This window comes from Neoarius graeffei, chromosome 1 (genome assembly GCF_027579695.1).
Source record: "Neoarius graeffei isolate fNeoGra1 chromosome 1, fNeoGra1.pri, whole genome shotgun sequence".
NCBI lineage: Eukaryota > Metazoa > Chordata > Actinopteri > Siluriformes > Ariidae > Neoarius > Neoarius graeffei.
The window spans coordinates 103,910,324-104,054,502 of NC_083569.1; the positions used below are offsets into that span (position 1 = coordinate 103,910,324).

The 144,179-nt window shown below is 42.5% G+C and overlaps 1 protein-coding gene across 4 annotated transcripts; it reads right to left on the bottom strand.

The window, feature by feature from the left end:
* Positions 1-25,444: 25,444 nt before the first annotated feature.
* Positions 25,445-91,598, bottom strand: LOC132880562 (SUN domain-containing ossification factor-like). 4 transcript variants are annotated; one of them, XR_009653955.1, is made up of 20 exons: positions 91,357-91,598; positions 90,729-90,809; positions 79,238-79,361; positions 71,402-71,512; positions 70,964-71,175; positions 67,902-68,013; positions 67,448-67,559; positions 67,191-67,309; positions 55,414-55,481; positions 54,944-55,051; positions 52,004-52,109; positions 44,601-44,656; positions 40,791-40,852; positions 40,610-40,675; positions 40,091-40,168; positions 36,244-36,328; positions 32,525-35,952; positions 30,870-31,017; positions 28,418-28,522; positions 25,445-28,298 (listed from the first exon to the last, which is right to left on the bottom strand). XR_009653955.1 is itself a non-coding variant. In XM_060913800.1 (17 exons), the coding sequence occupies exons 1-17, from the start codon at positions 91,425-91,427 to the stop codon at positions 35,736-35,738; spliced, it is 1,788 nt and encodes a 595-aa protein (XP_060769783.1). In that variant the 5' UTR covers positions 91,428-91,598; the 3' UTR covers positions 31,982-35,735. The 4 variants fall into 4 exon arrangements, 1 of the variants encoding a protein (XP_060769783.1); XR_009653977.1 differs by lacking the exon at positions 90,729-90,809; XR_009653971.1 differs by lacking the exons at positions 90,729-90,809; positions 91,357-91,598 and adding an exon at positions 86,803-86,940.
* Positions 91,599-144,179: the final 52,581 nt, after the last annotated feature.

The window sequence follows — 144,179 nt, forward strand, 5'->3', positions numbered from 1 at the left end:
ACTAGGACCATTCATGTATTCATTCTCTTAGGTTATTAACTATAAAGTACTGATCAACCATAAAACAATTTGCTTGAAAAACAGACCTACAATGTTACACAGGCAGTAATGGAATAGAGTATTGACTCGTCATTGTGGGCTATACACACCATGGATTAGGCATAAAATGGCATATATAATATATAGGCAATGCGTGTGATTTCAGATCAAGATTTAAGAAATTGTGCAGGAAGGAGAAGAGTCCATAGGAATAATAATACACAATAATAATAATAATAATAATAATAATAATAATAATAATAATAATAATACAACCTATATATAATATTGCAGTTCTATTGCTCAGTTCAGAGGCACAATGGCAGGGATTCAAGTATTCACTACCTATGCAGCGGCACAGTAGAGGTAGGTAAACGCACTAGGCAGCACTATGCACCTGCAGCAGCGGCAACAAAGAAGATGCAAGACTGAGTCATCATACATCACACAACAGAACTATGTGGCAAATTGCAAACTTTAATAGAAAATGTAAACAACAAAACAGTGATATATACACATTACAAATGCAAATTTATATATACAAAAAAAAAAATATATATATATATATATATAAAAGTCCTGTGGCACGGTGCAAAAAGGCAGGGGTCAGCATCCAGGCAATGACCTAGGTGTCAGTGACAGAGAAAGAGAGAGGGGGGGAAGACACACACACACAGTGCTGTGACGAATGCCGCTTTTCCACTACAAACGCGGCTGAGCCGTGCCGTGCCGAGTCGAGCTGAGTCGGGCTGAGCGGGGCTGTTGGAGTTGCATTTCGACTACAACCGCGCTGAACCGCGCTGAACCGTGCTGGCTGGAAGTGGGTGGACACATTGGGTGGAGTTAGCGAAAGTGGGTGGACGTCACGTGATGTCGTTAAGCAGCGCAAACAGTGACATCAGTGACAGTGGCGGAACAAGTCAGAGCCGGGCCGGGGGCGGGGCAAATGACCGGGCCCTTTATTAAAGCTTATCATAACATCATTTTAGGCTACAAAATGTCCGCAACTGCGGTGTTTACCAATTTCAACACTACCGGGTGCAACTATGTTATTTAGTACATCAAGTCCTTCAAACGAACATGTAACTCAGAAACAAAAAACATTAGGATACTGTACATGGCTCATAATAAAACATCAATAGCCTATACTGCACACATTATTTGAAGGGCATACGAATGAGCGCTCAGAGGTTGCAACGGTGACAGGAAGAGTCAGAAATAAAAGGAGGGCGGTGCAAACCTCACTGAATGCACTGTGTTTACCAATTTCAACACTACGGGGTGCAACTATGTTATTTTGTACATTAAGTCCTTCAAACGAACATGTAACTCAGAAACAAAAAAACATTAGGCGACATACTGTACATGGCTCATAATAAAACATCAATAGCCTACTGCGCGCATTATTTGAAGGGCATACGACGAGCCTTGCGCTCCGCGAACTCGTGCACGATGCTCTGTATGTCACTGATTCAGTGATCTTTTAAGCGGTAGTCTCACGACCCGGAGAGTAAACAATAAACATGGAGGACATGGAGTCGTTAGTGTTGCTGGTCTTGGTGCTGTGGCTTGTTGTCACCGACAACGCGGACAGATACTGGCAAGAGCGTATAGATGAGGCGAGGCGCATAAGGCTTCAGAAATTCTCGTAATTCGTAATTATTCTTCTTCCGGGTTTACGGTGTTTACAGATCCCAGCGCGCTCGCGGGGCGTGTGTGGGCGTGTGAGGACACTCCTCCTCACCAATCAGTGCACAGGGGAGTGTCTGCTCACGCCCCCAACCTCACTCGGCACGGCTTGGCTCGCTTCAGCCCCACTCCAAAACGGTGCGAGTTTTAGGGGCTAAGCAGGGCTGAAACGAGCTGAGTCGTGCTGGTTTTTGGTAGTCGAAACGCGAGCCATGTCGGGCTGAAGCGAGCTGAAGTGAGCTGAAAAAGGGTAGTGGAAAAGGGCCATAATTGTCTTCACATTGAACAGTAGCAAGTAGCATTCTATGGTCATGTATGAGAAGTTAGTACATGGCTTACTTGTCCTTCTCTTGTCTAGCAGGCTCATTCAGAAATCTGGTGTACTGCTGGTAGCAGCTCTTGTGGTACTGCACCTCCAGAGCCACACAGTCTTTGTCCTTAATGTGTACCAGAATACTGTGGTCATCTTTAGTCTCAGCAGCAGTCTGCAACTTGCCTTGCCAGACAGAAAGACATGCTTATTACCACATAGGAATTTAAGTTTGCCAGTAGCATATTCACATAAAGGCACACATATGTTACATGCATACAAACATTGAAACATAACATCCATGCATGCAAACACACTTGCAGAGGGAGATAGCACTGTAGATAGTCATCAGTGATAGTGACCCTTTGTGTGTGGGGGGGCAGGGGGGTTGGTGGGTTGATCAGTGATTGTGACCCTTTGTGTGAGTGAGTGTGTGTGTGTGGGGGGGCTGGGTGGGTTTGCTTACCTGCTGTTAAGGTCTCAGCTTTTGAAAGAGCTTCCCTTTGTCGTTTGCCTCCCTTTAAGACGAATTTGAGGGTTTTTTTACATATAATGCACAGGGCAGGAAGGACGGGACCTGAGCTGGACATAGGCAGTGCTGACCTGGATCTAAGACTCTTAGTGCTGCCCGATGTTGAGGGGCCAGCTTCGGGGGGGAGGCAGCTTCGGGGGGTCTTGCGGCGTCTTGAGTTTCATCTCCCCCTTCTTTCTCGCGCACCATACGCTTTCCCGCTCGTTCAATAGCAAGTTTGTCCGTAAACCTGCGGTAACATGCAGGGTGGAAGGCAGCATCCTCTGGGATCTTGTCAAACTCTAAATCTAAAGTGTTTGTAGTTTTCGGCTACTCTCCTGTTCTCACCGCTCAACTGCAGCCACTGTCGGATACTGTCCTGGTATGTATTCCACCGTTTGAAGGTAAATTCCTGGGTCACTCCGTGCTTCACAGAAGCTATATGCATATAGCACTGCTTACGTGCAAGAAGTTTTCTCCTTTTTGCCGTTATTTCCAAACTTTCCTCTCCTCCACTGCTGCTAGACGAGGCTGTGGCGGCTGCCATGTTGGTCTCTTGTTTACGAAATGGGGCTACGTCATGGGTGTTTATGGGATACGTCAGCAACCGTGGAACCTGTTCTGCAGCGAAATCTTATTCCGCAGTGCCAAAATATCATTCCGCGCCTATGACATTAGTTCGCTTTTTCAAGCCTTCGTGCGAAAAATTGACAGCATTACAAGGTGAGAACTTTTTGATGACATCATTTCATAATACGTCCATTTTTAAGAGTTGGATATTATGTAGTTCGGAGACGTCGGAGCGGAATCTTGTTTCTGAAAGACTTTTCAGGGTTCACCTTACGGCCTATTTTCCCCATCAATCTCATCCCTGTGCTTTTTTTTTTTTAATCCCTGGTGCTCATCGAACGTACTTAGAAAATTCTGCATCACTACCTTAAAAAATAATTTCATCATAATTTTTTGTTTTAGAATGTCGACTTTTTAGTCTAGGACCTGGCTTAGACATGTATGCACATGATTTAGGAGAGGATAACTCAACTGTTATTAGCTAATTTGACCCCAAGGAATAACTTGGGATGTGTGCCAAAATTGCTATCTGGGGAGAACAGCCTGAAAATTACCAATCCAAGATGGCTGCTGGTATTACGGTATTATTATTGTGTTACTCTTCATGTTCTTGACCCTGGTTTATGTGACACATAAACAGTAATAATGTGATGTTAAAAGTTGTATTGTTGGCTGTTAAACATTTAGGCTCTCAAGATATTGCTGCCTACTAAAGTAATAAGTTTTGTTTTGTATTTTTCACTTTAAATTAACATTCCATTGATCATAATAGTATGATTCAAAATACAATTTCTTTATATTAATCAAATGCTTGCTTTCTTATACTCTCCTAAATTTTATGCATAGGTCTCCCAATTCCATGATTTCATATGTAGTGGAAGTTCATTATGTCTGACTGTTTAAGAATTTTTAAGTTCGTTTCTTAGACAAGGATTTTAAGATCGTTACCTTGTTGACAGTTTCAGCGTGAATCTTCCGCCTTCCTCAGAACTGTCACCAGATGTCAGGTGGTGACGTGCCTTATCAGCTGATGTTACGTTACGGAGGCGTAACATCAGCTGATAAGGCACGTCACCACCTGACATCTGGTGACAGTTCTAAGGAAGGCGGCAGATTCACGCTAAAACTGTCAACAAGGTAACAATCTTAAAATCCTTGTCTTATGGCCCTTTTCCACTACCCTTTTTCAGCTCACTTCAGCTCGCTTCAGCTCACTTCAGCCCGACACGGCTCGCGTTTCGACTACCAAAAACCAGCACGACTCAGCTCGTTTCAGCCCTGCTTAGCCCCTAAAACTCACACCGTTTTGGAGTGGGGCTGAAGCGAGCCAAAGCGAGCCGAGTGAGGCTGGGGGCGTGAGCAGACACTCCCCTGTGCACTGATTGGTGAGGAGGAGTGTCCTCACATGCCCACACACGCCCCGCGAGCGCGCTGGGATCTGTAAACACCGCAAACCCAGAAGGAGAAGAATTACGAATTACGAGAATTTCTGAAGCCTTATGCGCCTCGCCTCATCTATACGCTCTTGCCAGTATCTGTCCGCGTTGTCGGTGACAACAAGCCACAGCACCAAGACCAGCAACACTAACGACTCCATGTCCTCCATGTTTATTGTTTACTATTCGGGTCGTGAGACTACCGCTTAAAAGCTCACTGATGTCACTGTTTGCGCTGCTTAACGACATCACCTGACGTCCACCCACTTTCGCTAACTCCACCCAATGTGTCCACCCACTTCCAGCCAGCACGGTTCAGCGCGGTTGTAGTCGAAATGCAACTCCAACAGCCCCGCTCAGCCCAACTCAGCACGGCACGGCTCAGCCCAACTCAGCCGCATTTGTAGTGGAAAAGCGGCATAAGAAACGAACTTAAAAATCCATGATTTCATGTTTGAGGTAGAATTATTGTTTTTCTAATGTTTTCTGTGCAACTGCAATTTTGGCCATTTTTTTTTTACTTTACACCTTGCCCTTGACCATAGCTTGTTCCCTTTTCCTTCAATCATGAAAATGATGCCATTAATGGACTCCCCATACCCAAAAACCAATAAAATGAGGTATTGCACATACTTCTGTGGTGAGTAGTTCAAAAATTGATATTTTCAATATGGCTACTGGCAACCATCTTGGATTGGTAATTTTGGGGCCTGTTCGCCCCAGATAGCAATTTTGGCACACATCCCAAGTTGTTCCTTGGGTTCAAATTAGCTTAGAACAGTTGAGTTATCCTCTCCTAAATTATGTGCATACATTCTAACCAAGGTCCTCTTCTATTTGCAATTTTGTGCAACACCTACACTTAAAACTTTAATGATGTGTGGAAACATTATGTACAAAGAATAAGACCAGAGAAATATATCAAAAGGTATACACATAGGAGTGATGTTGGTCATATTTCATAAAAATAAAAATCCTTGAATTCTCACGACCTGCTTATTAGCATACTTTAAACTGTAACAGCCCGAATTATGACTAAACTTAATAATCATACTGTCAACCAAAACCTATAACATTTATTTACTTTCTACTCTTTCTCCATAAACCCTTATTATTTTATTCTCTGATTTCTTTTTAATTATCTATTAAAGGATCTGAACTATGAAGAGTTGAAAGAGATCGATCTGGAAGTGGTGGTTGACAACAAGGCGCCTTATCACAAGTCAGTGGTGATTGGTGAGCGCAGAAAATACCCCATTAAGATCAGAGTGCTAAATGTGCCTGAAGCCCCTCAGTTCATCCCCGTTGTCAAAACTGTCTCCATCTCTGAAGACAGCACCACCATTGACCTGAATAAGGTCATCACCATCTTCACAGCCAATGACACTGATGCACAATCAATGGCCACTAATATCAGGTGAGAAATATGAACTAAAATTCCAGATGTGAAAGTGTTTCAAATATCAAAATGGAGATTTTTTTTTTATCTAAGCTACCATAAGCATTGTTAAACATTCGCATATACTTTACTGATCTCCAATAGAACTGAAGTGAGTGTGTGAATTTATTGTTGAAAATTTAAAGACCTAATTTCCTTGTGGGAACAAGGTCGATTTATTTATGGACAGTGGTGGTTCAATGGTTAAAGGCTCTGGGTTACTAATCAGTAGTTCTGTATTTTACATTACTGTCCCGTAATGTACTTTGTGTGAGAAATAAAGTCTTCTTCTCTTTAACACGACATGTTTACGTAGTCACTTGTCTCAATTCTGGGTGTGGCCAGAAAAATCGAGGCTATAAAAAAAAATTCCAACTTGTAAATTCCCACTTAGATGATTATGTGGGAGCTGACTTTCTCTTTATTAATGCTTCATTACTTATCAATAGATGTATGACTAAGCCTGAATATCTATTTAGACATTATAGCATGCCAAATTTAGTTATGGCTGCACAAATTACTTTATTAACCTTCAGAAAGCACATTATCCTAGTCACGGTTGCAAAGGATCCAGAGCCTGTCCTTGGATGGGATGGCAGTCCATCGCAAAGCACTATGCACACAAACATTCACACATTCATTCACAATTTAGAATAGTCAGTCCACCTCCAAGCATGTTTTTGGACCACTTTTATTAAAGCATTCATATGAAAGAAGGTAATGTTGGCCTGAACTGTACACCATGGATTTAGTTCATTTTTAAAACTGTGGCTAAGGTGAAGAATAGAATTCATTAATATTTTAACAGATGAGAAAAGAGAATTCGAAAACTTTGCATACTGGAGTGGTCTACATATTAAATAATTTATTAAAATGGCTTTTGGCAAGGTATTTCTCTTATTCTCTCTGTTTTATGCTGAATCATATAAACCTAGTTTGTTCATTTTAAGTAGTGTTAATTCTTGCAGCCACCTCGCTCTTGCTGTAATTAACATTGGACTTGTATGAAAATATACTGGATTTTTGTTTAAAGTTATGGCTAAAGGCTGAAACTGTTGTTAGGGCTAAACATTATCATTATTTTATTGTTGTAGGTATCTAAAAGGAAAAGATGTTGACAACTGGGTGAGTATTAATGAGAAAACAGCTGAGATCAAACTCAAGAAATATCCAGACTACGAGTCCGAGTTCCTGATCAATGGGATTTACTACATTAAAATCTTGGGCATCACTAATGGTAAGTTAGCCAAAGATTGGAGCAGCCATGTGGCTGTTCTTTCAAGAATGTGCAACGTACAACCCAGTGATATAGATGATAGGATCAGGCAACTGTGACGAGGTCAGGAATTACCTATGCTGTTCAGAGGATAATACTGTAATTAATAACAGGGAGAGTTGATTATTTTCATACAAGAACACATCCTTTAATGTTGTATTCCTTTTCATGCTTTTTATTCCTTTATATACATTTTATGCTGTGGAATGTCCACCAAAAAAGTTTTAGTTCCTTTTATCACTTACATGTGTCATCGCAGCAATAAACAGTCATTCCCATCCTCTCTTTGAAGATTGCAGAGTATGGACACTAGAAATTAATTCTATCAATAAATAATAAGGAACACTTTTTCAAATCCATTTCTTATTTGTGTTTGATTATGTGGGGCCTCCACTATATAAGTCCCTGTGCAAGTTGTTGCTACTGAAACATACAGTATTAGATTAAGCATGTTAATATAAACACTATGGCTAGAGCTGCTCTTATTCAAAACAAATCAATACTTTCTGGCCTATCAGAATGGAATAATTTTTGGTTCCCAGAACATTCAAGGAATGTTGTTTTTTGGTTATGGGGGTGTTCCTTTTAACAGTTTGTTTGGTTGCCATATAGATTAGATTAGATTAGATTAGATTAGATTAGATTAGATTAGATTAGATTAGATTAGATTAGATTAGATTAGATTAGATTAGATTAGATAGAACTTTATTGATCCCTTTGGGAGGGTTCCCTCAGGGAAATTAAGATTCCAGCAGCATGATTACAGGATAAACAGAGAATAGAAAACAAAGAACTTCTAGATAAATTAAGTATTTACATATACAAATATAAAAAGAATAAGATATGGGGAAGAGAGGAAGGGGGAGAGAGAGAGAGGAAAAAAGGGGGCAGTAGAGATATTGCACTTTATATTGCACATTATCTTGCACATTGTCCAGTATTGCTTATTGTTCGACTAGGCTACTGCTCCTTCCCGTCCTCTGTCCTCCTGTTACCCCCCAGAGAGGTGTTGTACAGTCTGATGGCGTGAGGGACAAAGGAGTTTAAGTCTGTTAGTCCTGCACTTGGGAAGGAGCATTATGTCACTGAACAGGCTCCTATGGTTGCTGATGACGGTGTGCAGAGGGTGACTGGCATCGTCCATGATGTTCAATAGTTTGTCCATAGACCTCTTCTCTGCCACTGTCACCAGAGCGTCCAGCTTCATGCCGACCACAGAGCCGGCCCGCCTGATCAGTTTGTCCAGCCTGGATGTGTCCTTCTTGGATGTGCTGCCCCCCCCAGCACACCACGGTGTAAAACAGGACACGGGCGACCACAGACTGATAGAACATCCACAGGTGTTTCCTGCAGATGTTAAAGGACCACAGCCTCCTAAGGAAGTATAGCCTGCTCTGTCCCTTCCTCTATAAGTGATTGGTGTTGCAAGTCCAGTCCAGCTTGCTGTCCAGCCACAGCCCGAGGTATTTGTAGGAATCGACAGTCTCCACCTCGACTCCCTTGATCAGAACTGGTCGTGACCTTGGTCTGGACCTCCCAAAGTCAATGACCAGCTCCTTGGTCTTCGAGGTGTTGAGCTGCAGATGGTTCCTGTTGCACCACACAGCAAAGTCCCTCACCAGGCTCCTATACTCCTCCTCTCTGTCATCACTGATACACCCAAAGATGGCTGTGTCATCGGCAAACTTCTGAATGTGACACAGCTCCGAGTTGTAGCAGAAGTCCGTGGTGTACAGGGTGAAGAGAAGAGGGGCCAGCACAGTGCCCTGGGGTGCTCCGGTGCTGGTAATCACAATGTCTGACGTGATGTCCTTCAGCCTGACGTACTGCGGCCTGTCAGTGAGGTAGCTGGAGATCCAGGTGACCAGGCAAGGGTCCACTTGCATCCTGTTCAGTTTGTCCTGAAGCAAAAGGGACTGGATGGTGTTGAAGGCACTCGAAGTCCAATGCCGCTTTTCCACTCCAAACGCGGCTGAGCCGTGCCGTGCCGAGTCGAGCCGAGTCGAGCTGAGTCGAGCTGAGCGGGGCTATTGAAGTTGCATTTCGACTACAACCGCGCTGAACCGTGCTGGCTGGAAGTGGGTGGACACATTGGGTGGAGTTAGCGAAAGTGGGTGGACGTCACGTGATGTCGTTAAGCAGCGCAAACAGTGACATCAGTGACAGTGGCGGAACAAGTCAGAGCCGGGCCGGGGGCGGGGCAAATGACCGGGCATTTTATTAAAGCTTATCATAACATCATTTTAGGCTACAAAATGTCCGCAACTGCGGTGTTTACCAATTTCAACACTACCGGATGCAACTATGTTATTTAGTACATCAAGTCCTTCAAACGAACATGTAACTCAGAAACAAAAAACATTAGGATACTGTACATGGCTCATAATAAAACATCAATAGCCTATACTGCGCACATTATTTGAAGGGCATACGAATGAGCGCTCAGAGGTTGCAACGCTGACAGGAAGAGTCAGAAATAAAAGGAGGGCGGTGCAAACCTCACTGAATGCACTGTGTTTACCAATTTCAACACTCCGGGGTGCAACTATGTTATTTTGTACATTAAGTCCTTCAAACGAACATGTAACTCAAACAAAAAAACATTCGGCGACATACTGTACATGGCTCATAATAAAACATCAATAGCCTACTGCGCGCATTATTTGAAGGGCATACGACGAGCCTTGCGCTCCGCGAACTCGTCCACGATGCTCTGTATGTCACTGATTCAGTGATCTTTTAAGCGGTAGTCTCACGACCCGAATAGTAAACAATAAACATGGAGGACATGGAGTCGTTAGTGTTGCTGGTCTTGGTGCTGTGGCTTGTTGTCACCTACAACGCCAACAGATACTGGCAAGAGCGTATAGATGAGGCGAGGCGCATAAGGCTTCAGAAATTCTCGTAATTCATAATTATTCTTCTTCCGGGTTTGCGGTGTTTACAGATCCCAGCGCGCTCGCGGGGCGTGTGTGGGCATGTGAGGACACTCCTCCTCACCAATCAGTGCACAGGGGAGTGTCTGCTCACGCCCCCAACCTCAGTCGGCATGGTTTGGCTCGCTTCAGCCCCACTCCAAAACGGTGCGAGTTTTAGGGGCTAAGCAGGGCTGAAACGAGCTGAGTCGTGCTGGTTTTTGGTAGTCGAAACGCGAGCCGTGTCGGGCTGAAGTGAGCTGAAGCGAGCTGAAGTGAGCTGAAAAAGGGTAGTGGAAAAGGGCCACAAGAAGAGGATCCTCACTGTGCCATTTCCCTTATCCAGATGCAAGTGGGCTCAGTGTAGCAGGTAGAGGATGGCATCTTCCACACCAACACCTGCCTGGTATGCAAACTGCAGACAGTCCTGGTTTGCCAGGAAAGCTAGTTTTATATAATATAATGGTTGTGGTTTTGGTTGCATGTTTTGGTTTCTGGAACATTCTCCTAATGTTTGTAAAATGGGAATGTTTGGAGAGCATTCCCATTTGGTTGTATTAAAATGGCTGTATGTATAATGATAAAAATAAGGATAAGGCTGTTTAAGGATAAGAGTGTTTTTATTGTCATTCCAGAACATGTTGAACATGTAAGAGAACAAAAGGAGGGCAATAATAAAACCAAGAAGAAAATACTAAGACAAAAAAAACAAACCTATAAATTGGAATAAACTATGAAAATCTAAAAGATAAATAAGGTGGCCAAATGGACTCAAATTGCAGGTGTGTGTGTGTGTGTGTGTGTGTGTGTGTGTGTGTGTGTGTGTGTGTAATATTTTATTCCTCCACTCAGTTGTTGGATAATCTGAAAAACTGAAAAAGAGAGACACAATTTATGAGGATCAGTAGACTGTTGAAGTGTCAAGTGACAGTTTAAACTCAATAATAGTAACATCTGACCAGACGTGATGCCGAATAAGAGAACTGTTGAATGTGATGGCCTTATTATGAATGTTACAAAGAAGGTTTAATACCAAGATGCTGATTTGCATTGGGAGGATGAAAAAAATCCAACACTGTATTTGTGTCATTGTTGATTATTCAGGGCAAAGCATTGCTCAGAATATTGATGCCAGTAGGCCAAGTAGCAGAAAAGTTTCCTGTTGAACCCCGCAGCATTTATCTTGTAGTAGTTACATTAGCTTGTATGTTAGTCAAGTATTTACAGTCACCTGAAAATTCCGTTGCCATAGACGAGCAATACATGGATCAAGCTGGCATTAGCTACAGTAGGTAGCCAGTTTTCATAAAACTGTAACAATAGTTAATTTTACTCACTTTGAAGGCTGTAATATTCTAAACTCTTCACTATTTTTCACTCAAAGAAGGGTTAATACAGTTACGGTTTACAATAAAACTAAACTATGAAATACACTAACATTACAAACATCTCATCTCATTATCTCTAGCCGCTTTATCCTTCTACAGGGTCGCAGGCAAGCTGGAGCCTATCCCAGCTGACTACGGGCGAAAGGCGGGGTACACCCTGGACAAGTCGCCAGGTCATCACAGGGCTGACACATAGACACAGACAACCATTCACACTCACATTCACACCTACGGTCAATTTAGAGTCACCAGTTAACCTAACCTGCATGTCTTTGGACTGTGGGGGAAACCGGAGCACCCGGAGGAAACCCACGCGGACACGGGGAGAACATGCAAACTCCGCACAGAAAGGCCCTCGCCGGCCCCGGGGCTCGAACCCAGGACCTTCTTGCTGTGAGGCGACAGCGCTAACCACTACACCACCGTGCCGCCCTTGGCGGTGTGTATGACTGGTAATTACTAACACTGGCCATGAGGCGGTGTGTATGACTGGTAATTACTAACACTGGCCACTAATACCCCTTTTCCACCAAATCAGTTCCAGGGCTGGTTCGGGGCCAGTGCTGGTGCTGGTTCACAACTCGTTCAACTTGAAAGCCAGCTGAGAACCAGTTTTCTTTTCTATAGCTCACAGTGCTAAGGGAAGCCACGTCATTACGTTGCTGTATACTTCAGTTACATCGCTACGTTTGCATAAACCTTGGCGCGAATATCGAAGCAAAAACAACACAGAAGAAGCAGCAGCAGCAACAACAACAATAATAATAATGGATGACTTCGCATTTGTACAGCTGCTGCTTCTCGTCACTTAAAAATGGTGATCTTTCATGGTCTTGTTATTGTTGTTGGTCTTAACAACTCCGCCCCCCCCCCGACGCAAGCGGGTCTTTCCTCTGGCCCAGTAAAGAGCTGGTGCTAGCCTGGAACCGTTTTTTTCTGGCCCCAGAGCCAGTTCTTTGTCAGTGGAAACAGAAAACCCGGTTCCAAGCTAAGCACTGGCCCCGAACCAGCCCTGGAACTGCTTTGGTGGAAAAGGGGCATAAGTGGTGTGTATGACTGGTGGTACACGTACACGGACAAACCACAAAAAATCGACTCGATGGGTTTACCATTTTTTCTTCGGTATGGTACTCCGCTGGAGCGCCGCTATTTGTGTGTGTGTGTGTGTGTGTGTGTGTGTGTGTGTGTGTGTGTGTGTGTGTGTGTGTGTGTCTGTTTGTCAGAGAGAGAGAGAGAGAGAGAGAAAGTGTGTGTGAAAGAGAGTGTGCTCATAGATGTTGCGTGTCCATGTGAGTGCATACTTGTGAGAGAGTGTGTGTATGCATAAATATGCATATGACTGAGTGTGTGTATGAATGTGCACAGAATTGTATATCATCAGACTCATGATATCCAATATTTTGTAAAGTTTCAGATCAATCCATAAGTGAACTGAACATTTTTCCACATTTCCTGCTTGGCCAGATGGTGGCACTGTGCTAGGCATCTGAATTACATGTGTGAATATCATCACAATTATAATACACAATATTTTGTAAAGTGTCAGATAAATCAGTTAAGGCATTGCCAATTTCTGGCACATTTCCTGCTTGGCCAGGTGGTAGCGCTATAACAGGCAGGCCCATTGGGCATCAGGTTATCATAATAATCACAATATCTATTGAAGTAAGAAGTGTCCGACCATACAGTCAGTGCACTGTGGTTTTCTGACACGTTTCCTGTTTGTGGCAAGATATGAAAATCATAAGGCCATTTCAACATATTACAAGATATCAAAAATCCCTTCACAATTTAATATCAGCGACATCTTGGCATCACGTATAACAAATTTCACATGAATCTCATGAACCGTTTAGGAGGAGCATGTTAAAATTCATCATGTGTCAAAACACATTCAAAACCCTATTCTTTCCTTGGCCAGTTGGTGGCGCTATACCAGACAGGCCCATAACGGCTAAAGACTATCAGAATCATATTACAAGATATCAAGTTCAACATTCAGCAATATCTTGGCATATTATTTCATCTCATTATCTCTAGCCGCTTTATCCTGTTCTACAGGGTCGCAGGCAAGCTGGAGCCTATCCCAGCTGACTATGGGCGAAAGACGGGGTACACCCTGGACAAGTCGCCAGGTCATCACAGGGCTTGGCATATTATATGTTATAATATTTCAGCATATTACAACATATCAAAAATCCCTTCGCAATTCAACTTCAGCAATATCTTGGCATCATGTTTCCCAAATTTGACATGAATTTGATGAACTTGATGAATTTGATAATAATAATAATAATCCTTCGAAAAACAATAGGGTCTTGCACGGAACGGTGCTCGACCCTATTGTTTTCCTTTGAAAAACATAGGGTCTTTGTACTGAACGGTGCTCGGGCCCTAATAATAATAATAATAATCCTTCAAAAAACAATAGGGTATCGCACCGAATGGTGCTCGGGCCCTAAAAACACCGGAGAGTAGCAGCAGCCAGACGCGCACAGCGTTCACTCGACTGGAAATGTGAGGATAGTGGGGAAACTGCATAACCCAAAATATCAGGGATTATTACAGATAGGTTCTGAGAAACACATGAACAAATTTTACTCTCAATGCAGTTTGGATTTTGGGCAAATAGATGACAAGTGATGCGATATTCATCTTATGCCGGATACCTGAAATATTGAGAAAAATAAAGAACCCCAATTTTCATCACCATCAACCTTAAAGCTGCATATGACTGGGTCCCACGAGATGCCTTATTCCGCTGTCTCAACATTCGGCTCAGATGTCCACACTTGATAGCTATACTGTGTGCTCTGTACACTGGTTTGAAGGCTTGTCTTAAAGGAATGCCTAGTTTCTTTGAAACCCTGGAGGGATGCTGTCAAGGTGCTTTGCCCTCTTCTCAAGGCCCTCTTCTTTTTAACATCTATATGGAATTTGTTGTGAGAGTGGCCCAACATGAAATACTGAAAAGGTTCCTTGAGTCAGGATTCAGATTGGAGTACTGTATCCCTAATGAATATCTCCCAGGGAACTCTGTCATCAAGTGCCAGCATCTGGTCACAATCAAATCACTGAACTTTATGCCGATCAAGTTGTATTTGCTAACTCCATTACAAGAACTGCAGAGTGTACTTACGATTTATGATGAGACATTTAAATAATTTGAAATGCAGATGTCATATGATAAGACTGAAACAATGGTATTCAATGTTGATGAAAGATTAATGAAACAGGTGAGTATAATAAATCTTGGAGTAAACATCAGGACCTTCAAGTACCTTGGATATACCATCACTAAGTTTGAAAACACTTTATCTCCCCTTCACACAAGAACTGGGGCTGCATTCCAGAAATGGAAGGAGTTAAAACAAGTCCTGACTGATGACTCGTAACTCAAGTGAAATTTGTGTGTGTGTATGGTCACACCTTCTATATAGTGTTCAAGCGTGGGAACTTTCAGAATATGAAGTCAAGTCAAGTTTATTTGTATAGCACTTTTAACAATAAACATTGTCGCAAAGCAGCTTTACAGAATTTGAACGACTTAAAACATGAGCTAATTTTATCCCTAATCTATCCCCAATGAGCAAGCCTGTGGCGACGCTGGCAAGGAAAAACTCCCTCAGACGACATGAGGAAGAAACCTCGAGAGGAACCAGACTCAAAAGGGAACCCATCCTCATTTGGGCAACAACAGACAGCCTGACTATAATATTAACAGTTTTAACATGAGGACAGTTTCGTTGATGTTATAACTCTTCATTGATGGAAACTTGAGTGCAAAACTGTTCATGATAACTGCAGTCCTAAAGTTAGCAAGACAACTGTAGTCCTCAGCCATAAAAGCATTACTGTAAGAGTCCAGAGCATCCTCCAGGTATAACCCTCAACTGTCCTCATGGGGCCGTCCTTCACAGGAGTGATGCGATAAAACTCCGACCAGACACAGGGCACCAGGATGGATCAAGCAGGTCCGAGGGGCAGAAGAGGCCAGCATCTCAATCCCAGGACCAACATGTAACTCAGAGGGACAGATTGGGGGGGAAGAGAGAGAGAAAGAAAACACATGTTGTTAGGTATGCCCTAAAAATGACAAGTATAAATCTGTGTGGTAGGCTCACAGAGACGAGAGTCTTGACATCAGGCATAACACACAACAATGGCATGTTAATATGGTAAAAAATATATCATGACCTGCTCTGGCTGGATGCTTGATTGGGTGATGGGAGCACACTCCTCAGCAATGATGAGATGCACATGGGACCCTTAGGGCTGGCCAAGACAATTCAGTTACATTTCACCGGGTCTGGGACATGCGACAGAAGTCTGACGGCCGATTCCCTGCAGGCTACGATAGCCAGTCGAGGTCTCCACCCTCTCCACCAAAAGATTTCCTGTTGACTCCATGTAACTCAGAGGGACAGATTTGGGGTGGGGGGGGAGGGAAAGAAAACGCAGGTTAGGTATGCCCAATGTCACCTGAATAAGTAGGAGCAGTATACATATTGCACTGAGTACAAGCAGGGACTCCGGCAACTAACTATGACAGCATAACTAAAAGGAGAGAGCCAGAAGGTAACACAGGCATGAGGGAGCCCCGGGACATAAAGCAGCCAGCCACTACACCGTCAACAAACTCGAGTGAGCAAGCGAGTGGGGACTGACAGCATCCATACATCCCAGTTTACCAAAACACTCTGTCTGAGGACCCTCTAGATCTACACCTTTACCTCATAAACACCATTAACAAAAGGCTTGACTAAACAGATATGTTTTCAGCCTAGACTTAAATGCTGAGACTGTGTCTGATTCCCGAACATTACTTGGAAGGCTGTTCCATAACTGTGGGGCTTTGTAAGAAAAGGCCCTGCCCCCTGATGTAGCCTTCACTATACGAGGTACCAGCAGATAGCCTGCACCTTTTGATCTAAGTAGGCGTGGCGGGTCATAGAGGAGCAGAAGTTCACTCAGGTACTGTGGTGCGAGACCATTTAGTGCTTTAAAGGTCAATAGTAGTATTTTATAATCAATACGAAATTTGATTGGGAGCCAATGCAGTGTGGATAAAACAGGCGTGATGTGGTCATATTTTCTAGTTCTAGTAAGGACTCTTGCTGCTGCATTTTGAATTAACTGGAGCTTATTTATGCACTTACTGGAACATCCAGACAGTAAGGCATTACAATAATCCAACCTGAAGGTAACGAAAGCATGGACTAGTTTTTCTGCATCATGCAATGACATTAAATTTCTTATCTTTGCAATATTTCTGAGATGAAAGAAAGCTATCCGGGTGATGTTATCAATGTGAGTTTTGAATGAAAGACTGGGGTCAGTAATCACTCCGAGGTCTTTTACTGCTGCACGTGAAGAAACAGAAAGGCCATCCAGAGTCACTGTGTAATCAGAAAACTTACTTCTAGCTGTATGTGGTCCTAGCACAAGTACTTCAGTCTTGTCAGAGTTAAGCAGAAGGAAATTAATAAGCATCCAGTGTCTAATGTCCTTTACACATTCCTCAATTCTATTAAGCTGGTGTCTCTCATCAGGTTTTGCAGAAACATACAACTGTGTGTCATCAGCATAACAGTGGAAACTAATACAATGTTTACGAATAATATCATCCAGAGGTAACATATATAGAGAAAAAAAAGCAGTGGACCCAAGACAGAACCTTGTGGAACACCAAACTTTACCTCGGTACGTCTAGAAATATCACCATTTATATCAACATACTGATAACGATCAGTTAAATAAGACCTGAGACAGGAGAGGGCCATTCCCTTAACTCCCACAACATTTTCTAGTCTATCCAGAAGAATGGAATGATCAGTGGTATCAAATGCTGCACTAAGGTCAAGCAACACAAGTAGCGAGATACAGCCCTGATCAGACGCCAACAGTAGGTCGTTTACTACTTTAACCAGAGCTGTCTCTGTGCTATGATGAGGTCTAAATCCTGACTGAGACATTCCATGGATGTTATTCCTATGTAAATATGAGCATAACTGCTGTGCCACAGCTTTTTCAAGGATCTTGGAGATAAAGGGGAGGTTTGATATTGGCCGATAATTGGACAGCTGACAGGGATCAAGGTCAGGTTTTTTAATCAGGGGTTTGATAACTGCTAGTTTAAAGGATTTGGGTACATAGCCAATCGTAAGAGAAGAATGTATTATTTTTAGAAGCGGTTCAATTACTCCAGGCATTATCTGTTTGAATAGATGTGTAGGTAAGGGATCTAGTACGCAAGTTGAGGCTTTTGATGTAGAGATTAATGAAAGTAATTCAGTTTCTTTAAGTGGAGTAAAACATTCTGATGATCTGATACAGTTATATAGTTAACTACAAGGTCACTTTCATTGTCTGACCTTAAATTAGTAGTTTGAATTTTTTGTTGGATATTCTCAATTTTGTCATTAAAAAAAATTCATGAAGTCGTTGCTACTACATACTGCAGGTGTGCATGTGTCGATAGTGGACTTATTCCTGGTTAATTTTGCTACAGTATTAAATAGGAATCTAGGATTATTTTTGTTATCTTCTTTTAGGGAGGAGAAATATGTTGATCTCACAGCACTAAGAGCTTTTCTATACTTCAAGAAGCTCTCTTTCCAAGCTAATCTGAACACTACCAATTTTGTTTGACGCCATTTACGTTCCAATTTTCGAGTGGTCTGTTTTAATGTGCGAGTGTCATCATTATACCAGGGTGCTAATTTTTTGTCTCTGACCATTTTCCTTTTTAGAGGAGCTGCATTATCTAAAGTATGGCGGAATGTTGACTCTAAGCATTCAGTTGCCTGATCAAGTTCTGCAGGGGCTGACAGTGACCCAATCAAAGTTGACAACTCTGGGAGATCATTTATAAAGCTCTGTGCAGTAGTTGACGTGAAAGTACGTTTAATACAGTAGCGTGGTGAGGTGCATATATTATTACTCAGACATAGTTTGAATGAGATGAGATAATGATCTGAGATAACTTCAGACTGTGGAAGTATGACTATATTGTCTACGTTTAATCTGAATGTTAGTATTAGATCAAGGGTGTGACCACCATTATGGCTCGGTCCTATGACATTCTGCTTAATCCCGACTGAATCTAAGATGGACACAAACGCTGTTTTTAAAGGGTCTTCTGGGTTATCGAAGTGAATATTAAAATCTCCGACAACTAAAGCTTTGTCTAAGGAAATAACCAGATCTGAGATAAAATCTGCAAATTCAGAAAGAAACTCAGAATATGGCCCCGGGGGCCTGTAAATAATAAGCAATGGAATTAACTGGGTAGTCTTATTTTTCGAGGCTACATACATTATATGAGTGTAGGTATCATGCCGCCATCTTGTGTCAGAACTACAATTCCCAGTCCACTTCCGTGTGACCTACGTCATGCGTGGGCGGGATCATCTACGTCATCATACAAGGAAACATAAAACAATGGGACAACGCTTCCATCTTTGTCTCTCACGTCTGGCTCCCGATGAATCTGGACGTATAAAGAGGCGCGCTCTCCACCCAAAAAGACGTCTTCTTTCTTGCAAGATCCATCACTCAGCGCGATTTTCTTTCTTACCCTTGGCAAAGGTAAACTCTAGAGTCGCGCGATCTTTAAACTCAACCCGAGTTACAACCGGTTTACTTGCATTAGAAGTGACGTCACAACTGCAGCCCAGGCAGTTAAAAGTTAAGAAGCGATTGAATCCTTTTTAACTCAAAAGCGCTGTGCATCTTATTCTGATCAGAGACTTTCCCTCACGAACGCTGAGGTTCGGACCAAGAATCCTCTGCTTTCCACGGGAACCACCCAAGTGCTCCGCTGGACCCGAAAGTTTTCTACGCCTCCATCACGAGCGGCTCACGTGCTCCCACGGCGAGGCCCGAAACTACACCGGCGAATAGTTCTTCATATCTTGCTAAAGGCAGGATTAAGTAAGATTTTGGCATTTGGGCATAATTAGGATAGTCTTAGGAATTTGCTTTTATTGAAATAGTGTGAATTTAAACCCAGGTTTATCTGTTACACTGTTAGACACGCAGCGTGTTGATTTATTTTGTTCTATGTTCTCTCAATTGTTTTTTTTAATAGGCTGTGCATGCTTTTCTTTACTACTAACATATAGTTCTCTTATTATACATCTTGATCTCAAGATTTCAGTGGATTCAGTATGGTTGAGCTAGTGGGTTAGCTACAGCTTCCCTTTTGTCTGCTTAGCAACACAAAGCTAATCAAGGCCTACCATGTGCTCAGCAGGCCATCAGGCCTGATAAACCACACCTCAGCTAGAAATCCACAAGCTAGCTTTTAGTTAGCTACGGCTAATACCCTTGTCTTTAGCAACACGTGCTCAGTAGGCCTCACCAGGCCTAACAAACACACTTTAGCTAGGCCATAGGGCCTTTAGCAAACTCACACTAGCAACACAAGGCTAAACACAGAGCTAATCCTTTGTTCTGTTTAGATAACATTCTTTTGTTTAGCTACCAACAAGCTAGGCCTCCACCACGTGTAGTTAGCTACACGAGGCTAAACACATGGTCAAGTCCTACACACACACACACACACACACACACACACCCCTCACTGCTTGTATATATTGATTTATTTTTCTTTTTATCTTTGTATAATAAATTCATTTATTAAACAAACTGTGTTTATTTGTGTGAACAACAATATATACATGAAGTCCCCAATCTCCCTCGAATTCAAAAGGGTGCATATAAAAGTTATGTAATGTGGTAAGTGATTGTAATAATTTGGAAATATACCATAATTTAGCTGTTTGGTAATTTATTATTAAGCACCAGGATTAATGGTATGATTCACTAAATGATTCATTGAACGATTCACCAAATGATTCACTAAACGATTCATTGAACGATTCACTAAATGATTCACTGAATGAGACTGATTCTATGGTATGATTCAATTCAAACGAGTCAAATTAAACGATTCAATGGGATTGATTCATTTTAATTATTAACCTTCAAAATTTAATGAGACTGATTTAACGAGATTGATCACTTAATATCAATAATTAACTGATTGCACCCACAATGAGTATGAAGAACTTCAAATGTATTAAATTTATAACCAGGTTTTTGTGTTACACATAGATAATCGTTATAAATAACCGCAACGCCTCCTCCTCTGCCAGTTAGACGAGGCTGGTGTATATAACTGTATCCAGGAGGACTCGCTTCATTTAATGCTATATATTCATTTGGCTTAATCCATGTTTCAGTGAAACAAAGTACATTAAACTCCTGATCAGTAATGAGTTCATTAACCATTAGCGCTTTAGATGTAAGAGATCTAATATTTAATAGCCCCACCTTTAGATCAAAGGTGCTGGCAGCAGCTGTACAGTCAGTATGATTTAATTTTATATTGATTAGGTTACTGGAACAAACTCTCTGAAAATGTCTACCTTTTTGTTGAGCTCGGGGAACAGACACAGTCTCGATGTAGTGGACCCTGAGTGATGACTCTGTGCAGCTAGCAGACAGTCGGTTTAGCCTGTTCGTCTGCTCCCTGGCCTTGGCTCTGGATTGTCAGAAATTAACTAGGCCTGTTCTGAGACTATGACCTATGCTGCAGGAAATGAGAGCAGCACCTTCCCGAGTGGGATGGCCCTAACAGGCCAGCAGTGCCCTCAAAATTAGCCCAATTATCTATAAAGCCCACATTGTTTTCAGAGCACCACCTGGACAGCCAGCAGTTCAGTGACCATAACCTGCTGTAAGCTACATCGCCATGCCGCATTGGGATGGGGCCAGAGCATGCTACAGCATCGGACATCGCCTTCACTAATTTAAACACCTCTACAAAGTTACTCTTAGTAACCTCAGACTGACGAAGGCGTATATCATTAGCTCCTGCATGGATAACTATCTTTGAGAACCTGTGCTTGCCTAGGACCCTAAGATTACCTGCTAAGATTCACATGCCATATGATAGAGTCCCCTATAACCAGAGCTCTTTCAGGTTTCTCAGCGGGTGCATCACTAAGGAGAGCAAACCTGTTCGGCATGTGGCGCGGAGAGGAGTGGTGCTCCCGTGTGCAAGCCTCAGCGGTAGCTTTGGCTCTACGCTTATGCCGCCGAGCCGTCACCCATTCGCCCCGCTGTAAGGGCTCTAATGCCGGAGTTGGGGGATTACTAACTCCACCTAGGGCATCCAGACTTTCCCCTACAGAAACTACACTGTTCTCATGCTCACTAACCTGCTCTAAAGCCTGGACACACGCTTCTAGCACTGTAATCTTCTCCGTCAGAGAGCTAACTAATCTGCACTCATCACAAATAAAGCTAATAAAGCTATCGCTAGTGATGGAGGAAGAATGACTAAACATCCTGCACTCAGCACACTGAACAGGCTGAAGGTGTGCCATGATGAAAAGATTCACGTACCTTAAACGAAGATCTGAACTTAAATTTGAAGTGACACAGCATGGTTTCCAAAGGAAAATGATGATGATGACAATGATGATGATGATGATGATAAGAACTCAGGAGACTGTGAGTGGTGAGGTAAAGTTTGGGTATTGTAGTCTGTGACAGCTATATGTGAAAGCCACTGTGAATTCTGGGAAGTGGAGTTTTGAGTGCAAGCAGGTTACAACATGACGGGAGGGTTATAAAATTTTCCAGCTGTAACAATTATGATTGTCTTCCAATCAGAAACAAGCTAGAGTGATTACACTCACTCCATAGCCTGGCAAGCCAGACTAAATGTGAATATTTAGTCTGGTCTCGGTCGTAGACATTTCCGAAGGGTGTGGGAGGAACAACCCGTTGTCTTTCAAACTGTCTCTGTGCATATAGGCCAACGCTCTGACCAATCAGTGCAACAGTGACTGTGACGTAGTCAGAGCAACAGAAAGCAGTGGGGGAGGCCTTGAAATAAATAATTTTTCAAAATGTGTATTAATTAATAAACAGGTTCTAGATATTAAGAAGTTTGGAGGTAATGACCACAAGTTTGGAGTCTGTACCACATACTTAACATACACTCATTTTTTTTCAAGTGTTTTTCAAGGGTTTGCTTAAACTGTTTTTGAGAGTTTTTATTTTTATTTAGTGGTGTTTGGTGAAATAATTTCCCTTAAATTTAAAATAATGGGAAAATAAGAAACAATCAAAAAGTAATGTTTCAAAGCTGTTTATTAATTCTTCGTACGGCACAAACTAGCTCATCCTTTTGGCTACCAGCAGAGCCAGCTGGTAGATCAGACTTTTGCCATAGCCAGTCGGCAAAACAGCGAAAACGTCCTTCTTGAAAAGGAATGGGCAGAGAGCCTCTTCCTGCTCATGTTTCAACGAAAACTCCAAGTCTAATTCTTCTAAAACTGATTCCAAAGCGGAGTCAAACGAGCGCTGTTCACTAGCCGTAGCCATCTTTCCTGTTGTGCTTTCTCCAGCGTCGCGCAGCCTTGTCGTCACTCCTGCAAAAGCCCGCCCAAAGAATCCAAACAAAAACCTTGCGTTGTGATTGGCGGGCACGATTTGATGCCCGGGGTGTGTTGTTGATATGGTGTGAGGCTAGACCCACTCGTAGGCAAAAATATTTTTGGCTGCTAGGTGGGTGGGTCTAGTTTACTAGGCTACTCACTCCACACATGCATGCAAAATTTAAAAAAAAATGTGCTCAAATAGTTTTAGAGAAATTATCCAGTAAATGTTTTAATGACATGTCACCGAGCACCCCATTAACATTTCATTTCATCTCATTATCTCTAGCCGCTTTATCCTGTTCTACAGGGTCGCAGGCAAGCTGGAGCCTATCCCAGCTGACTACAGGCGAGAGGCGGGGTACACCCTGGACAAGTCGCCAGTCATCACAGGGCTGACACATAGACACAGACAACCATTCACACTCACATTCACACCTACGGTCAATTTAGAGTCACCAATTAACCTAACCTGCATGTCTTTGGACTGTGGGGGAAACCAGAGCACCCAGAGGAAACCCACGCGGACATGGGGAGAACATGCAAACTCCGCACAGAAAGGCCCTCACTGGCCACAGGGCTCGAACCCAGACCTTCTTGCTGTGAGGCGACAGCGCTAACCACTACACCACCGTGCCGCCCCCCATTAACATTAATAACTTAATTAATGTTCATGGGGTGCAAGGTGACATCATGATACAGTAACACACACACCAGCTCATTCTGGGAGCAATACTTTTTCTTGAGTGGTGAGGGCCTGGTTTATCAGGGTGCTTGGCATGGAATTCTTGGCAGTTTAAAAAAAAACAGTTTTAAAAAAACTACAGACGCAAGAAAACCTTTGTGTAAAGACTTTGGGAACATCAGCTTTTGGGAACAGAATGTTGTGAAAGCTAAAGCATTTACTCTCAAAGGGCTTTGACTTGAACTGTGGGCTAGATCTTATTCCCACTCATCCATGTCTCAGTGACCTCAAGGACATGTACAGTGGTGCTTGAAAGTTTGTGAACCCTTTAGAATTTTCTAGATTTCTGCATAAATATGACCTAAAACATCATCAGATTTTCACACAAGTCCTAAAAGTAGATAAAAAGAACCCAGTTAAACAAATGAGACAAAAATATTATACTTGGTCATTTATTTATTGAGGAAAATGATCCAATATTACATATCTGTGAGTGGCAAAAGTATGTGAACCTCTAGGATTAGCAGTTAATTTGAAGGTGAAATTAGAGTCAGGTGTCTTCAATCAATTGGATGACAATCAGGTGTGAGTGAGCACCCTGTTTAATTTAAAGAACAGGGATCTATCAAAGTCTGATCTTCACAACACGTGTTTGTGGAAGTGTACTATGGCATGAACAAAGGAGATTTCTGAGGACCTCAGAAAAAGCATTGTTGATGCTCATCAGGCTGGAAAAGGTTACAAAACCATCTCTAAAGAGTTTGGACTCCACCAATCCACAGTCAGACAGACTGTGTACAAACGGAGGAAATTCATGACCATTGTTACCCTCCCCAGGAGTGGTCGACCAACAAAGATCACTCCAAGAGCAAGGCGTTTAATCATCGGCGAGGTCACAAAGGACCCCAGGGTAACTTCTAAGCAACTGAAAGCCTCTCTCACATTGGCTAATGTTAATGTTCATGAGTCTACCATGAGGCCAACACTGAACAACAACAATGGGCATGTCAGGGTTGCAAGGAGAAAGCCACTGCTCTCTAAAAAGAACATTGCTGCTCATCTGCAGTTTGCTAAAGATCACGTGGACAAGCCAGAAGGCTATTGGAAAAATGTTTTGTGGACGGATGAGACCAAAATAGAAATTTTTGGTTTAAATGAGAAACATTATGTTTGGAGAAAGGAAAGCACTGCATTCCAGCGTGAGAACCTTATCCCATCTGTGAAACATCGTGGTGGTAGTATCATGGTTTGGGTCTGTTTTGCTGCATCTGGGCCAGGACGGCTTGTCATCACTGATGGAACAATGAATTCTGAATTATACCAGCGAATTCTAAAGGAAAATGTCAGGACATCTGTCCATGAACTGAATCTCAAGAGAAGGTGAGTCATGCAGCAAGACGTTGTAGGTGCAATTAGTTTTAAGTGATCAATCTAATTAAATCAGTCTCATTAATAATCTCATTAAATCAGTCTCATTGATAATCTCATTAAATCAGTCTCATTAATTAATACCATTAATTTTGGTGCTTAATAATAAATTACCAAACAGCTAAATTATGGTATATTCCAAATTATTATGATCACTTACCATATTACATAATTCATATGCACCTTGGAATTCTTTTGAGATTGGGCGACTTCCAAAAATATCGGTACAACAAATAAACATACAGTTTCAGTAATAACTGAATTTATTATAACAAAGATAAAAATGAATAATAGCAGTTGAAATCTTCAGCAAACAATGAGGTGTGTGTGTGTGTGTGTGTGTGTGTGTGTGTGTGTATATGTATGTGTTTGTGTGTGTGAGGCCTTGTGACCATGTGTTTCTAAGTAAAACAAGAGAGTTAGCTTTGGTTGCTAATTGAGGTGTGTTTGTGTGTGTGAGGCCTTGTGACCACGTGTTTCTAAGTAAAACAAGAGAGTTAGCTTTGGTTGCTAATTGAGGTGTGTTTGTGTGTGTGAGGCCTTGTGACCACGTGTTTCTAAGTAAAACAAGAGAGTTAGCTTTGGTTGCTAATTAAGATGTGTTTGTGTGTGTGAGGCCTTGTGACCATGTGTTTCTAAGTAAAACAAGAGAGTTAGCTTTGGTTGCTAATTAAGATGTGTTTGTGTGTGTGAGGCCTGTGGCCTAAACAAAAGAATTAACTCTGGGTGAGTGTGACCACGTGGTGAGGCCTCGTGGTCCCTTGAGACAATACAATTAGCCCTAGATGCTAATGAGACAAAAGAATTAGCTGTAGCAGCTAACCCACTAGCTTATAACATTACCAAATTCACTGAAATCTTGATGAGGTCAAAATATGTGTAAATAATGAAATTAAAGTGTTAGAAAGGAAAAGAGCATGCAAAGCCTATCTATTAAACAATTGAGAGGACAAAAGTAGAACAATAATTAATTCAGCACCCTAAGTTTTTACAGTGTACACAATTAAACCGTTCCTGAGTTTAAATTCACACTACTTCAAAAAGCTAATTCCTAAGACTAGTTTTTCTGCCCAAATGCCAGTCTCTTACTTCAGTATCTTGCCTCTATGCGAGATTATGAGATGTTCCGAGACTTTTGGAGTTTCACCGTTGTGAAGGCCTCCGTGAAGCACAGAGAATTTCTTGGTCCGACGCGTGGTCGCTCGTGATGAGAAGAAAGTCTATGATCAGACAATGTGCACAGCGCTTTAATTAGAAGGATCCAGTCGCTTCTAACTTTAAATTAACTGCTTGGGCTGCAGTCGTACATACTTATAAGGAACAAATGAAACCGGTTATATTCAATCTGAGTCAAGATCGCGCGATTCTAGAGTCTACCGTGGCCAAAGGTAAGTAAAAGAAAAGCACAAAACTCTGATTCTTGTTAGAAAGACATCTTTATCTGGGTTTGCTCGGCGGAGCGGATCTCTGTGTCTGCAGACAGCTGGTCCAGACAGAAAAGAGAGAGAGAGAAGTCCTCCTTGTGTCCGTGTTGAATTCACGGCGCCAAAAGAGACCGAGTTGGAAGTTTCCGGGTTACTTATGGCTTCCTGGAGGATGTGACATAGGTGATGCCGCCCAGGTGTGACGTGGGTCAACGCGGAAGTTGGCTGATGGGAAATGTAGTTTCTTAAAGGGACTGTGTGTTGTACCTACGATCCCCCTTTTGGTCTCAGGGGTATGATGGAGTTGTAGCACTGAGAGCACAGTACCGTACAGTCCACATGTCCATAGTCCTTGAGGCAGCCTTGCTCTGTACAGTTCATGGTGTCCTGTGAAGACTGTGTAAACTCATGAGTTCCAGTAAGACAGTTGGAGGCAGAGGCATTTTGGGCATATAATCACTCTATCTAACTAGGTCAAAACCACATCTAATAAAAACAAATTAAACATTAACATGAAACATGTAGTGTTTAATTTCCTATGCATAAAATAAGAGAAGAGAAGGAAGGAAGTATTAGTGTTTGGGTTGGTAAATCTAATCTTCTGGAGAGGTATTGCGTTGGTGAATGTGACTGGGAATGTCAGTGTACGCTTATGGGTGAGTGAGGTGTACAAGCTAGGTGTACAGGATGGGCCTAACTATCATCTCCCCCCTTTTTTTGGAGTGAGGACTGTTCAAAAGGCTTGATTTGATTGCCATGGAGTTTGACTAGGCCTGGATGTCCTAATGCGATACGCGACGGGGGACAGTTTTCCCACGATCGAAAGGTCTCGACCAGGGTGGTAGGAACTTCTCTGAGATTCGGGCGTAGTAGGCCTTTTGTCCTTTTACGCTCGAATCGAGATTCTTTTGGGCACATGCAAAGGTTGACTGTAGGTGGTGTTGTAGGTCGGTGACATATTGATGTGCAGTATATGCAATTGTGACACTCATGTCCTCTGGTCTGTACAGGAGATGCGGGGGGAGAACCATCTCTTGCCCAGTCATCATCCCAGAGGGTGTGACTCCAGTGGTGTGATGAGGGGTGGACCTAATGGCCCTTAACACCAAGGGAAGTTTCACATCCCAATCTTTACCATGGTGGGTGACATACTTCTGCAGCATGCTCACAATGGTTTGAATGGCTCGTTCAACCTGACCAGAGGATTGAGGGTGGTACACAATATGTAATTTCGCCTGAACGCCTAACATGTTCCACAGCGCAGCCATTACACCAGCAGGGAAATGGGTGCCTGTAGACGAGTCAATGGATAGAGGGAGGTTTTTCAAAGAGTTGTGGCCACTAGGGGGAGTCATGATGTCGGGTGTTTCGACACCAGACTCGGTGTACAAAGGCATGAACTGAAGTTCATCAGAATTTTGGTCTTCCGTGGCGCTTGGTTGATCGGTGTCTGCACTAATCTCGTCGCAACGGGTTTGTGCATGTTTTGTGGGGTCCAACGACGGCAGGGTCGTGATTTGTGTGAAGCTGACCAAGTTTATGTTGCAGGGCTTGGTTGGGATTGGGTCACCTTGTGAGGGCCGTGTCTGAGAGATGGTGGCGAAGACTTTAGCTCACATGAGCGGTGCGTTTTGTGTGTTTGCCTTGACCACCAGGGGGGCCCTACATCCTGACCATCGCCTGCTGTTTCACAGGGATTTCCTCCCCCTTTCACGAGATCTACTCGCGGAGACCTGCACAACACAACACCATTCACCCATCAACAGTTTAATGATCAACATAAAATGCAATCTATACCGTTCAAAACACTTGCACGTTTACAGTAGTTGTGGTAAGGGCAGAGTCTCCATACCTCTCTTTGTAGCTGGCTCACTTGTAGCGACAGGTTAACAAGAAGCTGAGTCACATTCTCCAGCTGCCTTTGCAGTACCTGTAAAGACTCCGTCTGTTTCTGATCCTACAGGGAGGAAAGAAAAAGTCAGATTAATAAGATGCTGTTCTGGCTTTGTAGTCAAGCCCACTGAAATTTTCACACAGCTGATGATCAGCCAGTGTCCGATGAAAAACAGGATGCAGATTGAGGTTGCAGCATGGAACATCTTTGAGAACCACTCCATGTTTTTGCTTGTTTAAAAGGCCAAACCCTTACATAAAATTAGATAGTTCAGTATTCTAATAAATGGTAAGGAAAGAATTGCAAATCATGAAGATGCCGGACTTTTACTACCTTTAAGTGTTACACTGCACAAATTTCACAAATGATTATGTCCGAGATGAAAGATGTTACTGTTTTTATGTTGTAAGTAAATATGTAGTTATGTGTTTGAAGGCAGTTTTGTTAGCATTAGTATTAATAAATGTAGCTTCTTTTTCTCTCCTCCTGTGTAAAGACCACAAGCGGAGGCCATCCACATCGGATCTTCTTTAATATCAACAGATCTTCATTTAAGGTACGTGAATCTTTTCATCATGGCACACCTTCAGCCTGTTCAGTGTGCTGAGTGCAGGATGTTTAGTCATTCTTCCTCCGTCACTAGCGATAGCTTTATTAGCTTTATTTGTGATAAGTGCAGATTAGTTAGCTCTCTGATGGAGAAGATTACAGTGCTAGAAGCGCATGTCCAGGCTTTAGAGCAGGTTAGTGAGCGTGAGAACAGTGTAGTTTCTGTTAGGGAAAGTCTGGATGCCCTAGGTGGAGTTAGCAATCCCCCAACTCCGGCATTAGAGCCCTTACAGTGGGGCGAATGGGTGACGGCTCGGCGGCATAAGCGTAGAGCCAAAGCTCCTGCTGAGGCTCGCCCACGGGAGCACCACTCCTTTCCGCGTCACGTGTCGAACAGGTTTGCTCTCCTTAGTGATGCACCCACTGAGAAACCTGAAAGAGCTCTGGTTATAGGGGACTCTATCATACGGCACATGAAATTAGCTCAGCCTTTAGGGGCACCAGCAGCTTTAGTCAGGTGTATACCGGGAGCCAGGGTGCCAGATATAGCAGGTAATCTTAGGGTCCTAGGCAAGCACAGGTTCTCAAAGATAGTTATCCATGCAGGAGCTAATGATATACGCCTTCGTCAGTCTGAGGTTACTAAGAGTAACTTTGTAGAGGTGTTTAAATTAGCGAAGGCGATGTCCGATGCTGTAGTATGCTCTGGCCCCATCCCAATGCGGCGTGGCGATGTAGCTTACAGCAGGTTATGGTCGCTGAACTGCTGGCTGTCCAGGTGGTGCTCTGAAAACAGTGTGGGCTTTATAGATAATTGGGCTAATTTTGAGGGCACTGCTGGCCTGTTAGGGCGGGACGGTATCCATCCCACTCGGGAAGGTGCTGCTCTCATTTCCTGCAGCATAGGTCATAGTCTCAGAACAGGCCTAGTTAATTTCTGACAATCCAGAGCCAAGGCCAGGGAGCAGACGAACAGGCTAAACCGACTGTCTGCTAGCTGCACAGAGTCGTCACTCGGGGCCCACTACATCGAGACTGTGTCTGTTCCCCGAGCTCAACAAAAAGGTAGACATTTTCAGAGAGTTTGTTCCAGTAACCTAATCAATATAAAATTAGATCATACTGACTGTACAGCTGCTGCCAGCACCTTTGATCTAAAGGTGGGGCTATTAAATATTAGATCTCTTACATCTAAAGCGCTAATGGTTAATGAACTCATTACTGATCAGGAGTTTAATGTACTGTGTTTAACAGAAACATGGATTAAGCCAAATGAATATATAGCATTAAATGAAGCGAGTCCTCCTGGATACAGTTATATACACCAGCCTCGTCTAACTGGCAGAGGAGGCGGCATCACGGTTATTTATAACGATTATCTAGGTGTAACACAAAAACCTGGTTATAAATTTAATACATTTGAAGTTCTTCATACTCATATAATGTATGTAGCCTCGAAAAATAAGTCTACCCAGTTAATTCCATTGCTTATTATTTACAGGCCCCCGGGGCCATATTCTGAGTTTCTTTCTGAATTTGCAGATTTTATCTCAGATCTGGTTATTTCCTTAGACAAAGCTTTAGTTGTCGGAGATTTTAATATTCACTTCGATAACCCAGAAGACCCTTTAAAAACAGCGTTTGTGTCCATCTTAGATTCAGTCAGGATTAAGCAGAATGTCATAGGACCGACCCATAATGGTGGTCACACCCTTGATCTAATACTAACATTCAGATTAAATGTAGACAATATAGTCATACTTCCACAGTCTGAAGTTATCTCAGACCATTGTCTCATCTCATTCAAACTATGTCTGAGTAATAATATATGCACCTCACCACGCTACTGTATTAAACATACTTTCACGTCAACTACTGCACAGAGCTTTATGGATGGTCTCCCAGAGCTGTCGGCTTTGATTGGGTCACTGTCGGCCCCTGCGGAACTTGATCAGGCAACTGAATGTTTAGAGTCAACATTCCACCATACTTTAGATAATGTAGCTCCTCTAAAAAGGAAAATGGTCAGAGACAAAAAATTAGCACCCTGGTATAATGATGACACTCACACATTAAAACAGACCACTCGAAAATTGGAACGTAAATGGCGTCAAACAAAACTGGTAGTGTTCAAATTAGCTTGGAAGGAGAGCTTCCTGAAGTATAGAAAAGCTCTTAGTGCTGCGAGATCAACATATTTCTCCTCCCTAATAGAAGATAACAAAAATAATCCTAGATTCCTATTTAATACTGTAGCAAAATTAACCAGGAATAAGTCCACTATCAACACATGCACACCTGCAGTATGTAGTAGCAACGACTTCATGAATTTTTTTAATGACAAAATTGAGAATATCCGACAAAAAATTCAAACTACTAATTTAAGGTTAGACAATGAAAGTGACCTTGTAGTTAACAATATAACTGTATCAGATCATCAGTTAGAATGTTTTACTCCCCTAAAAGAAACTGAATTACTTTCATTAATCTCTACATCAAAAGCCTCAACTTGAGTACGAGATCCCTTACCGACACATCTATTCAAACAGATAATGCCTGGAGTAATTGAACCGCTTCTAAAAATAATAAATTATTCTCTTATGATTGGCTATGTACCCAAATCCTTTAAACTAGCAGTTATCAAACCCCTGATTAAAAAGCCTGACCTTGATCCCTGTCAGCTGTCCAATTATCGGCCAATATCAAACCTCCCCTTTATCTCCAAGATCCTTGAAAAAGCTGTGGCACAGCAGTTATGTTCATATTTACATAGGAATAACATCCATGAAATGTATCGGTCAGGATTTAGACCTCATCATAGCACAGAGACAGCACTGGTTAAAGTAGTAAACGACCTACTGTTGGCGTCTGATCAGGGCTGTGTCTCGCTACTTGTGTTGCTTGACCTTAGTGCAGCATTTGATACCATTGATCATTCCATTCTTCTGGATAGACTAGAAAATGTTGTGGGAGTTAAGGGAATGGCCCTCTCCTGGCTCAGGTCTTATCTAACTGATCGTTATCAGTATGTTGATATAAATGGTGATATTTCTAGACGTACCGAGGTAAAGTTTGGTGTTCCACAATGGGAAATCTGCGAGGGATTCCCCAAGAGAGAGAGGAGGGGCCGGCGGGTCCTCACTCTGACGCGGAGATGACGTAGACGGCTCTGTGACAGCTGCTCCCGCCAAAGCGACACCGGGACCTCCCCGTTAACTGGTAGGACCCACTCTTTACTAAGCATGTCATTAAATCCCAAAATCCCGGCCAATCAGTCCCCAAAATTAAAGAGTGGGTAAGGCGAGGATTAACCGCTGCCTTCACTATAAATTTTTCCCCTTGGAAAAAAATGTGGACCGACACCAAAGGGTAGCTGTGAACATCCCCATGCACACACAACACCTTCACCCCCTGTGCTCCCCCCAATGCCTCGTCTTGCACCAGGCTTTGGTGAATTGAGGTCTGGTTACAACCAGAATCCACCAACGCCTGATATGTATCCCCTTGAATACTCACCGGTACGTGATACGCTCCAGCCCGATCGAGGGCGGCTTCTGGCACGTCGGGGATCCGAACCACCGTGCCCACTTCCATGGCCATGCACTGCTGTTGGAGGTGGCCCAGTTCCCCGCAGCGCCAGCAAACCGGCCCGGGCTTCCTCTCTGCACCGGTGTTCTGGGGCTCACTCACCTGAAGGGGGGGAGAGACAGACACAGAAGGGAGAAACGGGAGGGCACCGCGGGTGCAGCGGGCCGGCTGGGGTGGTGCCGGCCCCCGCCTCCGCAATGGGGGAATGGGGTGAGGACGGTACACAGGAGGAGGGGGAGAGAGAGAGAGAGAGAGAGATAGAGAGAAGAGGAGAAAAGAGAAGACGTCGTCTGCTGTCCTGCCGCTGGAACAGCCGCCAAATGGTCCTCCGCCAGCTCGACTGCCTGATCCAGCGACGCCGGGCGTTGGCACTGGACCCACTCCGCGGTTCCTGCTGGCAAGCGAGCGATGAATTGCTCCAGCACCACCTGGTCGATGATCCCCTCAGCATCGCGGTTGTCGGCCCTCAACCACCGCCAGCAGGCATCCCGGAGCTGCTGGCCAAACACGAACGGCTGGCTGACTTCCTCCAAGCGCAGAGCGCGGAAGCGCTGGTGCTGCTGCTCTGGGGTGCACCCCATGCACTGGAGGACGGCCCAGCGGAGGTCCGCGTAGGCCAGCCGGCGGTCGGCGGGGAACTGTAGCGCGGCCAGCTGTGCCTCTCCCATTAGGAGGGGGAGGAGGCGCGCCGCGTGCTTCTCCATCGGCCACCCCGAGGCTTCTGCGACTTGCTCGAAGAGCGTGATAAAAGCCTCGGGGTCGTCCTGCGGACCCATCTTGGTTACGGTGAGGGGAGACGGGCCCGCGGTGGGAGTGCTGGTGGACCCCGCCGACGCGAGGAGGTGCCGGAACGCCTCTTGGTCTTCTTGCTGGGCCAGCACCAGGGCCTTGAAGCGTCATTCTTGTTCCTTTCGGAGGGTGACGAGCACCTGGTGTTGGCTTTGCTGGGCCGTGGCGAGGGCATGGACCAGGTCGGCGAACGGGGAGGACTCCATGGGGCTGATCGGCTGGTGCTCCACAATTCTTCCGGGTTTCAGCACCACTGTGGCAGTTCGATGTGAGTGGGTGGAGCACAGAGGACGGCAGGACAGAGATCAGGTTTATATATCGGCTTTATTGCCACACTTTTCAGTTTAACAGTGTTTTTCCCAAAATAGAGACACACACACAGACTAGCGTCTCATCCGGGGAAGAGCCTCCCTGCTCTCCCTCCCTAAATAGGGCGCGGTCACTGGGAAGACACACACAAACACAGGTTAATTGCAGTCAGGTGTAGTGATTCTGCCACTCACCTTCCCTGAATCCGCCCTCCTGTCACAGACCGGCGCTTGACCATGCCCCCGCTGCCACAGAGACATCTTTAACAGATGTCCCATTACAATCATTAATAGGTTGTACTGACAGGGATAAGGCAAGACCACAGACAGAGAGTGACTGGGTGAACTTATCATTGAAGATATGGTTTGAAATTGTTCAACGCCATCAGCTCCAGAGGGAGGTAAAACTACTCAGTTGGCCTGCTTATGACCCTGACTATAAGCCATCACTGTATGATTTCAGATACAAACAATGGGTTTATCATGGTATCACATCTCTATGTACAATAGTTAAAGACAGAACACTCTATAGTTTTGAACATTTATGTAAGGTCTATGGGTTGAGGAGACAGGATTTTTACAGGTACTTGCAAATCTCTGATTATTTCTGTAAAGAGGTTAGGGACTCTGACCAGAAAGAATGGTCTTAGGTTGTTCAGTTGTTTATTGATGCATACAACTGCAGGAGCAGTAAAGGACTGATAAGTAAACTGTACTGTGCTGTCACATCCCTTAAGAAGGACTCCACAGAATACGTGAAGCAACGTTGGGAAAAAGAACTGGACATTGTAATAACAAAGGACATATGGATGAATGCTTGGAAAACACAGTCGACTACTACTAACTCATTGGGGTGGAGAGACTTTTGCTGGAAGAATCTGATTCGCTTCTTTATAACTCCTAAGCAAAAAGGCAAACAAACAGACACTCAGCTGGGATGCTGGAGAGAATGTGGAGAAAACATGGTGGACCATGCTCATATATTTTGGTTGTGCCCCCCCATCCAGACTTACTGGAGGGAGGTGACAGAAGTCATTGATAAGATTTTGGGTTTTAGTGTGGATGCAACATTCATTTATCTTTATTTAGGCAATTTTCCTGAGGGATTGGACAAAGATGATGAGTATCTCCTAAAAATTCTGGTGGCTGCAGGGAAGAAGGCAATTACTAAATACTGGCTTCAGAAAGACACCCCTACTGTGGGCACATTTGTTGGCATTGTTAAACATTTACACCTCCTTGAGCAGATGACCTATTCCCTACGGCTCCAAAAAGAAATTGGAGAGAGAAGGTGGGGGAAATGGTCCATTTACATGAATAACAGAACCAACAACATAGGTTAATCAGTCATGTACTGACCGTGATATGCATTTTCTTTGTGACCTCAAGGTTTTTTTTCTCCCTTCTGTTTTCCTCAATGTTGTCATTGTGAAAAAAAAATAATAATAATAAATAATAATAATACATCTGTTTTGTATAGCGCTTTTCATGGTACTCAAAGACGCTTTACAGGAGGTTCAAACATACACACATATACACACACACAAACAACGGATAATTATAGACAAGGAAAGAAAAACTAAATAAATAAAAAATAATAAAAAATAAATAAATGAATAATAAAAAGTCCACCAAGTAGGGGTCAGGATGTAATTCCCGTGGTGTAGCAGCCACAGTCCCACCAAAAGGCGCACGAAACAAGTCCCACATCTCCAGCAACGCCGCCGTGACGCCGTCAGCAACATCGCTCGAACACCACGCCATGGATCCACAAAGCGAGCAAAGAAGCTCCGCCACACAGAGCGCTGGTATGTCCCAAATCGCCTGCAAAGCCGCTGCGACATCACCGAGCAACATCGCTCGGAACATCACGCCAAGCGTTAAAGCGCAGAGCGCTGGACAACCACGATGTAAAATGAGCAGCGAGCTCACTGCAGTCCATAGCTGGGAGCGCAGGCATCGCCCACGGCGAACCAAGGCCTGGAGGGAACCGATGCCCAAAACTGGGTCCGGAGCTACACCACAACTGGCGGACAAAACACTCAAACAAACATCAAACTACACAAAAACACAGGAAAAAAAAATAGAAAAATAAATAAAATAAAATAAAAAAGCTCTGGTGAGTAAAAAAAAAGTAAAAAAAAAAAAAGTAAAAAAAAAAAAAAAGGAGCTGTGGGACCCGTGTCTCTCCTTTGAGTCACTGAAGGGGTCTCTGTGACTTTGTTCAATTCATGTTGGTCCACTTCCAAACTCTCCATCCTGAAATATATAAAAGGAAAACAAAGGAATAGTTTACTCTAAACAACAAATGAAAGCTGGCAGAAACCGAAGACCAGGAGGCTGTCTCTTGCATACTGCTAACTGTGCCTGGTCTTTTGTTCTCATTAGCACATAGCAACATTCAGTCATGTACTAGAGAATAAGCTATGCGACTTTGGATAGTACTACTGGCTATAAAATCAGGTTATTTTTTTAGCCACCATTTTTACTGGTAACTGGTATCACCTGTGAATTATATAATGTTTTAAATAAACTTTCTCAAGAACTTACATAATCTTGGATGAGGTTGAGGAAACTGTCGGAACTGGAGTTCCTGATGTCTCAGTCAAATTTAAATCCAGGGAGGAATAATTGCCTGTTGAATACAATGTAAAGATTAAGCTGACTAACAACCAATTCCTTCTCAAATCATTTGTTCATTGTGCAACCTGTGCATTTAAAGTTTTTAAATCATATCTGTACAGGGCTGGTGAGGTTACAGGGGTTCCCCCCTTCACAACCAAGCTAGAGCCAAACTTGATTCCACTTTAACTAACAGTAGGCATATCAGACGCTCGCTGGCCGTGCTGTGAAAATTCTGTATGCAGACGCTCATCCAAGTTTCCAAATCTGCCATTGTTTAACTCTTGAATAATTTATTATCAATACTATAATTAAAAAAGCTTATAATCTCTGCCTTCCAAAGAAATTTCTCTCGTTAAGATCTGTTCAGTACTTAGGGAGTAATGGCAGGTTGAAGCTGGTACAACAGAGTAAAAACTCTGCTCGTGTGACGCTGGAAAACTGCCGGTGCTTTCTGAGTCACAGGAAAGTGGTCAGGCTCGCTCTCTTCTGATCAGTTTCCCACTGGATTACTTGTGAAGATCAATACCTTTTATAGGGATGTTCTCTCGCTCTCGCTGTTTCTGATTACGTATTCAGCAAAATTGTCCGTCTGCTAGTTCTGATGTTATGATTCATGGGAGACCCTGAAGTGAGTTTTCGTAGCTTTACCTACTTATTTGTTCAAATCAAACTGATTCATGTAAATAACTATTTTAGAATATAACTGGAGTTGCTTTGATGAAAAATATTGAGACCTTAGTAGTCGGAATGAGATTTTTAAAAACTGGACGTCAGAAATGCGAGTGTCAATTTCAATTCAATTAATTGGAATTGTTTATTGGATGTGGCTCACACAGTTTTTTCAAGATTCACCTTGAAAGCTGTGAATATTATCATTTATGCTCTTTAACAAACACTAGTGGGCCCTACTTTTGAGAAATACTAAAGCCTACATAGCACAAAGAGGGTATTAGAAATAACCTTTTATTACTTTTTTATCAAGTGTACCGATTTAACATTTATACCTAAATAGCATAATTAATACGAATTAAATACTAATTTGCTTTGACTAACTTTTCAAACTTTGTATTCGGTATACAACCATCCATGTGCCTGCCAATTTCCATGTAAATAGCTTGAAAAATAGAACAGCTCTTAAGAAAAAAAAAAAAATTTGATCTCATTGGTTAATGAGGCCCATTTTGGATCATGTGATCCTCATTCGGAATATTACAGCAGGTTTCTAAAAAATTAAGCCTTTTTTTTCAATCTTTGATTTGTAATATCTCAAGAACAGATCAACATATCTTAATTCTGTGAAAAGTATGTTGTTCTGCATCCAGTGAGACCATTTCAAGCAATTTGGATTGGATTTTTCACCCGATATGCCTACTAACATTCTTCAAAGTACCAATGGGTACAGCTCATGCTTTACACTTTTGGCAAACATATTCTCACCTTACATGAAGAAACACACAACAGTAGATTTAAGGCCAATTTATGCTGACAACCCAGTCCTCGCAGACGGTGTCGCAGATAGCGTCTGCGTAGCCCTCCCACCTTCGCAGACGCTCTGCGCGCACCTCCCAAAAATTGTGACCACCGCAGAAGCCTCACAGACAGCATCGCAGACAAGAGGGCTCTGATTGGTCCACTCTACATCCGCTGTACATGCACTTCCGCTTCCCTACTTTCCCGGTTTGTTTTGTTTTCACGACCGGCATTTTTAAAAATACGAGCGAAGATGGAGCAGCATGAAGAGCGGTTGATTGAGGAAATACGTACATCTATACGACTCCAGTTCTAGTCATTATAAAAAAAAAAGTTCTAGTCATTATAAGTAACCGGAGGATAAACACTCCACTAACCACACCCACCAACTACTCCTAGCGACTTCGCGCCCCCTTGCATTGTGCTGGTGAATAACATCGCGCACGCCTATTACTCCCCGCTCAACAATAAATTACAACTGTCTGCGAAAAGCTATCTGCGAAAGCCTTGTCGCAAGAGCATGCAGAGGCCTTTAGTCTGTTACCCCCACCCCCATTCTCTAAACAAATGGAAGATGCAAACCTAATTTCACTGTACTTGTGCTTATACTATTAGGCTGGAATGCAAATCTGCAGCCACACCATTTTCTTTTGTAGACTAGAAAAGCACTCAGAGAGCGCAGACCTCCGCCAAGAATCCTTTAAAAAAATCCGGGATCCAGAAAGCGATCCGGATCACTGCCAAAATTTAACGGATTGTTACTTGTGCCCAGTCACACCTCTGGAAAATATTTCAGAGCAATCCATTCATTACCTTTTCTGTAATGTTGCTAACAGACAAACCAACAAACAAACAAACCAACGCTACCGAAAACATAACCTCCTTGGCGGAGGTAATAATAATAATAACTAGAATGCATTTCCGGGGAAAATGCGAAAGTGTGCTTGCTCAGGTGCACCGCCATGGCAACCCGGCAAGAGAGGCGACCGCACGCCCACACGACAAGGTTTTATGTCAACACGCGAAAGTTTGGCCAAGACACAAGGCGGATTCTCATACGGACATGACAGGCTGGCCAGGTTCTTTACAGGGACATCCCAGAGCATCACTAACATGAAAATTTAGATGTAATCCTAAATCCGTAAAGAGATATGACCCAAAACACGTTTTTGCTCATTGTAGCGCCCCCTAGTGGCCAAATGACACCAAATTTGATGAGGGTACATGAACTGGTGCCCAAAGTCATCTCAACAAATATGGTCTTGATACATCAAAGTGTTTCTGAGATATGAGCCAAAATACATTTTTGCCAATTGTGACACCCCTTAGTGGCCAAATGACACCATATTTGATGAGGGTAGTTTGGATGGTGTCCAAAGTCATGCCACTAAATATGGTCTTGATATGTCAAAGCGTTTCCATGATATGAGCTCACGTCCTAGTTGGTGGCTTCGCCATTGATTTTGATTGGCTGCCACAGGCGAATGCTTCAACATATGAGAGCAAAACGAATATCATTCATTAGGCATGGACTGGAGATCACGTGTGCCAAGTTTCATGATGATCGGACAAAACGTACGGCCAGGGTCACTCTACCTTCACTTTGGACAAAATTCAAAATGGAGGAAAATCTAATGAGGCTGATAATGACGGCATAGGGTGCGTTGGAATCATCTAGCTCCAAGGATTCCAACGGCGCCAGACTTATGAAAATCAGACATACGGATCAAAAGTTACGTGCATGAACGCATATAAGGCTGTGATCAGTTGGTAGCACTACAGCGTGAGATGTACCAACATGAAACTTGATTAAATCAATCAGAGTCCACTCCTCTATCAGTGTACCAAGTTTCATTACTTTACACTGTACAGTTTGGCCTACAGAAGGAAAAATCTGGTTTTTGCGTCACGCACCCATTCATTTAAATGGGGAAAAAATTAATCCTTTAAAAAAAATCCGGGATCCAGAAGGTGATCCGGATCACCGCCAAAATTTAATGGATTGTTACTTATGCCCAGTCACATCTCTGGAAAAAATTTCAGAGCAATCCATTCATTACTTTTTCCGTAATGTTGCTAACAGACAAACAAACAAACAAACCAACCAACCAACGCTTCCGAAAACATAACCTCCTTGGCGGAGGTAATAAAATGCCATGGAATAGATCATTTTTCAAGCATCTATAGGTACAGGATTGTGTGTGTGTGTGTGTGTGTGTGTGTGTGTGTGTGTGTGTGTGTGTGTGTGTGTGTGTGCGTGTGTGTGTGTGTGTGTGTGTGTGTGTGTGTGTTAGAGAATTACCTCCACTCTGAGCTCCATCTTCTGGATTTCCACCCAACACATTAGCAGCAATGTTATTCACCATGTTAAGAATAACATCTGTAAATGAATAAACAACAATATAGTGCTTAACAGCTGTAGCAATCATATGATTGGAGCAAGATGGCTACAATGGTTCATATTAAACATACTTTTGTGGTTAAACCTGACCATACCTCATGTTGACTAACCTCATCATTGAGGAGACATAATATATTTGGTTTTCTGTGAAAATCCTTCGTTTAAAAAAATAAAAAATAAATAAAAAACCTAAAATACTATGGGGCAGCATTTTCACGTTCTCAATATTTCCCCCCCACTTGCCAAAAATATGCTGGTGGCTTTGTTACAATAAAAATTTCCCCTAGTTGTGAATGCTCATGGTGGACTACAATAGATGCTGTCCCATTCAGTGTTCACCATAACCCTGACCCTCAGTAAAAGTGCTGACTGAAAATGAACGAATGAATGCGTGAAAGAAATACTACAACTGGAATTCACCTTTGGCAGACCCAATCAGAGTATTTGAAGACCTGTCGTCTGATGGAACATATCCAGGAGGATAATCTACAAGTTTAAGAGAAGAATGAAAACTGCAGGATAGCATGAGTGTAAATTGCCAGTAAAACCTATGATACAGACAGAAATGGTCTCCTGATTATGTCAAAAAGCTGGTTCTCACCATCGTCCTCATCCTGGGAGTTATTCAGTTCATACTCTTCCATCATACTTGTGCCAAAAACCCTTAACACACAAAACATTGATTGGCACAGACTTCAAAGCTTCAGAGTAAGAGATTTAACAGTTATTCCATGAAACTGAGTCGTATATGAGCTGATAGCCGACAAGGCATGTACAGTGGTGCTTGAAAGTTTGTGAACCCTTTAGAGTTTTCTATATTTCTGCATAAATATGACCTAATACATCATCAGATTTTCACACAAGTCCTAAAAGTAGATAAAGAGAACCCAGTTAAACAAATGAGACAAAAATATTATACTTGGTCATTTATTTATTGAGGAAAATGATCCAATATTACATATCTGTGAGTGGCAAAAGTATGTGAACCTCTAGGATTAGCAGTTAATTTGAAGGTGAAATTAGAGTCAGGTGCTTTCAATCAATGGGATGACAATCACGTGTAAGTGGGCACCCTCTTTTATTTAAAGAACAGGGATCTATCAAAGTCTGATCTTCACAACACATGTTTTTGGAAATATACCACGAACAAAGGAGATTTCTGAGGACCTCAGAAAAAGTGTTGTTGATGCTCATCAGGCTAGAAAAGGTTACAAAACCATCTCTAAAGAGTTTGGACTCCACCAATCCACAGTCAGACAGCCTGTATACAAATGGAGGAAAATCAAGAACATTGTTACCCTCCCCAGGAGTGGTCGACCAACAAAGATCACTCCAAGAGCAAGGCGTGTAATAGTCGGTGAGGTCAAAAAGGACCCCAGGGTAACTTCTAAGCAACTGAAGGCCTCTCTCACATTGGCTAATGTTAATGTTCATGAGTCCAACATCAGGAGAACACTGAACAATGGTGTGCATGGCAGGGTTGCAAGGAGAAAGCCACTGCTCTCCAAAAAGAACATTGCTGCTCATCTGCAGTTTGCTAAAGATCACGTGGACAAGTCAGAAGGCTATTGGAAAAATGTTTTGTGGCTGGATGAGACAAAAATAGAACTTTTTGGTTTAAATGAGAAGCGTTATGTTTGGAGAAAGGAAAACACTGCATTCTAGCAAAAGAACCTTATCCCATCTGTGAAACATGATGGTGGTAGTATCATGGTTTGGGCCTGTTTTGCTGCATCTGGACCAGGACGGCTTCCCATCATTGATGGAACAATGAATTTTGAATCATCCCAGTAAATTCTAAAGGAAAATGTCAGGGCATCTGTCCATGAACTGAATCTCAAGAGAAGGTGGGTCACGCAGCAAGACAACGGCCCTAAGCACACAAGTTGTTCTACCAAAGAATGGTTAAAGAAGAATAAAGTTAATGTTCTGGAATGACCAAGTCAAAGTCCTGACCTTAATCCAATCAAAATGTTGTGGAAGGACCTGAAGCGAGCAGTTCATGTGAAGAAACCCACCAACATCCCAGAGTTGAAGCTGTTCTGTATGGAGGAATGGGATAAAATTCCTCCAAGCCGGTGTGCAGGACTGATCAACAGTTACCGGAAACGTTTAGTTGCAGTTATTGCTGCACAAGGGGGTCACACCAGATACTGAAAGCAAAGGTTCACATACTTTTGCCACTCACAGATATGTAATATTGGATCATTTTCGTCAATAAATAAATGACCAAGTATAATACATTTGTTTCATTTGTTTAACTGGGTTCTCTTTATCTACTTTTAGGACTTGTGTAAAAATCTGATGATGTCATATTTATGCAGAAATATAGAAAATTCTAAAGGGTTCACAAACTTTCAAGCACCACTGTAGCACCAAGTTGGCTATAAGCCATGTATGATGAGATTGAGTGGAATAACTGTTTTATTCTATCTATATTCACTGGATTTTGAGAAACAGAGCATTTTTATTTTTTGCAAATCTGATAAATAAAAACTTTATACAAAACATCTGACAAAATCATTTCCACTTAGAATGCAAACAAACCAGCAAAATGACTAGCAATTTGTTAACAAAAAAAAAGTTCTTACTATCAAATACTTTCATTCCATATTTTGTTGCTTTTTTGGATGTTTTGGGGTTTTGTTTTCGAGTCGAGTTTTTATTTCATCCTCGAATGGTTCAGCAACATGCGCCTTCGTTTTGTTTTTAGGGTTGTTTTGGCGATGGGCAAACCAACTTAAAGGTAAACCCCATTTCAGATTTTTCAAGTGTAGGTCATAAAAAGGATTTTCCCAAACACCCAATTACTTTTGTTTAGTGGATCAAAAGCTACTGAATTTGAATCACAGACTTCCAATTTTATTAGTTTTTTTTTTTAATAGAACAATTAATTAAATGTCTGGTGACATGGCCCTAAATTCTCTGCTATTTTTTCCTGCTTCACCATGACCCAATTCAAGACGACATCATGCATCACATGGTGGGCTTTCCCTGTTTGCGCGAGGCATTGTGGGATACAAATTTGAAACAGGAGGGAAAAATGGAGGATGTGAGTGTGCGAATGAAACATGGAAGACCAACTACAGTAACGGAAAGTGAGAAGAAAAGATGTTATGTTGCGAAGGAAAGGAAACGCAGGACCAAACTAATGGCCCTTTTCCACTACCCTTTTTCAGCTCACTTCAGCTCGCTTCAGCTCACTTCAGCCCGACACGGCTCGCGTTTCGACTACCAAAAAACAGCACGACTCAGCTCACTTCAGCCCTGCTTAGCCCCTAAAACTCGCACGGTTTTGGAGTGGGGCTGAAGCGAGCCAAACCGAGCCGAGTGAGGCTGGGGGTGTGAGGAGACACTCCCCTGTGCGCTGATTGGTGAGGAGGAGTGTCCTCACATGCCCACACACGCCCCGCGAGCACGCTGGGATCTGTAAACCCGGAAGAAGAAGAATTACGAATTACAAGAATTTCTGAAGCCTTATGCGCCTCGCCTCATCTATACGCTCTTGCCAGTATCTGTTGGCGTTGTCGGTGACAACAAGCCACAGCACCAAGACCAGCAACACTAACGACTCCATGTCCTCCATGTTTATTGTTTACTCTCCGGGTTGTGAGACTACCGCTTAAAAGCTCACTGATGTCACTGTTTGCGCTGCTTAACGACATCACGTGACATCCACCCACTTTCGCTAACTCCACCCAATGTGTCCACCCACTTCCAGCCAGCACGGTTCAGCGCGGTTGTAGTCGAAATGCAACTCCAACAGCCCCCTCAGCTCGACTCAGCCCAACTCAGCACAGCACGGCTCAGCCGCGTTGGTAGTGGAAAAGCGGCATAATAAATATCGGCAGTCAGCGAGCACCTCGGTGTGATCAGCTGTTCGTTTAGTGACAGAATGATGGAACTGTCAGTGCATGGTCAAAGGTAAGCCTGTAGATGGCAGTAATGCAACACTGTATGCCAGCTACTGTAAAACCCAAAAGAAGAAGGTGGTAAACCTGTGCAAGTGCACACGGACTTCCTCTGTCTTCTTGACTGCGTGAAGCTAGCGATTTCATGCACATTATTTGCTCGGGAACTCTCAAATTAAATAACTTCCCAGCCACAGAATGGCCTGATATTTTGAGAGATTTACAGAAATAAACCTATATCATAATCGCCACAGCATTACCGCCACCGACTGGGCTGGAGTGTGAAACTGGAGATACTGGGGGGAAAAAAAACCCAAAACAAAACTATATTCTTTTAGCTATTTCTGTTTCTTTTAAGTACTTGATAAAGTGCTTTATCTGACTTGATGTGCTCCGTCATTTTGTTTTTCTCTACTCACAGTATATGAGCTGATAGCCTGGTAGTAGAATATAATAAAGAGTATTCTAAAATTTTGGAGAAAAGCATTTTTCCCCCTCACCTGAGCAAGCTGAGGGGACAGAAGTACTCCGACCCAAAGTGTGACAACAGCTCCACCTAGAGTCATATGGAAATGCAACAAAAAAAGGGAGCATTATTTGCACTTTGAAGGGAGGTTATAGATCTTTAATATCCATATGAAAAAATGTCATAAAAATGCTATATGATAAGAAATAATGAGGAATGCTTAATTTCTCTCAGGCTCTGTGCTGAACGTGGATTGCAAACAAGACTGTTAGAATGATAATCAGCAGAAGACAGTGGAGTAGATGGGAAACGATCAAATACTATTCACCACTTAGTACATGAACTTAACCAGACATCCTTATGTGTGAATCTCATTACACAAAGCAAGTAAGAGCAAGTGTATCATTCATGCTTGTTAGTTGCAGTTAATTGAAAAGAGCGCACACACTTTTTTTTTTAAACCTTGTCTAGAACATGAAATTAACTGGGTTATGTTTCAACACAAATCCTCCCAGCTCATACATCCAAACAACACACGAACAGGTTTTCTATCGTGGCTCTGAAGCAAAGCAGTCAGCAGACGGTGCGATTGAGTTTGTGCACTGAAGCAGATTGAGATGTTTTCCTGGACAGTGGATATGTAGTTAGTCCCTTATTGGAGGTCTTTGACGTACAGTATACTACAACCCCGATTCCAAAAAAGTTGGGACAAAGTACAAATTGTAAATAAAAATGGAATGCAATGATGTGGAAGTTTCAAAATTCCATATTTTATTCAGAATAGAACATAGATGACATATCAAATGTTTAAACTGAGAAAATGTATCATTTAAAGAGAAAAATTAGGTGATTTTAAATTTCATGACAACACCACATCTCAAAAAAGTTGGGACAAGGCCATGTTTCCCACTGTGAGACATCCCCTTTTCTCTTTACAACAGCCTGTAAATGTCTGGGGACTGAGGAGACAAGTTGCTCAAGTTTAGGGATAGGAATGTTAACCCCATTCTTGTCTAATGTAGGATTCTAGTTGCTCAACTGTCTTAGGTCTTTTTTGCCGCATCTTCCATTTTATGATGCGCCAAATGTTTTCTATGGGTGAAAGATCTGGACTGCAGGCTGGCCAGTTCAGTACCCGAACCTTTCTTCTACGCAGCCATGATGCTGTAATTGATGCAGTATGTGGTTTGGCATTGTCATGTTGGAAAACGCAAGGTCTTCCCTGAAAGAGACGTCGTCTGGATGGGAGCATATGTTGCTCTAGAACCTGGATATACCTTTCAGCATTGATGGTGTCTTTCCAGATGTGTAAGCTGCCCATGACACATGCACTAATGCAACCCCATACCATCAGAGATGCAGGCTTCTGAACTGAGCGCTGATAACAACTTGGGTCGTCCTTCTCCTCTTTAGTCCGAATGACACGGCGTCCCTGATTTCCATAAAGAACTTCAAATTTTGATTCGTCTGACCACAGAACAGTTTTCCACTTTGCCACAGTCCATTTTAAATGAGCCTTGGCCCAGAGAAGATGTCTGCGCTTCTGGATCATGTTTAGATATGGCTTCTTCTTTGAACTATAGAGTTTTAGCTGGCAACAGTGGATGGCACGGTGAATTGTGTTCACAGATAATGTTCTCTGGAAATATTCCTGAGCCCATTTGGTGATTTCCAATACAGAAGCATGCCTGTATGTGATGCAGTGCCGTCTAAGGGCCCGAAGATCACGGGCACCCAGTATGGTTTTCCAGCCTTGACCCTTACGCACAGAGATTCTTCCAGATTCTCTGAATCTTTTGATGATGTTATGCACTGTAGATGATGATATGTTCAAACTCTTTGCAATTTTACACTGTCAAACTCCTTTCTTATATTGCTCCACTATTTGTCGGCGCAGAATTAGGGGGATTGGTGATCCTCTTCCCGTCTTTACTTCTGAGAGCCGCTGCCACTCCAAGATGCTCTTTTTATACCCAGTCATGTTAATGACCTATTGCCAATTGACCTAATGAGTTGCAATTTGGTCCTCCAGCTGTTCCTTTTTTGTACCTTTAACTTTTCCAGCCTCTTATTGCCCCTGTCCCAACTTTTTTGAGATGTGTTGCTGTCATGAAATTTCAAATGAGCCAATATTTGGCATGAAATTTCAAAATGTCTCACTTTCGACATTTGATATGTTGTCTATGTTCTATTGTGAATACAATATCAGTTTTTGAGATTTGTAAATTATTGCATTCCATTTTTATTTACAATTTGTACTTTGTCCCAACTTTTTTGGAATCGGGGTTGTATAATCAAAGGGGTCATAATTTAATTAAATCACAGAGGTGGTCTCAATAGCATACAGCTTTATCTGTTCAAGATGATTTGACCCACACCACACAGCATAAGAACCTCATCTGGAAAATACATTCTGCACAAAACCCTCTGCTAGAAACTTCCACACATGCTCTAATCTGAAGGTGTGGTGCAGTCAATAATCCACTGAGGTTCTACTATGAGTGACACCATTTATTTATTTCTTCACCCAGTCATTCAAGCACACCTGAGAAAAATAAGGCGCTAATCTTAATGTACTTGGTGAACATCTGATGCGGGGGGGAATTACAGGAAAAGAAACAGTTGAGAAAATAGTCTGCTCATAATAAATCTGAAAGTCTGATAAATCATGATATTAAAAACACATCAATAAAAAACAAAGACTGATTGGGGAAAAAACAAAGAAAGAAAGCGATGGTGAGCAGCAGCAGCAGCAAAAATGCTCACTGTATACTCTGGAAAAGACACTCAAAACAGTCACCAAGCAGAACTAGTCTTTAAAGCCTTTCACAAAAACATGACTGTATTAAAGCAAGACTGCCTTTCGATTTCATAAAATCAGTGAATTTTAGTTCCCTCTGAAATTTGGTCATTGTGATATATGTTTATTTCTGTAATATCGGGCCATTTTGTGGCTGAGAAGTGATTTAATTTGAGGGGATTAAAGCAAATAATGTGCATGAAATCGCTCGCTTCACGCAGTCAAGCAGACAGAGGCAGTCCGTGTGCACATGCACAGGTTTACTTTTGAGCATGCACTGATAGTTCCATCATTCTGTCGCTAAACAAACAGCTGATCACACCGAGGTGCTCGCTGAGCGCCGATATTTATTAGTTTGGTCCCGCGTTTCCTTTCCATCGTATATAAACAACGTATTTTCTTCTTGCTTTCTGGTACTGTAGTCGGTCTTTCACGTTTGACGATGCAGAAGGGTTCTCAACGTGTTGGGAACGTAGACCATCCTCATTAGGGAACACCAGTATAGAGTTCTTGCTATCCCTCAGCAACATCATTCTAGTAGCCCAAGCAGTTCCTGCTTGTAGCAAAAGCATCTCTGATGTTTAATTCACCTGTACTCTTGTGACCATGGGGAAAGGCCCATTGACGATGGGGGAAGACCCATGGACAGCCGTGAGAGAACGGATGACAGCCTGGAAAGACGGCAAGCAATAGTGTTAGGGCTAGCATCCCGAAGCACTGCGCAAGCAACCTACAAGTACTGAACAAAGAGAATACCCCCAGGCAGACCGAGGAGGGGGGGGGGGGATAATCTGCCAACAAGGATGGATCACATGGCTAATGACCCAGACAGTGGCATAAGGACTACGAGAATGGACGTGGCAAGACAAGGGGACGAAGACGAGAGGAGATGCTCCAGCTGCGGCAGAGTCTTTAAGAATGGGCGTGGTGTCAGTATTCATCAAGGAAAGACCAAGTGCAAAGAACAACTGCAGCAACGGAAAGCACCTGGGTTGTCTCAGAGAGCAATCTCTGAGTATACCAGCTCAGCTTGTCAGTCGGTGGAGGAACAGAGCCAGGAGGCACACCACAGTGCTCTGGACCTCTCTGCGCAATTGTTCCAGAGCACGACAAGAGGGGGTGAAGCTGAAGGCTGGAAGGACTTTGAGAGGAAACCACGCTTGAATCTTCCACCAGCAACAGACTGTAGATGGGCGCAGTTGGATAAGGATTTAGGAAGCATCCTTGACAACACTTTAAAAGCTATCAGGAAGATTAGGACTATGGTAGAACTAGTCTACCAGGTATGCCAGGACACATTCGGCGTGAAGGAAGGTAATACTGTCAGATCAGCAGCAGGCCCTAGCAGGAGACAGCGCCAGATCAATGAGGCATGGGGGGAACTAAGGGCACTTAAGAAAAGGTGGAAGATTGCAAGTGACAAGGAAAGAACAGCTCTAAATCAGATCCAAGCAGAAGTGCGGAAGAATCTAATTCGCCTACATAGAGCAGAGGCAGTACGGAGGAAACAGAGGGAGAAGCATCGTAAGAGGAAGGCATTTTTCAACAACCCTTTCCAGTTTACAGCACAGCTTCTCGGAAAGCCTAAGAGTGGGAAGCTGATCTGCTCCAAAGAGGAAGTGGAGGACAGCGTGGCTGCAGCACATAGTGACCCGTCAAGAAACATCCTACTTGGAGAGTGCCCATACCAGTTACCAAAACCAAAGTCAAACATCCCGTTCAACATGTCAGATTTTACTATGGATGAAGTGAGAGTGGTTGTGGAAAAAGCCAGAGCAGGTTCTGCTCCTGGTCCATCAGGCACCTCATACAAGATCTACAAAAACTGCCCCCAGCTTCTGAGAAGGCTATCCAAGCTCTTACATACACTCTGGAAGAAAAGGCAGAAGCCCAGGCTCTGGACACTTGCTGAAGGTTGCTTCGTACCTAAAGGACAGAACTCTTCTGCACTTGACGAGTTTCGGGAGATCTCATTACTGGATGTAGAAGGGAAAATATTCTGGTCCATTGTTGCCAAGAGGCTGACATCATACTTGCTCAGCAACGAGTACATCAATCCCAGCGTCCAAAAAGGTGGAGTCCCAGGGTACTCTGGATGCCTCGAACATACGTCAGCGATCAGCCAGATTATCAACGAGGCAAAGAGCGGAAACAGCACACTGTCGGTTGTATGGCTGGATCTAGCCAAAGCCTACCCAAGTGTACCTCACCAGCTTATCCAGAAGGCACTGGACCACTATCTAGTACCACCAGAGGTGGTGCAGCTCGTAATGGCACACATGGATGGGCTAAGTATGAGGTTCACATTGGGAAATTTTACCACCAAATGGCAACGACTTGAGAAGGGTATCATGGCAGGATGCACTATTTCAGTGGTCCTGTTCGTGGCTGCAATGAACCTACTACTGGAGGCAGGAGGGATGCAGTGTAAAGGTCCTAAAGCAGTCGACGGCACAAGACACCCTGCCTGTCGAGCATTCATGGATGATGTCACCGTGATGACTCCATCAATCCAGGGAACACAGTGGATCCTGAGCGCATTGGAAAAGATGGCGACATGGGCATGAATGCAGTTTAAACCTGAAAAATCTAGGAGCCTCTGCATCCTGAAAGGGAAGCTGACAAGGAACACCTTTAGCATCCAAGGGTCAGAGATCCCCACAATTCAAGAGCAAGAGATCCGATGTCTCGGCAAGAATTACGACAGCTCTCTGAAGGACATAGGCAACCTCAGCGACACCAAAGGTCAGTTGAACACCTGGCTCAGGGCAATTGACAACAGCCAACTGCTGGGCCGGTTTAAGGTATGGTGCTTTCAATATGGCATTATACCCAGACTGCAGTGGCCATTCCTACTATACGACTTCCCCATGTCTGCAGTGGAAGCAATGGAAAGGCTGTGCAGCAAGTTCCTGCGGAAATGGCTGGGCGTTCCTCCTTCCTTTAGCTCTGTGAACTTGTACAGCAAAACTTCAAAGCTCCGCCTACCAGTTTCATCTGTGGTTGAAGAATTCAAAGCCACCAAGGCGAGAGCAGTTAGCACGCTGCTTCTCTCTAAAGACAGGAAAGTCCATCACGCCAGCAAATCAATCAGATGTGGCAGGAAGTGGAAGCCGCAAGATGCTGTGGTCGAAGCAGAAGCCTACTGGAAGTACCAGGAGATTGTAGGCATTGTCTGCCAGGGTCGCTTGGGCCTCGGAAATTACAGCACGAAGCAGTGGAGCAAGGCCAGCGCGGAAGGTAGGAGAAAGCTTCTAGTGCAGAGAGTGCGAGAGGCAGCAGAGGAAGACTGACGAGTGAAAACAGTGGGACTTGCCTCCCAGGGTCAGTGGATGCAGTGGGACCAAGCGCTGGATTGATCGCTGTCCTGGAAGGAGATGTGGAGTACCGACCAAGGCAAGCTGACCTTTTTACTTCATGCCATAGCTGATCTCTTGCCAACCCCAAGTAATTTAAAGATCTGGGGGAAGGAAGAAAACTCATCGTGTGCTCAGTGTGGGGCAGAACATTGCACACTAAACCACATCCTCTCAGGCTGTCCAAAGGCACTGAGAGAGGGCCGATATAAGTGGAGACACGACAAGGTGCTAACTGAAATTGCCAAATGGGTGGCGTTCCAGAGAGTTAGGGCCAATGAGAACCAGGCACCTACCCCTGTGGTCACTCATTTCCATCTCCAAGGCGAGCAGGCTCCCAGGCCAAAGACAGCCACCAAGCATCCTCGTTCCATCCTGCAGCATGCCTCAGACTGGGAGTTGCGAGCCGATCTGAAAAGGAAGTTAATCTTCCCACAAGAGGTAGCAGTGACCTTGCTCCGTCCTGATGTGGTACTGATGTATAGGAGCACCAGGACCATATTAGTAGCGGAACTCACTGTACCTTGGGAAGACAGACTTGCCATCTCACACCAACAGAAGGCGGCAAAATACCAGGACTTGATCGACGAGGCAGTTCTCAAAGGATGGCACACCAGCATTTTTCCCATGGAAGTAGGATGCAGAGGTTTCCCAGCAACATCGGTGCGTTACTTCTTACAGAAGCTAGGTCTGGAACCAAAGCACTTGAAGAAGGCCATTAGGGAAATAGGACAGGTAGCTGAGACCAGCTCAAGGTTCTCAACATGTTGGGAACGTAGACCATCCTCGTTAGGGAACACCAGTATAGAGTTCTTGTTATCCCTCAGCAACATCATTCTAGTAGCCCAAGCAGTTCCTGCTTGTAGCAAAAGCATCTCTGATGTTTAATTCACCAGGGCCATGTGGCCCCAAATTCATTAATTGTTCTATTACAAAAAAAAACCCTAATAAAATTGGAAGTCTGTGATTTGAGTTCAGTCGCTTTTGGTCTACTAAACAAAAATAATTGGGTGTCGGGGAAAATTCTTTTTATGACCTACACTTAAAATCTGAAAGGCAGTCTAGCTTTAACGTTTAGAGACGCAACGGTCAAATTTTATTTACAATTCTTTTATACATTTTCACCCAGAGTGGCAGGACTGAAACAGGATACAAAAATCAAGCACACAGCTGAGTGTTAAGAACCTTGTGCTGAATGGTTCTCTGGCAGTACAGGGATTTGACCTGATGGCTGATAATTTTGGGTTTCGCACCAAGAACAAGTGGATCTTCCTCACATACCTTGACATATTTAGCATATAAATGTTCATCCAGTGGAAAACTCTGGACCGTGCGCTCATTCCGGGCATGAAAGGTCCCAAGCTTGGCCCATTTGTTGGTTGGATATCTGGGGACAAGCCAGAATGTTTATTTGCACCCATTCCCACAATGCCTTTGAGGTGAAAATTAAACAGCAATGCAAGAACTGCGCACCTAAATTAACAAAGAAAAGATTTGTCTTGATAATTTGTAACGGATGCACTGGTATGAATGATCAGTCATAAACAAAAGAGGAAAGGTGTGGAATTCTAAACAAACAAAACAAACTTAAGAAAATATATATGTCTCAGTCCACCAGATTTTCATACCAGATGCTCAGGATTAGGGCGGCACGGTGGTGTAGTGGTTAGCGCTGTCGCCTCACAGCAAGAAGGTCCTGGGTTCGAGCCCCGGGGCCGGCGAGGGCCTTTCTGTGCGGAGTTTGCATGTTCTCCCCGTGTCCGCGTGGGTTTCCTCCGGGTGCTCCGGTTTCCCCCACAGTCCAAAGACATGCAGGTTAGGTTAACTGGTGACTCTAAATTGACCGTAGGTGTGAATGTGAGTGTGATTGGTTGTCTGTGTCTATGTGTCAGCCCTGTGATGACCTGGCGACTTGTCCAGGGTGTACCCCGCCTTTCGCCCATAGTCAGCTGGGATAGGCTCCAGCTTGCCTGCGACCCTGTAGAAGGATAAAGCGGCTAGAGATAATGAGATGAGATGCTCAGGATTATAGATTTTGAGTTATACCTGCTGCATTAAACTACCAAGCCTCCATCTGCAGGAAATACAAACCAAAGTGAAACTGGACCGAGGGAAGTTACTGTAAATCTGACATGAAATCATGTGCACGCAACCCAAAATGGTCCATTTTCCAGGCCCTGACTACAGAGGATACAGAATCCATCAGGAAATCATCTCAACTGTAGACTGGTGAATTTCCCAGATTTCCTGAGCAACAGACCACAAAATGCTGCTCGGAAGGTCAAGAAAACACGTGGTGAATTATTAGCATCGCCAAGCGAATGCTGCGTGAAAACGGAGCTCGCGTGATCGACGCATTTTCACTCTAAATCAAAATGTCATTCACCGATTTTTATGGCAGAAGGAAAATCTATACTCGTCTCAGTCGTGGATGATGTTAAAAGTAGGAAACGTATCCTGTAGGGGCGCTACTGAGGTGATTATTCCTTGATAGTTACTGGATCAGCCAGCGAAAACATCACGCGCTTTACAATGCCGTTTCTACACATTCTGTAAACAGAGCATCTGGTGCAAAAATCTCGTGGCGCGACACATATTTAGGCTTCAAAACATCTAAATGACGCATGCTATACTGGCTCACTGAAATACAGCCTTACATTTAGCTTCGATGCCTTCATATTTTCTCTTTTCACTGAGAAATCTTAATGCCACCACCACCATTATTATTTACCAGTTCTGTTCACAGTATCCTCAGTAGCTTGCAAGTCCGATTTCTTAAGAACACCATTATTCAGCAACATTAGAGAAAACAGCCAAACAAATAAATATTTTCAAAGAAAATATCACCCAAACGAACAAAATGAAAGTGAACTGATCAGTGATTCATTCAGTCCTTCTGAACTGAACAAAAAGAACTTGGGTGTATGAGAATTACCTTCCCGAACAGAAACGCCAGCCTCTTGAAAGACAATTTCTTTCTCCATCAGACATCACCATTTACTAGTGTACATGTATAAGACTGGAAGTCAGCGAGGAGTATTTTCTCCACTCATCTACAGGACTTCATCAATTCTACGAAAGCCCAGACTTATTGCCACAGAACATGCTCCTATCTGAGGCTGAAATTTTGTTAGCAGTCATTTCCTCACAACAGTCTTTTTCCCCCCTCCCAAAGTTAATAACTTCTCATTACCAAAGTGTAACCTCCTCTATCCTGAAGACTTTTCCGTGTCATAAAACTGCAGACACCTTCCATAAATGTTTTCTCACAAAAAGACAAAACAAAAAACCTTTGATTTATCTTAAACATTAGTTATGCATGTTCCGGTGTATGTAGTTACTATATAAACGATAATGTTTTAGAAAAATGTAATCAAAAACACATGTAATGGCAGAGTGATATAACCAGAACGTCAAGGGCATAGTAACTCCTCTGGGTGAGAACTGCGAGAGGAGATAAAATTCTAATGAGAAGTCCCAAAACTCGTTACGGCAACCTAATTAGCAGTTTGTTAGCAATAATTTGACAATACAATGACCAAGTGTTGTACAGAATGACTAGATCTTTCAAATAAAGTAATCCAAACTGAAATCCATTGGGAACTGAGGGAGGAGATACAATTTAACTGAAAATAAACAAACGTTGTAAACAAATTGTTTACAACAAGAAAATCAACAAACAAATGACCAAGTTTTGTTCCTCATGGGAAGATCTACCCAAAACATCGATCAGAACTGGAATCGGATGAAAACTGAGAGAGGAGATACAATTCTAGTGAGAGGCCTGGTAATTTGGCCTAATGACTAACTTGTTAGCAAAAAAAATTTGACAAAACAACGACCAAGGTTTGTGCAGAGTGAGGAGTTCTTTCAAACAAAACAATCAGAATGAAAATCCACAGCGAGTTGATGGAGATACGATTTAACTTAATCGTGGATGATGGACACCACGCCATGGGAACAACTCCTCAGCCTTATGGACAGATGAGCTAATGATGAATAAAGGTGTGTGTGTGGGGGGGGCATTTAATAGAACGTGCCCAGAGCACCCTATAAATGCTGAAAGCAGGGATATTAATATGAACAATATTCACAATATTTTGCTTCACATATTTGTTTCCTGTAGCTAGTGCTTTTCTGTGCTACATCTACACTAGACTCCTCTTAGACAAACTGCATGGTTGATAATAATAATTGCAAGTGAAAATGTTGTGTTCTGACCTGTCACTGATTGAGACTAGAAAGTCTTTGGGGTTCGAGGAGAAGAGCTCGAAATTGGCAGTGTCCAGCTGCTTCACCTGAATGGGCTGACACAACTCAATGACAAACCTGGAGGTGCACACAGAGGAACAGAATGGGTGAACTTGAAGAAAAGGTGGCTATGATTATTGGGTGAGGAAGAGGTATGATGGAGAGATGAGGAGGAGAAAAAGAAAACAGGAAGAAATAGAGTGAGGGATCAGTTAAAATATGCTGAGTGTTTGTCTTTAACCTGTATTGTAAACTTTCTTGCTATGTCTGCTGATTTTATATCTAATAACTTGTCTTTTACTTTAGAAGGACTGGGGTTTTTTTTGCTTTAGATCAGTGTCTTGAGACTTACATCTGTAATAATCAGATGAATGTGGTCCTGATACTTATACACTGTTCTTCGTGAGCAGCACATACAGTGAGTGTTGGGCTTGGCTTACCATATTTTATTGCTGCAGGGACTCAGCATGTAAACGTCTACATTCTCCATCAGGATGGCAGAAGTGCTCTAATAAAAAGAATAAAAATGCCAGTTAGAATTATCCTGGCTCCAAAATGCATTGCTGAGATATACTAGTGCATCTCAAAAAATTAGAATACCATGAAAAAGTTCCTTTTTTTTCATAATTTAATTCAAAAAGGTAAACTTTCATTCAGTGGTGCTTGAAAGTTTGTGAACCCTTTAGAATTTTCTATATTTCTGCATAAATATGATCTAAAACATCATCAGATTTTCACACAAGTCTGAAAAGTAGATAAAGAGAACCCAGTTAAACAAATGAGACAAAAATATTATACTTGGTCATTTATTTATTGAGGAAAAGGATCCAATATTACATATCTGTGAGTGGCAAAAGTATGTGAACCTTTACTTTCAGTATCTGGTGTGACCCCCTTGTGCAGCAATAACTGCAACTAAACGTTTCCGGTAACTGTTGATCAGTCCTGCACACCAGCTTGGAGGAATTTTAGCCCATTCCTCCATACAGAACAGCTTCAACTCTGGGATGTTGGTGGGTTTCCTCACATGAACTGCTCGCTTCAGGTCCTTCCACAACATTTCGATTGGATTAAGGTCAGGACTTTGACTTGGACATTCCAAAACATTAACTTTATTCTTCTTTAATCATTCTTTGGTAGAACGGCTTGTGTGCTTAGGGTTGTTGTCTTGCTGCATGACCCACCTTCTCTTGAGATTCAGTTCATGGACAGATGTCCTGACATTTTCTTTTAGAATTCACTGGTATAATTCAGAATTCATTGTTCCATCAATGATGGCAAGCCGTCCTGGCCCAGATGCAGCAAAACAGGCCAAAACCATGATACTACCACCACCATGTTTCACAGCTGGGATAAGGTTCTTATGCTGTAATGCAGTGGTTTCCTTTCTGCAAACATAATGCTTCTCATTTAAACCAGAATTCTATTTTGGTCTCATCCATCCACAGAACATTTTTCCAGTAGCCTTCTGGCTTGTCCACATGATCTTTAGCAAACTGCAGACAAGCAGCAATGTTCTTTTGGAGAGCAGTGGCTTTCTCCTTGCAACTCTGCTATGCAGTCCACTGTTGTTCAGTGTTCTCCTGATGGTGGACTCATGAACATTAACATTAGCCAATGTGAGAGAGGCCTTCAGTTGCTTAGAAGTTACCCTGGGGTCCTTTGTGACCTCGCCGACTACTACATGCCTTACTCTTGGAGTGATCTTTGTTGGTCGACCACTCCTGGGGAGGGTAACAATGGTCTTGAATTTCCTCCATTTGTACACAATCTGTCTGACTGTGGATTGGTGGAGTCCAAACTCTTTAGAGATGGTTTTGTAACCTTATCCAGCCTGATGAGCATCAACAATGCTTTTTCTGAGGTCCTCAGAAACCTCCTTTGTTCGTGCCATGATACATTTCCACAAACATGTGTTGTGAAGATCAGACTTTGATAGATCCCTGTTCTTTAAATAAAACAGGGTGCCCACTCACACCTGATTGTCATCCCAATTGATTGAAAACACCTGACTCTAATTTCACCTTCAAATTAACTGCTAATCCCAGAGGTTCACATACTTTTGCCACTCACAGATATGTAATATTGGATCATTTTCCTCAATAAATAAATGACCAAGTATAATATTTTTTGTCTCATTTGTTTAACTGGGTTCTCTTTATCTACTTTTAGGACTTGTGTGAAAGTCTGATGATGTTTTAGGTCATATTTATGCAGAAATATAGAAAATTCTAAAGGGTTCACAAACTTTCAAGCACCACTGTATATTCTATATTCATTACATGTAAAGTGAAATATTTAAAGCCTTTTTTGTTTTAATTTTGATGATTATGGCTTATAGCTCATGAAAATCAGAAATCCAGTATCTCAAATTATTAGAATATTCCCTAAGATCAATCAAAAAAAGGATGTACAATACAGAAATGTCCAACTTCTGAAAAGTATATTCATTTATACACTCAATACTTGGTTGGGGCTCCTTTACCATGAATTACTGTATCAATGCGGTGTGGCATGGAGGTGATCAGTCTGTGGCACTGCTGAGGCGTTATTGAAGCCCAGGTTGCTTTGATAGTGGCCTTCAGCGTATCTGTATTTTTGGGTCGGGTGTTTCTCATCTTCCTCTTGACAATACCCCATAGATTCTCTATGGGGTTCAGGTCAGGCAAGTTGGCTGGCCAATCAAACACAGTAATATCATGGTCAGCAAACCATTTGGTAGTAGTTTTGGCACTGTGGGTAGGTGCTAAGTCCTGCTGGAAAAGGAAATCAGCATGTCCAAAAAGCTCGTCAGCAGATGAAAGCATGAAGTGCTCTAAAATCTCCTGGTAGATGGCTGTGTTGACTTTGGACTTGATAAAATACAATGGACCAACACCAGCAGATGGCATGGCACCCCAAATCATCACAGACTGTAGAAACTTCACACGGGCTTCAAACACCTTGGATTCTGTGCCTCTCCACTCTTCCTCCAGACTCTAGAACCGTGATTTCCAAATTAAATGCAAAATGTACTTTCATCTGAAAAGAGGACTTTGGACCACTGAGCAACAGTCCATTTCTTTCTCTCTGTAGCCCAGATAAGACACTTCTGACATTGTCTCTGGCTCAGGAGTAGCTTGATATTAGGAATGCGAAAGTTGTATCCCCTTTCTTGAAGATGTCTGTTCGTGATGGGTCTTGATCCACTGACACCAGCCTCAGTCCACTCCGTGTGAAGCTCTCCCAAGTTCTTGAATCAACTTTTCTTGACAATCCTCTCAAGACTGTGGCCATCCCTGTTGCTTGTGCACCTTTTCCAGCCACCCTTTTCAGCAATGACCTTTTGTGGAGGGCATCAGTGATCATCTTCTGGACAACAGTCAAGTCAGCAGTCTTCCCCTTGATTGTGGTTGTGTGTACTGAACTAGACAGAGATACACTGTGTTCATACTGTTTTACTCAAACTCGAAATGAAATATTCTAATATTTTGAGATGGGGTTTTTTTGTGTTTTTGTACTGTATGCCATACTGATTAAAATTAAAATAGAAAAATGCTTGAAACATTTTAGTTTGTGTGTAATGAGTCTATAATATATAACTTTCACTTTCTTAAATAACTGATGGAAAATATTGAACTTTGTCACAATATTCTAATTTTTTGAGATGCGTAATATACAAGATATTGCTACGTGGAAACTTCATGCCTGTGCTGTTTAGTAGCAGAGCTCCTCACACAGAGCAGAGCCCCATACTTAAGATACATGCATTGAGCATATTGACATCTGTCCATTGTGACGCTCTGCTTATTGTTGGTAGCTCCGCCTACCTGGTTAACCTATTTCCCTGTCCAACTAGGGGATCTAGCGCAGGTGCGCGCGTCTATAATTGGACAGGGTATAAAAAGACCAGTGGTCCATTCTGGTGGAGCCTCCCCTTCCTCCTTTGGCCGATTTTGCGTTAGTTTGAACACCCCTAGACATTCTTTGCAGCATATACACACACAACTGATCTTGCATACACGTTACTTTATTCTTTATTTAATAAATATTCTAAACGTTTTTTCGTCTGCGTGTGGTTTCCTTTTATGTTACATTGCCCTTGAGCCAGGTGATCGTAACATAATGGAAGGCTCGTCCGGGAGGTGTTTTTAAATCCGCGGGATGTACTTATCTTTTTAGATGAAGAACATTTTTAATTGGAAGCTGTGCGCAGATTTTTGTTTTGGTGTGGCATATTAAGATCTTGTTTGATTTGGTGGGTTTTTTGTTCGCCAAGGAGAGGGGAGGATACTTTTGGGCTGCTATTTTTGTTGTGGTGGAAGTCAGAGCAGGTTGCAGGTGTCTCTGTGCACTGGAGTAATTAGGGCGGGTTTAGATCCACCAGAGCTAACGTGAACCCCCGCCGCAGGTAAGCGCGCTTAACGCGGGTTGTTATTTTGCCTTTCTTATTTTGTTCTTCTGGTGTGTCGAACGCGGGGGGCACACGAAGACTAGGTTAAAATAAGTAGGGCCTCTTTCTCTATCCTGTAGGTAGATGCGGGGCAGCTCAAGTGTGTTTTGTTTCTCCTGTTGCATGCTGAGATTACCTGCACCGGGCGTTTGGACTCCACAGATTTTAATTGGTGTTTTTTTTTTGTGATAATAGCTATTGGTAATTGTATTCTGGTAACTGATATTGTACTTTGTCCTGGTAAAGTCGGATTTGTTGTTGTTAAACATGTCGTTGTCTGAGAGCCGTGGGGCCTTATCTGAGGATGATTTGGCTAGAATGAGTAAGGATGAGTTGTGTAAGACTGCTGAAGAATATAAATTGGATCTGGATCTGCCTAAGGCACTTAGGAAAGCTGAACTGAAAGAGTCAGTGAAAAATAAGTTGATTGAGTTGGGCATTTTATTGGTTAAGCCGTTTTCCGAGGGTGCAGGCATGGCAGCCACATCTATGCCCTTAAAAATGGGTTCTCCGCAGTGTTCTGCAGCGCTGACTTTTGAGCAGCAAAGGGAGCTGTTGCAAATGCAGATGCAGGAACGTGAAAGGGAAAGGCAATTAGAGTATGAAAAATTGCGTCAGAATGAACAAGTAAATGAATTGGAGCGCCAGAAGCTTGAGCATGAGAAACGGCTTGTTGAAAAGTCAGAAACTTCGTCTGGGCATGGACATTTATCTCAAAATGTCAAATTGTTGCCCAAGTTTAATGAAAGGGACCCTGATATTTTCTTTTTGTTGTTTGAGAATGTCGCTGTTGAGCGGGGCTGGACCGATGCGGCGCGCACTCTGCTATTGCAGAGTGTATTTACGGGGAAAGCCCAGAAGGCATTCATAGCGTTATCCGCATCTGAGCGCAAGGATTATGCTGCTGTTAAGGAAGCTGTGTTACGTGCGTTTGCCTTGGTTCCCGAGGCGTATAGACAGCGTTTCAGGAACTGGAGAAAAGGTGAGCGACAAACGCACATGGAAGTTGTGAGAGAACTCACCAGTTTCTTTAATAGATGGTTGGCAGGGGCAGAAGTAAAAACGTTCGAACAATTGTGTGAACTTGTAGTGTTGGAACAATTTAAAAATATTGTGCCTGAACGAGTGGCTACCTACATTAATGAACAGAAGGTAAAAACGGCTGCAGATGCTGCTGTATTGGCAGACGAGTTTATTTTAATTCACAAGAGAAAACAAGAGTATGGACAGAATTCTGATAACAGATTAAGTCATTATCAGTGGGGCAAAGGCGGTTCTCCTCTATCCAGGTTGGACCAGTCAGGTTGCGGTAAGGATTCACAGAACAAATGTCATTACTGTTTAGAGTTTGGTCATTAATGAATGTCCTGTGTTGCGTAACAGGAAGAAAAATCAAAATCGCCCTGTTTCCCCTAAACCGTCGATGTGTGCGGTGCCTGTTGCTCGTTCTGTTTCTTGTGAAGTTGAAATTGATGTCTCGTCTTGTAGGAGTGCGTCTGCAGGTGGTGAGGTATCTGCTGCGCTGGCAGATGCTCCGCCTTCTGTGGAGAATGGTGCGCTGGCAGATGCTCCGCCTTCTGTGGAGAATGGTGCTGGTAATGAACGGGTGGAAGACCACTATGGTCCGTTTTTGACGGACGGGTTTGTTTCTCTTTCAAGTGGTTCAGAGAAGGTAGCTGTAAAAATATTACGTGATACTGGAGCCTCTGAAACGTTTGTTAAGCAGTCTGTTTTGCCTTTTTCTTGTAGCTCCAGCATGGGGAGATTTGTTTGGATTCGGGGGATTGGTATGACTACTTTATCGGTCCCTCTGCATAAGGTAGTGTTACATTCAGATCTGGTACAGGGCGAAGTAGTTGTTGCCGTGCGTCCATCGTTACCTGTAGAGGGGGTGGATGTAATTTTGGGAAACAACTTGGCTGGTGGACGAGTGTGGCCTAGTGTTCCACCTCCGCCAGTAGTGGCTGCCGTTCCTGTTGGAATAGAGGAGCATGACTGCGCTGTAGATTTTCCTGATGTCTTTAGTGCGTGCACTGTAACAAGGGCAAAAAGTCGCGCACAGGGGGTGGATATGTCACTGGGTTTGGTCGATACGCATACTGTTAAAAAGTTGCTTATCTTACCTGATTGTTTAACTCGTGACGAGTTGATTGCAGCTCAGAACAAAGATGAGTATCTTAGAGTTAATTGCAAGTGCTTTGCCATCTGACTATATGAAAAATGCAGACCTTGGGTACTTTATGCAAGATGGCATACTGGTGCGTAAATGGATGCAGCACGATGGGGAGTTAGAGGTGGATATTATCCAAATTGTGGTACCTGACTCTCTTAAAACTGTAGTGTTGAAGACAGCTCATGGGGATGTAGCTGGCCATTTTGGTGTTCGCAAGACCTATAACCGGTTATTGCAGCATTTTTATTGGCATCGTATGAAGAAGGATGTCGCTGCATTTATTAAAGTCTGCCACATTTGTCAGATAGCGGGTAAGCCAAATCAGGGCATTAAGCCCGCACCCCTCCATCCGATTCCGGCAGTGGGTCGCCCTTTTGAGCATTTGCTAATTGATTGTGTCGGCCCATTACCTCCATCGAAAAGTGGCTCGGCTTATCTGTTGACTGTAATGTGCCTGACTACACGTTATCCCGCAGCCTACCAGTTGAGATCCATTACCACCAGGTTGATTGTTAAAGCACTAGCACAATTCATTTGGTATTCCTAAAGTTATTCAAAGTGACAGAGGGAGTAATTTTACCTCGAACATGTTTGCACAGGTGTTGAAGGAATTACACGTGAAACATAGTTTGAGTAGTGCGTATCATCCCCAAAGTCAAGGCGCACTCGAGCGGTTTCATTCCACCTTGAAGTCATTATTGCACGCCTATTGTTTGGAGCTGGATCGTGACTGGGAGGAGGGCCTTCCCTGGCTGATGCTGGCAGCCAGGGAGGTCACTCAAGAAAGCACGGGTTTCAGTCCTAATGAGTTAGTTTTTGGACACAAAGTTCGGGGTCCCCTTTCTGTTTTGAAAGATTGTGTTAATGAGGCTGAGCCTCCAGTTAATTTACTTGAGTATGTCCAAGGTTTCTGACAAAAACTGTTTTTGTCATGTGAGCTGGCAAATAAAAATTTGTCCAAAGCGCAGGGCAAAATGAAAAGGTTGTTTGATCGTGCTGCGGTGGAGCGCGGTTTCAGCCCTGGCGATAAAGTGCTGGCGCTGTTGCCATTACAGGGCTCACCTTTTAAAGCACGTTTTTCTGGTCCTTATTCCATTGTTCGGCAGGTCACCGAGTTGGATTATTTGGTGGCAACGCCAGATAGAAAAAAATCTTCGCAGCTTTGCCACATTAACATGTTAAAACCGCATTACACTCAGGGTGTGAAATTGGAGGTATCTGATGGTAAGGTTTCATTTGCATTGATTGCAGACAGGTTGCGTTGAGTCTCCTCAGGTGGTAGCTGTGGAGGATGAGGGCGCTCCCGACGATTCTGTGCTATTACCTAGACTTAAAAACTCCCAAATGTTGAAAGGTTTGGATGCTTTTTTGATCCACATGTCTTCTGAACAGCGTGAAGAACTGAAATCTGTCATTTTGTCTTTTCCCTCATTGTTTCATGATACACCTACATGCACACATTGGATACAGCACGACATTGAATTAGTTGGTGATATTAAGCCCATCAGGCAACGCTTTTATCACGTCTCACCAGATAAAAAGAGGTTTATGGACGCAGAGGTAACATACCTCCTGGATAACGGTTTGGCAAAACTCTCATATTCCAGCTGGGCGTCGCCGTGTCTTTTAGTAGGAAAACCAGACGGTACGTTTCGTTTCTGTACTGATTATCGTAAATTAAACATGGTAACTAAACCTGACTCCTTTCCACTCCCCAGGATTGACGACTGTATTGATCTTGTTGGTTCTGCTCGATACGTCACCAAATTAGACCTCCTGAAAGGTTACTATCAGGTACCTTTAACACCTAAGGCTCAGGAGATCTCAGCTTTTGTGACACCATCTGGCCTATATTCGTATAATGTCATGAGTTTTGGTCTTAGGAATGCACCATCTACCTTCCAAAGACTCATGAATTGTGTTATTGTAGGTCTAGATGGTTGCGGTGTGTACCTGGATGATTGTATCGTGGCAGCTGACACTTGGGAACAGCATATCAGTCGGATTCATGCCTTGTTCACTCGCTTGGTTGAAGCAAATCTAACTATAAATTTGGCAAAATGCAAGTTTGCAAGGGCAACAGTTGTATATCTGGGGAAGGTTGTGGGGCAGGGGCAGGTGAGACCTGTGAGAGAAAAAGTGTTGGCCATCGATAAATTTCCTCCTCCTCCTAGTACCAAAAAGGAGTTGAGGCGGTTCTTGGGAATGGTAGGTTATTATAGGGGGTTTTGTTCTAATTTTTCTACTGTTGTGTCTCCCCTTACTGACCTACTGAAGGACAAAGTCCCTTTTACCTGGTCTCCTTCCTGTCAAGAGGCTTTTGAGCAGGTGAAGATGTTGCTGAGCACCGCACCGGTGTTGGCTGCCCCAAGGCCGGACAAGCCTTTTCAATTGCAGGTGGATGCCAGCAATGTTGGTGCAGGGGCTGTACTCTTGCAGGACGATGACCAGGGTGTGGGTAGGCCCATCAGTTACTTTTTGCAAAAATTTAATAAACACCAACTTTTGTATTCGACAATTGAGAAGGAGGCCCTGGCACTGGTGTGGGCTCTGCAATACTTTGATGTCTATGTTGGGGGTGGGTCACATTCAGTGGTAGTATATTCGGACCACAACCCACTAACCTTTTTACACTCTTTGCAGAGCCCAAACCAGCGTCTGATGAGGTGGGCCCCGTTTTTGCAGCCTTATAGTCTGGTTATCCGACACATCCGGGGTGTGGATAATGTAGTGGCAGATGCTTTGTCGCACACCCCGGGTGGTGAGTTGTAGTCATGTGCTGACCGTCTCGCACTCTTCTGCTTTTTCCTGTGCTCTGTTCTTCTTAAATTGCTTCCCAGGTGCCGGTGTTGCTGAAGTTCAGGACACTGGGGGTGGTTACAGGGGGAGATGGTGTACGTGGGTATGGCTATACATTTGAGGATGCATTTATTGTATGGCTGTATTATTGTTGGAAAATGGTGTACATTTTGTTGTGGAATATAGTGGTTTTTGTAAGGCCCATTTGTATCTATTATTTTGTGTTTAGCTTGTTTTTTGGTGTAATTGTGTAGAGTCCCATTAGTGGGCCTCTGTTTTAAGGGGGAGGGTGTGACGCTCTGCTTATTGTTGGTAGCTCCGCCTACCTGGTTAACCTATTTCCCTGTCCAACTAGGGGATCTAGCGCAAGTGCGCGTCTATAATTGGACAGGGTATAAAAAGACCAGTGGTCCATTCTGGCGGAGCCTCCCCTTCCTCCTTTGGCCGATTTTGCGTTAGTTTGAACACCCCTAGTCATTCTTTGCAGCATATACACACACAACTGATCTTGCATACACGTTACTTTATTCTTTATTTAATAAATATTCTAAACGTTTTTTCGTCTGCGTGTGGTTTCCTTTTATGTTACATTGCCCTTGAGCCAGGTGATCGTAACACCATCCATACGAACGATGCACATGTACCACCACAGGGAACCCGATCGTAAGTGCAAGGCAATGTATCTCAAACACTTGACCATGATAATTTTATCATCTTTATTTCCATAAGATAGATGGGTTTTATCCATATCTTATTTTATACTAGTTTCATATAAAACTAGTTAGAATAGTTTTATTAGTCCACTAGCTTATTAGACAATTGACAGTTTTTGTCATGTAAGGGCAATGGACAGATGTAAATGTAGGAAGAGTTTTATTGAAATCATGCTAGCAAACAGATCCAAAACGCAGACAAAGGCAAAATTGAACCAGAACGTCAAGGACATAGTCGCTCATCTGGCCTGCCATCAAAACAACCATGACTACCAAACATCAAACAGAACTGAAATGTGACGATGTGAGAGAGGACCAACCTACACGACAAATTGTTTACAACAGGAAAAATCAACAAAGGACTGCATTTTGTTCCCCAAGGCAAGACATCGATCAGAACTGAATTTGCATGATAAATGAGAGAGGAGATACAATTCTAGTCAGAAGAAAATTTGTTAAAATTGACCTAATTACTAATTTCATAGCAAAAACATTTGACAATACAATGACCAAGTGTTGTGTAGAACATCCAGTTCTTTCAAATAAAACAATGAGAACTGAATTCAATTGAGAACTGAGGGAGGAGATATAATTTAACTGAAAATAAACAAAGTTGTACACAAATTGTTTCTAACAAGAAAATCAACAAACAAACGACCAAGTTTTGTTCCTCATGGGAAGATCTACCCAAAACATCGATCAGAACTGGAATCGGATGAGAAAGGAGTTAGGAGATACAGTTCTAATGAGAAGTCCCAAAATTTGTTAAGTTGACCTAATAAGCAGTTCATTAGCAAAAATTTGATAGTACAATGACCAAGTGTTGTACAGAAGGACTAGTTCTTTCAAACAAAAGAAATCAGAACTGAAATCCATTGAGAACTGAGGGAAGAGATGCAATTTAACTGAAAATAAACAAAATTGGAAACAAATTGTTTACAATAGGAAAATCAACAAACAGGTTTTGTTCCTCATGGGAAGATCGACCCAAAACATCGGTCAGGACTGGAATCGGATGAGAAATGAGAGAGGAGATAAAATTCTAATGCGAGGCCTGGAAAATTTTAATTTGGCCTAATTATTACTAACTTGTTAAGCAAAAAATTTGACAAAACAACAACCAAAGTTGTGTGAAGTAATGAGCTCTTTCAAGCAAAACGATCGGAATGGAAACCTGTGGAGAACTGACGGAGGAGATATGATTTAACTGAACTGTGGATGACGGACCAATGACGCACAGCAATAACTCATCGGCCTTATGGCCAGATGAGCTAAAAACAGGCAGTGGTGGACAGGCAGGATATCAGAGGGAATACAATACTCACAGTCCAAAAACAGAAAAGTATATGCTGTGATTGAGCTCTAATCAGGAACAGGTGCATGGTCATTAGTCCTAATGGTGTTGTGTGTGTGGATGTGACAGATGCAACCAGACAACTGTTTGATATCAAGTTTGATATTTGATCATAACTCTACAGTAGTGATGGAAAGTGAAAGCGCCGGTTCCCTGCCGTTCACCAGGCACCCAGCAGTCACACCATAACAAATGTGGTGGTGTTGTGTCTGAAACATGGCATGTGGTGTCAAAAAAAGGAATAAATATGCATTAATAACTGTGATCTCATCTCATTATCTCTAGCCGCTTTATCCTGTCCTACAGGGTTGCAGGAAAGCTGGAGCCTATCCCAGCTGACTACGGGCGAAAGGCGGGGTACACCCTTGACAAGTCGCCAGGTCATCACAGGGTAATAACTGCGATGTGTCTCTCATTATTGGTCTCACTGTCACAAGACAATGCAATGATTTATTGAGGTGAAATACACGACACGACTCAACGGTTAATATGCTATAACATCATTATTCTATTCAGGTTGATTTTGAGCCCTTGCAAATATTTTGCTCATAAACTCCTCACACGTTCTGCTTTTAGGCACTGCCTGATATTATATATATATATATATATATATACATATACATATCCCTCAAACTTTAACTGCCCTTTTTCACAAACATGGAGCCAGTACTGGATTAGAGAACCAGTAGACCTTTTGTAAGAAAATACAATACACTCATGCAAGCACTCTAAGCTGTTTTAGTTACCTTTGCTTCAGGATTAGAAGCCAGGATCTTTGCACCACATTTCACCGAGGCATAGTTTGTGGTTTTCTGCACTTTAACAGCACTAGAACCCCCATTACAGGACGTGTGTGTGGTTTGACCTGGTGGAGTCACAAAACATCAGAATTCTTAGTAATGAGCTCCACACATCATCATCAGAATTAATTTCTCGGAAATAGATCAGATCATCTCATCAGCGAGACAGTTACGCTCACTGTTACCCGAGCACGACATCTTACTTTTTTCATTCTCCACCTCCATCATTATCTTCTTCCACTTGTCAAACGTAGGAATGTCTTCTGCATCTTTGCTGGGAAGAGATGGATCCGTTTCTGTTGATACCGGAACACCCTGTTAAATATTGTAAGAGATTGCTTGATTATTCACACTGCAATGAAATCAACAATGCTTAGTTTGTTGTGACTGATTCAAAGCGTATTACAGCCAATTCCAATGACAAAAATTTACTTGGAAAAAATATGAGCATGCAATATTTTATTATTATAGGTTTTTCTCCCTCTAATTTCAAAGGAACAATGGAAATAGCTTGACCAAAAATGCTTACAAGAAAGCAAGCCGAGATGATTTGTAGTTGAGATTTCCTTCTGTTAAAGATGTTTTATACCATTTAAGCATTACTGGATAAACCTCTGCAACTATGGAGAATTTTTCCATGTTCCTCGCAATACCGACCTGTTCTTTCAGCATGCTGGAGGCATTGGTTCCCTGACTTGCCCAGCCTAAACTCGCCTTTGTACCCTTTCCTGTTCCAGGTGTGCTGCTGTTCTCCAAAACCATGGGAAGACTATTAAAACACATGGACAAATGAGAATCACCATGCTGCGGTTATATGCCTACGCAAAACAATTCAGTTTAAAATTCCCCTCACATTCCTGATACATCGCGTTCACAAGAACAGGAGTTCACAGTGAGCTTGACCTTTGACCCCCAAAATCTAAAATCAGTTGATCTTTGAGTCCACCTGAACATTTGTACCAATTGAACAAATTCCTTTAAGGTATTCTTGAGATATTGTATTCATAAGGACTGGATGTATGTATGTATGTATGAAAGGACACCCCAAAAACACAAATGTTGCTGGCACGGAAGCAAAAATTAAACAAGGAATGGTGAAACATGAAAATCTAGTTAGTTTGGGGGGTGACCCACACATCCTATGTTCCCGAGTTTCTTTAATGTATACAAATAAGGACTCCGTTAATGTGAATTTATTTACCTGAGTGGCAGGACCAAGTGATATTACACTCGGGATTATGGTTGTGGTGTGACTGCTCCAGACTGGAACTAAATTCAGCTATAAGTTATAGCTGTAGGTACAGTTATAGTGGGACCAGGCCCTTATCCAGAGCGATATACAACATACCCAGGGGAACAGTTGGGTGCCTTACTCAAGGGCACTTCAGCCATTCCTGCTGGTCCAGGGAATCGAACCAGCAACCTTCTGGTCAAATTTCAAATTCTGTAAAGCTGCTTTGCGACAATGTTTATTGTTAAAAGCGCTGTACAAATAAACTTGATTTGATTTGATTTTTGATTTGGTCCCAAAGCTGCTTCTCTAACCGTTAAGCCATGGATGTGGTACTGAGGCCAAAGCACCTGAAAGCTGGTCCAACAGATGGAGATTTCTGAATTGAGTATATTCAATATACTGCAAATGCCAGCCTCCTGATTGGCTGAAAGTTATCCTCGCAACTCCAGGATCCATGGTTTAATCCCAAGCTTGCATTACTGTCTACTGGTTGGACTACTGCTCGGAAGGCTGAGAGTTTAAAATCTCAGTACTAGCAAGCTGCTATTGCCGGACAATAAGTTCTATAAATGAGATAAATATAAGTAGCTCTGGATAAGGACATCTGCCACATGCTATACATGTAAATGCATGGTATGCCAAAGATATGCAATGCATCCACTGGGACCCAAACCAGGAAAAAGCACATACTGTACAGTGGTGCTTGAAAGTTTGTGAACCCTTTAGAATTTTCTATATTTCTGCATAAATATGACCTAAAACATCATCAGACTTTCACACAAGTCCTAAAAGTAGATAAAAAGAACCCAGTTAAACAAATGAGACAAAAATATTATACTTGGTCATTTATTTATTGAGGAAAATGATCCAATATTACATATCTGTGAGTGGCAAAAGTATGTGAACCTCTAGGATTAGCAGATAATTTGAAGGTGAAATTAGAGTCAAGTGTTTTCAATCAATGGGATGACAATCAGGTGTAAATGGGCACCCTGTTTTATTTAAAGAACAGGGATCTATCAAAGTCTGAGCTTCACAACACATGTTTGTGGAAGTGTATCATGGCACGAACAAAGGAGATTTCTGAGGACCTCAGAAAAAGCATTGTTGATGCTCATCAGGCTGGAAAAGGTTACAAAACCATCTCTAAAGAAATTGGACTCCACCAATCCACAGTCAGACAGACTGTGTACAAATGGAGGAAATTCAAGACCATTGTTACCCTCCCCAGGAGTGGTCGACCAACAAAGATCACTCCAAGAGCAAGGTGTGTAATAGTCAGCAAGGTCACAAAGGACGCCAGGGTAACTTCTAAGCAACTGAAGGCCTCTCTCATATTGGCTAATGTTAATGTTCATAAGTCCACCATCAGGAGAGCACTGAACAACAATGGTGTGCATGGCAGGGTTGCAAGGAGAAAGCCACTGCTCTCCAAAAAGAACATTGCTGCTCGTCTGCAGTTTGCTAAAGATCATGTGGACAAGCCAGAAGGCTATTGGAAAAATGTTTTGTGGATGGATGAGACCAAAATAGAACTTTTTGGTTTAACTGAGAAGCGTTATGTTTGGAGAAAGGAAAACACTACATTCCAGCATAAGAACCTTATCCCATCTGTGAAACATGGTGGTGGTAGTATCATGGTTTGGGCCTGTTTTGCTGTATCTGGGCCGGGACAGCTTGCCATCATTGATGGAACAATGAATTCTGAATTATACCAGTGAATTCTAAAGGAAAATGTCAGGACATCTGTCCATGAACTGAATCTCAGGAGAAGGTGGGTCATGTAGCAAGACAACGACCCCAAGAACTCAAGTATTTCTACCAAAGAATGATTAAAGAAGAATAAAGTTAATGTTTTGGAATGTCCAAGTCAAAGTCCTGACCTTAATCCAATCAAAATGTTGTGGAAGGACCTGAAGCGAGCAGTTCATGTGAGGAAACCTACCAACATCCCAGAGTTGAAGCTGTTCTGTACGGAGGAATGGGCTAAAATTCCTCCAAACCGGTGTGCAGGACTGATCAACAGTTACCGGAAATGTTTAGTTGCAGTTATTGCTGCACAAGGGGGTAACACCAGATACTGAAAGCAAAGGTTCACATACTTTTGCCGCTCACAGATACGTAATACTGGATCATTTTCCTCAATAAATAAATGACCAAGTACCATATTTTTGTCGCATTTGTTTAACTGGGTTCTCTTTATCTACTTTTAGGACTTGTGTGAAAATTTGATGTTGTTTTAGGTCATATTTATGCAGAAATATAAAAAAATCTAAAGGGTTCACAAACTTTCAAGCACCACTGTAGATGAATGAACACCAAATATTACAACAATCTATCAAGGTTGGGTAATCTGTTCATCTGATCATCAGATCCTTCTCAGGTGAAAGATGATAAAAGATCAGTCCTTAAAACACAGATAAGAAAGATGCTTTGGTAACTTCATAATAAAGTTAAGCACTGTTGTGCTTCACAAGTCTCTGACCTGCATGCACTTGGTGCAGGTGAGACTGTAGCAGTGGATGACAGGTCCTCAGAGACAGGAGTCTGACTTTCAGTTACAGATGCAACAGGAAGAGGGGAAACGTGTGAATTCTGAGAGCCAGCATCATCGTCATCATCCTCAGGGCGAACGGAAGACTCTGGATCATGCTCGAGTACCGCTGCCTCCACTGGGGCCTTGTCCACCTGAACATCCTGAAGACCAGATTTTAACATAAGGCAGGGTGAATAGTGAGTAGGTCTACTTGCAATGACCGAGCAGAAATGGCATGCAGTAACGCTGAAACATGAAATATGTTGTTATAGGAAAATTAGACCATCATATGTGGTTTTCAAAAGGAAATATTGAGGCTTTCTGCTTGGAGTAAATAAAAAAAAAAAAAACTCAAGTATGTAAATATAAAACATAGTATGGGAGTACCTTAACAATATTGTCTTGCAGTGTGGTTTCCTGAATCTGTGGTTCATCTGTTGCATCGGTCTGTGTTTGATGTTCTACAGTATAAACAGCAAGAAGATCCTGAAGGGTGTCCTGTTTAACAACCACATGACAGCATGAACACAACAGGGCAATGATCATATAACTCACACAGAGATTTGTAGAGATTTTACATGGAACATCTACAATATGTACATTTGTGAATGTGAGGTTTTCAACAAAGATAGATGCTTATTTAAGTATTCGGTATCAGCGCTTTGTAACAGTCAGAGCTAAAGCTGTAACTGGGTGTCTAATAATAAAAAAAAAATAATAATAATAATAATAAAAAAGTCAAAGTCCCTCCTGTTCCAAGACCTGGTCTTCCCAGGCAGCCTCTCGTTCCAGTACTAACCAGGCCCTTATGGAGTACGGGGCAGCACTGGTTTCTGTAGACCTCTTGCCTATTATATACCTAGGGTTTCAGTGGGAGACTGGTCCACTGGTAACTGCAAGAGTTTGGCTCGCTACTCACACCTGTATTGTAGCACCTTGCCAGAAGGTGGTAGGTACCATTTTTAATGATGGTTTCTGGTATGACCCAACCGCGAGTAGAACTCACGATCTCCCAGACACACTAACCAGCTTGCTGTAGAAGTGTGTAATAAGAGTATAGTAAATATACTGTGTCTTTTAAGCAGGACGATTTTAATTAGCTTTCTTAGTTTCACAATTACAGCTTTGAACTCACTGTATAGTTAGTTCAAAGCTGTAATTGTGAAACTAAGACAACCAGGTCATGAAACATGAGAGCACGTGAGTGGAAAGTATCCCCTCAAGACTCAAAGACATTAGTGCATATAGTAGTATGCAAAAGTTTGAGCACCCCTGGTCAAAATTGCTGTTACTGTGAACAGTTAAGCAAGTTGAAGATGAAATGATCTCCAAAAGGCATAAAGATGACTCATTCCCTTTATATTTTAAGCAAAAGCTTTTTTTTTTATTTTCATCTTTTACATTTTCAAAATTACAAAAAAGGAAAAGGGCCCAAAGCAAAAGTTTGGGCACCCTGCATGGTTAGTACCTAGTAACACCCCCTTTGGCAAGTATCACAGCTTGTAAACACTTTTTGTAGCCAGCTAATAATCTTTCAGTTCTTACCTGGGGGATTTTCACACACTCATCCTTGAAAAAGGCTTCCAGTTCTACAAGTTTCTTGGGCTGTCTTGCATGCACTGCTCTTTTGAGATCTATCCACAGCTTTTCAAATGATGTTTAGGTCAGGGGACTGCGAGGGCCAGGGCAAAACCTTCAGCTTGGGCCTCTTGAGGTATTCCATTGTAGATTTTGAGGTGTGTTTTGGATCATCGTCTTACTGTAGGACCTATCCTCTTTTTAACTTCAACTTTTTTACAGATGGTGTGATGTTGGCTTCCAGAATTTGCTGGTATTTATTTGAATCCATGCTTCCCTCAATCAATGAAATGTGCCCTGTGTCACTGGCTGCAACACAACCCCAAAGCATGATCGATCCACACCCATGCTTCAGAGTTGGAGAGGTGTTCTTTTCCTGGAATTTGACACCCTTTTTTCTCCAAACATACCTTTGCATATTGTGGCCAAAAAGTTCTATTTTAAGAAGAATGAAGAAACCTTTATTCATCACATGCACACTTCAAGCACAGTGAAATTCATCCTCTGCATTTAACCCATCTGAAGCAGTGAACACACACACGCGCACGCACACACACACACACACAGAGCAGTGGGCAGCAGTCAGGGGTTCGGTACCTTGCTCAAGGGCACCTCAGCCCAAGGCCACCCCACGTCAACCTAACTGCATGCCTTTGGATTGTGGGGGAAACCAGAGTACCCAGAGGAAACCCACACAGACACGGGGAGAACATGCAAACTCCACACAGAAAGGCCCTCGCCAGCCACTGGGTTCGAACCTGGAACCTTCATGCTGTGAGGCGACCGTGCTAACCACTACACCACCGTGCCGCCCACACGGATATTCATTTGCAATCTTCAGACGCTGAATTTTGTGGCTAGGACGCAGGAAAGGTTTTCTTCTGATGACTCTCCCATGAAGGTCATATTTGTTCAGGTGTCGCTGCACAGTAGAACAGTGCACCACCACTCCAGGGTCTGCTAAATCTTTCTGAAGGTCTTTTGCAGTCAAACAGGGGTTTTATTTGCCTTTCTAGCAATCCAACGAGCAGTTCTTTCAGAAAGTTTTCTTCATCTTCCAGACCTCACCTTGATCTCCACTGTTTCTGTTAACTGCCATTTCTTAATAACATTACAATCTGAGGAAACGGCTACCTGAAAACACTTTGCTACGTTCTTGTAGCCTTCTCCTGCTTTGTGAACATCAATTATTTTATTATTCAGAATGCAAGGGAGTTGCTTAGAGGAGCCCATGGCTGTTGATTTTAAGGACAAGTTTGAGGAGTCAGAGAATTTATACAGCTTTGAAATCTGCATTATCTGACTTTTCCTAACGAAGAATTTGAACAAGCCGCAGCTCAATAAGCTAATTAAGGTCTGGAACCTTGGTAAAAGTTACCTAAGAACTCAAATGTATTAGGGTGCCCCTAGGGCGTAATTTTGGGTAGGGACGCTAGGGACGTGTCCCTACCAATATTCAGCCGCTACTGTGTAATCACGATCAATAAAACCGATCTCCTAACCTGAGCAATGATTATATGGCACACAAAGGGTTAAATGTATGACACTGCTAATAATCCCCCCTCTAACGTAGATATCATTCTCTGATTAGCTACCTGTTTCTCACTAACTTACATGGTTGGCTATCCCAGCTGTCACTCCATCTGCTGTAAAAGCAGCACACTTCCCACAGCAGCTGTGACTACCCGCCCATCAACCCTCCATATCTCACACGTACACACCTGACCTACCCCACGCACCCCCCACTCTCCGTCAGCCTACAAATTGAGCCGGACTTCGATGTCCATGCATGCTTGCCCTACGACTCGCATGCTGACTTGAGTATCATGGACGACGGCCCCCCTCCCAAGAAACGAGACATTCGTTCATTCTTCTTCAAAGTCAAGAATGTAAGTGCAGGGTTTCCGTCGAGCTTTAAAAACTCAACAAAATCCTTTTGATGTATGGAAACCCTTCATAAAAGTATTGCTGCAGCTCCTTAGGCAGGTTTAGCAACGTGACAGGACGCATCAGAGCTAGGCTACTGCATAGCTGCAGAGAAAAGGAATGCTGGAGCAATGTAACTTGGTGTTAGATAATATCCTCGATGAATGAATGTTAAATTTATAGACCTAATGGTTTTACAGAATGTAAGTAGTCAGATGTAGGCTACTGCATGGCCATGCAGATGTGCGACTTGCATTTCAGAATCAACAGCGTGACAGCCACTGAGTCTGCTGCATTCACCGTTTTACAGAGACCTCTTTCTACTACTACTAGGCTAGGCTAGATACAACAAATCAATGGTCCTTTACTTCCACCTACAGACGAATATTGGTAACTGCAGCATGAACATAAAAGAAGTCACAAGCACATCTGCAGTGAAAATCATAACACACGTTACGAACACAGAAACAGGCAACAAAAAGACATAATATGGAAAATGGAGGGGCAACAAAAAGACAAAAAATGGGGGGTATACTACAAATGCAATACTAATGTCATCATAATCATGCTATAATAGGCAATCACTAAATTATATATCCAAATATAATTTTAACTAAATTTGAGCTTAATTACAGAATAGAAAATGCCACCAGTAGCACCTATTTATGAGTGTCTCAATAAGGCAGTCAGTGAATTTTGAGACACCCCCCCAAAATGTCAAACAATACAGATATTGAATTAAAAAAAAAAAAACAATATTTAATGCTAAAAATGCTTAAAGTTTTTAATTCTTATTTTCATGTATTTCTGTGGAAGAGACAGAACAACTGTTTAAACACAAATTAGGAATTGTGTGGTGTAAAAGTAATAAATCATCAGATTCTAGCGATGTTGGGTCATGTGCCTTGCTCAAGGGCACGTCAGCCATGGATGGAGATATAGGGAGAGGTAAGGGTAGGATTTGAACCTGCAACCCTGGGATCTAAAGACCAACTCCCTAACCATTAGGCCACAGCTGCCCTTGTTAACCTGTAAGATCTGCATGACATGAAATTATGATTGCTAATGGAAAAAAAAAAAACACCTGTCAGAAGTTCTGCCTTGGATCACTTTTGTGTCCCCACCAATGTCAAAATCAAAGTTACTCCCTTGGGGTGCCCAAACGTTCACATGGTGTTCCTTTTCTTTTTTCACTCTCCAACTGTACAAAAAAAATAATACAAAACTTGCAGAAAACGCTGAAAAGAAATGTATCGTCTTTACCTTTATGCCTTTTGGTGATCAGTTCATCTTCTGCTCACTTAAAGGGCTGATGACACGAACATGACTCTATGCAATTTCTTAAATAAACTATACAACATGGCAAACATGTTAGATTTCTGTTATAATTACGTGAAAAGAAGCTCTTGTTATGCAAATATCCAACTTTTAATTGCACAGCGCAAGAAAACTGGGTCTGTGGCTCGCGGTCATGTTGTGACGTCAGCGGAAGAACACGCTGCGGTTCACTGGCTGTTCTACTCTGGTTCTACTCAATGGAAATGGCGCATGAAAACGCCGGTGAACTCTCTAGTGCTAGCTCTTCCTCTTCTGGGAGTCTAGAATTGTGTTGATCTCTTCCGAATAGAATCTATGATAGTCTACCCTCTTTACCCTTTGCCTCTCGTTACATGAAAGCCGCAAGCTTTCACAAGCAAATACATGACTGATATCACGCCGACTTTATGATTACATTTATGATTATCATGTAGAATCTATAGCTCTACGTACCTTTATCTTATGTCATTTCACAACACATGTTCTGACAGGAGGACTGTCTTTGGATCCGGCATAGCTACTAGTAGACCCCCTCCGGAATACGGGCAGTGTTGCCAGATTGGGAGGTTTCCCGCCCAGTTGGGCGGTTTCAAGTGCATTTTGGTGGGTTTTGAACATATTTTGGGCTGGAAAACTTCAGCAGTATCTGGCAACAGATACTGCTGAAGTTTGCCAGCCCAAAATATGTTCAAAACCCACCAAAAAATGCACTTGAAACCGCCCAACTGGGCAGGAAACCTCCCAAACTGGCAACACTGTGTAGGCACTGCTGATGGTAGTAACACACATTTGTGCTGAACTGAACACCCAAGAGATTCTTTTAAGCTGGGAAGGGTGTCAAAACAATCCAAATCGAAGTGTTCAGAGCACAGGACGGATGTTGGTGAGGGCTCCCACTTGTCACGAGTGCGCCTGACTTGCTTCACCCACTTCGCATGCAGCTCGGGATCTCTGGGAAACTTGAATAAACTTACCCCATCCTTGTGGGTTTTGGAGCAAAAGCCGGCAACACAACGCAAAGGCATAATAACTATATATATAATAATGTATAATAATGTATAATAAAAATACTAATAATGATAAACTGAACACCTGTCACATCAACAACAAACTGGTAAGTTAGGAGGAAGGTTCTTTCGCTGACGTCATATAGCCCCTCCTCCTCCTTCGTCTCCTGGGTGCTGCAGCCCCGTCAAATTTGCCCAAATAGCCGCGTTTATCATCATAACTTGTAAAATAGGCGCCTTCGTGAATTAATATATGGATCATCGGGAATTACTTTTTATGTTATAAAACATCGCCAAAGATGTCAAAAACGTGTCATCAGCACTTTAACTATTCACAGTAACAGACATTTTCAGTAAGGGTGCCCAAACTTTTGCATGCCACTGTATATACACACAGTCCTGTGCAAAAGTCTTAGGCACTCTATTTTTTTTCCATACAAACTATGTTATAGATTTCTATTTTATGACTTCTACATTAATGAGTCAGTACAAAAACATTTAGAGTTCCAAATGTTCGTTTTTTTTCCTGCACAAAATTAAATGTTACAGGAAAAAAAAAAAAAATTTGTATCTGAGCAACATATTCCATCCACAAGAGATGACTTTTCAGATTAAAAAAGAAAACATAATGAAGGCTATTGGGTTTTGGTGCAAAATGAAGATGTGAGTGTGACAAAGTGTCCAGAAGAACTGTGGCTAGTTCTGCAAGACGTTCAGTAAAACCTACAGCTCATTTCCGCATAAAACTGCACTCAGTGTACCTGAAACTACTATGTTTTTTTTTTTTAAAGCAAAGGGTCGTCTCACACCAAATCTCGACTTTGTTTCATTTATTACAGCTTACTGTTTATAGTCATTTTAATTTCATTAATTTTAAGGCATTTTTGGACAGCATTTCTTCACATGTGCCTAAGATTTTTGCACAGTACTGTACATTTCACGATTTTATCTGTGCATACACAGATTGCGTCTGCTGCACCATGCCTTCCTACAGACAACGTCAGAAAACTGTTACATAGTTAATGGTATTTTAATAATCACCTAAAGATTAAAAGTATTACAGTAACAGTCAAAAGTTTGGATACATCTAATTCAATGTTGGTTTTTTTTCTATTTTTATTCATTTAAAAAAAAGTCACTTCATATCTTAAAGTAACGATGGATGGTGTTTCTCTTTTACTTAGTTGAGCCTTTGGTTCTTGACATAATATGGATTACTACAGTTGTGGTGTTGAATAGGGCTATTTACTCCATGTTTGTTATTTACAATTTGATCTCGAACACATTAAGAAGGCAAGAAACTTGTCCACTAATTACCTTTTGACGAGGCACACCTATTAATTGAAAAGCATTCCAGGTGACTACCTCATGAAGCTGGTTAAGATAATGACAATAGTGTGCAAAGCATCATCAAGGTAAACGCTGGATACTTTGAAGAATCTAAAATATCAAACATATTTTGCTTTTTTTTTACCACATAATTCTAGATGTTATTTCATAGTTCTGATGTCTTCAGCATCATTCTACAATACAGAAAGTAGTCAAAAATACAGAAAATCCTATGAATGAGTAAAGTAGGGATGTACAAACTTTTGATTGGTCCTGTACATATATACTAATGTTCTGCTTCTACAGAAACCGCATCTGCTAACAAAGCAACAGATGTTTGACACAGCTGATGACGACTCTATCTCAGAAACACAAGTGAAAGTCTCTCGGGAGCATCTTCATTTGTTACACCACCTGCTGCCCCACTCGGGTGGTTTTAACTCCCTCCCCGTCACTGGAACGGAGACAAAAGACTGTAGCCTCCCACATGGAAAGCCCTTACAGTGTTAAAAAAAAAATCTGATTTCATTTAATTATCTGGTAAACAAAAACAACAAAAGGAAAGGGCAAGTAGAATTGTACTCAAAGGTCAGATCGAGCCCTGCATGAATAATTTGCATACTGGACTGTGATTTGTTTTAAGCAATGAGATCGCAACTTGAGCTTATATGTCATGCTCCATTTTAACTCTTTGTGCAACTGCTGAAAAAGATGATTAGTTTTAAATGGAAAAATGTCAAATGAATACTGAGCCCTGTGATGACCTGGCAACTTGTCCAGGGTGTACCCCGCCTTTCGCCCGTAGTCAGCTGGGATAGGCTCCAGCTTGCCTGCGACCCTGTAGAAGGATAAAGCGGCTACAGATAATGAGATGAGATGAGATGAATACTGTGTGCCCAGTCAGAACAAGCTTGACAAGAAAATATAAAAATCAGGATTTAAATACAGGAATTTGACATAAGAAGAGCTCCATTAACTGTGGCGTTAAGCTTCATAATGTTTTAAAATAAATCCATCACCTGAACATGATTAAAACTACTATTTTAGGGGGGGAAAAAAAGTGTACCTTGTCATTCCCACTGTTCTCCTCAGGCTCGTCCTGCCGATTTGGGACGTCTGATGCAGTCTGCGGCTGATTCTGTAGGTCGAGCTGATTCTGCTCTGAGCGGTAGCCATGATGAACAGGATGCCTGTGAACAGGATGTAATGTTTATTATAGCTATAATGCTGTAAAGGGGGCGGCACGGTGGTGTAGTGGTTAGCGCTGTCGCCTCACAGCAAGAAGGTCCTGGGTTCGAGCCCTGGGGCCGGCGAGGGCCTTTCTGTGTGGAGTTTGCATGTTCTCCCCGTGTCTGCGTGGGTTTCCTCCGGGTGCTCCGGTTTCCCCCACAGTCCAAAGATATGCAGGTTAGTTTAACTGGTGACTCTAAATTGACCGTAGGTGTGAATGGTTGTCTGTGTCTATGTGTCAGCCCTGTGATGACCTGGCGACTTGTCCAGGGTGTACCCCGCCTTTCGACCGTAGTCAGCTGGGATAGGCTCCAGCTTGCCTGCGACCCTGTAGAAGGATAAAGCGGCTAGAGATAATGAGATGAGATGAGATAATGCTGTAAAGCAAGAATGAAAAGCTCACATTCCTGTAAAATATCGCACTCTCGTTATGTAGACATACTCATTCAAAACCAGGAGAGATTTTTCAGTATTATTCAAAGCATCATGGCCGAGTACAACTACAAGGGGAACAGATGGACAGTATGTGCCTCAAATTTTGACTTGCTTCAGACTGGATGAGGAGGAAACTCACTGCTTCTGCACTTCAGATCAGTAAACAATCAATCAATCAATCAATACGAGTCACTACAGCACTCACAGTTACGCAGAACTTCAGCAAGTGAAGCACTTTCACTCAAATAATTTAACAGTGATCCTTTAATAACTAAACACAGAAATCAATAAACACTAATATAGACATGAACGCATGAGCACTAATCCCTAACTAATTAAATAAAAACATGTATGCATGAATAACCAAATACTAATGCATGAATGAATGAAAACTAATCCCTAAACACAAATGAATGAATTAACAGTAATCCCTGAATGCACGAATGAGCAAAAACACTAATTCCTAAATAACACCGAGCAAATATATTAAGAAACACTCATCCCCAAACAAACACGAATTAATAAATAAACTAATGCATGAATGAATAAACAACCACTAATGCCGAAACAAACAGTAATGCACAAATGATTCAATAAACATTCATCCCCAAAGAAACACAAATGCATGAATGAATAAACAACCATTAATCCCTAAACAGAGGTGGCACGGTGGTGTAGTGGTTAGTACTGTCGCCTCACAGCAAGAAGGTTCTGGGTTCGAGCCCAGTGGCCGGCGAGGGCCTTTCTGTATGGAGTTTGCATGTTCTCCTCGTGTCCGCGTGGGTTTCCTCCGGGTGCTCCGGTTTCCCCCACAGTCCAAAGCCATGAAGGTTAGGTTAACTGGTGACTCTAAATTGACCGTAGGTGTGAATGTGAGTGTGAATGGTTGTCTGTGTGTCAGCCCTATGATAACCTGGCGACTTATCCAGGGTGTACCCCGCCTTTCGCCCATAGTCAGCTGGGATAGGCTCCAGCTTGCCTGCGACCCTGTACAGGACAAGTGGCTACAGATAATGGATGGATGATCCCTAAACAAACAGTAATACACAAATCAATAAATACTAATCCCCAAACACACGAATAAATAAATAAATAAATAAATAAATAAATAATAAAAACTCCCCAAACAAACACCAGTACATTAAATGAATAATGGCCACTAATCCCTAAACAAGCAGAAATGCACAAATGAAATCAACAAAAACGAATCCCCAAACACATGCTATACATGAACAAATAAACGACACCAATAAAAAACACCAATCCCTGAACAAATACTAACGCATGAATGAATAAACAAACATTTATTCCTAAGCAAAGAATAATGCATAAATACACAAATAACACTCATATCTAAAACAAATACGTAATCAGGAATACATTAATTAATTAATTAAATTCCCACATAAATAAAAAACACACATTACTCTCTCAACAAAGCCTAAAGCCTAAGCCTCTTGGCTCGATTAGTCTCAACTACTCCCAAGTGGCTTGTGCTCCTTTTCTATAGAAATCCTCTGTAATTGTACAATGTTTTTTTCTCGAAAGTTTACATCCCCCCTCAGGCATGTGTTAATGAGGCATTACAACACCTGGCTGACCAGATAAACAATGTGGAGAAAAAAACACCTGGACTCTTTGCTCATTGTTTTGGGGGACTTTAACAGAGCAAACCTCAGCCACGAACTGCCAAAATATAAACAGCACATTAATGCCGCTTTTCCACTACAAACGCGGCTGAGCCGTGCCGTGCTGAGTTGGGCTGAGTCGAGCTGAGCGGGGCTGTTGGAGTTGCATTTCGACTACAACCGCGCTGAACTGTGCTGGCTGGAAGTGGGTGGACACATTGGGTGGAGTTAGCGAAAGTGGGTGGACGTCACGTGATGTCGTTAAGCAGCGCAAACAGTGACATCAGTGAGCTTTTAAGCGGTAGTCTCACGACCCGAATACTAAACAATAAACATGGAGGACATGGAGTCGTTAGTGTTGCTGGTCTTGGTGCTGTGGCTTGTTGTCACCACCAACGCCAACAGATACTGGCAAGAGCGTATAGATGAGACGAGGCGCATAAGGCTTCAAAAATTCTCGTAATTCGTAATTATTCTTCTTCCGGGTTTACGGTGTTTACAGATCCCAGCATGCTTGCCGGGCGTGTGTGGGCATGTGAGGACACTCTTCCTCACCAATCAGTGCACAGGGGAGTGTCTGCTCACGCCCCCAGCCTTACTCGGCTCGGTTTGGCTCGCTTCAGCCCTACTCCAAAACGGTGCGAGTTTTAGGGGCTAAGCAGGGCTGAAGCGAGCCGAGTCGTGCTGTTTTTTGGTCGTCGAAACGCGAGCCATGTCGGGCTGAAGTGAGCTGAAAAAGGGTAGTGGAAAAGGGCCATTAGTGTCCCACCAGGGACACTAACACTCTGGACCACTGTTACACTGTTTTAAAGGAACAGTCCACCGTACTTCCATAATGAAATATGCTCTTATCTGAATTGAGACGAGCTGCTCCGTACCTCTCCGAGCTTTGCGCGACCTCCCAGTCAGTCAGACGCAGTCAGACGCGCTGTCACTCCTGTTAGCAATGTAGCTAGGCTCAGCATGGCCAATGGTATTTTTTTGGGGCTGTAGTTAGATGCGACCAAACTCTTCCGCGTTTTTCCTGTTTACATAGGTTTATATGACCAGTGATATGAAACAAGTTCAGTTACACAAATTGAAACGTAGCAATTTTCTATGCTATGGAAAGTCCGCACTATAATGACAGGCGTACTAACACCTTCTGCACGCTTCGGCAGCGCATTGATACGGAGCTCAGATATCAATGCGCTGTCGAAGCGCGCAGAAGGTGTTAGTACGTCTGTCATTATAGTGCAGACTTTCCATAGCATCTAAATACAGCCCCAAAAAAATACCATTGGCCATGCTGAGCCTAGCTACATTGCTAACAGGAGTGACAGCGCGTCTGACTGCGTCTGACTGACTGGGAGGTCGCGCAAAGCTCGGAGAGGTACGGAGCAGCTCGTCTCAATTCAGATAAGAGCATATTTCATTATGGAAGTACGGTGGACTGTTCCTTTAAAGGACTCATACCACTGTCCCCCGTGCAGCCTTGGGACTGAATCTGATCACTGTATGGTTCATCTTATCCCGTCCTACAGGCAGAAGCTGAAATCTGCTAAGCCTGTAGTTAAGACAGTGAGGAGATGGTCTGATGAGGCCAAAGTGGAACTACAAGCCTGCTTTGACTGCACTAATTGGAGTGTTTTTGAGGCTGCAGCTTCAGACCTTCATGAACTGACTGATACTGTGACATCTTACATCAGTTTTTGTGAGGATGTGTGTGTGCCCACCAAGACCTTCCGCACATACAATAACAACAAACCCTGGTTCACCGCAAAACTCAGACAGCTTTGCTAGGCCAAGGAGGAGGCCTACAGAAGTGGGGACAGAGTCCTGTACAAACAGGCCAGAAACACACTCAGTGCGTTTACATGCACATAGAGAAAATCTAATTTCTGCCGTAGCTCGACTGAAATCGAAGTTCAAAATGGCATGTAAACACCTTAGCTCAGCTGAAATCGAACCGAACTGGATTTCTCGGAATCGAGCTACACGACCTAGATTATGCGATTGTAGCCGAGCTACTTAGTGCATGTAAACCCTATCGAGCTACGTAGTCGAGCTACTTACTTCAGCACTGCCCCTTCCGGGAGTGACGAGACCACAAGCGGGAAACACAACAGCCTCGGTTGGCATGACACGTCACCTTAGCCGCCACTTTATTAGGAACACTTGTGTCTGGGCATGTACGCACCCATTTCCAATTAGTTGGTAAGCTATTAGCATGTTAGCAGGCTAACAGTTAATATGTTCACCATTACAGATCAACTTCAACTTAGTGGCCATTTTATTAGGAACACTTCTGTTCGTACATACAAACACTCTTCTTGTGAACACGGAACTGATAACTTTGTTTATACTCTTGAATAGCTCTTCTTCATGACGACAACCGGAAGTGTACCAACACGATGGGGTGTGTAGCGCCACCTGTGGCTCGGGTGCACAATGTACCTCACACAATAGCTCGATTTCCTTGTGTGCATGTAGGATTGGATTTCTCTGGCACCCCTGCTGGGACCCTTAGCTCGATTACCGACAGTAGCTCGATTTGGATGTGCATGTAAACGCACTGACTGACGAAAGAGGTGAAATCAGCTAAGAGGAGCTACGCTGAAAGGATTAAAAATAGCCTTTCAGCCAACGATCCAGCATCAGTATGGACAGGCCTGAAGAATATCACTAACTACAGGAGACCATCCCCCAACACTGCAATGAACCATCAACTGGCTGATGAGTTGAATGTGTTCTACTCCAGATTCGACAAATTCACACCTCGCCCCCCCCAGACATTAAAGACCCATTCACACCCCCTGCTATTCTGCCTCCTCTCGCCTCTGACCCCACACCAGCACTCAAAGTCTGTGAAGAGGATGTTTGTCAGCTTTTTCGCAGACAGAAGATCAGGAAGGCACCTGGCCCAGATGATGTATCACCCTCCTGTCTGAGGCCCTGTCCACACAGCAACGGATTCAGGTGAATCTGATAAAATTGTTTATCGTTTCAGCCTGGCGTCCACACAGCACCGGCGTTTTGGGTGCCCCAAAACAAAATCTTTTGAGAACGGGTTCCAGAGTGGAAAAATCTGGCAACGGCGCCGTTGCGAAGTCGTCTGGATGAGTAGAACGGATTTGTTTACGATGACGTCACAACCACATGACTGTGAGTGCTTCACGCCAGGTAGAAGTGTAACGAACTCGATGCGAGTTGTCAACAAATAAAAAGGAAAAAAAAAGGAGCGAAAAAGAAAAAAAAGGAAAAAAGGAGCGATCTCACCTCTTGAGATGTTGGTCACATGAAAGCAAGATCTCTATACATTCCTCAAAAAGGGCGTAGAAGAACAAAGTAATCCATCAACGTGTAGCATTCAATTTATTCTGGACCATTAAAGAATTCTGGAGGATATCAGAATGTTGGCGGCTTCCATCTATCCCCATTCATTCCTCTCTCTCTCCATCTACCCCCATTCATTCCTCTTTCCGCGTCTCCATTCAAAAAACGAGCAGAAGGTGTGTGCGTGTGACAATGACAGGGTGAGTGGCACGGAAGAAGCTAGGCTCATGCTCGCCCTGAATTTCTCTTAAAGTGAAGGCAGAAGAACATTCAGCGCCTGGCCAGGCTTTCTATGTATTAATTTACATAGACATTTTAATATGAAATATAAATAAGTGTCTTAGACAATAGATACTATTTTATGCTACTGATTAATAATCAAAACTTTATGTGGCTGATGCTACAGAAGAAGGGGTTTATGCGCATGCGTAAAACCTTCTTCTATTGTTCTGGTGTCTCCGACGGGACCGTCTTACAGCGCACCGAGAGGTATTGCATCGTTTTCAGCAAGCGCTGCGTTGCCATATGTACCTGAAATTTTACTGATCCGTTGCCCATGTGGACGCGATATTTAAAAAAAAAAATCTCGTTGCCGTCGTCGTGTGGATATAGCCTGAAGGTCTGTGCTGATCAGCTGGCTCCCATCTTCACCTAGATCTTCAATAGATCCCTGGAGCTGTGTGAAGTCCCCTCATGCTTCAAACACTCCACAATAATCCCGGTTCCCAAGAAAACCACCATCACAGGACTGAATGACTACAGGCCTGTAGCTCTCACACCTGTAGTCATGAAGTCCTTCGAGAGACTGGTGTTGTCACACCTGAAGGACATCACAGACCCCCTGCTGGACCCCCTGCAGTTTGCCTACCGGGCAAATAGGTCAGCGGATGATGCAATCAATATGGGACTGCACTACATCCTGCAACACCTTGACTCTGCAGGGACGTACGCCAGGATTCTGTTCGTGGACTTCAGTTCGGCATTCAACACCATTGTTCCAAACATCCTCCACACCAAGCTCACCCAGCTCACTGTGCCCTCCTCCACCTGTCAGTGGATTTCAAACTTCCTGACTGACAGGAGGCAGCAGGTGAGGATGGGGAGCTTCATATCCAGCACTCGGACTGTCAGCACTGGCACCCCACAAGGGTGTGTGCTCTCCCCACTGCTCTTCTCCCTTTATACCAACGACTGCACCTCAAGAGACCCGTCTGTTAAACTCCTGAAATTTGCAGACGATACAACGGTCATCGGCCTCATCCGGGATGGTGACGAGTCTGCATACAGACGGGAGGTTGAACGGCTGGTCTGGTGGTGCGGTCAGAACAATCTGGAGCTGAACACGCTCAAAACTGTGGAGATGACAGTGGACTTTAGGAGGAGCCCCCCCACTCTGCTGCCCATCACCATCAACAACAACACTCACTACGTTTACATACACATAGAGAGAATCGAATTTCTGCCGTTGCTCGACTGAAATCGAAGTTCAAAATGCCATGTATACACCTTAATTCGGCTGAAATTGAACCGAACTTGATTTCTCGGAATCGAGCTACACGACCTAGTTTATGCGATTTCTGCCGAGCTACTTTGTGCATGTATACCCTATCGAGCTAGTTGTCGAGCTACTTCCGGAAGTGACGAGTGACGAGACCACAAGCGGGAAACACAACAGCCTCGGTCGGCATGACAACAGTAGTAGCGAGCAGCAGAAGAGGTCAGGAGGAACAAACGAAGAAGAGAAAATAGCGATGTAGAGCTCTCTGAAGTGTGGGTGGAGCACAGAGGACGGCAGGACAAAGCTTCTGGTACTAATAGGCTTTTTATCGTCAGACTTTTCAGTTTAACAGCCTACTTTTATTCTTGAGAGAAACACACACACACACACGCACGCGCTGTGTTCTAGTCCTGGGATGAGCTTTCCCCTCTGCTCTCCCTCTGCCTCCTTAAATAGGGTGCGGTTACTGGGAAGACACACAAACACAGGTTAATTACCGTCAGGTGAAGTGATTCTGCCACTCACCTTCCCTGGCTCCGCCCTCCTGTCACAGACCGGCACTTGACCACGCCCCCACTGCCACAGGCAAGCAGAAACGTGCACTTCTGGAGCAATGAGGAGACAGAGATCATGCTCATTCAGCTTAAGGAGTTGAATATATTAAAATTCATGGACGGGAGAAAAACGCGCAATGGAGAACACAGAACTGATAACTTTGTTTACACTCTTGAATAGCTCTTCTTCATGACGACAACCGGAAGTGTACCAACACGATGGGGCGTGTAGCGCCACCTGTGGCTCGGGTGCACAATGCACCTCACACAATAGCCCGATTTCAGTTGTGTGCATGTACGATTGGATTTCTCTGGCACCCTGCTGGGACCTTCAGTTCGATTACCGACAGCAGCTTGATTTGGATGTGCATGTAAACATAGTCACTGTGACTGCCGTTGAGAGCTTCAGGTTTCTGGGTTCCACAATCTCTCAGGACTTGAAGTGGGAGACAAACACAGTCACTATCATTAAAAAGGCTCAGCAGAGGTTGTACTTTCTGCACCAGCTCAGGAAGCTCAACCTGCCTAAGGAGCTGCTGACACAATTCTACTCTGCCATCATTCAGTCTGTTCTTTGCTCTTCTATCACTCAGTACGTTTACATGCACATCCAAATCGAGCTGCTGTCGGTAATCGAGCAAAGGGTCCCAGCAGGGGTGCCAGAGAAATCCAATCCTACATGCATACTGTGAAATCGAGCTATTGAGTGAGGTGCATTGTGCACCTGAGCCACAGGTGGCGCTACACGCCCCATCGTGTTGGTACACTTCCGGTTGTCATCATGAAGAAGAGCTATTCAAGAGTATAAACAAAGGGACTACAGGCAGAAATTAGCATGTACTGCTATAACCTGGTACAGACATCTGTCCTTACCACAAGGATAATGTTTAATTTGTACACTGTCCCTTTTAAAAATAAAATAAACTCTAAGAAGAGTGTTTGTAGTTTGTATGTACGAACAGAAGTGTTCCTAATAAAGTGGGCGGCTAAGGTGAAGTGTCATGCCGACCGAGGCTGGGTTTTTTTTTTTTCGACCGAGGCTGTTGTTTTTCCCGCTTGTGGTCTCGTCACTCATCACTTCCGGAAGGGGCAGTGCTGAAGTAAGTAGCTGGACTACGTAGCTCGATAGGGTTTACATGCACTAAGTAGCTCGGCTACAATCGCATAATCTAGGTCGTGTAGCTCGATTACGAGAAATCAAGTTCGGTTCAATTTCAGCCGAGCTAAGGTGTTTACATGCCATTTAGAACTTTGATTTCAGACGAGCAACGGCAGAAATTCGATTTTCTCTATGTGCATGTAAACGCACTGACTGTTTGGTTTGGATCGGTCACCAAACAGGAGAAGAACAGACTGCAACAGACAATAAGGTCTGCAGAGAAAATTGTCAACCTGCCCTCCATTCCAGACTTATACTTGTCCAGAGTCAGGAAACGGGCAGGTCACATCTCTGCGGACCCATCACACCCTGGTCACAATCTGTTTAATCTTCTCCCCTCAGGGAGGCGATATAGATCACTGTATGCAAATACAACCAGACACAAGAACAATTTCTTCCCTCAGGTTGTCTCTGTGATGAACAGTTAAAATACAGATTCATATATCAGTAATATCACTTGCAAAATATCTGCACACTCATACTGTCATTCTCTGCTCACTGTTACTTATATTATATTTATACTTATTTAAATTTACTATTCATCTTTGCACTATGCACCATATTGCACCAAAAGGGAAATCCTTTGTGATGAACAGCTAAAAAATCCAGATTCATATATCAGTAATATCACTTGTAAAATATCTGAACCCTTATACCGTCATTCTGTGCACACTGTATACTTTATATTTATTTAACTATTCCATACTTGACTTACCTGGATTACTTTGCACTATGCACCTATTTTTGTTGTTGTTGTTTGCTTGCTGGTTTGATTTTGTGTCTACACTTTTTTATCCGTTTTGTACTATGAGAGCTAAGTGAACCGGAGTCAAATTCCTTGTGTGTGTCCACATACCTGGCAATTAAAGTGTTTCTGATTCTGATTTTTAGTACATATTCTAAATATATTATCAAGCACAGTTTGAGTTTTAGCTGTTCATTGAATCATTGTTCAACTACTTTTAAACAATACAAATGTGTTATGAATCACATTAATGCTTCTCAATCCCTTGCAAAGGTTCTTAACATGATCTCTGGGTCACAAGGAATCTATAAATGGAGTCCAGCATTGTGATTCAAACCTTACGCGAAAACATAAAATAAGCGTTTTTTTGGCAAAAAATGAACCTCATGGTGCCACCATTAGACTTTTGAATATGGTCAAAAAATTTGACAGGATGTCTTTATTGGTGAAAAGGAACACCCAAACAAAAATGCATCAGATTTTATGAAAGTGAGGGCAACTGATGCACCCTACTTTACATATTGCTCACTCATAAGTAAAATGAGTCAGCAATCATATGCATCATATCTATGGTCTGACACAATCACCATAAACACCTACACTTCCCAAAACTAGTCTTCCACTCGGATCGGTGTTTACCCGGATTGTACAGATTTATACACAAGAGCCCCTGCTGCTGCGGTCATAAACAATGTCCTGCCTTTCATCCCAGGACTATTATTCATCCTGGACATCCTGTAAACACACTCAGTACTGTTTGTCTTTACTCTTCTACACCTGTATACCATATGAAAGAAGAGGACCATGCCAGATTCCTTTCGAGTCCCTCAGGATTTCTTCGTCTTGTCATCTCAGGAGGTTTTTTTTCCTGTCACTTCTTGCTTGTTTACTGGGGATCTACTGCAAATCTGCATCTGGATGTCTGTAAAGCTGCTTTTGACAGTATATTGTTATATACTTTGTGCTAAATATTTAATACCAGATGTCTGTCTTTTACAGCACAACAGTGTTTGGGTATGATGAATATAAAAGCACACCTACCAAAATGAGCCAAAAGTAGACAGCTTTTTAGCCAACTAATTAATTAAATAGATAGCTTATATAGATAGTTATCATGATTAAAAGCTACAATCCTGAATGATGATATTTCAATAAAACACACTTGTGTAGCTAATAAACATTAAAGTGCCATTCCACCATTGGATGTATTCTTTGGCATAAAATACAATATATTTTATGACAACATGACTAGACAGAGAAATCTTTTAGCTTCAAAATGATATATCAAACATAATTTTTTGACAATGACAAGTATATTAATTTTGCGACCAAAGTCACCTACCCTTTTAATTTCCGCGCGGTAGTGAAACGTGATGTCATCGGCAGGTTCCCCTTCTTGTGTACCACGTCACGTGTGACGTGGCACAGATTATCAGCAATGGCGGATAGAACGCGATTTCCACTTGTCAATTGCTGTGCCGATATTCACCATCGACCGTCTCCTTTGGGCATCACTTGCTATTTTCCTTCGCTTCTTTTCCGAAGCTGACAATCGCGTTCTATCCGCCATTGCTGATAATCTGTGCCACGCCACATGTGACGTGGTACACAAGAAGGGGAACCTGCCGATGACATCACGTTTCACTACCGCGCGGAAATTAAAAGGGTAGGTGACTTTGGTCGCAAAATTAATATACTTGTCGTTGTCAAAAAATTATGTTTGATACATCATTTTGAAGCTAAAAGATTTCTCTGTCTAGTCATGTTGTCATAAAATATATTGTATTTTATGCCAAAAAAATGCATCCAATGGTGGAATGGCACTTTAAGGATTAATATAGAGTTACAGTATTACTAGCTACACATGCTAATGTCAATACTAGCAAGTGTTAGAGAGAAGTGGTTTCTTTGTATCTTTGTACCACTTAACCTTAAAGCTCTCCTCCTCTAAAACTGTATAAAATAAAGCCATAAATTACATTATTTTACTCACCAGTAACACAGTAACACGACGATCAGACAAAACAGAACAGGTTCCAGCCTCTTCATTATCACCCAAAAGTGCAGAGTAACACTAATGTCCAGTAAGCCCATACGGTTGTAGTGGATATTGAGGTCCGGTACAGACGAGCAACACGCAAAAATACACACAAAAAACATAAAAAACGTGCACAGGTAGGGAGAGCTTGTAGCCGTAGCCGTTGTAGTAGAATTGTATATAGTAGGGTTTTCCAGAAGAAAAGGTAGAAGTAGAAGCAGAACCAGAAGTAGAAGTAGAAGGCGGAAATATGCCGTTTGACCGACAAGATGGCGTCTGTTACAATCTGGTTCGGCTGTGACGTCACATGCAAGATCTTGCAGTCACGTGACCGGAATGTAAACAGCCGCCATCTTGTCGGTAAAAAACACCGCTGAATACTGCTGCACTCGTATACAAAATGGATCAATTTCAACCGACGGACTACACGGCTCATTTTTCTAATGAACAGATAACTAGATATATGTCTAAAATAAACGACCTACAGATTAGTGACCCTTATCGCTTATCGGACGTAGTTTTCACGACTGTGTCAGTGGATATTGAACTGCCAGAGGTGGAATACCCAGATGTGTATAATTACCTCATTAACTTTCCCTCGCTGTTCAGGACAGCTATAGACTCCCTTCTGATCTTCCTGATCCCAGCAGCCATTAATACGCACCATACAGAAACTGTGTCCGCAAAGAAGAGCTACTGGATCCTTGATTAGGTCCAGATAGATTGAACAGCTGAACTGATCCTGAAAGTCTAAAATATTCGCTTCTGCCATTTTCCTGAAAAACAAACTCACACAGTCACTTAGAAGAGCGCACACTTCCTGATTCAGTATGTAAAAGCCGTGTGGAAAACAGGTGTGTCTGAAACTCACTTGATTCTTACTGGCAGGTGTTTAAAACAAGCAGACAAACAAACAAAAGCTCGTACACAAAGAGATTCTGCATATTGTAACGGAGTTATTAATTTGTGCAGTTAAATCCTGCATAAATGGGATTTATTTTCTATTAATGTGGTTGTTTTGTTTTCTTTATAATAATTACACACGTTTTGATATTACTTTTGTTTTCATGCACATCTCGGGGCGTTTCCGTTTTGTAGCCTTTTTGTCCCTCCTGGCTCTCCATCTTCTGCCTCACACGTTTATACGCCCCTGCGTCCCTCAACTCTTTCCTGTGAGCAGGAGTTGGTTGGAGGAGGAGCCGGCTGGACACACCCAAGGGAACTTGCGTTTGTGAGGCGGCGAATTTAAATCTTTCTTCAATACACGATAACATTGATATCTTACTAGAAACTGTACTGAGGTTTTTCACCTGACGTCACAGGGTCACGTGACGCCCCGGTGTCCGCCATTTTGAACGTCAAGCTAGCTAATGTCAACATAGTACCTAGTAGGTTACTGTAGCAATGTTTACGTTCAGTCATTTGGATGACTTAAAACCTTTCAGTCTCAAGTTTTTCCTTTACTGTATTTACTAGTTTACTGAGCTTAGGCCAAGAAAAAATAATTGTTTGTTTCCGGTTACCCGACCGACCGTTTAAAAAATGCCCCGACCCTAGACTTTTTTGTTAGATGTTTAAAAAAAAAATGTATTTTCGCCGACCAAGAATAAATTTTGAAAAAAAAAATATCTGCATTATGATTTGCATAATATTGTCGATCTGACAAGTGACTAATTCTAAAACGCATATATCGGACAAGAAACACTCATTGATTTCTCACGGCCTCAATCTGACGTCATGACCCCTTTCCGGGAAACTCCGGCTTGTGTTGTACACAACGCTAGGCATCATGGCGGCCAACGAAGTGTTCTCGATTACCGTGATCGGTTGCGACCACACGGAAGATTGTAAGACAATAAGTTCATTTTATAAGTTTTCAACTGTAAAAGAACTCTATGAACATTATCATCCTCCGCTGGACGAGTCATGCAAACAGTATACACACAGCGCCCAGGCTAACGGCGGTATCGATATCACGATGTTCTTTGTATTCATATTAAACATACAAGTTCACAACATAGTGTTCCTAATAAAGTTAAGGTTCAACATTTGTAGTTGTTATGTTTATAGTTCCTTTAAGCGTCCGAGCAGTCCATATTTTATCCATGGGCTCCGAATCCTGTATTCCACAAGCTTCACTGGTTTTCTTAGGCCTGGTTCTGGATGGTTGAGTCACAGAATGACACTTCCCCACTATGTGCCACTGTTTGTCCCACACCTAAAATTTATTTTTAAAAAAAAAACTACCTACCCGGTATTTTGTGTGATTAAAAAAAAAAATAAAATAAAAAGACCTACCTACCTACCCTATTTTTTTTCAAGATGTAATAGGAAACAAACAATTATTTTTTCTTGGCCTTGCTAGCTAGCGCCAGCCTGCCCCGGAGCGTGCTAGCTCAGTAAACTAGTAAATACAGTAAAGGAAAAACTTATAACGGGCCATGTCTCAACAGACTAAGAAGTTATTTCAATGACGTTTAATAACATTTTGTTTATCCTGAGGACCGAAAGTAAATGAAAATGTGAACAAACCTTAGCTGTCAGTGAACAATCGTGGTGAAAGCAGGTAAACGTCATTCTCTAAGCCTGCTAACCTCAATTTTTGCAAATACCTCTCCCTCTGCTTGCCCTGTAAATGCCCTACGTCACTGGATAGTGAAGGTGTTTTCTGCATCTCGCTCCTTTTTCTTTTATGTTTTTCGTTTGTCACCTTCCTCACATTCAAACTGATTCGAGCCGTGACGTCCAAAATGGCAGCCTCACATGACTTGGTCACGTGGGTGAAAAACCTCAATAGTGAATGTGAGTGGTCATGGCGGAGAAGTCTGGTGGGCACTTGGGAAGTCATAATTTGTGTAATGATATGTTTTGGGATGAAATTAGCCGAGTGAGGAAGCTGTCAGACAGAGATAGCAGTGGAGAATCGGTGGCCTCAGTGGTTAAGAAATCAAGAGTGACTAGAAGACAGTCTAAGGAAGAAGTAGAGGCTAGAACATGGAAAGTAATTATTGCCTTCGAAGCAAAAGGTGGACCAGACTTACACCCAATTCACATCACTAATGCCATTCAGAAAGAAATAGGGAAGATTCATCATGCTGCATTCTTGGGGAATGGTAGACTGTTAATCTATGCTAGCTCAGAAGAGCAACGTAATAACATTCTAAAGAAAAACACTCTTAATAAGATTAAGATATCCTCGCACATTCCAGGAACAGCGTTCAGAGCAAGAGGGGTCATATATGGAATTCCTACGACTATCTCTATTGAAGAGATAAAAGAGAATCTATCCAAATATGCAGTACTAGATGCTAAGCGATTAACTAAAGGTAAGGAGAAAATAGACAGCACATCAATTCTGTTAAGTTTCAGTAAAGACCTGCCAGCTAGAGTCCAAATGGGCTTTATGTCTTACACAGTTCACAAATACATCCCTCCTCCTTTAAGGTGTTTTAAATGCCAAAGATTTGGACACGTTGCAAGCCAATGCAGAGGGAAATTAAGATGTGCTAAATGTGGTGGGGACCATGAATATGATAAATGTGAAACTTTAGTGTTGAAGTGTTGCAACTGTGGAGGCCCACACAGTGCTGCATATGGTGGTTGTGAAAAACAGAAGGAGGCAAAGGAGGTACAGAAATGCAGAGTCACACGTAATATGTCTTATGCGAACGCCCTTAAGACGGTACAGAATGACAAAAGAGTATCTAGTGTTCCTACCACATTGACAAGACCTACATGGAGCCAATATGACAGAACTACTAACTTGAATGAGCAGGTATTGGCTGGAAATCATTACCAGGTTAGGCCTGGTCCTAGGCCTACGCCAGCCTTGGAAAAGTGTGAATGCAGCACCAAAATTACAAAGGAAACACTGCTAGTGAAGAAAAATGATTTTACTGCATTCCTTTGTACAGTAATGAATAAAACATTGAAATATTCAAGTAAAAGCGACAGGATTAAGTCTATTGTGAAAATTGCCAATGGCTTCTTAGGGGCTACTGCTAAAGCAGATGAGATACATGAAATACTAACTCTAAAATATGGCCAGACTCAAGATATATGAATGGTATATGATGCTTTTCATTTTACAATGGAACGCAAGAAGTTTAATAGCCAATGGACAAGAACTTAAAAGATATATTCAAAAGTTAACTGATAAACCAGAAGTCATTTGTATCCAGGAGACCTGGTTGAAAGCCCACTTACAATTTGTCATTAAGGGCTACAGTGCCATTAGACATGACAGATGTAATAAGAGAGGTGGTGGATGTATAACATTCATTAAAGAAGGGATTCCATATAAAATTCTTAAAACAAGTAATGAACATGAATGTATTGTAACAGAAATATTTAACGGGCCTAAGAAGACGTATACTATAATTAACTATTATAACCCATGTAAAGCTTTAACTATTGATCTTTTAAATAATGTTACTAGGAGGAATAATGCAGAGATCTGGTGTGGCGACTTTAATGCCCACAATAGCTTATGGGGTAGCAAACACACTGACCTGAATGGTATGGTGGTTGAAGAAGTCATCAATGACAGGATGTTAGTGTGTTTGAATGATGGCTCCGGTACTAGATTCAGTATCCTTAAGAATGAGACTTCATGTATTGACCTAACCTTAGTTGACAGAAGATTAGCTTACAGATGTGAATGGAAAATTAACCAAACAACTAATATTGGCAGTGATCATTTTCCTATCTGGTGTAAAGTGGATGTGGAAATCAGGACTGAACCTAACTATATATATCATAAATGGCTTTTTCGGAAAGCTAACTGGGAGGAATTCCAGAACATGTCTGCAGACCTGGCTAAACTGATACCATCTGATCAGAGTGTGAATGACATGAATGACAGTATAAGCTCTTTTATTTATTCTACAGCAAGACAATTTATACCAATGAGTGAGGGTCAGAATAACCCAAGGAATGTCCCCTGGTGGAATGATAAATGTACCCGAGCAATTAAGGACCGAAATAAAGCTTTTAAGCTATTACGTAATACTTGAACATATAACAACTTATTGGATTATCAAACGAAGAAAGCATTAGCTAGAAGAATTATTAAAGAGGCAAAAAGAGAATCTTGGAGAAGCTTTTGCTCATCAATAGGCAGAGAAACCTCACTCAACCAAGTATGGATGATGATCAAAAAAATGACTGGTAGATATACACCTCCTCATATTCCTGTCTTAACTAACAAGGATAACCAATATATTACGGATGTTGATAAGGCTAATATATTAGCTAAAACTTTTGCAGATGTTCACAAAGGTAATCATTTAGAAGACTGTTTTAAGAAAAGAAAAGAGGAAATCTTGAGTATGAATGAGAACCTTTTTACCAAAAGGGAATCAAATATGTCTAGTCTAGATCTTGATTTTAGCATGACAGAATTGAAAATGGCTCTAAATAATACCGCTTACTCTGCCCCTGGTAGTGATGCTATGACATATTTAGACAACTCCCTGACGAAGTTTTAGAAATTATTCTTAAGTTATTTAATAAAGTATGGAAGGAGGGCATATTACCAACTACTTGGAAAAGATCAACAATTCTCCCATTTCATAAACCTGGTAAAGATAAAAGTGAGCCAGGCAACTATAGACCAATAGCCCTCACCTCACACCTGGGCAAACTAATGGAGAAAATGGTTGTAACTAGACTTAACTATTACTTGGAATATAATAACTTACTCCGTGGTTATCAAACAGGTAAAGAAGGAGACATTCATAACATTCTGAAAGAGGGAATGCAGGGAAAGATTAAAGCCCTTATGACGTATCTGACAGACACTAGACTAATGGGAAGAATTTAGTTCCATACACTTTCCTAATCCCCTTATATAAAATTTTTTTTCTCTCTCTATCATGCCGAAGACTTGACCTGACCGACTCTCACACTCCTATACAGTAGGTGGCGATATACAATTAAATATTGTGAAATGCCATTAATCAAAAGAAGAAGAAGAACTCTTTCCTATTTGTTTAACCTGCTGGGAAGAGAGAGACCTCAGTAAACTGTGATGATGGCAGCCCTCCATGCGTGGACATTCCATTCTTTCTACAACACAACGCAGAGACAGGACACAACAGTAACATATTATCCCTAAATCTACAAACACACAGAGACAGAAATAAATCCTCACTCAGACCGAACAGCGGCAGATTGGTTTTACTTTCGTTTCTGTTGAAGCAGGATGAATGTAGGATCCTATGGATCCCTCTGATGGTCATGGTGGGGAACATTCATTGATGGCTTCTCCAAGAAAATGATCTGGCTGAACGCCAATACCATCAACAACGATCCCAAAGTAATAGGGGGTATTATGTTGAAGTCATGCAGTCCACAGGTTGTGAGAGGGGTAGTTCACGACTTGGCCGCAGTAGTCGAACAAAAACCCCTACTAGTCAGCATTTTTTCATTGATTAGTTAACTAGTGGCCTACAATTCGTGCACTAGTTAAATTAGTGGAAGCAAAAACACTCACTAGTTCAACTAAGGAAGGCCAAAATGCCCACTAGTTACACTAGTTGCTATCTTCTGACATTACTAGTTGCATAAGTAAGCCTAAAAATCTTTACTAGTTGAACTAGTGAGGCCCAAAATATCCACTAATAACACTAGGTGGCAGCATTTCCCCCTTACTAGTGTAACTCATGAGCCTAAAAACGTCTATTAGTTGAACTAGTGAAAGCCTATAGAAAGCCCTTTGAGCATTTATTTTTGCCTTTACTGGTGGAACTAGTGCTATTTTAGCCTTCACTAGTGCAGCTAGTGGACACTTTTTTGCCTTTACTAGTGGAACTAGTACACAACATGCAAATGAGGTGGGCAGGATAATGACAAAATCCTGAGTCCTGACTGGTTGGCATTTATTACTTCGATCCGGAGAGCCAATAGGAAGCCTCAATGCAGGCGTATTCCCTGCCTCCTTATAGCATTTCATGCAACTCGTGCCACTAGTGAGCATTTTGGCTTTCAGTAGTTCAACTAGTAAACAATTTTAGTCTCACTAGTTACACTACCATCACTAGTGTAACTTTCGGGCCTCACTAGGTTCAACTAGTAAGGGGAAAATGTTACTACTAGTGGATACTTTGGGCCTCACTAGTTCTACGAGTAAAGATTTTTAGGCTCATTAGTGCAACTAATAATGCATTTTGGTCTTCATTATTTCAAATAGTGAGCATTTTTGCTCCCACTAGTTGAACTAGTGTGCAAATCATAAGCCACTAGATAATTAGTTGACGAAATAGGCCAACTACTGGGGGGTTTTGCTTGACTGGTGCGGCCAAGTCACAAACTAGCGCAGTAAAATGAGGTCCAACATCACTGATATCAAATAAATGCTCAAAGGGCTTTCCACAGAGGGGACCTTGGTTCAGAAAACTGAAATGTTTTGGACTTTCAGCATCTTCTTAGGCTCAACCAACCTCAAATTATATTTGGAGGGCACAAGAGAAATATTCATAACTTTTTTTTTTCTTATCCTAGTGTATGTACCCAACAACCTGTGCAATACAGGAATGTGTAATAATTCACCATATATATATATATATATATATATATATATATATATATATATATATAAAAAGTATAACTCTCAGCTGTTGACACTTTTAGCTTGATACTTTAGCCTCACATCTGTTAATTAGTTTAGTTTGATATACTTTTTGACAGCCTACTTTTATTTCACAGTTGACATACTTTTTAGCTAGCAAAGAGCGGAGAGACTTGGTACAAGATTTCAGCTTTAGTAGATTTTGTGAAACTCTTTGCAGGTAACGTCACATTCATATTGCATGACAGAGTATTTACTATACCCTCTTACCACAACATTAGTTTCTCAGCTTGTCACATATACTGGCCTTCAGGCTTCACTTTTTCTGTCATTAATTTTTTTTTTTTTTTTTTTTTTGCAGGGAGACATGGGACATTGTGTTGGGAGACTTGGGACACGGTGTGGAGACATGTCACAAAAATAAAATACCTATCTTAGTCCTATGGTACATGTTTAATTTTTATTTATCATCAAAACTTCTAACATATGAACTATATGAACACACAATGCTGGTACAGCGAAAGAAAAATGTCAGTTTACCCAAAACCTGACTCAACAAAACAATTTCATTCTCAAGAAGGAATGAAATAAGTTTAATCCTCATGCAGGTACATGCCCACATTTTTAACACACATTTTTAACCAATTTTATATTTGTAAACCACAAGAAAAAACCTGTAACATGATGAACTGTCCCAACTCTCTGCACTTGGACATTTTGAAAAAAAATCCTTAAATGTTTCCCCCAGAATTTAATTTTAATAAATAATGCTATATATGGTAACTTGAGGCTACATACTTTAATTCCTAATAAATCCCCAATTCACCAGCAGACATTACACCACAGAATGGAGGTGGAGGCGAAATAGAAAATACATGTTTTGGTTGATAAAAATATTGAACTGCACAAACCTTACTGCAGTGTCCAGTTTTGTAATTCCAAAGGAAGTCGGTTACTCTCAGGGGCAACATCTAACTTCTGATGGAATCTAAAACCTGATTGGTTGAAATTAATTTATGGGCATAAACTGTCCCAAGTCTCTCTCGTCCCAAGCTTCCCTGCTTTTTCCCCTATTGTCTTTACACATTTATTCTTAATAGTATAGGTGTCTCATGTGAATTTGCATTTTTATATATTGAATATTTTAAACATTTTAAATTGCATATGTCTGCATTGTTGGACTCTCTTCTATGCTGGAGTTGCCAAGGGTGAGCGGTGCCGGGCAGGGGTGGGGCTATTGGTAGCCTCCCAGTTTGGTGTGCTAACATCAGAGTTCTCCCCAGTGAATGAGAGGGTTGTTTCCCTGTACCTTCGGGTCGGGGAACGGACTCTGACTATCATTTGCGCTTATGTGCCAAATGGTAGTTTGGAGTACCCGGCCTTCTTGGAGTCCTTGAGTGGGGTGCTAGCCAATGCACCACGAGGGGACTCCATTGTTTTACTGGGGGACTTCAATGCTCACGTGGGCAATGACAGTGAGACCTGGAGGGGTGTGATTGGGAGGAATGGCCTGCCTGATCTGAACCCAAGTGGTGTTCAGTTGTTGGACTTTTGTGCCATGCACGGTTTGGCCATAATGAACACCATGTTCGAGCATAAGGGTGTTCATAAGTGCACATGGCATGAGGACACCCTAGGCCACAGATTGATGATTGATTTTGTAGTCATTTCATCTGATCTACGACCGTATGTCTTGGACACTTGGGTGAAGAGAGGAGCAGAGCTGTCAACTGATCACTACCTGGTGGTGAGCTGGATCAGATAGCGGGGGAGGAGGCTGGACAGACCAGGCAGGCCCAAATGAGTAGTGAGGGTATGCTGGAAACATCTGGTGGAGGCTCCCGTCCGTCGGATCTTCAACTGTCACATCCGGCAGAGCTTCAACTGCATACTGGGGAAGGATGGGGACATTGAGTCTGAGTGGACCGTGTTCCACACTTCCATTACTGAGGTGGCTGTGCAAAGCTGTGGCTGCAAGGTTGTTGGTGCCTGTCGTGGCGGTAATCCCCGAACCTGCTGGTGGACACTTGTGGTGAGGGGAGCTGTCAAGCTGAAGAAGGAGTCCTATTGGGCTTGGTTAGCCTGTGGGTCTCCAGAGGCAGCTGAAAGATGCCGACGGGTCAAGCAGAATGTGGCTCTGGCAGTCACTGAAGCAAAAACTCGGGTGTGGGAGGAGTTCGGTGAGGCCATGGAAAGTGACTTTCAGTCGGCCTCAAAGGGATTCTGGCAAACTGTCCGGCGGCTCAGGAAAGGAAAACAGTGCTCTGTCCCTACTGTTTACAGCGAGGATGGAGTGCTGTTGACCTCAACTGGGGACATCATCCAACGGTGGAATGAATACTTTGAGGATCTCCTCAATCCCACCTTCATGTTGTCTGAGGAGGACACAGAGTCTGAGGGTGCTTGGGAGGACTCACCCATCGCAGGGGCTGAGGTTGCCAAGGTGGTTAAAAAGCTCCTTGGCGGCTGGGCTCCGGGGGTGGATGAGATTTGTCCTGAGTTCCTGAAGGCACTGGATGTTGTTAGGCTGTCTTGGCTGACATGCCTCTTCAACATTACATGGAGGTCGGGTACAGTGCCTCTGAATTGGCAGACTGGGGTGGTGGTCAAGGGGGACCGGAGAGTGTGTTCCAACTATAGGGGGATCACACTTCTCAGCCTCCCTGGGAAAGCCTATGCTGGGGTGCTGGAGAGGAGAGTCCGGTCGATAGTCCAACCTCAGATTCAGGAGGAACAATGCAGTTTTCGTCCTGGTCATGGAACACTGGACCAGCTCTTTACCCTTGCAAGGGTACTGGAGGGTGCATGGGAGTTTGCCCAATCGGTCTACATGTGTTTGTGGACCTGGAGAAGGCTTACAACCATGTCCCTTGTGGTGCCCTGTGGGGGGTGCTTCGGGAGTATGAGGTTCAGGGCCCACTACTGCAGGCCATTCGGTCCCTGTATGACCAGAGCAGGAGTTTGGTTTGCATTGCCAGCAGTAAGTCGGACTCATTCCCGGTGCATGTTGGACTCCACCAGGGCTGTCCTTTGTCACTGGTTCTGTTCATAACTTTTATGGACAGAATTTCTAGGCGCAGCCAAGGGGTGGGGGGTGTCTGGTTTGGTGGCATCAGTATCACGTCTCTGCTTTTTGCAGATGTGGTCCTGTTGACTTCATCAGTCTGTGACTTACAGCATGCGCTGGGATGGTTTCCAGCTGAATGCAAAGCGGCTGGGATGAGGATCAGCACCTACAAGTCCGTGGTCATGGTGCTCAGCCGGAAACAGGTGGAGTGCCTACTCCAGGCCAGAGGGGAGTTGCTACCTAAAGTGGAGTTGTTTAAGTATCTTGGGGTTTTGTTCATGAGTGAGGGTAAGGGGGAGCGGGAGTTGGACAGATGGATTGGGGCAGCGTCAGCAGTGATCCGGACACTAAATCGGTCTGTTGTGGTAAAGAGAGAGGTGAGCCAAAAGGCAAAGCTCTCAATTTACTGGTCCATCTATGTTCCCACTCTCACCTACTGTATGGTCATGAGCTATGGGTAGTGACCGAAAGAATGAGATCGCGGATACAAGCGGTAGAAATGAGTCCTGAAAATGTCTGTGCATGGTGGCTCTTGATGCACTGACATCAGCTCAGTCCACTCTTTTTGAAGCTCTCCCAAGTTCTTGAATCAACTTTTCTTGACAATCCTCTCAAGGCTGCGGTCATCCCTGTTGCTTGTGCACATTTTCCAGCCAGCCTTTTCAGCAATGACCTTCTGTGGCTTACCCTCCTTGTGGAGGGTGTCGATGATTGTCTTCATAACAACTGTCAAGTTAGCAGTTTTCCTATAATTGTGGTTGCGTGAACTGAACTAGACTGAGAGATAAATGGTATACCGGATTTCTAATTTTCATGAGTGATATTTTTTTTAAACAGCTTTATTGACCTTCAAACAACAAAACTACAAACTTACAAGACATGCAAATGAAATAAAATTAAAAAAAAGCAAGAAAAGAAGGTCCAAAAGGGTAGGCATGAACAGGAGTTAGAGTCCCATGCAAGGCACCTCCCTACTAAAACATTAAAAATCTCAAAGGACTTAGGCAAAAGAAAAACAAAAGTAAAATCTATTGTTGCTAATGGTAACCACAATTACGACAAAGGCTCCATGAGCAAGGCCTGTCAGTATAAAAAATATTCATGAACTGATCCTCGTCCACATTAGTAACAAAAACCTTGAAAGAGTTTAAACTAAGGAAATTAGCCAATCATCAAAATTAAAACAAAAAAGCCTTGAAATATTTCACTTTAGATGTAATGAATATAGAATTTATTAAAGTTTACCTTTTTGAATTAACTTACAAAAAAAATGAACTTTTTCATGATATTCCAATATTTTGAGATGCACCAGTATTTCTGCTTGTGTGCTTTTGTATATGTTTGCTCTTTTTCTAAGTTAATGCTTGTTTTGTTTTGTGTGTTTATGTTTACATCAGGGTCGCACGGTAGTGTAGTGGTTAGCGCTGCCGCCTCACAGCAAGAAGGTCCGGGTTCGAGCCCCATGGCCGACGAGGACCTTTCTGTGCGGAGTTTGCATGTTCTCCCCGTGTCCGTGTGGGTTTCCTCCGGGTGCTCTGGTTTCCCCCACAGTCCAAAGACATGCAGGTTAGGTTAACTGGTGACTCTAAATTGACCGTAGGCGTGAATGTGAGTGTGAATGGTTGTCTGTGTCTATGTGTCAGCCCTGTGATGATCTGGCGACTTGTCCAGGGTGTACCCCGCCTTTCGCCCGTAGTCAGCTGGGATAGGCTCCAGCTTGCCTGCAACCCTGTAGAACAGGATAAAGCAGCTAGAGATAATGAGATGACATGAGATGTTTACATCAAGGGTCTGGGAGAAACAATATTTCAATCCTGTCTATGTCCTGTACATGTGGGAGAACTCACAATAAACTTGACTTGACCTGACTAATGCTCTCAGACACGCTCCAAAATCTAGCATAAACCTTTCCAGAAGAGTGGAAGAAATAAATGTGGAAATATAGCCACAAGTGGCAATGAAGGGCCCAACCACCTCTGGTTTCGTGATCCATCACATGTGGTCATCATACAATGCACACGCATCTGAGATGTGCAACAAAGCCTGATGTGTGCACCACCAGTGATGAGTTTTTAGGCAATGGAGTCATTTCTGTCCAGGCCCAAATGGTGGCGCTCTACCAGAGGGTCATTTTGGGCATGTGGATATCATCCATCCATCCATCCATTATCCCAGCAAGCTATGGGCAAGAGGTGGGGTACACCCTGTACAAGTCACCAGATCATCGCAGGGCTGACACACAGAGACAAACAACCATTCACACTCACATTCACACCTACAGTCAATTTAGAGCCACCAATTAACCTAACCTGCATGTCTTTGGATTGTGGGGGAAACCGGAGCACCCAGAGGAAACCCACACAGACATGGGGAGAATATGCAAACTCCATACAGAAAGGCCCCCATCGGCCATTGGGCTTGAACCTAAAACCTTCTTGCTGTGAGGTGACAGTGCTAACCACTACACCACTGTGCCACCCTGTGGATATCATTAGAACCATTATATCCTATAACCTGTGAAGTTTGAGCCATATCAGGCAATGGATGGTGAATTTATGACACAATTCCTATTTGCATGGCTTAACATATAAATGTATTGTTTTGCCTTTTCAACATCTTACAAGATATTGCAAATCCCTTTGCAATTCAAAATCAGCAACATCGTGACATCATGTATTCTTTATATAATAAGCAGCAAAGTTTGTTTGTTTGTTTGTTTGTTTGGCTTTTAGCTAACATTGCCATTTCTTGACAGATTTTCTCCAAATTTGGCAAGTGGGTCCGGGGATGACCTGTAATTTTGCAGATATAAGCAAAATTCATGTACGGAACCCAAGGAGGTCCCTGGGGGCATAACATCCACCCACTCCCTCCCTCAATGCCTTTCACATTACATTTATCAACACAAACTCTCGACAGATCTTCACTAAACTTGGCACGTAGGTACAGGAGAAACTGTGTGTGTATATATATATATATATATATATATATATATATATATATATATATATATATATATATATACACACACACAACCCCGATTCCAAAAAAGTTGGGACAAAGTACAAATTGTAAATAAAAACGGAATGCAATGATGTGGAAGTTTCAAAATTCCATATTTTATTCAGAATAGAACATCGATGACGTATCAAATGTTTAAGCTGAGAAAATCTCATCTCATCTCATCTCATTATCTCTAGCCGCTTTATCCTTCTACAGGGTCGCAGGCAAGCTGGAGCCTATCCCAGCTGACTACGGGCGAAAGGCGGGGTACACCCTGGACAAGTCGCCAGGTCATCACAGGGCTGACACATAGACACAGACAACCATTCACACTCACATTCACACCTACGGTCAATTTAGAGTCACCAGTTAACCTAACCTGCATGTCTTTGGACTGTGGGGGAAACCGGAGCACCCGGAGGAAACCCACGCGGACACGGGGAGAACATGCAAACTCCACACAGAAAGGCCCTCGCCGGCCCCGGGGCTCGAACCCAGGACCTTCTTGCTGTGAGGCGACAGCGCTAACCACTACACCACCGTGCCGCCCTAAGCTGAGAAAATGTATCATTTAAAGAGAAAAATTAGGTGATTTTAAATTTCATGACAACACCACATCTCAAAAAAGTTGGGACAAGGCCATGTTTACCACTGTGAGACATCCCCTTTTCTCTTTACAACAGTCTGTAAACGTCTGGGGACTGAGGAGACAAGTTGCTCAAGTTTAGGGATAGGAATGTTAACCCATTCTTGTCTAATGGAGAATTCTAGTTGCTCAACTGTCTTAGGTCTTTTTTGTCATATCTTCCATTTTATGATGCGCCAAATGTTTTCTATGGGTGAAAGATCTGGACTGCAGGCTGGCCAGTTCAGTACCCAGACCCTTCTTCTACGCAGCCATTATGCTCTAATTGATGCAGTATGTGGTTTGGCATTGTCATGTTGGAAAATGTAAGGTCTTCCCTGAAAGAGATGTCATCTGGATGGGAGTATATGTTGCTCTAGAACCGGGATATACAGTGGGGCAAAAAAGTATTTAGTCAGTCACCAATTGTGCAAGTTCTCCCACTTAAAAAGATGAGAGAGGCCTGTAATTTTCATCATAGGTATACCTCAACTATGAGAGACAAAATGAGAAAAAAAAATCCAGAAAATCACATTGTCTGATTTTTAAAGAATTTATTTGCAAATTATGGTGGAAAATAAGTATTTGGTCAATAACAAAAGTTCATCTCAATACTTTGTTATATACCCTTTGTTGGCATTGACAGAGGGCAAACATTTTCTGTAAGTCTTCACAAGGTTTTCACACACTGTTGCTAGTATTTTGGCCCATTCCCCCATGCAGATCTCCTCTAGAGCAGTGATGTTTTGGGGCTGTCGCTGGGCAACACAGACTTTCAACTCCCTCCATAAATTTTCTATGGGGTTGAGATCTGGAGACTGGCTAGGCCACTCCAGGACCTTGAAATGCTTCTTAGGAAGCCACTCCTTTGTTGCCCGGGCGGTGTGTTTGGGATCATTGTCATGCTGAAAGACCCAGCCATGTTTCATCTTCAATGCCCTTACTGATGGAAGGTGGTTTTCACTCAAACTCTCACGATACATAACCCCATTCATTCTTTCCTTTACACGGATCAGTCATCCTGGTCCCTTTGCAGAAAAACAGCCCCAAAGCATGATGTTTCCACCCCCGTGCTTCACAGTAGGTATGGTGTTCTTTGGATGCAACTCAGCATTCTTTCTCCTCCAAACACGACAAGTTGAGTTTTTACCAAAAAGTTCTATTTTGGTTTCATCTGACCATATGATATTCTCCCAATCCTCTTCTGGATCATCCAAATGCTCTCTAGCAAACTTCAGATGGGCCTGGACATGTATTGGCTTAAGCAGGGGGACACGTCTGGCACTGCAGGATTTGAATCCCTGGCGGTGCAGTGTGTTACTGATGGTAGCCTTTGTTACTTTGGTCCCAGCTCTCTGCAGGTCATTCACTAGGTCCCCCCGTGTGGTTCTAGGATTTTTGCTCACCGTTCTTGTGATCATTTTGACCCCATGGGGTGAGATCTTGCATGGAGCCCCAGATCGAGGGAGATTATCAGTGGTCTTGTATGTCTTCCATTTTCTAATAATTGCTCCCACAGTTGATTTCTTCACACCAAGCTGCTTACCTATTGCAGATTCAGTCTTCCCAGCTTGGTGCAGGTCTACAATTTTGTTTCTGGTGTCCTTTGACAGCTCTTTGGTCTTGGCCATAGTGGAGTTTGGAGTGTGCCTGTTTGAGGTTGTGGACAGGTGTCTTTTATACTGATAACAAGTTCAAACAGGTGCCATTAATACAGGTAATGAGTGGAGGACAGAGGAGCCTCTTAAAGAAGAAGTTACAGGTCTGTGAGAGCCAGAAATCTTGCTTGTTTGTAGGTGACCAAATACTTATTTTACCAAGGAATTTACCAATTAATTCATAAAAAATCCTACAATGTGATTTCCTGGATTCTTCCCCCCATTCTGTCTCTCATAGTTGAAGTGTACCTATGATGAAAATTACAGGCCTCTCTCATCTTTTTAAGTGGGAGAACTTGCACAATTGGTGGCTGACTAAATACTTTTTTGTCCCACTGTACCTTTCAGCATTGATGGTGTCTTTCCAGATGTGTAAGCTGCCCATGCCACATGCACTAATGCAACCCCATACCATCAGAGATGCAGGCTTCTGAACTGAGCGCTGATTACAACTTGGGTCATCCTTCTCCTCTTTAGTCCGAATGACACGGCATCCCTGATTTCCATAAAGAACTTCAAATTTTGATTCGTCTGACCACAGAACAGTTTTCCAATTTGCCACAGTCCATTTTAAATGAGCCTTGGCCCAGAGAAGACGTCTGCACTTCTGGATCATGTTTAGATACGGCTTCTTCTTTGAACTATAGAGTTTTAGCTGGCAACTGCGGATGGCATGGTGAATTGTGTTCACAGATAATGTTCTCTGGAAATATTCCTGAGCCCATTTTGTGATTTCCAATACAGAAGCATGCCTGTATGTGATGCAGTGCCGTCTAAGGGCCCGAAGATCACGGGCACCCAGTATGGTTTTCCGGCCTTGACCCTTACGCACAGAGATTCTTCCAGATTCTCTGAATCTTTTGATGATATTATGCACTGTAGATGATGATATGTTCAAACTCTTTGCAATTTTACACTGTCGAACTCCTTTCTGATATTGCTCCACTATTTGTCGGCGCAGAATTAGGGGGATTGGTGATCCTCTTCCCATCTTTACTTCTGAGAGCCGCTGTCACTCCAAGATGCTCTTTTTATACCCAGTCATGTTAATGACCTATTGCCAATTGACCTAATGAGTTGCAATTTGGTCCTCCAGCTGTTCCTTTTTTGTACCTTTAACTTTTCCAGCCGCTTATTGCCCCTATCCCAACTTTTTTGAGATGTGTTGCTGTCATGAAATTTCAAATGAGCCAATATTTGGCATGAAATTTCAAAATGTCTCACTTTCGACATTTGATATGTTGTCTATGTTCTATTATGAATACAATATCAGTTTTTGAGATTTGTAAATTATTGCATTCCGTTTTTATTTACAATTTGTACTTTGTCCCAACTTTTTTGGAATCGGGGTTGTATACACACAGCATATTTTATCAAAACCTGAAATGTAAAAATCTACAAACTGAAAATATTTTCCCAGGAGAAATGTGTATATAGCTTATATTTGTGTTGCTATAATAAAGAGTATAAAACTTTGTATAAAACTAAAACTTTTGTTTTTAATATATTGTATATCACATACTAAAATTATGTCAGAGCTTCACCCGCCCCAGAACCCAGGCAATGCCGGGTAACCTGCTAGTACCAAATACGGCATGAATCCAACAAAGTGCCTCCAAGGACAACGTCAAAATGTAACGTGTCAAAACACACAAAACCAAAAATAACTCACTTCCTGTTGAGTATAGCTAATACAATGTACATTACAATTTTGTTCATCTTGCAGCACCCTGCAGACCTACCTGCAACTGTTGCTGTCTCTGCTGCCTGAAATCCCAAAAGAACATCTTGTCTGAACAGAATTATTTCCAATCCAGCTCCTTTTAGAAGGATTCCTAGGTTCTCATCCACTCACAAAGGAATTCTGACCAAATCCTACCCGCTTCTACAGAAAATTTGGCCAATCCCACCATTCTGGAACAATTTCTAACAAATCCTACCCATTGCTAAAGGATTTCTGACCAATCCTGCCAACAACTGCAGAAGGTTTGACCAATCCTGCCTGTTCCTGAAGAAATCCTGAATCGTTTTACCCTCTCCCACAATACAATAATTAAAAAAGAAAGCTCTCAACTTTTTTTTGCAGTTCTTGACACTTTAGATGACTACTTTTTTTTTTTTGCTGTTCTCTGTAGTAAAGGGGTGCACTGTTTAAAAGTAAATCATGATTGTCTTTATACTCTACACTTTGCAAAAATGATTTATATCAAGCTTTCCAATCTCCACTACTAAAATTAATGCATAATACTTAAAGTGCAGAATAATCAGTTGAGATGGAGGGTTTTTTTTTCTGTATTAAGAAAATCATGCTTGGTTGAATAACAATGTAATTTTAACTACTCCATTTTTATTTTCAGCAAAATAATGTCCATACTAACACTAATATGAAAATGGATGTGTTCTTTTTTTTTAATCACGGCTGTGTTGGATTTATTCTTTTTTATAAACTTGGAAACAGGGAAAAAATTTATATAAAACACCCCACTCGCCCCTCCTTCAAGTGGTCTTTTTTTTCCCCTCAAGCTAGAGGCCTGGGGGTTTGAAGGTCATGTGCAGTACCTTAGCTGTTCCTAGGACTGTGCTTTTTTGGACAGAGATCTCCGATGTTGTTCCTGGGATCTGTTGGAGCCAGTCTCCCAGTTTGGGGGTCACTGCACCGGGGGCTCCTATAGCCCTTGATACTTCTTGAGCTTCTCAAGTTCCTTTTTCTTGATGTGATTGTCACTTGGTATTGCCATAATCGATCACCACAGCCATGTTCTCCCATTTGTCTACCAATACCATGTCTGGTTGGTTAGCCATTACCAGTTTTCCGTCTGTATCTGGAAGTCCCACAGGATCTTAGCTTGGTCATTCTCAACCACCTTTGAAAGTGTGTCCCACTTTGACCTTGGGACTTCCAGTCCATACTTGGCACAGATGTTTCTGTACACTATGCCAGCCACTTGGTTATGGTGTTCCATGTATGCTCTTCCTGCTAGCATCTTCCACCCTGCTGTTATGTGCTGGATTGTTTCCGGGGCATCTTCGCACAGTCTGTACTTGGGGTCCTGCCTCGTGTGGTAGACCCTGGCCTCTATCGACTTTGTGCTTGGGGCCTGTTCCCTTGCAGCTATGATTAGTACCTCTGTGCCGTCTTAGTCCAGCTTTATCCAGCCACTGGTAGGATTTTTAAATATCAGTCACTTTTCTATCTGCCAGTGGCACATCCTGTGCAGTGGTTTGTCTTTCGATGGTGGTTCCACTTGCACTTCCTTCTCAGGTTTCTGCTGCCACTTCATCATTCGGGGCCATCTCCCTGATGTATTCATGGATCTTTGTTGTTTCATCCTGAATAGTGGCTCTAATGCTCACTCGTCCTCAGCCACCTTCATTCCTCTTAGCATACAGCCTCAGAGTGCTGAACTTGGGGTGAAACCCTCTGTCCATTTTCAGGAGTTTTCTTGTCCTGATGTCAGTGGCCTCTGTCTTCTCCTTCGACCAGCTATTATGCCAGCAGGGTATCTGATGACTGGCAGGGCATAGGCGATGATGGCCTGGACCTTGTTCTTCCCATTCAACTGACTTCTCAGGACTTGCCTTACCCTCTGTAGGTATTTGGCTGTTGCTGCTTTCTGAGCAGCCTCTTCATGGTTGCCATTTGCCTGCGGGATTCCAAGGTACTTGTAGCTGTCTTCCACATCTATTATGCCATCTGGGAGCATCACCCCCTCAGTTCTGACTGCTTTCCCACTCCTTGTTCCCATCCGGGCACACTTACCTAGTCTGAATGACATTCCGATGTTGTTGCTATAGATCCTGGTGGTGTGGATCAGTGAGTTGATGTCTCGCTCAGACCTGGCATACAGCTTGATGTCATCCATGTAGAGGAAGTGGCTGATGGTTTCTCCATTTTGTAGCCTGTATCTATACCTGCTCTTGGTACTGATCTGGCTGAGGGGGTTCAGTCCTTTACAGGACAGCAGTGGGGACAGGACATCTCCTTAGTATATGCTGCACTTGATGGTGACCTGTGTGATTGGCTTGAAGTTGGCCTCTCAGTTTGTTTTCCACAGCCTTATTGAGTTCTTGATGAAGGTTCTGAGAGTCCTGTTGATGTTGTACAGTTTCAAGCATTCCAGGATCCATGTGTGGGGCATTGAGTCATAGGCTTTCTTGTCATCAATCCAGGCGATGCACAGATTGGCATGTCTGGTTCTGCAGTCTCAAGCTACTGCATTGTCTACCAGTAGCTGATGTTTTGCTCCTCTATTGTTCCTACCAATTCCTTTCTGGGCCTCACTCCTGTACTGAGTCATGTGCCTGCTCATCTTATCCTCTATGATGCCTGACAGGAGCTTCCATGTTATGCAGAGGCAAGTTATCAGGCAGTAGTTGGATGGAACTGCTCCCTTCTGTGGGTCCTTCAGGATCAGGACTGTCCGACCATCCATGAGCAGCTGGTTCATCTGTGCTGTCAAGCACTCATGAGGTTAACTTCTTCAGCCGTGAACCATATCCGAACCTGGTGCTGTCCAGTTCTTCAATTTTGAGCCTTGGTGGATCTGGAACCATGCTGTACACCTTTGATGACTGAGTGGAAAACATCTAATTTATTCTCATGGCTTCAGCTTTGTTTGTGTACCTCCTTAGACAGGTAGCCAGGGCTGTGAGTCTTTGTTTGGCAATCTCAGGTATAGGTATGCTGTATTTCTTAAGTAGCCCTTTCCTTGTCACCTTAATCTTAGATCTCACTGTTGCTGTAATGTATATCAGCTTGTTGGTCTCAGTAATGGTTGTAGTAGGGATCGTTCATACTGCTCACATCTTCCATGAGAAACCTCACTTAGTCTTGGTCGTCAGACACAGTAGTTCCAGGTTACTATCTTCAATTTCAAGTCAGCTGCTCATACATTAGGCTCATGCATTAGGCTCTTGCTCACAAGGGTTTGTTGCTGGGGGTTCCCATTCTCAATTTCGGAGTGTGGGGATGATGACCCCCCCCCCCCCCCCCCCCCCCAACCTGGCATCCTGACTCTTCCTCGCCACATCATTTGTGATGTATCTTATAAATCTCTAGTTGTGAGAGCAGTTGCTCTTTGTAGATCGTGGAACATTGAGTTGCTAGTTGTTTCAGTGTTCCTGTAGATGTTGGGTATCAAAGCATCCATTGGTCCCACATCCTTCACATGTAACCCCTCTCTTACTTGCACAATAGAATTCCAACAGTCCAGTGTTCTCTTGCTCTTGTTCCAGTAGCCCATTTCTCATCAGATTGCCCTGGTTCCTCAACACCTGACATGGACCTTGTTCGACTGGGCCGGTATTACTCTTGTTTTTATGTCTCTCATTGATGAGGTATCCAGGTAACATTAAGGGCCTCAGGGTTGGGTTATAAAAAAAATCCCAAACTTTGAATATCCCATGGAGCACCATTACATTTATTATAGCAAAATGGAGAGAATATAGAACCACTACGAACCTGACAAGAGAAGGCCGCCCACCAAAACTCACAGACCGGGCAAGATGGGCATTAATCAGAGATGCAACAAAGACACCAAAGATAACACTGAAGGAGCTGGTGGTGGCAGCATCATGCTGTGGGGATGTTTTTCATCTGCAGGGACAGGAAAGCTGGTCAGAACTGAAGGAAAGATGGATGGCACTAAATACAGGGCAATTCTAGAGGAAAACCTGTTTGAGTCAGCCAGAGGTTTGAGACAGGAATGAAGGTTCACATTCCAGCAAGACAATGACCCTAAACATACTGCTAAATGTTTAAAGGGAAGTATTTAAATGTCTTGGACTGGCCTAGTCAAAGCCCAGACCTCAATCCAATTGAGAATACAGTATGTGACATAACTTGAAGATTGCTGTACACCAACACAACCCATCTAACTTGAAGCAGTTGGAGCAGTCTTGCCTTGAGCAATGGGGGGGGGGGGGGGAATCCCAGTGGTTAGATGTGCTAAACTAATACAGACATACCCCAAGAGGATTGCAACTGAAATTGCAGCAAAAGGTGGCTCTACAAAGTACTGACTTTGAGAGTGAATACCTATGCACACTCCAGATTTCTGTTTTTTCATCTTAATTCTTGTTTGTGTCACAATAAAAAATAATTTTCACCTTTAAAGTGGTAGGCATGTTGTGTAAATCAAATGGTGTTAACCCCTCAATCCATTTTAAATCCAGCTTGTAATGCAACAAAACATGAAAAACACCAAGGGAGATGAATACTTTTGCAAGACACTGTGTGTGATTTTATATATAAAATATGTAAAACATGCAGTCAGCACCACTCCCAAGCAAGTGTGCTTGCAAAAATTGATGAAATTTAGTTCCACTAAAGGCCCCCCAAGACCAATCACAGTTGTGTTTGGCATTGAACCAGCAAATGAGTTTCATAGTTTTGGGTCTGGAATATAATTAATGTTTATTTGCTTGCAATTTTACTTGCAGTCTTGTAAATCTGGGGATCCTCTGTGGTGGTTTCTTAAGGACCACTGCGTTTACATGTCTGTATATTCATGATGATGTGACACAACACTCAGTGGCAACCATGAGAAAATAATTAATTAACTAATTCTTGACTTGCATGAAAGGAAAAGGAATCGTGTGCCTGCAATTCTTGTAGCTGGTCATCATCTGGAGACAATAAACATCTTCATGAAATGTGATTTTAATATCTGAATTTTAAGAGTTTTAAATTTAAAGAGCAAGAAATGCATCAATGAATCAAATACAATACAAAAACATAATACAGTTGTATATAATGAACATCTATTATAAAGCAAATCATGGCTGTAACAGGAGAAAGTGGACAAATCCCTCCATTAATTTTAGAATAGTTAAATAGTAAGGAAGATAGAAAGAGAGAGACAGGAAGGTGATGGGTCTGGAAACTTTGTGACTCGAAGAAAAAGAGTGAGAGATGGAATTTACATGTAGATAACAAGGAAGAAGGCAGAGCTTCAGAGTTTATCTTCCACCCAAACTTGTCTGGTTTCATAACTCCATCTGCTGTCAGAATGTGGTATGTGTACAGCACAAGGTGATTATCATACAAGTGCTACGGCATCTGTTAGTAAATAAGTTTCCTGAGTTGGTGTTGCTGAAAAAGATTTATATAAATATAGATATATTCTTTTTTTTTTTGTGTGTGTGTGTGTGTGTGTGTGTGTGTGTGTGTGTGTATATATATATATATATATATATATATATATATATATATATATATATATATATATATAAACACAGTATAAAAATCTTTTTCAGCAACACCAACTCAGGAAACTTATTTACTAACAGATGCCATATGTTACACACACACCAATCAGCCATAACATTATGACCACTGACAGGTGAAGTGAATAACATTGATTATCTCATTACAGTGGCACCTGTCAAGGGGTGGGATACATAAGGCAGTTCTTGAAGTTGATGCTTTTGGAAGGAGGAAAAAGGGGCAAGTGTAATGATCTCAGTGACTTTGACAAGGGCCAAATTATGATGACTGGGTCTGAGCATCTCCAAAATGGCACATCTTGTGGGGTGTTCCTGGTATGCGGTGGTTGGTACCTACCAAAAGTGGTCCAAGAAAGGACAACTGGTAAACCCCCAACAGGGTTATGGGTGTTGAAGGCTCATTGGTTTGCATGGGGCACGAAGGCTAGCCCATATGGTCCAATCCTGGTATGCAGTGGTTAGTACCTACCAAAAGTCAAGTCAAGTTTATTTGTATAGCGCTTTTAACAATAAACATTGTCACAAAGCCGCTTTACAGAATTTGAACGACTTAAAATATGAGCTAATTTTATCCCTACTCTATCCCCAATGAGCAAGCCTGTGGCGAAGGTGGCAAGGAAAAACTCCCTCAGACGACATGAGGAAGAAACCTCGAGAGGAACTAGACTCAAAAGGGAACCCATCCTTATTTGGGCGACAACATGACTATTACATTAACAGTCCTAACATAAAGTCAGCTTCATTGATGCTATAAACCCCCCACTGACAGAAACCCAAGTGCAAAAACGTTCACGATAACCGCAACCCTAAAGTCAGCAAGTCAACTGCAGTCCTAAAGTCAGCAAGTCAACTGTAGTCCCCAGCCACAAAAGCACCACTGCAAGAGTCCAGAGCGTCCTCCAGGCGCAACCCCTGACTGTCCACATGGGGCTGCCCTCCACAGGAGTGATGCAATGAGACTCCAACCAGACACAGGGCACCAGAATGGATCAGACAGGTCTGAGGAGCAGAAGAGGTCAGCATCTCAATCCCAGACCGACATGTAACTCAGAGGGGGACAGATTTGGGGGGGAACACAGGTTGTTAGGTATGCCCAATGTCACCTGAATAAGTAGGAACAGTATACATATTGCACTGAGTACAAGCAGGGACTCTGGCAACTAACTATGATGGCATAACTAAAAGGGGAGAGCCAGAAGGTAACACAGGCATGAGGGAGCCCCAGGACATAAAGCAGCCAGCCACTACACCGTCAACAAACTTGAGTGAGCAAGTGAGTGGGGGACTGACAGCATCCATACATCCCAGTTTACCAAAACACTCTTTGTCTGAGGACCCTCCAGATCTACACCTTTACCTCATAAACACCATTAACAAAAGGCTTGACTAAACAGATATGTTTTCAGCCTAGACTTAAACACTGAGACTGTGTCTGATTCCCGAACACTACTTGGAAGGCTGTTCCATAACTGTGGGGCTTTGTAAGAAAAGGCTCTGCCCCCTGATGTAGCCTTCACTATACAAGGTACCAGCAGATAGCCTGCACCTTTTGATTTAAGTAGGCGTGATAGGTCATAGAGGACCAGAATTTCACTTAGGTACTGTGGTGCGAGACCATTCAGTGCTTTAAAGGTCAATAGTAGTATTTTATAATCAATACAAAATTTTATTGGGAGCCAATGTAGTGTGGATAAGACAGGGGTGATGTAGTCATATTTTCTAGTTCTAGTAAGGACTCTTGCTGCTGCATTTTGAACTAACTGGAGCTTGTTTATGCACTTATTGGAACATCCAGACAGTAAGGCATTACAATAATCCAACCTGGAGGTAACGAAAGCATGAACTAGTTTTTCCACGTCATGTAGTAAAATTAAATTTTTTATCTTAGCAATATTTCTGAGATGAAAGAAAGCTATCCAGGTGATGTTATCAATATGAGTTTCGAATGAAAGACTAGGGTCAATAATCACTCCGTGGTCTTTTACTGCTGCACGTGAAGAAACAGAAAGGCCATCCAGAGTTACTGTGCAATCAGAAAACTTACTTCTAGCTGCATGTGGTCCAAGTACAAGTACTTCAGTCTTGTCAGAGTTAAGCAGAAGGAAATTAATAAGCATCCAGTGTCTAATGTCCTTTACACATTCCTCAATTCTATTAAGCTGGTGTCTCTCATCAGGTTTTGCAGAAACGTACAACTGTGTGTCATCAGCATAACAGTGGAAACTAATACAATGTTTACGAATAATATCACCCAGAGGTAACATATATAAAGAAAAAAGCAGTGGACCCAAGACAGAACCTTGTGGAACACCAAACTTTACCTCAGTATGTCTAGAAAAATCACCATTTACATCAACATACTAATAGCGATCAGTTAAATAAGACCTGAGCCAGGAGAGGGCCGTTCCCTTAACTCCCACAACATTTTCTAGTCTATCCAGAAGAATGGAATGATCAATGGTATCAAATGCTGCACTAAGGTCAAGCAACACAAGCAGTGAGACACAGCCCTGATCAGACACCAACAGTAAGTCATTTACTACTTTAACCAGAGCTGCCTCTGTGCTATGATGAGGTCTAAATCCTGACTGATACATTTCATGGATGTTATTCCTATGTAAATAGAAGCATAACTGCTGTGTCACAGCTTTTTCAAGGATCTTGGAGATAAAAGGGGAGGTTTGATATTGGCCGATAATTGGACAGCTGACAGGGATCAAGGTCAGGTTTTTTAATCAGGGGTTTGATAACTGCTAGTTTAAAGGATTTGGGTACATAGCCAATCGTAAGAGAAGAATCTATTATTTTTAGAAGTGGTTCAATTACTTCAGGTATTATCTGTTTGAATAGACGTGTAGGTAAGGGATCTAGTACACAAGTTGAGGCTTTTGATGCCGAGATTAATGAAAGTAATTCAGTTTCTCTTAGGGGAGTAAAACATTCTAATTGCTAATCTGATACAGATATATTGTTAACTACAGGGTCACTTACATTGTCTGACCTTAAATTCATCTCATCTCATTATCTCTAGCCGCTTTATCCTGTTCTACAGGGTCGCAGGCAAGCTGGAGCCTATCCCAGCTGACTACAGGCGAAAGGCGGGGTACACCCTGGACAAGTCACCAGGTCATCACAAGGCTGACACATAGACACAGACAACCATTCACACTCACATTCACACCTACGGTCAATTTAGAGTCACCAGTTAACCTAACCTGCATGTCTTTGGACTGTGGGGGAAACCGGAGCACCCAGAGGAAACCCACACGGACACGGGGAGAACATGCAAACTCCACACAGAAAGGCCCTCGCCGGCCACGGGGCTCGAACCCAGACCTTCTTGCTGTGAGGCGACAGCGCTAACCACTACACCACCGTGCCGCCCTGACCTTAAATTATTAGTTTGAATTTTTTGTCGGATATTCTCAATTTTGTCATTTAAAAAAATCATGAAATCATTGCTACTACATACTGCAGGTGTGCATGTGTCTATAGTGGACTTATTCCTGGTTAATTTTGCTACAGTATTAAATAGGAATCTAGGATTATTTTTGTTATCTTCTATTAGGGAGGAGAGATATGTTGATCTAGCAGCACTGAGAGCTTTTCTATACATCAGGAAGCTCTCCTTCCACGCTAATTTGAACACTACCAATTTTGTTTGACACCATTTACGCTCCAGTTTTCGAGTGGTCTGTTTTAAAGTACAAGTGTCATCATTATACCAGGGTGCTAATTTTTTTGTCTCTGACCATTTTCCTTTTAAGAGGAGCTACATTATCTAAGGTATGGCAGAACGTTCAAGTTCTGCCTGATCAAGCCTGATCAAGTTCTTCTTTTTTTTTTTTCTTGTTTATCTTTGTCGAATTTGTCTCCATGTGTTCTGCTACATCTCTTTGTTAACATATTAATAGTATTGTCCAGCCTTTGAAACTGTTGTTAATGTTACGTCAGTGCTTCTGTTGTATGTCATGTGTATGTATTGATTTGTTTCATTCTGTCCTTCTTACTTTGTATTTGTTTGTATTTGTTAGCCTGATCAAGTTCTGCAGGGGCTGACAGTGACCCAATCAAAGTTGATAACTTTGGGAGATCATTTATAAAGCTCTGTGCAGTAGTTGACGTGAATGTACGTTTAATACAGTAGCATGGTGAGGTGCATATATTACTCAGACATATTTTGAATGAGATGAGATAATGATCTGAGATAACTTCAGACTGTGGAAGTATGACTATATTTTCTACGTTTAACCCGAATGTTAATATTAGATCGAGGGTGTGACCACCATTATGGGTCAGTCCCATGACATTCTGATTAATCCCTACTGAATCTAAAATGGACACAAATGCTGTTTTCAAAGGGTCCTCTGGGTTATCGAAGTGAATAATAAAATCTCCGACAACTAAAGCTTTGTCTAAGGAAATAACCAGATCTGAAATAAAATCTGCAAATTCAGAAAGAAACTCAGAATATGGCCCCAGGGGCCTGTAAATAATAAGTAACGGAATTAACTGGGTAGACCTATTTTTCGAGGCTACATACCCGTACATTATATTAGTATGAAGAACTTCAAATGTATTAAATTTATAACCAGGTTTTTGTGTTACACCTAGATAATCATTATAAATAACCGCGACGCCTCCTCCTCTGCCAGTTTGATGAGGCTGGTGTATATAACTGTATCCAGGAGGACTAGCTTCATTTAATGCTATATATTCATTTGGCTTAATCCATGTTTCAGTTAAACAAAGTACATTAAACTCCTGATCAGTAATGAGTTCATTAACCATTAGCGCTTTAGATGTAAGAGATCTAATATTTAACAGCCCCACCTTTAGATCAAAGGTGCTGGCAGCGGCTGTATAGTCAGTATGATCAAATTTTATATTGATTAGGTTACTGGAACAAACTCTCTGAATATTTATACCTTTTTGTTTAGCTCGGGGAACAGATACAGTCTCGATGTAGTGGACCCTGAGTGACGACTCTGTGCAGCTAGCAGACAGTCGGTTTAGCCTGTTCATCTGCTCCCTGACCTTGGCTCTGGATTGTCAGAAATTAACTAGGCCTGTTCTGAGACTATGACCTATGCTGCAGAAAATGAGAGCAGCACCTTCCCAAGTGGGATGGCCCAAATAGGCCAGCAGTGCCCTCAAAATTAGCCCAATTATCTATAAAGCCCACACTGTTTTCAGAGCACCGCCTGGACAACCAGCAGTTCAGCGACCATAACCTGCTGTAAGCTACATCGCCACGCCGCATTGGGATGGGGCCAGAGCATACTACAGCATCGGACATCGCCTTCATTAATTTAAACACCTCTACAAAGTTACTCTTAGTAAGCTCAGACTGACGAAGGTGTATATCATTAGCTCCTGCATGGATAACTATCTTTTGAGAACCTGTGCTTGCCTAGGACCCTAAGATTCCCTGCTATGTCCAGCGCCCTGGCTCCTGGTATACACCTGACTAAAGCTGCTGGTGCCCCTAAAGGCTGAGCTAATTTCACATGCCGTATGATAGAGTCCCCTATAACCAGAGCTCTTTCAGGTTTCTCAGTGGGTGCATCACTAAGGAGAGCAAACCTGTTCGACACGTGAAGCGGAGAGGAGTGGTGCTCCCGTGGGTGAGCCTCAGCCGTAGCTTTGGCTCTCCGCTTATGCCGCCGAGTAGTCACCCATTCGCCCCGCTGTAAGGGCTCTAATGCTGGAGTTGGGGGATTGCTAACTCCACCTAGGGCATCCAGATTTCCCCTACATAAACTACACTATTCTCATTCTCACTGACCTTCTCTAAAGCCTGGACACGTGCTTCTAACACTGTAATCTTCTCTGTCAGAGAGCTAACTAATTTGCACTTCACACATTCACATTATCTCTAGCCGCTTTATCCTTCTACAGGGTCGCAGGCAAGCTGGAGCCTATCCCAGCTGACTACGGGCGAAAGGCGGGGTACACCCTGGACAAGTCGTCAGGTCATCACAGGGCTGACACATAGACACAGACAACCATTCACACCTACGGTCAATTTAGAGTCACCAGTTAACCTAACCTGCATGTCTTTGGACTGTGGGGGAAACCGGAGCACCCGGAGGAAACCCACGCGGACACGGGGAGAACATGCAAACTCCACACAGAAAGGCCCTCGCCGGCCCCGGGGCTCGAACCCAGGACCTTCTTGCTGTGAGGCGACAGTGCTAACCACTACACCACCGTGCCGCCCCTAATTTGCACTTATCACAAATAAAGCTATCACTAGCAACGGAGGAAGAATGACTAAATATCCTGCACTCAGCACACTGAACAGGCTGAAGGTGTGCCATGATGAAAGGATTCACATACCTTAATCGAAGATCTGTTGATATTAAAGCAGATCCGATGTGGATGGCCTCTGCTGGTGGTCTTTACACAGGAGGAGAAAAAAAAGAAAGCTTCCGGTCTCGGCGTTCTTCTGAAAAAAAGAGAGAAAAAAACGGAAAAAGGAAAACAAAAGTGGAAAGTCAAAAAAGGAAAGTGACAGTACAATAAAAATGAAGAGGATACTGGAAAATTATTTGGAGGAAAAAAAATTAGTAATTAACGCCAACACTTGCGGAAAAAAGACTCATCGCAAACAACTCAGGAACCAGGAAGTGCGTAGCACAGAATGCGCATGTGCAACCCAATTGCCAATCTCTCAAAAGTGCTCCAAGAAAGAACAACCAGTGAACCAGCAACAGGGTCATGGGTGTCAAAGGCTCATTGATTTGCATGGGGCACAAAGGCTAGCCCATATGGTCCAATCCCACATGGTCAAATCCCACAGAAGAGCTACTGTACCCTAAACTGCTGGAAAGGTTAATGCTGACACCTTTCTGTTTTAGCCAGTTATCCAGCTATGATGTGGTGCAGTATGATGCAAATTAGTTATTCTTACCATCCCATTTCCAATGATTACACCTTTTAAGTTAACGTTTATCTGTTTATAGTTGCATCTAATGTTGGACAATGCAGGCCCAGCCCAAGCCAAGGTCCTAAGCAGAGTTTGAATTGGGGGCCCCTGATAGAGATATATGTTTGGCATGCTTGAAACTGGTACAGGCTGTTCTGATTGCTACTTGTTTTGGCTAGTTAAATCCTTGAGATTTAACTTCGTTCACACATCTGCTCTCTGTTTCCATAAGGTTATTCTGACCAGTGATGTAATGTTCCATCAGCCACTGATTTTACCTTGTCATACACAGATAACCTGGCTTCGTAAATCCCATCTTCCAATCATTTAGCTACAACATACTCTTGAATTTGCATATACAGTTAGGTCTATATATATTTGGACACTGACACAAATTTTGTTTTTTTACCTGTTTACTGAAACATATTCAAGTTATAGTTATATAATGGACATGGACATTAAGTCCAGACTTTCAGCTTTCATTTGAGGGTATCCACATTAAAATTGGATGAAGGGTTTAGGAGTTTCAGCTCCTTAACATGTGCAACCCTGTTTTTAAAGGGACCAAAAGTAATTGGACAATTGACTCAAAGGCTATTTCATGGGCAGGTGTGGGAAATTCCTTCGTTATGTCATTCTCAATTAAGCAGATAAAAGGCCTGGAGTTGATTTGAGGTGTGGCGCTTGCATTTGGAAGATTTTGCTGTGAAGAAAACAGGCGGTCAAAGGAGCTCTCCATGCAGGTGAAACAAGCCATCCTTAAGCTGCGAAAACAGAAAAAAAAAACATCCGAGAAATTGCTACAATATTAAGAGTGGCAAAATCTACAGTTTGGTACATCCTGAGAAAGAAAGAAAGAAAGAAAGAAAGAAAGAAAGAAAGAAAGAAAGAAAGAAAGAACTGGTGAACTCATCAATGCAAAAAGACCTGGACGCCCACAGAAGACAACAGTGGTGGATGATCGCAGAATAATTTCCATGATGAAGAGAAACCCCTTCACAACAGCCAACCAAGTGAACAACACTCTCCAGGAGGTAGGCGTATCAATATTCAAATCTACCATAAAGAGAAGACTGTGTGAATACAGAGGGTTCACTGCACGGTGCAAGCCACTCAAAAGCCTCAAGAATAAAAAGGCTAGATTGGACTTTGCTAAAAAATATCTAAAAAAGCCAGCACAGTTCTGGAAGAACATTCTTTGGACAGATGAAACCAAGATCAACCTCTACCAGAATGATGGAAAGAAAAAAGTATGGCGAAGGCGTGGTACAGCTCATGATCCGAAGCATACCACATCATCTGTAAAACACGGCGGAGGCAGTGTGATGGCTTGGGCATGCATGGCTGCCAGTGGCACTGGGTCACTAGTGTTTATTGATGATGTGACACAGGACAGAAGCAGCTGGATGAATTCTGAGGTATTCAGAGACATACTGTGTGCTCAAATGCAGCCAAACTGATTACAAACAGCGTAGCGGCAGCGGCTCCAGATCAGTGCGCGGTTTGGCGGAAACAGCGAGAGACACCTTTCGCTACCTTGGCTCTACGATCTCCAGTGATGGATCTATTGACAAAGAAATTAACGTGAGGATCGGCGTAGCATCTAATGCCTTTAATGCCCTCTAACATCTGGAGGAACAGAGGAATTTCTCTCTCCACCAAGATTAAAATCTACGAGTGTGGGGTCATAACACCTCTCTTATATGGCTGTGCTACCTGGGCTCTTAAACTGCAGCAGTTGCATCGGCTGGATGCCTTACATCATAACTGTCTGCGTCGTATCCTTAAAGTACGATTTTATGACCACATTTCTAATGTGGAAATCAGGAATCGCACTGGATGCTGTAGTCTGGGTATCACCATTAGCTACGCCCGCCTCCTATACTTCGGTCATGTTGCCCGTGTGCCATGGTTCTCGCGCTGCTGGACGCCCAAGACATCATCTAATAAAAGCCATAAGCAGTGATCTAAAGATGTTCCTAGGAGAAGATTGCAATAGTGAGTTGGGGAAGCGCATCGCCTCAGATCGCCCAAATTGGCGGCGTTTCCTAAAGTCCGCCAAATCTCATCTGAGTAATTGTGAGCAGGCAGACCCGTTGAAAGACGGATGAAGACCTGATAAAGGTACAAGGTAAGGTAGGCAAGAGACACCGCGGCTTTACTGAGGAGGATCACCGCCCACAATCCACTCAGTTTGTTCTGCTTAACTCGTTTAATACCACGATGTTCGAACAAGGCATTTAGCATGTCTACTGTTGTTAGCCATAAAAGAACACTCTACTTCTTGAGTACTTGTATGTTGCTTCTTGCTGGTGATATTTGTCCAAATCCGGGTCCTGCACACTACCTGACTGTGGCAACATCCAACGTGAGAAGTCTGAATCCCAACTGTGGCCAAGGAGCAGCCAAACTTAGCGAACTTGAACTTCACTTACAAAACGAAAACATTTCCATCATCGGATTAACTGAAACATGGTTTAACGACTCTGTGCTAGACTCTGACATCAACATACCTGGGTACACTACACTGTTCAGGAAAGATTGCAAAGGCCAAGTTGGAGGCGGGGTAGCATTACTCACCAATGATCACCTTGTCTGCAAATGCAGACCTGACCTTGAGTCATGCAGCAGCCACTGGCAGGACCTGTGGATTGAGACCCATGTGGGCAGACACAAGGTCCTCGTAGCCTGTGTTTACAGACTTCCAGCTGCTCCAGAGAACTTTTATGAGCAATTTGAACAAAGTGTTTCCAGAGCAGCGACAGAAAAGGGACAGGTAGTCATCGTCAGTGACTTCAATTGCCATCACACAGCCTGGGGAGGATCGACTACCGACCAAAATGGACACCTTCTAGTAGACATAATTGACAGATATGAACTCTATCAATCCCAACACGAGGGTACAAGGTTAACACAAACTAGCAGTAGTGTACTAGATTTGATTATGTTATCTGACCCTGGTAGAATCAATCATATGTATACACTAGCTCCCCTAGCTGCCTCCAATCATTGTTTAGTAGTATGTAAATTGAATATGCATTTACCTAGTAACAACGTAAAGCGACATATATGGATGTACAATAAGGCAAACTTTGATACTTTTCGGCACGAGTTACGAAAAGCCAACTGGTCCTCATGTATGACAGGTCACATTGATGATATGTGGTATAACTGGAAAACTAAATTTCTCAAAATCGCTAGAAATACAATTCCAAACAAAATGTTCAAAGTAGGTGGCCGAGCCCATAAGCCCTGGATAACCCCTGATTTATTAGATATGATTAGACAGAAGACTGAACTTTACCAAGTTTATAAGGCGTCCCAAACGCAGGAGAACTGGGCAAATTACACCATGTACAAGAACACGCTGACTTCTGAACTCCGCAAAGCCGAGCAAGAGTACTACGCGTCCATAGGCGACAAGATCAGAACCCCTGATGGATCAAAACTGTTGTGGTCAGTACTGAGCAGGCTGACTGGAAAGGGAAGGACGAACATTCCAGCACTTTTAAATCAGGGTTTACTAGTCAACAAAGACAGGGACAAAGCAACGGGCCCGGATGGTATTTCGAACAGACTACTCAAGGAGGCTGCGCCTGAAATATGTACTTCCTTAAAGGAATTGTTCAACCATTCACTGGACTCTGGAGTATTCCCCACTGAATGGAAACAGTGTAACACCACCCCTGTTTACAAGAAGGGCGACCGAACAGACCCCCAGAACTACAGACTGATCGCCCTACTACCAACTGTTGCCAAAGTTCTTGAAAGACTGGTCCATAACCACCTGTACGCTTATCTGGAAAGTAACAACCTCTTTAACAAACACCGGTCTGGATTCAAAAAGGGAGACGGTACTGTGTTTCAGCTGATACGCCTAGTGGATGACTGGGCGAAATCCATCGAAGACCCAGATATAGCTTGTACTGCGGCTGTATTTCTCGATGTCAGACGTGCATTTGACATGGTTTGGCGCCAAGGGCTTATCTACAAGCTGACCCGCTATGGTGTAGGAGGACCGCTGATCCACTGGTTCTACAGTTATCTAATGGACCGTCAACAGCGTGTCGTCATTAACGGTGTTTCATCTTCCTGGGGGGCAACAGTAGCAGGAGTGCCACAAGGGAGTATACTGGGACCTTTACTTTTCCTTGTATATCTCAATGACATCAAAGACTTTCCTTGCAAGTCAAACATTAACTGCTTTGCAGACGACAACTCATTGTACAATTCAGCAAAAACCGCCCAGGAAGTAGCTGACACCATCAATGCAGACCTGCGTACTGTCTCTACCTGGTTTTTAAACTGGGGTCTCTAACTTCACCCAGATAAATGTAAGGTTGTTTGCATCAAGTCAGACCGGAAGAGTGTACAGCTACCATCTATTTACATCCTTGGAAAAGTTGTTGAACAAGTGTCGTCATACACTCACCTTGGAGTCACTATCCATCAGTCCCTGATATGGAATGAACATGTACAAACGCAAACTAGCAAAGCCAGGAAACTCTTAGGTGCTCTCTGCAAACTTAAGGGAAAGCTAAGTAGGGAGGCCCTTGAGTTAGCCTACAACACCACGATACGATCTAAGTTAGAATACGCATCAGTACTGCTGGGAGATCTCAGTAGTACAGCAAGTAAGATGCTTGACAAAGTGCAATACCATGCAGGCTGCCTTATAACCGGAGCCATGAAGGGAACCCCCAGTACCAGCCTTGCACAAGAACTTGAATGGGACAGTCTGGCCACTAGGAGGTACTATCATTCCATGGTGATAATGTACAAGCTCATGAATGGACTGGTACCAGTACACCTGCAGTCACTCATCCCCTCAACAAGAGGCGAACAGAGAACGACTCGACTTCAGCTCTGCAACACAACTCATCTTCACGTACCCCGCTGTAGAACAAAGTTGTACAGGTCCACCTTCATTCCACAAGCATCAACTCTTTGGAATCAACTTCCACAGAGACTGAAGGATGCTAACAACATAAACACCTTCAAGAGAATATGCAAGGACTACCTTTTGACTCCAAGGCAACACCAGGCGTACAGACGACAGGGTATCCAGCATTACAACATCCTTGCTGCCAGACTAAGAATGGACTGGAGCCCATTACACGCTACCTTGCACGTAATGAAGGTAAAAGACAAAGCGTGTTCCTGTGGTTCGTCCTCTGAAACTGTCGCCCACTATCTGCTACACTGTCCGCTCTACAACAACCAACATGAAGTCTTAGCCGCCACTGTTGAACAGTTCACATAAGATCGTCTGACCAAATCAGCTCTATTACAGGGGCTACCGGGCTGTGATAACTGTACAAACAAACAAGTATTTCAGGTACTTGAAACTTACATTTCCTCTACAAAATGATTTGATGTTTCTTCCAGTTAAACCACCCCAGACCTCTCTTTATGTCTCAAACCAACTTCTAATTTGAACACCTGTTATTTAAAGTTCTGAGCTCAGATTAATTATGACCTCTGACCTCCCAAGGCTCTAAAATTGTATTAAGTCTATGTTACTTATTGTGAATATTAGGTTATGATGTCTATGTCTTTCTATGTTATCTATTGTGAAGTTTGGTTCCATAAGTATGTTTGATATGTGCTTTTTTTTTTAAATGTATTATTGTGTTACTTTGAAATTGGAACTTTGAGTGTAAGCAAGTTCTTCTTAAAGTACAAGTTACGTTAATGTTGACCCGATGTATGTTTATGGCACCCGAAATCAGCGTCGCTGCCTGGGCTGTCCATTGTATTGTACTGTTGCAATTCAATTTAAAAAAAAAACTGATTGGTCAGTGTTTCATAATACAGATGGACAATGACCCAAAACATAAAGCCAAAGCAACCCAGGAGTTTATAAAAGCAAAGAAGTGGAATATTCTTGAATGGCCAAGTCAGTCACCTGATCTCAACCCAATTGAGCATGCATTTCACTTGTTAAAGACTAAACTTCAGACAGAAAGGCCCACAAACAAACAGCAACTGAAAACCGCTGCAGTAAAGGCCTGGCAGAGCATTAAAAAGGAGGAAACACAGCGTCTGGTGATGTCCATGAGTTCAAGACTTCAGGCAGTCATTGCCAACAAAGGGTTTTCAACCAAGTATTAGAAATAAATATTTTATTTACAATTATTTAATTTGTCCAATTACTTTTGAGCCCCTGAAATGAAGGGATTGTGTTTAAAAAATGCTTTAGTTCCTCACATTTTTATGCAATCATTTTGTTCAACCCACTGAATTAAAGCTGAAAGTCTGAACTTCAACTGCATCTGAATTGTCATCTCATCTCATCTCATTATCTCTAGCCGCTTTATCCTTCTACAGGGTCGCAGGCAAGCTGGAGCCTATCCCAGCTGACTACGGGTGAAAGGCGGGGTACACCCTGGACAAGTCGCCAGGTCATCCCAGGGCTGACACATAGACACAGACAACCATTCAAACTCACATTCACACCTACGGTCAATTTAGAGTCACCAGTTAACCTAACCTGCATGTCTTTGGACTGTGGGGGAAACCGGAGCACCCGGAGGAAACCCACACGGACACGGGGAGAACATGCAAACTCCACACAGAAAGGCCCTCGCCGGCCCCGGGGCTCGAACCCAGGACCTCCTTGCTGTGAGGCGACAGCGCTAACCACTACACCACCGTGCCACCCCATCTGAATTGTTTTGTTCAAAATTCATTGTGGTAATGCACAGAACCAAAATTAGAAAACTGTTGTCTCTGTCCAAATATTTATGGACGTAACTGTATACTCATGTTTGTCCTACAATAAACTGAGAAACATCTCTGAACAGCTGTGTCTGCATCAGTGACTGTTGTTCCTGGATCCACAAGGAAGAATCTCCTGGGTGGCAGATGTCTACATTCCTAAATCATACTTTGTCAATTCAACCTCCTTCAGTACAGACACATCAAAACCGATCAATCCCCCACTGCCTTGGTGCTGCTAATAATATCGACTATTGTCAATGCTTGATCATTCGCACGTGTCTGGAACAGAAGGTTATTTTCATTACAGAAATATATACCCAGCAACAAGTTAGTTTTAACTAGACAGCCAGAGAAATTAGGGGGAATCTAGCTACTGTTATATTTTGCTAACTAATTAAAAATTAGCTTAAAATGATAGATAGCTAATGTTAGCTGAACAGTCTTCTTCCTTCTTTTCTCTTCTCCAGATGTATATGTTCTTTTTTGCAACATTACTTTTTTACTGCTTTTTCCATCAATTCAGACGAGAGGACTGTTACCGGACGTAAGTCTGACTGACTGTGCTTGGATCAAAATGCAATGTCCATTACAGTGTGCATGAACATGACACCAGCTCTGACTGAGGCAGCAGGAGTCAATTAAACCAGAAGTATTAGCTAGCCAGCCTGTTAATATAATATTGCGTGTTGTATGATTACCATTGACATCATGTAATGTCACACACAAAAACATTTCATGTTCTCTTGTGAGACATTTCAAGTACTCTTGGGGCCCTCTGGTGGCCACAGGGGTCCTAAACAGGCACATTGCTTGCTTATGCATCAGGTCAACCCGAGTAGAACATCTCATCTCATCTCATTATCTCTAGCCGCTTTATCCTTCTACAGGGTCGCAGACAAGCTGGAGCCTCTCCCAGCTGACTACGGGCGAAAGGCGGGGTACACCCTGGACAAGGCGCCAGGTCATCACAGGGCTGACACATAGACACAGACAACCATTCACACTCACATTCACACCTACGGTCAATTTAGAGTCACCAGTTAACCTAACCTGCATGTCTTTGGACTGTGGGGGAAACCGGAGCACCCGGAGGAAACCCACGCGGACATGGGGAGAACATGCAAACTCCGCACAGAAGGGCCCTCGCCGGCCACAGGGCTCAAACCCGGACCTTCTTGCTGTGAGGTGACAGCGCTAACCACTACACCACCGTGCCGCCCCCGAGTAGAACATCCTTGGGACAAAGTTAGTTCCTGTTATCACTCATGTTATAACAGCTATATACAGCTGTTCCATTTAGCATCCTTTCTTGTAATTAGTAAAACACAGAAACAGCTTGTCGTATTACCAAATGTTAAACAAATGCTTCTTTCACTATATCAATGAGTTAGGTTTTTTAGGTTTTCTTGTTAAATAACAATAAATTTAATCCATTTATTATTACAGCAAACATTGTTGATGGAGAAAATTAATCACCTTTTGAATAATCAGATTTAGGAATTCAACAGTGCTATTGTATCAGAACAAGTTTATGTCAGATTAGTTTTTATCATCCAGACACGGGTGTTTTACTGGGATATAAACACTTGTATTTTTCATACGAACTACATCTGGGACTGGAGTAACATATTTTCCAATATCCTCACTCATGAGGAAATTGATGAATTGTTTTGATAAATTTGGGTACTTTTTGTTTGTGAATGTGTCTATATAATAAAAAGACAATCACACGTTGGCTTGAAGATATGAAGTTTATCTTCTTGTGTTGAAAAACTTGTATTTTTATACAAAATACATCCCAGACCTGAGTAACATATTTTCCAACATCTTCACGCTTGAGGATATCGATGATGTCATCTCAATGTTTTCCCTCTGACTTGACGCACGTTGTCTAAATGGCAAACCAATTCAGAATTAAAATGCTTTTGATTAACTTGCGTATTTTTTTGTGTGGATATGTCTACATAATAAAAAGAATATTACACGGTGGCGCAAAGATATGAAGTTTATCTTCTCGTGTTGAAAAATATTTTCACCACTCGAAGATAAACTTCAAATCTTCGCACCACTGTGTTATATCATCAATGTATTTTTCATTCAAAATGAAAAGGTCACATTTTGTAAGTCATGTTGCAAAATGTTCAAAGAATCTGATTAAAATATTTGGTGTTTTAATTACCGGAGCTTTTTATTTTTATTTTATTTCTCTCCTTTTTTCTTTCATTCTTTCTTTTTTTGTGTGTGTGTGTGTGTTTGTGTAGTTTGATGTTTGTTTGAGTGTTTTGTCCGCCGGTTGTGGTGTAGCTCCGAACCTAGTTTTGGGCGTTGGTTCCCTCTAGGCCTTGGTTCGCCGTGGGCGATGCCTGCGCTCCCAGCTATGGACTGCAATGAGCTCGCTGCTCATTTTACATCGTGGCTGTCCAGCGCTCTGCGCTTTAACGCTTGGCGTGATGTTCTGAGCGATGTTGCTCGGTGGTGTCACGGCGGCTGTGCAGGCGGTTTGGGACACACCAGCGCTCTGTGTGGCGGAGCTTCTTTGCTTGCTTTGTGGATCCATGGCGTGGTGTTCAAGCGATGTTGCTGACGGCGTCACGGCGGCGGTGCTGGAGATGTGGGACTTGTTTTCGTGTGCCTTTTGGTGGGACTGTGGCTGCTACACCATGGGAATTACATCCTGACCCTACTTGGTGGACTTTTTATTATTCATTCATTTATTTAATTTTTTATTATTATTATTTTTTATTTTAGTTAGTTTTTCTTTCTTTGTCTGTAATTATCCGTTATCTGTGTGTGTGTGTGTGTGTGTGTGTGTGTGTGTGTGTGTGTGTTTGAACCTTCTGTAAAGCGTCTTTGAGTGTCGTGAAAAGCGCTATATAAAACTGATGTATTATTATTATTATTATTACAACTTCAATAAAAATATCTTCAAAATGTTTGCAATTTAATCAACACTTTAAATTGCACATTGCACCATGTGACCGAGACCAAAACTATTGCATCCACGGTTATGTTTCGTTTTTATGTTTCCTGTTTCAGTGCCATACACTAATTTTATTCCTGTCACTGCACAAATACCTCACACAGGTCTCTAAAGTCTCTCTGTAGGATTATGTTAAATATGACCATGGCAACTATTTATACTTGTTGTTTAATTCATTATAATTTTATATTTATATTTTATCTAAAACCTACTACAGTGTTTAAAACATTGCCACCTCACAGATACAGGGTTCAGTCCTGAGCTAGGGTTAATATGTGTGTGTAGTTTTACACGTGCTCCCCATGTTTGTGCAGGTTTCCTCTGGGTTCTCTGGTTTCCTCCTACTGTCCAAAACATGCATGTAGGTGGACTGGTTAAGCTAAATTGCACATAAGTGTGAATGAGTGTGTGAATGACTGTGTGCATGGTGTCCTATGATGGACTGGCCTTCTCATGCCTTGCGCTCAGTGTTGCCAGGACAGCGTTCTGGGTCCAGGACCAAGATAAAGCACTTACTTTGGATGAATGAAGAAAGGCTGTTCATATGACAAAGTTCTTGAATCTCTTGAATTGTCCACCTTGCTGAAAATTACAACATAATCCAGAGATGTACACAAGCACCGGCGACTGGCAGTTTTCTTTGTCTACACAGATGGTCTGTGCCAGCTACTTAATTCCAGAAAAAAAGAAAACTTGCCTTTCAATATTCAAGCAATTTTATATCTTCTCCACTGCCCATAATTTGCTGCAAATCCAATTATTCCACCACATGATTGTCTTTGATTCAGGTCTTGCATGACTGGAAGCGGCGCCATATTTGTTGATCGATTCTTGCATTCTGATTGGCTGAGCCAGACCACGTGGCTCAGCCAATCCTGATGCCATCCTGCATCCTGATGCCCTCTGTCTGGTTGGAGTCTCATCACATCGCTCCTGTGGAGGACGGCCCCAGATGGACAGTTGGAAGTCACACTTGGAAGACGCTCTGGACTCTTATAATAATGCTTTTATGGCTGAGGACTACAGTTGACTTGCTAACTTTAGGACTGCAGTTGTCATGAACAGTTTTGCACTCAAGTTTCCATTAATGAAGAGTTATAACATCAACAAAACTGACTTCATGTTAAAACTGTTAATGTTATAGTCAGTGTTGGGTAAGTTACTTTAAAAATGTAATTCGTTACAGTTACAAGTTACCTTGTTTAAAATGTAATTGTAGTGTAACTTTTTCAATTACTTTTAAAAAGTAATGTAACTAGTTACTTTTGGATTACTTTTTAATTACTTTAAGGTTTTAATGAATATTGACCCATGTTCACCATTTAATTTTTGAAAACCGACAGTGTGAACCTTAAAGCAGTACTAAGCTGAGAGGGAATTGCTGACAAGCAATCACAGGAGGTCCATAAGAGATGCTTGCACCGTGCATGTGATTCTCAGACTCCTGTCATAGGGGCCATACTCTTCTGTTCCTCCCCTAGGCTCTACCGTTTTCACAGTTTGCAGACTACACAAGCAGGTTCAGAAACCACTTCTTTCCCACAGCGGTCACCTTATTGAACTCTTCCCAAAGACCAGTCTTTCGTTCCCCTCTATCCACACCTTACCATCCATATAGTGTTCCTCTTCAATTCACATCTGTATAGCCCTATCTACAGTGGTATAGGATTACCTGTATAATGATTCCATCTGTATTCATCACATTTATTTATACCATGCTATTTTTCATTGCCCTGTGCATTGTACTGCCATAACTACATTGTACATACTCTGCGCATACATGCTCTGCACATATAACCATCTTTACTTACACTAGCTGTAAATAACGGCATTTTGTCTCTAAATACTGCATTATGTGCAGTCTGCACGTGTTGCACTTGATTAGATGCCAAACTGCATTTCATTACTTCATACATGTGCAATGACAATGAAGTGTTCTACTTTAATCTAGTAATAAATAACCAAAGTGAGACTTTTACATCACATTTTATTTTTCTTGTTTTTCTCTTTGCTTGTAAAATGAAACATGGCACAATACAGTCCATCAAGAATTAAGACTGACGATGGGTAGTCAGTCATTGAACATTTAAGAGTCAATGGAATGTTGATTACAAAAAAATACAATAAACAATTTCAAGTGAATGGTAGTAGCCTAGCACGTAGCTAACTAGGGAAACGACATGTGTGCTTAACCGTTGTTGTGATATATGACATTGAATCAATCGTACATCATTATATTATGTTGCCCACTGGGATTAATAACAACGATGGTATGTAGGTGGGTGTCAGTTGTTCTAGAGCTGGTAGTTCAACATATTTCGTCAGCATAGCCTACCTTGCTGTTAATGTGCTTACAACCTCAAAATGAATGCCTTCTGATCGGAAATAAACCAGTGAGTTGCACTTACCTCTAAATGTTTCCTTAGGTTTGACATAGACTGCTTCGACGTGGACAACTTCTTGATGGCCGGCAAACACTGCTTGCATTGGACAGTTAAATTTGAGCCATTTTCAGTGATGTAGATGAAATGCTTCTTAAATTTCCAATGCTTGAAGGCGTCTGACATGACTGCTGCCAGGGCCGTAACCAGGATTTTTCAAATACCGAGGTCAAACATTGCGATACATCTTATTTGCCAAAAAAAAATGTCCTAATATGGTGACTTTTCATACATTTTGGAAACGAGTCAAAATCACAAGCCCAACAAGATGAACATGTACATAGGTGAACATGTTTATTTTAACAATTTCAAAACTGCACGATCACAAAAGTATTTTGTGTGTGTGCGTGTGCGTGAGTGAGTGAGTGAGTGTGGGTGAGTGAGTGAGTGAGTGAGTGAGTGAGAGAGTGAGTGAGTGAGTGAGTGAGTGAGAGTTTGAGTGAGTGATGGAGTGTGAGTGTGTGAGAGTGAGTGAGTGAGAGTTTGAGTGAGTGATGGAGTGTGAGTGTGTAAGAGTGAGTGAGTGTGAGTGGGTGAGAGTGACAACGCAATCTAGCCGAGCCTGAATGGACTTCAATTGCTTTTTAAAAAATATCTGCCCTTTTCAATAGCAAAATACTAGACGGTTATTGGACAAAACCGACTAAAACGCTCCATTCGGAGACTGAGCCTCACTGGAGATGGGAGTCAATAAGAGGGGCGGGACAAGACTTCCCGAGAGGAGGCTCATCTCCAGCTGCTGATTGGAGGAGGAGCTGTGAACGCGGCTGGGCTGCTCATGATTGACAGAAAGCAGTCAGAGGCGGTACATCATGTTGTAAATAAAATGTGAACATAATAAGTTTGCTACCCGTTTTCATTTCCGTTCGAAAATACAACCAATGATCAAAACAATAGTGTCTTGTGTTCACGTTAGCCTATAGTCTGGTAAGTTAGCAAAATAGCTCAAGTCTCGTCAGCACCCAATAACTTCATAAACAACAGTCACGACTGTCCAGCCTTTTCTGATCTGAAACGCACCAAATCACATCGAGAGAGAGAATAAAAGAGTTTGTGCCGCCTGGAAAACGAAAATCCTATCTAGCTAAGTGGCTTCGACTGTTGTTGCTTGAAATGCTAATTAAAATTGCACTGTTAATGATCATAAGCATTCCGGACTGGCAAAATTAACTCCCCTTCTTCCCTCTTTCTTTTTCTCTCACTTGTTGACTTTCCAGAGCTGAGTTTGGTTTGTTTTAGTGTAGTAGACTTCTTCATCTTATGTCAACTTTCAGATTCCACGGCTAATTGACAAACTGCCTGGCTGCGGAGTCGGACCTTGATGAGACACTTCTCAGCTCTTGTGTATCCCGTGGTGCTTAGCTGACTATCGCGAGGCTGCCGAATATGAAATGTTTCCAATGTCGGATATTTCAGCTTCGTTTAAAAATGATTATGTGGACTTTATTTTTAGACAAACAAATGAGAACAGGGGGATGCAAGCTGAATTTAGAATTTTCCACCGATCAAAGTCAGAACAATTTTCATCATATATTAATTTCACATTTCTGAGTGAAAAAAAAAAAAAAAACGTGGGAAAAAAATGCCGAGGATATGAGCTCGGTGTCCTCAATGGTAGTTACGGCCCTGACTGCTGCTTGAGCTGAACTGAACCGCGCGCTTCTTGCTGCTCTAGTGTTGAAGCACAGAAACAGAGTGGCGCTGCTGCTGGCAAACATGATAGGAAAACCCAGGACAGACAAGGAGCCGTGGCGGGAAACGGCAAAATTATGCGCAAAGCAATAAAAATATCCTTGCTCATGTCGCAAAGGTTTTTGTTTTTCAAATGTAACTAAAATTGTAATTCTCAATATTTCCATAAGTAACTGTAACTGAATTACATATTTTCCTGTTGTAACTGTAACGAATTACAGTTACACTTTTTTTGTAATTAAATTACGTAACGTCGTTACATGTAATTCGTTACTCCCCAACACTGGTTATAGTCATGTTGTCTGCTGTTGTCCAGGTGAGGATGGGTTCCCTTTTGGGTCTGGTTCCTCTCGAGGTTTCTTCCTAGTGTCATCTGAGGGAATTTTTCCTTGCCACCATCGTCACGGGCTTGCTCATTGGGGATAGAAGAGGAATAAAATTGGCTCATGTCTTGGGTCATTCAGATTCTGTAAAGCTGCTTTGGGACAATGTCTATTGTTAAAAGCGCTATACAAACAAACTTGACTTGACTTAACGTGGCCACGCTGTAGTGTATGTAGTTATGTTACAGAGCCAGGCAGCGTACTACAGAGGGTAACTGAGCAAGCCAAGCACACACACATCTGGAGGGAAATTTCATACATATTTTGCAAGTATTTTACAAAGAATTGGTTCATAATTTATTAGCTGAAAATGCACCAGAAACCACCAGAAGGCATGTAAATTTCAAAATTTTCTGAGGGGGGACATGCCCCCCAACCCCAGCATTAGCGTACCCTTGGCGCACCGCAATGGCAAAGCCGCTGCAAATTCCAGAGCCCCCTACTACTTTTTTTTAGCCAGCTACTTCAGACTTTCTGAAGAACCCTGATAGTCTGTAATTGTTCACCAGCTGAAACAGCAAAGCTGGTTCATCATCTTTACCAATCAGTAAGTTATTTTCAAGACTATTATTTGATTAAGTGGATCAGTAAACAGGGCGGCACGGTGGTGTAGTGGTTACCACTGTCGCCTCACAGCAAGAAGCTCCTGGGTTCAACAGGGATGAGAATGGGACATTTAAAAAAACTCTGAAATGTCTGCCAACTTTCCCACATAATATTATATATATATGAATGTTTTCAAATTAAATGATGGTTTAAAATGTTTATAAACTTTAATATAACAAATCCCTACAGATATAATTATATATATATTATATATCGTGAGCGATAATGGAGGTAACCGTAATGATATTAGATTCCTCCTGATTCTACCTTTGACAATTTAAGTAAAACGTCCCTTTGTGCTTTTTTGTTTTGATGTGCTCCTGGATGTTTCTAGCTCCTCTGTTTCCATAATTGATCATATCTGAACACAGAATACACAGAACCTTTCCCGGCACGTCCACTTTCGGATATGTTCCATCAGGCACGTCGTCACAGTTTGTGTCCCTATCTGCACGGTAACGCTACTGTCGAGCCATGCCCATTGGAAGCAGTTCTTTATCCCGTTCGATTTATCGATTTCCCTAGCACGATCCTCATTTTTGCGGTCCAAAACTTTCGCCATATTGGCGAAGTAACTTTGAAAACTAACCAAAATAACTAGAACTTAAGAAGTGATCAAACCATGTACGTATAGCTTGTTTCTCCGTGAATTGTAGAAGTGAGATGAAACTAGCACCAAAACGTTGCTGGAAATCGTTGTGAGTTGTCTCATCTCATCTCATTATCTCTAGCCGCTTTATCCTTCTACAGGGTCGCAGGCAAACTGGAGCCTATCCCAGCTGACTACGGGCGAAAGGCGGGGTACACCCTGGACAAGTCGCCAGGTCATCACAGGGCTGACACATAGACACAGACAACCATTCACACTCACATTCACACCTACGGTCAATTTAGAGTCACCAGTTAACCTAACCTGCATGTCTTTGGACTGTGGGGGAAACCGGAGCACCTGGAGGAAACCCACGCAGACACGGGGAGAACATGCAAACTCCGCACAGAAAGGCCCTCGCCGGCCACGGGGCTCGAACCCAGGACCTTCTTGCTGTGAGGCGACAGCGCTAACCACTACACCACCGTGCCGCCCGTCGTGAGTTGTTGTTAGCATAAATATTGAAGAAAGCAATGACGATTTCCATTATCACAGCTGCAACTAATTTTGCGATGAGCGTTGCCGAAAGATGCTGGCGGGCGGTCGGTTGGTCCTGCCTGCTTGTGCCACCACAAGCCTCGCCTCGCGCCGACCCCTACCCCCGAAATTTTCTCAACGGATTTACACGTTTCACAAAAATGACATTTTCAGCGGGAAAAACTCGGAATTCCGCAGATCCGCGGAAAATTCTCATCCTTGGTTCAAGCCCAGCAGCCGGCGAGGGCCTTTCTATGTTCTCCCTGTGTCTGCGTGGGTTTCCTCCGGGTGCTCCGGTTTCCCCCACAGTCCAAAGGCATGCAGGTTAGGCTAATTGGTGGCTCTAAATTGACCGTAGGTGTGAATGTGAGTGTGAATGGTTGTTTGTCACTGTGTCAGCCCTGCGATAACCTGGCGACTTGTACCCCACCTCTCGCCCATAGTCAGCTGGGATAGGCTCCAGCTTGCCTGCGACCCTGTAGAACAGGATAAAGCGGCTACAGATAATGAATGGATGGATGGATCAGTAAACATTTGAGATGTTATGTTGTGTTATTTTTGAACTGAAAATAGCATGCAATGACAATTGGGGTAAAAAACAAACAATCAAACACCTTGTCTGTGATGCTGTATTAGTAACAGTAGTTTATGAACATGGTGTTTAAAATGAAGCCCTGTTCACTGCATGTGCACTCCTCATGTGCAGGAGTGTATTATTTGGACCCTAAACTGCACACTGTGACATTTCACACGCCCTCTGCATTTTCTTCACTGTGACTACAAAATGACAAATCTCTTAAAATAGTGTCTTACATAATGCACATGGTGTAGGCATCCTGATTTCGAGTGAACATGCACTGAAAAGTTTTTTTCTTTTTTTTTTAAGAAAAAGCACTTTTTGTACACATTTTCTTAAAAAAAAAAAGCCTCCTCACTGATAGAAGCCAGCTGATTGGATAATGTGAACAGTAAGTGATACCCACAGCCAATCAGAGTGTTGGAGGCGGGATTTGTTTTTAAAAAAAATACGAGTGAGGAAAAAAAATATGGCGGTGAGGTGCAAATCATCCTACTCACAGAGTTGCCATATCCGCAGATTTCACGCTCAAGTTTTAAAGTTTTAAATACTTGTTTTGTGGACATTATGCATACATTTGATTCTTCTTCTTCTTTTGGCTGCTCCCGATTAGGGGTCACCACAGCGGATCTTTCGTCTCCATTGCTCCCTGTCTTCTGCATCCTTCTCTACCACACCTGCCACTTTCATGTCCTCTCTCACCACATCCATGTATCTCCTCTTTGACCTTCCTCGTTTTCATCTGCCTGGCAGCTCCATCCTCAACATTCTCCTTCCCACATGCTCTGCATCTCTTCTCAGGATGTGGCCATACCATCTCAGTCTCATCTCTCTTAGCTTAATTCCCAAGCTCTCCACATGTGCTGTCCTTCTGATGTGCTCGTTCCTTCCTTCCTCGTTCTCCAATCCATACATCACAGCTGGTCTCACTGCTGTCTTATACAGTGGTGCTTGAAAGTTTGTGGACCCTTTAGAATTTTCTATATTTCTGCATAAATATGACCGAAAACATCATCAGATTTTCACACAAGTCCTAAAAGTAGATAAAGAGAACCCAGTTAAACAAATGAGACAAAAATATTATACTTGGTCATTTATTTATTGAGGAAAATTATCCAATATGTACATATATGTGAGTGGCAAAAGTATGTGAACCTCTAGGATTAGCAGTTAATTTGAAGGTGAAATTACAGTCAGGTGTTTTTGATCAACGGGATGACAATCAGGGGTGAGTGGGCACCCTGTTTTATTGAAAGAACAGGGATCTATCAACGTCTGATCTTCACAACACATGTTTGTGGAAGTGTATCATGGCATGAACAAAGGAGATTTATGAGGACCTCAGAAAAAGCGTTGTTGATGCTCATCAGGCTGGAAAAGGTTACAAAACCATCTCTAAAGAGTTTGGACTCCACCAATCCACAGTCTGACAGATTGTGTACAAATGGAGGAAATTCAAGACCATTATTACCCTCCCCAGGAGTGGTTGACCAACAAAGATCACTCCAAGAGCAAGGCGTGTAATAGTCGGCAAGGTCACAAAGGACCCCAGGGTAACTTCTAAGCAACTGAAGGCCTCTCTCACATTGGCTAATGTTAATGTTCATGAGTCCACCATCAGGAGAACATTGAACAACAATGGTGTGCATGGCAGGGTTGCAAGGAGAAAGCCACTGCTCTCCAAAAAGAACATTGCTGCTCATCTGCAGTTTGCTAAAGATCACGTGGACAAGCCAGAAGGCTATTGGAAAAATGTTTTGTGTACGGATGAGACCAAATTAGAACTTTTTGGTTTAAATGAGAAACATTATGTTTGGAGAAAGGAAAACACTGCATTCCAGCATAAGAACCTTATCCCATCTGTGAAACATGGTGGTGGTAGTGTCATGGTTTGGGCCTGTTTTATTGCATCTGGGCCAGGATGGCTTCCCGTCATTGATGGAACAATGAATTCTGAATTATATCAACGAATTCTAAAGGAAAATATCAGGACATCCATCCATGAACTGAATCTCAAGAGAAGGTCGGTCATGCAGCAAGACAACGACCCTAAGCACACAAGTCGTTCTACCAAAGAATGGTTAAAGAAGAATAAAGTTAATGTTTTGGAATGGCCAAGTCAAAGTCCTGACTTTAATCCAGTTGAAATGTTGTGGAAGGACCTGAAGTGAGCAGTTCATGTGAAGAAACCCACCAACATCCCAGAGTTGAAGTTGTTCTGTATGGAGGAATGGGCTAAAGTTCCTCCAAGCCGGTGTGCAGGACTGATCAATAGTTACTGGAAACATTTAGTTTCAGTTATTGCTGCACAAGGGGGTCACACCAGATACTGAAAGCAAAGGTTCACATACTTTTGCCACTCACAGATATGTAATATTGTATCATTTTCCTCAATAAATAAATGACCAAGTATAATATTTTTGTCTCATTTGTTTAACTGGGTTCTCTTTATCTACTTTTAGGACTTATGTGAAAATCTGATGATGTTTTAGGTCATATTTATGCAGAAAGATAGACAATTCTAAAGGTTTCACAAACTTTCAAGCACCACTGTACATCTTACCTTTCACTTTTGCTGGGACTTTCCTATCACAAATGACTCCTGAAATCACTATCGCAGCCCCCATTTTCCTGCACAGTTGACCCCAGGTACTTGAATTCGCCAACTTTCTTTACATCTCCTCCTTGCATCTTCACTACACTCTCATCCCCATTCTCACTGATGCACATGTATTCTGTTTTGCACCTGCTCGCCTTCATTCCTCTTCATTCCAATGCATCCCTCCATCTCTCCAAACCCAACTCAACCTCCTTTCTACTTTCACCACATATCACAATATCATCCGCAAAAATCATGTTATGCATACATTTGATTTCACATTATAAATCACATTCTGCTAATAACCTTTAGAGTTTATTTATTTTTATTTATTTCACTTCGCACCTTTAGAGTTCAGCGTTTTTGTTTTTATTTGTTTACTGGTCTTCCATTCAATACTGTCACTTTTGCACAGTTTTTATTTTCATTCATCACAATTCTTGTTTTCAGCACTATTAATGCACATTCACTTGTACATTCACCTTATATATGTATGAATCCGAATCAGAAGAGGAAAATGAAGGCACAGACACTGAATCAGTGCCACTGTAGAGGCTGTTCACCTTAGAGATCTGCTACTGATATGGGTTTGCGTGAGATTGGCACTCTCTCCCTTAGATTTTCAAGGGCTAGCGAGAGGATAGCACTGGATGCTTTGGAAGAATAAGCAGACTCAGGTTTTCTTTTGTGCATCCTGGAACAGCACACCTGCGCTTTTTCCTCAACATCTCAGATGACTGCAGATTTAGAAAGGCTACAGAAATTGCCCCATCAAAAATGTGCCATGCCTGATCCATTCAGAGGAAGCCAAGATGTCCTCGGAAAGGTGCGTGTGTGCGCGCGCGTGTGTGTATTTGAATCAGTTTTTTAGGGACTAGATGAAAATGCTTTGTGTGATGGGGTGGTTCACTCATGACCATCTCATCTCATTATCTCTAGCCGCTTTATCCTTCTACAGGGTCACAGGCAAGCTGGAGCCTATCCCAGCTGACTACGGGCGAAAGGCGGTGTACACCCTGGACAAGTCGCCAGGTCATCACAGGGCCGACACATAGACACAGACAACCATTCACACTCACATTCACACCTACGGTCAATTTAGAGTCACCAGTTAACCTAACCTGCATGTCTTTGGACTGTGGGGGAAACCGGAGCACCCGGAGGAAACCCACGCAGACACAGGGAGAACATGCAAACTCCACACAGAAAGGCCCTCGCTGGCCATGGGACTCGAACCCAGGACTTTCTTGTTGTGAGGCGACAGCACTAACCACTACACCACCGTGCCACCCCACTCATGACCATTTATAATTAAATTGTTAATATTGCTACCTGAGATCTAAAAATTAATTAGAACTATTTGTTTTTGGTTTATAGGTAGCACACCTGGCACTGGTGAAGGATGACAATGTAGCCAAGGCCATTTCCTGGCATCTTCTTGGTATAGAAGAAGCCTTTATTTGTCACGTGTACATTAGAGCACAGTGAAATTCTTTCTCTGCAGTACGTACACAAGTGAGCAGTGAACACCCAGGGAGCAGTTGGGGGTTAGGTGCCTTGCTCAAGGGCACTTCAGCCATGGATGTAGAAGGAGGGGAAAGTGCTGTTCATTCACTCTGTCCACCTACACATTTTCCTGCTGGTCCAGAGAATCGAACAGGTGACCTTTTGGTCCAAAAAGGTCCAAAAGCTGCTTCTCTAATCTTTCAGCTAGGCCTGGCCCTTCCATCCATCCATCCATCATCTGTAGCCGCTCATCCTGTTCTACAGGGTCGCAGGCAAGCTGGATCCTATCCCAGCTGACTATGGGCGAAAGGCGGGGTTCACCCTGGACAAGTCGCCAGGTCATCGCAGGGCTGACACAGAGACAAACAACCATTCACATTCGCACCTACATTCACACCTACGGTCAATTTAGAGCCACCAATTAGCCTAACCTGCATGCCTTTGGACTGTGGGAGAAACCGGAGCACCTGGTGGAAACCCATGCAGACACAGGGAGAGCATGCCAACTCCGCACAGAAAGGCCCTCGCCGGCCACGGGGCTCGAACCCGGACCTTCTTGCTGTGAGGCGACAGCGCTAACCACTACACCACCGTGCTGCCCTGGAATGAAGTTGTCTGTGCTTTTAGAGCTAGCGATAACGCTGCAATACCTATGCAGTTTGGTTAGTCAAAGGGCAATTCCATGTAAATGTCAACCTCACCATGCAAAAATAAAGCAACATGTAATACATCAAAACCACTCCCAGAGATATCACCTAGGCCTGTATTTTACAGATGTGAATAAGTTGAACCAATTTGTAACCAACCTAATATGTCACTGTCAGTCTTTCTTTCTTATAATGTAAAACCCAAGCTAAAATCAACTTTGATCATGTACAATTCTATATTATTGCCACAAGCCACAGAAATGTATGCTAAAATCCAAAAAACAGCAAAACAATAGCCATCCTAAATATTATTTAAGAACTTTGATAGTTTTAGCTGATATTTAGAGAGTTTTTCAAAGGGTTATGGTGGTTAAATTGCTGATTTTCTAAACATATGCCATGTCAATTTCAGACATGACTTTCTATGGATTTGCCCACCAAGTTGCCATTGCCTTGTCCATGGCTAACGTTAACACATAGATAGTTAACTTGGACACCATTAGTTAGCATGTACAAATGGAGTTATGCTAACATGAATAACGTTATCTTATCTGAAGTCCTTTCAGAAATGTTTTAGCATAATCTTGCCAAATAAACAGAATCTAGAAATCTTTCTTTTCTAGTAGCGTTAGCTACCAAATATGATTTCGAGTTTGAAAAGAGTTTGCTAGCATGTCAGGTGGAGCTTCACTGACAAGCTAGCTTAACGTTAAACCACCATGATGGCATAGCATGCGTTCATTTTGTAAATCCAGTTGGTTGCTTCAGAGGCATTAGGTTTTGTAAGCGTTGTGGCAATAATACAACAATGCGTTGACAGAAAATGTACTTTTAATACTTAAGTATTTTTAAAAGCAAATACTTCAGTACTTTTAACTTAAGTAAAAATTTGACTGTACAACTTTTACTTGTATCGGAGTAACATTTGACCAGCGGGATCTGTACTTTGACTTAAGTAATGAACTTGGGTACTTTGTCCACCTCTGACTTTAACAAATTTCTTGTTATATTCTTACAGTGGTGCTTGAAAGTTTGTGAACCCTTTAGAATTTTCTATATTTCTGCATAAATATGACCTAAAACATCATCAGATTTTCACACAAGTCCTAAAAGTAGATAAAGAGAACCCAGTTAAACAAATGAGACAAAAATAGTATACTTGGTCATTTATTTATTGAGGAAAATGATCCAATATTACATTTCTGTGAGTGGCAAAAGTATGTGAACCTTTGCTTTCAGTATCTGGTGTGACCCCCTTGTGCAGCAATAACTGCAACTAAACGTTTCCGGTAACTGTTGATCAATCCTGCACACTGGCTTGGAGGAATTTTAGCCCGTTCCTCCATACAGAACAGCTTCAACTCTGGGATGTTGGTGGGTTTCCTCACATGAACTGCTCACTTCAGGTCCTTCCACAACATTTCCATTGGATTAAGGTCAGGACTTTGACTTGGCCATTCCAAAACATTAGCTGTATTCTTCTTTAATCATTCTTTGGTAGAACGACTTGTGTGCTTCTGGTCGTTGTCTTGCTGCATGATCCTGGGGAGAGTAACAATGGTCTTGAATTTCCTCCATTTGTACACAATCTGTCTGACTGTGGATTGGTGGAGTCCAAACTCTTTAGAGATGGTTTTGTAACCTTTTCCAGCCTAATGAGCATCAACAAAGCTTTTTCTGAGGTCCTCAGAAATCTCCTTTGTTCGTGCCATGATACACTTCCACAAACATGCATTGTGAAGATCAGACTTTGATAGATCCCTGCTCTTTAAATAAAACAGGGTGCCCACTCACACCGGATTGTCATCCCATTGATTGAAAACACCTGACTCTAATTTAACCTTCAAATTAACTGCTAATCCTAGAGATTCACATACCTTTGCCACTCACAGATATGTAATATTGGATCATTTTCCTCAATAAATAAATGACCAAGTATAATATTTTTGTCTCATTTGTTTAACTGGGTTCTCTTTATCTACTTTTAGGACTTGTGTGAAAATCTGATGATGTTTTAGGTCGTATTTATGCAGAAATATGGAAAA

Bases quoted from the DNA above. Each gene is read 5' to 3' on its own strand.
- LOC132880562 (XM_060913800.1), bottom strand. From the start codon at position 91,427: ATGGCTGCTGGGATCAGGAAGATCAGAAGGGAGTCTATAGCTGTCCTG. The intron at 52,110-54,943 runs GTCAGAACACAA...GCTTGTCCCCAG, and splicing joins CTAGTCTCAATCAGTGACAG to ATATCCAACCAACAAATGGG. The intron at 40,676-40,790 runs GTGAGAACCAGC...TTAAACTTGTAG, and splicing joins CTCCCAGGATGAGGACGATG to ATTATCCTCCTGGATATGTT.